Source organism: Pantherophis guttatus, chromosome 10, assembly GCF_059756535.1.
Source record: "Pantherophis guttatus breed Tessera chromosome 10, ASM5975653v1, whole genome shotgun sequence".
NCBI lineage: Eukaryota > Metazoa > Chordata > Lepidosauria > Squamata > Colubridae > Pantherophis > Pantherophis guttatus.
Window position 1 is genome coordinate 13944650 of NC_142072.1, and position 102251 is coordinate 14046900.

At 41.1% G+C, this 102251-nt stretch overlaps 1 protein-coding gene across 4 annotated transcripts; it reads left to right on the forward strand.

Moving 5' to 3' along the window:
- Positions 1-5565: 5565 nt before the first annotated feature.
- LOC117663464 (lethal(3)malignant brain tumor-like protein 3) lies at positions 5566-60221 on the forward strand. 4 transcript variants are annotated; one of them, XM_087876389.1, is made up of 21 exons: positions 5837-5919; positions 20714-20811; positions 21868-21932; positions 22949-23096; positions 23759-23813; positions 25247-25335; positions 28443-28547; positions 29471-29606; positions 31210-31301; positions 32064-32215; positions 33018-33094; positions 36481-36566; positions 37123-37233; positions 39095-39209; positions 39331-39433; positions 41387-41551; positions 42653-42787; positions 43701-43765; positions 45708-45874; positions 48532-48594; positions 57833-60221. In XM_087876389.1, the coding sequence occupies exons 5-21, from the start codon at positions 23804-23806 to the stop codon at positions 57959-57961; spliced, it is 1800 nt and encodes a 599-aa protein (XP_087732515.1). In that variant the 5' UTR covers positions 5837-5919; positions 20714-20811; positions 21868-21932; positions 22949-23096; positions 23759-23803; the 3' UTR covers positions 57962-60221. The 4 variants fall into 4 exon arrangements, with proteins under 4 accessions (XP_034269575.1, XP_034269574.1, XP_034269576.1 ...); XM_034413684.3 differs by lacking the exons at positions 5837-5919; positions 21868-21932 and adding an exon at positions 5566-5632 and having other exon boundaries at positions 29471-29612; XM_034413683.3 differs by lacking the exon at positions 21868-21932 and having other exon boundaries at positions 5704-5919; positions 29471-29612.
- The last annotated feature ends 42030 nt before the right edge of the window (positions 60222-102251 follow it).

Here is a 102251-nt window from a genome sequence, read left to right on the forward strand (position 1 = left end):
CAAATGTGTAATATATTTATTTATTTAAATGTGTGTACGTGGGGAGAAATTTATCGGTATAAATATTTGTCTAACCATTTGCAGAATCAGGATCTTATGTTCAAATCAGACTTGCAAATTAGGCAAAAAATATTTTCTGTGAATGTTAATAGCGGTTTCAAAACTATCTGGCAATCAAGGATATTTTTTATTTATATCAATTGAACTTTAACTTCTCACTAACTCCTCTGTAAATTCCATTTTCTTGAAATTGCCCCAACTTCCTATCTCCCCAGGATTTTATTTTTCTCTGTTAAAACTCAAAGGTTTAGAGTTGGAGTAGGACAGCATTTATGCGAGGGAGGGGAATGATATTGTTTTAACTGGGGAATAGAAGATTTCCAATATTGAAGGTAAACATTCTGAACTAGTAGAAAAAGAGCAAAAATATGATGTTTCAAAAGTACAGGTAGTCCTAAACTTACGACCACAAACTGAGCCCAAAACTTATGTTGTTAAGTGAGAAATTTGTTAAGTGACTTTGCTCCATTTTATGACTTTTCTCGTCACTTGTAAGTGAATCACTGCAGTTCTTAAATTAATAACGTGGTTGTTAAGTGAATCTGGCTTCCCCATTGACTTTGCTTGTCAGAAGTTTGCAAAAGGGGATCCCATGACTCCGGGACACTGCAACCGTCATAAATGTGAGTCAGCTGACATGCATCCGAATGTATATCACGTGACCATAGGGATGCTGCAATGGTCATAAGTGTGAAAAATGGTCCTAAGTCACTTTTTTTCAGTGCCGTTGTAACTTTGGTCACTAAATAAACTGTTCTAATTCGCGGACTACCTGTGGTAAGGTCTTGGTAAAATTAGATTTCCCAAGTTAGGTTTCCCAAGCAAAAACTATACACAAAAAAAGAATACAAGTAGTCTTCAATTTATGACCACAATTGGGGCAAGAACATCTGTGACTAAGAGATGTTTTTATAAAGTGAGTTGCACCTGATGTTATGATCTTTTCTGCCACAGTCGTTAAGCGAATCATGTAGTTGTTAAGTGAATCCAGCTTCCCCCATTGGCTTTGCTTGTTGGAAGCCATCTGGGAAAGTTACAAATGACAATTACATGACTCTGGAACGCTACAACTGTTGTAAATACATTTTGGTTGCCAAGTGCCTGAAGGTTAATCACGAGACTGTGGGGATTCTGTGATGGTTGTAATAGCAAGAACTGGACATAAATTCCTTTTTTTAGTGCCACTGAAATTTCAAATGGTCAGAACTCAAGGATAACAGCGAAACATCGTACTATAAAATCTGGACAATATTCTACGAATGGTTAGATAAAAGGAGGATAACCGAGACAAATGTGTAGTGTTAGACTAGAAATATATACGTTATTATAGATAAATGTGTATGTGAATTGTATGGATAGGTACATGTATATATAGATATGTATAATTGTATAGAAATAAGGTATAAATTATTGTTATTATATTATGTTTAAATAACGTATGAGGTTTAAGGAATATATTAATATATTATCATTAGTATATTACGTATTAGTTTAAAGTGTTGGAAGATGTTTGGGACCAGTGACGCCATATCTTTGTCCAATGTTTTTAATTTTGAATTATTAATAAAAAAACTTTTTTTAAAAAAAAATTCAAATGGTCATTAAAACAAATGGTTGTAAGTCGAAGACACCCTATGTATAAATTGAATCAATCAATAAAAAAATTAAAATGTTTTGAAAGTTGCCCTTCTTTCAAAAACGGCTGTGAAAGATGAGAAGCGTAGACGAAGCAATCAAATAGAATATCAGCATATGAATTACAAGCATAGCCAGTTTGGTCTATTAGTTAAGATAGCAGGGTAGAAAGCAGAAGAGTTCATGTCCCACTGTTGTGGCCTGTCGGCCACCGGCCCCTCCAGCAGCAGAATCAGAGGAGGTGGCGGTGTGGGAGTCAGGGTCAGCAGCAAGGCAACCTGAGACCTCCGAGGGGGGAGCCTGGGACATCCATCAGCCCTCAGATGGAGAGACAACAGCCCCCAGGTCTGGAGGTGTCTGACGAGGAATAGGAGGAACAGCTGAGACCAGTGCCTGACACACGAATGCGCAGAAAGTAGAGGAGAGGAAAGCAGTGGAAATCCGTGGGCCGATCCTTGGGAAGGAAGAGCCACCACTGCTAGTGAAGCCCCACCCTAGCTCTGGGGATAAAAGGAGATGAATAGATGTAACAGACAACTATTCATCTTCTGGCTGGACACACTTGTTAGCCTGCGGTGAGAGAGAAACTTTTTGCCAGAACTGCTGGCACTTTGAGTTCATTTCAGAGGGTTTGTCGTATTTGGGGAGCTGGGACAAAATACCCACCTTAGCTGTAAAAGCCAGCTGAGTGATCTTGGGCCAGTCATTCTCACTCTCTAAGTCCAATTCAGCTCCCAGAATTGTTGTTGTGGAGAAGATAGGAGGAGGAAGGTATGTTGGATATATGTTTTGTTGCCTTGAATTATTTGCAAAACTAGTAAAGGTGGGGTATAAATAAATAAATAAAGCATTTTTTCATACCTAAGGTAAAGGTAAAGGTTCCCCTCGCACATATGTGCTAGTCGTTCCTGACTCTAGGGGGCGATGCTCATCTCCGTTTCAAAGCCGAAGAGCCAGCGCTGTCCGAAGACGTCTCCGTGGTCATGTGGCCGGCATGACTAAATGCCAAAGGCGCACGGAATGCTGTTCCCTTCCCACCAAAGGTGGTTCATATTTTTCTACTTGCATTTTTTTACGTGCTTTCGAACTGCTAGGTTGGCAGAAGCTGGGACAAGTACTACTCAAAACATGTCACAGAACATTTTGACTTGTAACAAATATGATTAAGTGAGATCAAGGCTATGAAACCATCAGCCATGCATTCTAAATAGTCCCTTAGACCAGCGGTCCACAACCCCCAGGCCACAGCCCACTACTGGCCACAGCCTATTCGGAACCAGATTGCGCGAGAGGCGGGCCGGTGCACACATACACACATGCAGCTCCACTCATGCAAGCGGCAGGCCAGCGCGTGTGCAGCTCCATTTGCACAAGAGCTGGATAGGTGTGCACATGCATGCATGCTGGCCCACCACAAGAGTGGCCCGGTTCCCTTCTCCCCCTTTGCCAGCTGGGCAGTCAAGCTGCAAAGATTCTGGATTGCTGCTTTACACAGAAAGATCTTCTTTCTAGAATGTGTAAATGCAGAGGTGAACATTTAGCTTCATACAATATGCTAAGTAGGGCTACCAGATCTGGATTTAGGAATCCAGACACCACTGAGATGGCAGCAAAATTATGTAGGAAATGTTTGTTACTGCTTTTCTGGTGGTCGCCCAAAGTTTTACAAGCCAGTTCTGGTATGCCTAGCTAAGACATACATCATGTCAACTACTGCCAAGTGTGATTTTTTTCAATACTAAATTAAGATTAACTATTTTCAAACCCACTCAAAAACTAATTTAGCCTAATAAATGTATTGAATCCCCACAATGATTCTTGCCTTTTTTTTCCTTTTCTTTTCAAAAGGGAGAGCAGAAAACAAAGCAAAATGAAGAGGAGACATCTGTGCCATTATAAAAGCTAGCAAAATTATGACATATAATTTTTTAAAAGTTCACTCGTAACCCAGGTTATTTAATATCTACATTAAACTGTTGAGATATATCATCAGGGGAATTGTGGGGGGGGGAGGTCTTGTCACAGTATGAAATACAGCAATATTTCTTGTCCATCTGTTTCCAAAGCAATAATAATGATCTGAAACAGTAATAAATTGGATAAGGAATATAGTGCTAGTCATTCTATCAAGGGAATATGCATTAGTAAGGTTGATAGACTCAGGTGATTTTTATCGGTTCTGGATTTAGTTCTTAAACTAGACATGTTTCTGGATTAAATTTTATACACAGTTTAATATCAGCTCAGGTAGATGCAAATTGTTTTATTCATACTGATGCACTGTTGGAAGAAATTTCCTGTTTTTTCCCAGCTGGGACACACCACAGACGCTGAGAAGAAATGGATGCAGAAGCCAGCTTTCAGAAAGTGGAATTCTTTTAATGTAGGAAGGCAAGAAGCAAGAAGTGACACAGCTGGAGCATTCCAGGTTTGCAAGCAGCTTGGGAGTGTGAATCTGAGCCTTTTATGCTTAATTCCCCTTTGAAAGTCCTGCAGCTTGATGGGTTTTGATGTGTTTCTGATTGCCCTGGGTTTTGTTTTCCTGGGTAAATCTTGGTCCCTAGTCTTTTGTTTATCCTGTCCTTGGAGTTTAATCCTGTCAGGGGCAAAAAAAAAAGGGAGTTTGGTTTACATTTTTAGCCCAATTCCCCTTATCTTAATGGCTCTACTTAAGTGTTTCTGTTACTTTTGTAACAGCCATTAGTAGGCTGCTCTGAGTTTTCCTTTCAGCTGGTGCTTCTTGGTTTTCTTAAAGGGGAAGGGCTGGCTTGAGTCTCTTGGCACTGTTTTCTGAGGTTTCTGGTGCTGTGAGGTTTCTGGCACTACCCTGTTGGGGTGTACTTCCCACAGCACCACTCACCTTTTGTAATGATGCACTGTTGAAGTCATTTTTGGCTATAGTGACAAGTCCCTTTGTTATACATAGATTGAGAGATAAAAGGCTACTTTTGAAGTGTCTTCAAAAACTATGTCCAGGATGCCGGAGCAATATATATATATTGATTAATATAGTAGTAATATAATAGTTATATATATATATATATATATATATATAAAATTACATTTTATATAAATATAAGATCTGAATTCTGAAAAGACTGCCCGTAACAAGGATTCCAGGCATAATTAAATATCTTGAGGATAGCTTTTAAAGATCTCAAAGGCTTTGATCAAAGGTATCTTCAGACAATATGAAGATTTTTTTTTGTAACTGTCTTTTAGACTTGTTTCTGTTCTCTTTGTTGTCTTGGCTTCAGATGTTATATTGGTAGTGCTTGTTCCTAGTCATCTGTGGTATACCATATAATCATGGAGTCAAGAGTAGGATATTCTTTCTGATTTTTAAATATACCTAAGATAGTATAAATAGGGGCATCTTTAGCTGCCACATGACAAAGTTTCTGAACAGCAAATCAACTTGTGTTTAGCATTTAGAACCATTTTCACAGATCCAATCTGTTTATACAGTATTTTATACCACCAACTCTAGTCTCAGGACAGTTGTCTTATTATTTTGACTTTTTTTTTAGAAGCACTTTTAAAATTTTCTGTTATATTGCAAGTGTGGTTGATTTGTCAGTTTTATATGAAGACTTTTTCACTGTTTTCCCACAAACTGCTGTGGGGTCCTTTGTGAGAGAGAAAGAGAGGGCAGGCGATGTAGGCCTAGAAGGATGATGGTAATGATGAGGGGGAGGAATAATTTGTGAAAACAGCCCTGGTGATAGGGATTTTTGCCGCAAGCAACAGACGAGCGCAGTTCCTTTCCTGAAAGCCTCGAATCGATCAGTCTTTTACGTAATCTGTTTTTAGTCCGCTGGCAGGCTTCCCTGGACGGATTACATCGAAGCCCAAGGGCCCGCTCTGCACCTAACTCCCGTGTCGAAGTGCAGCGTTTTTCCCCACCCGCGGCGCATCCCCACGACCGGCACTCCAGGTGAGTCTTCTCCATCCCGAGCCGCGCCCGCCAAAAAAAAAAAAAAACACAGAACTCCAGCCACGACGCGCATGCGCCCAGGCTCAGCTGGCGCGTGCGCCCCCCCCTTCCCTCCCTCCTCAGGCCTGTTCATCTCTTCGGTTCTTCTACAAGCCGGCCGGAACGGCCCGCGCCCCAGTTATTCCGCGCATGCGTCTTGGCTGTTCCGAGCTGCGCTCGTTTAAAAAAAAAAAAAATTGTTGTGGGAGTTTAAAGGCGAAGAATCGAGCCGAGGGGAGGCGGAGGAGGTGAGTCAAAAGAAAGTGGGGACTGGCAGGGGAAAGTTAGAGCGTACCAAGTGGGGGAAGCAGAGGGGGGGGCGCTCTTCTCCTTTCCCCCCCTTTTTGTCCCAGAACTTTTTGGAGTTTGAACTTCGGTATGGGATGGAGAAGGGAGTCCGGGCGAGGAGGGCGTCAAAGGACTTGCTTGGCCTTCTCTCCCCTTAAAAACCATTTTTGCCGTCTTCCACCCCACCCGCTTGAGCGCCCCCCTCTCACCGTTAGGCTGCGCTTCCTCCCGCCATTTTGTGCCTGAAGGGGAGAAGCCCGCGGGGGGTGAGGGGGGGGCGACGGTGTCGTGTCCCCCCACCTCACCGCCTCAGGGCAGAGACAAGCCCGGTGGGGAAGGAGAAGAGGGAGGTTTTCCCTTCTGGCCGCTCGGCGGGGGCTCTTTTGACGCTTCCCCAGTGGCCGGTTCGCGACCCTTTTGGGGGCTAATATCGGCTGGGGAGTTTAGTTGGAGGAGCGTGGCAATTTCTCTCAGGACGAGCTGCTTTCCCGCCGTCCCGTCCCCGTCCCCCCCACCCCACCCCAATGGCTATTATGACACAAACCAAACAAAGGTCAAGTAGAGGAAGCAGCCTCACTCAACTGATGCTCTTTTTTCCCCCTCAGCCTGGTTTGGGGTGTGGGGTAGGTGGTGTTAGGTGACAGCCCCGTCCGTCCCCAGCCTGAGGCCTTCCTGAACTGGATGGGCCCTCTGGGTTGGACGGGATTGGGCTACCAACCTCCCATCTTCATCGGAACGACTTGCTCCCCCCCACCCACCCACCCCCCACGAAGTTGTGGGTGCTCTTCTTAAAAACACTGGGAGGTTTTTTAAAGAAGAGATTTTGTCTGAAATGGCCTAGGGCAGTGGTTCTCAACTTTGGTAGCTTGAAGATGGGTGGACTTCAACTCCCAGAATCCCCCAGCCAGCAGTGCTGGCTGGGGGATTCTGGGAGTTGAAATCCACCCATCTTCAAGCTTCCAAGGTTGAGAAACACTGGCCTAGGGCAGTGGTTCTCAAGCTGTGGGTCCGGACCCCTTTGGGGGTCGAACAACCCTTTCACAGGGGTCGGCTAAGACCATCGGAAAACACATATTTTCAATGGTTTTAGGAATAATTTTATGGTTGGGGGTCACCACAACATGAGGAACTGTATTAAAGGGTCGCGGCATTAGGAAGGTTGAGACCCACTGGCTTAGGGGGTTTCCTGCTCGAAAGCCAAGGGGGTTGGACTAGAAGACCTCCAAGGTCCCTTCCAACTCTGTAAGCCTGTAGAGATTCTCAGTCATCCAGGAGAGCGGTCATCAACTGGTAGTCAATGGACCACTTGGTGGTCTGCAGAAAAATTATTTGCATTTTTTAAATTTTGCACTAAATACAATCTTTTTTTTTTTAAATCATATTTGTAGTTCCGGGATTTAAAATTATGAATGTAGTGGTCTCTGAGGTCCGAAAGGTTGGTGACCCCTGATCCAGGACACGGTTGTCCCAAAGGTGCTTTTTCAGGAGGCAACTGGACTTTTTTGTTTTTTCTTTACTTTTCTTTCTTTTTTTGAAGAAGTTGTGCTTCTCATCCAAGAAGCTTCTTCAGCGCTGACACTGCCCCCCCCCTCCTGTCAGAGCTGAAGAAGAAAATAGTGTAGGGTCTGCTTGGGGAGGATGGGGGAATTGGACTAGATGACCTACAAGGTTCCTTCCAAGTCTGTTAATCTGTATCTATCTAAGCTTCTTGGATGAGAAACAAAACCTCTTCAAAAAAAAAAGAAAAGAAAAAAACAAAGTCCAGTTGTCTCCTGAAAAAGCACCTTTGGGATTCCAACTCGGTTGTTCTGTTATTTCCCTAACCATTGCACGGTTATTTGGAAAGGGTGTGCGTGCACTCGCATATGAGGTGTGAAAGTTGGGGGGGGCATCATGTTTGTGAGGATGGTTTTTGCTCTTTTTGGTTGATAGGTGTTGGGCTTTACCCTGTATCTGGTCATTGAGCAAAACTAACTTTTTTAAAAAATCTGAGATAAGGCATCAGGAGCTGGGCTATAAAAATGGGGTCAACCAACAGGTGGCAGAAAAATGGGGAAATCGTATCTCTTGGCTGCCATCCAGTGATTGCTTGGAGTTCTGCAGCCCAGGATCCGTGGTTTGAGATTCTTGGAGACATGTCCCTGGATTTTAATTCTGAATAGAGAGGCGTAACATTTTCTTGTTCCGTTCATAGAAAAGATGGCATGGATTAGCGCTTGCTTCTTCAAGCATTCCACTCACATTTGATCTGTCTCCTTGTTGGCATACTAAAAAATTCACAGAAAGGGACAGATGGGTTATGAAATGTTTTATGGATATCTGTGTCTCTGTAATAAAGAACTCTCATAAACTATATTTCATGGCCTAATGACCTCACCGTTTATAATTTTGTGTCTATATAATTGTCTTATAATCATCTATTCCGACAGGCATCAGCTGTTCAGAGTTTCATCAAAATACTTTTCTTAAAACTTTTAGTAGGATGCCTGGAATTAAATTTTTGCATTTTTTTTATTGTCCCCTTCCTTGATGATAGTCAGAACTAACTGAACTCATTCCCATTTGCTATAGCCAGGATTACTGATGTGAAATATACAAACTAATAGTACCTGGAAGGTAGATTGTGTATTTCTGTATCATAAACCACAAAAATAAACAGCAGAACTTTGTGTCCAAAATTAAAATGAGTATAAATTAAGTTTTACTTCTTGCATCTGCAGAATGTTCTTTACATGCGAGTGTGTTTTTGAACATCAAAAATATATGCAACTGATTTTGAAAAGTGACACCATTGTGATTTTTTGTGGGGCTCTTCTTGCCTCCCTTCTGCCTTTGAAAAAGGAATTCTAGTAATAATATTCAGTAAATTGTTTGGGGCTTCCTATGTGCTTTTGTACACATAGAGCAATATTTGATACATTTAATGAAATAAGGTATGTAAAAGTTTAAATCTTAATAAACTTTTTACCTTTACCTTTACCTTTTACCTTTAATGTGTCAAGATTCGCATTAACATCTGTATGCACACATACATGTGCCTATACATATATATGTATGTATTAATCTTATATAAATGAGATATTTGAGATGAATATATTCTTTATTTAATTGCTTAACAAAACTATTATTTTAATTGAAATTGCTCTTTCAATGAAACTGTTCTAGCCTGGTATTAACTAACATACATCCAGATGAAAAACATCTTTAAATGTAGTTTTATTACTGTGTTCTTTGAGTAATAAATAAGGGGAATTGTTAATGCTGGCCACAGTAATTGTCTGTGTGACATTTTCAGCAGAAATAATTGTATATCTTTAAAGACATTTTTCTTTGCTGGAATTTCGGTCTTGAAATTATTCCCAGCCTTTAGTGTAGAGTAATAGTAATAATGCATAGAAAAAGCCATGTCTTCAGGCCTTTCTGCGCTGTCCTGAGACATGGCTTTTTCAGCAAATTCCCTGACCGACTATGAGGCTTTTAACTTTGGGGATTTTAAATTTGGATTGGTTTTTAGTATTTTATTGTTGTGGTTTTTATTGTGTGAGCCGCCCCGAGTCCTACGGGAGAAGGGCAGCATATAAATTTTAATAATAAATAAATAAAATTGAACTTATGGCTTGCATTTCTAACATAAGATTTGTCTAACCTTGTGTCAGGATCTCCAGGTTGCTAATACTGTAAGTAAAAGCTGTAGGAATATACAATAAAATGATAGAAATTGGTACAGAATACAGTACTAGATATCTTTACAGAGGGAAGAGGTGGTTCACTTGTCATATTTTTCCCTTAATCTTTTTCAAACTTGTTTATTAAGACTTTAAATACCAAAAATTGTTTCTAATTATACGACTAGGTAATTAATTCAATGTGAGGCTTGCAGGTCAGTGATACTCATCAATATGGGGGAGTTAGTTTACTCATGGAAATCAGAGTGTTTATCTCTTGATTGTAAAAGGCCTGTGTCAGGTTTTGACATAACTAAACTGAGTAGTACTTCACTATGCAAATGTTCCACACTAAAATTAGTTTCTTGGGAAATGTGTTTAATGGTGCCAAAACAGATTCCTGAATTTGAAGCTATATGGAATTTCAGTGTAAAATAGGTGATGAAGATTTCTTCTCATTTGCTCTGATTAGCATAAACCTCTATCACTTTATGAATGAAATTATAGTTCATTGCAACAACAATCAGTAGCATTAATTTTAATGAAATGAATAGCAGAGCATTATAGTATGTAAATATCTTTCTCCCTTAAATGTGTTGCTTTTAGCATATTACATTACATTACCATTACTCTAATTTTTGGATATTTTACTGATTTCTTGATGTGGAAATAATTTAAACCCCACAGTTGGAAATTAGGCTGATAGCTTAATAGTTTCAATTAGGGTTTTTTTTAAAAAAGGGCTCACCATATACTGTAGCGAGCAACCTTAGATTAAAAATTATATTGGGTAAGGTAGAATCATGAGCTACTCTAGTAAAGGCTCAGATAGCATATCTGAGACCAAATCTGATTCAGTTTGCAAGCTGTTCCCAATGTCTGTTTTGAAACTTCGGATACTTTTCCAAATAGAGCTATGAAATCCTTGAATTTAAAATACACGAACGTATTAAGACCCCCTTCACTTTTATCAATTTTGTTATGCTACAGCCAGATTCTACAGTTGTTGAAATTCATTTTTTCTGATTAATCTATACTCAATACCCCATAATAACAAAGTGAAAACAGAATTTTAGAAATGTCTGTAAATTTATTATTAAAAAAAACTGAATATGTGGTATCGTATTAGTATTACCCAGTCACAGTAATTACTTAAAGGTAGACTTTTCGGAAGTAAGCCAATTTTTATTCACTACTGTCACTTAAGCCCTATTCCATATGCTAAATGAGTAATAACTTAAGCCATATGAGGAAATTATTTTAAATGCAGTCATCCCCATCAATTGGTCTAACATTTTACATACTATTGTAAATTTTTGTAAATTTAAATGTTCATATATTGTATGATATAATGAAGTAATGTATGATATCTTAATGATGAGTATGTCTGTTAGCAATTCTTCATAGCTGCTTCCTAACTGCACATAGTTTGTGTTTCTTACTCTGCACTGAGTCTCACACTGGGTGGGGGGGTCTTGATCTCTGAGCTTGGTTGTTTTCTTGCAGATGTTTAGAAATGTCTGCAGGAAAACAACCAAGCTCAGAGAGGACCAAGGACCCTCATGTCAACCTGAGCTACAAATATTTTCCTTCATTGGTCTCACATTGGCTTCTGACATAGTGCTACATAGTGACATGTGGTTGTGTGCACTCTATTGCATATATTAGCATTGGTTCTCTGTATTTGTGAGAACTTCAAAAAGTCTTAAATTTCACCTTGAACTAAAGGAGCCATTATTAGATCCTTTGAATCTAAACAGCTGCATCATTAAACAGCTCTGTGACTTTGGAGGAAATTGATGCTTAGACAGGATCTAATAACCAGTTTGGGTTTGGCATATGCTGGAAAGTATTGGATGCTTTACTCCTGGTTGATCTCCTGAGGACTATATGGAAAGAATGCAAGTTATTTGATTCTTCTGGATTTTTCAATGCTAATTGAAACCACAGGATGTCTGTGGATATTCTCAATCATCCAGGTCACCATTGTCCCAACAGTGCTTTTCCAAAAGGCAAGTGGACCTCCTTGGTTTTTTTTCCTTGAAAACATTTCACTTCTTATCGAAGAAGCTTCTTCAGAACTAAAAAAGCTTCTTGGATAAAAAGCTAAATGTTGTCAAAAAAAACCCCAAAACCCCTAGAATGTCCAGTTGCCTTTTGGAAAAGCACTTTTGGGACACAGGACTTAATATTGTATCACATCTGTCTGGATTTAGTCTTTGATAGTTGTTACTAAAAAGTAGTGCTAAATAATTTACGTTACAGTGTAATGACTGCAACAACCATTACATAGGACAAACAGGCAGAAAACTGGCAGAACACATCCATGAACACCAACTAGCAATCAGAAGACATGATGAAAACTCCTTAATTTCACAACATATGAACAGACTTAACCATAGCTTCAGTTGGGAAACTGACCATCCTAGACTGAGCCAAATCCAAAAATGCTAGGGAATTTCTAGGAGCTTGGCACTCTGACAAATTAGCCATCAATACACATTTTATTTTATTTATTTATTTAGTCAAGCATATATAAGCAGGTAAAAGTATAAACATAATTTGAATACATGAAAAAAGAGTAAAAAGGAATATTAGGGCAGGGACGGTTGGCATGCTGGTGCACTTATGCACGCCCCTTACAGACCTCTTAGGAATGGGGTGAGGTCAACAGTAGACAGTTTAAGGTTAAAGTTTTGGGGGTTTGGGGAAGAAACCGCAGAGTCAGGTAATGCATTCCAGGCATTGACCACTCTTACTGAAGTCGTATTTTCTGCAGTCGAGTTTGGAGTGGTTTACCTTGAGTTTGTATATTATTTGCTCGTGAATTGTGGTTGAAGCTGAAGTGGTCATTGTGGCAGATAATTTTATGTACTATGCTCAGACTGAAGTCGGCGTAGTTCTAAGTTGTCTTAAGCCCAAAATTTGGAGTCTGATGGCATAAGGTCTTTTATTGCAATTAGTGTAATGGAGGACTTTTCTTGTAAAATATCTGTGAACTCTCTCAATTGTATTTATGTCCGATATGCTGTGCGGGTTCCAGACAGATGAGCTGTATTCGAGAATTGGTCTAGCAAATGTTTTGTATGCTCTAGTTAGTAGTACAATATTACCAGAGAAGAAGCTACGCAAGATTAGGTTAACAACTCTTAGAGCCTTTTTGGCAATGTTTTTACAGTGGGTTCTGGCACTTAGATTATTAGAGATGAGTGCTCCAAGGTCCTTGACAGAGTGAGGGTCATCTACAAGGTCATGTCCATCTAATTTGTATTTTATGTTTTGATTTTTTTTGCCAATGTGCAAGACAGAGCATTTGTTGGTTGAGATTTGAAGTTGCCACTTGTTAGACCAATCTGACACATAGTCAAGGTCTTTTTGAAGGGTAGTTGCATTGTCAGTGGTGTTGAATAGTTTAACATCATCAGCGAAGAGAACACAGTTGATTTTAATATGATTGCAAAGGTCATTTATGTAAAGTATGAAGAGTGTTGGACCTAAAACACTGCCTTGGTGTTATAATTATAATAATAATAATTATTATATTGGTAGATATAAGCAATATCTACAGACTGCAAAAGAGATAAAAAGGGAACCAAAAACACCTCCTCACCAGCAGTCAGCACCTAGAGGAGCATAGATTAACTCCAAGATTAACATCAGACCAACCATCAAGTAAACAATACTTCAATCAAGAAATTGCCAAAGAAGCCAAGATTATAAACAGCCCAATCAAAGAACATCTACCCCCACCAACATTGACAGGGCAAACCACTAGAATATGAACAGCAAAACCCACTCCTTACTAGCACTTACCTAGTTTGTGTAATAAAATTAGAGTTTATGGATCTACTGTGTTAACCTTAAATTGTGCTTTGCTATCATTAAAGACAATAGTTCTTAAACGTTATTCACAAGCTAATTGGAGCAACTGTTTGATGTTAACTGCACAAAGTTGTTAAACAGATTGAGCCTCACTAATCACGTATGGTTCTTCAGACCAGAAGACCTTTACGTTTCAAAGGATGTCTTTTTAATTAAAGTGAGTGACATGATGTTCTTCAGACAATAACAGACATGGAACCCATACAAATGAAATGATAGTCTGATTTCCCTAAGATTTTTTTCTACCTAGCAGATGAAATGAATTGGCTAGTCATACCTCCACTCTTGATTAAGTGTAATGCAGTTTGCAACCAAAAGATGATTAAGAATTTGTGCAAAGGTAGTCATTTTTTCATCAGTGTTATTTAAGATAAGACATGTTTTCCAATTCAGTTATTTTCTAGAAAATAGTTGTATAATTATTTGCACAATAATCTAATAATAGTCCCCATACTATGAGCATAAAACAGCTATTATACCATTAGCAAAGCTGAATAGAGAGAAAACTAGCTCCACACATTTAAGTCCATGAACTCTAAAATGAGTATTTTTGCAAGCTGGCTCAAGTTTTTATATTCATGCAGTAATGAAATAAAGGAAGGTGAGTTCGGAATTCTTTAGAACGGTATCTTATATTAATCATGCCCGTTCATGCTTGATCACATTCAGTTGGTTCCCCTTATGGGAATTGCTACAGAAATTAGAAAGTTTCCCATGGCTGGTTTAGCACGGCAACCATGATTTACTTACACTTATAGATTAACATAGGAAGATGTTTGGAGTAACCATAACAAATGACAAAGAAGCCCTTATGTGCACACCTTCCGTAGGAGAGACCACACAGGAGAAATTTAAACAAGCATGCTTGTCCATTATTGAAAAGTCAGAAATAATAATAATAAAAAACGACGCCTGAATTGTACCAGAAGAAAGTAGTGGGAAACATATACAACACTGGGAAGCACACTGCATGACAACAGCATTTGAAATAAAAGATGATGATGCCAAAATGACAACTCAAATACAGTGTCATTACACACCTGTTATCATTTACTCTTCCGCCCTCCCCTTGATTTCCCCTGCAATCAAAGCTGCATGGAATTCCGCTCAAATTGAGTACATCTTCACCTTTAATCAAACTACAGATGGTTCTCAACTTATGACCTTGATTGAGACCATAATTACAATCATACGTTTTTGTGGTTAGAAGTCGAGGCATTGTGTGAACAGATTCAAAGTTATGACCAGTTTTTACTATGGTTGTAAAGTGAAAGCTTCAGTCATTAAGATAATTTATATTCCCCAATGACCATTTTTTGCTGGAAGCTGGAAGAAATTGACAATGTTGCAAATTGCAGTCCTATGACTGTGGGATTCTGCAAATGGGCCGTAAAGGTGGGCCAGCTGCCAAGCACCCAAAATATGATCACATGATTGTGGGGCCATCAAAACTATGAAAATAGTAATTAGCTTTGGGAAGGTCCATCGTAAGGTTGAATGGTCATAAATCAAGGACTACCTGTAAGTCACTTGAATGTGCCTCTGCACTTCAAAGTAATATTTTCAGAGCCAAACTGATAAAGAAATTTTGTATTTTTCAAGTGGAAGAATTTGAGTGATTAATGTGTTGCCAGGAATGTGAAGTGACATCTCTCCAAAAACGCTGGAACAGAGATTATTCATAGTAGAGAGTATAGTGTCTGAGTTAGTGCTTTGAGTACAGATGAGCTTTCAAAGTATATCTTTAGAATTTCTGAAATGAATTTAACAACCGTTCTTAGCCAACTATCTGTCTATTTTATTTATCCTGTTTGATAGCAGTTCTCCAATAGTGTCAAGTCGTAGTATAGAAACAAGTTCCCTAATATTTTTTTGTCTAGATAGAGAAAATGTATTGCCCTCCTTCACAATTTGCAGACAAAAGGAAACAGATACCAGAGCTGGAATTTATGGATGTCTAGTGTTGGCTCACTGTGCAACAAATATGAAGTTTCTGGAGACAAGTTTTCTCTTAAGAAATGCATTCTGGTGTTTTTACCCTGAGATAAGTTGTTTCATACTATGTTTCCCCGAAAATAAGACCCTGTCTTATTTTTTTGAACCCCGAAATAAGTGCTTGGCCTTATTTTCAGGGAGATCTTATTATTTTGGGGCGTGTGAAGCAAAACGGGGTTCCTTTTGCCGTCTTACCTGATTTCCAGCTCTGTCTCCCTAACCCTAACCAGAGGAAATGGAGGGGACTGCTGCGCACGCGGTTAAATATTTTTGGGGACGGCTTATTTTCAGGGGACAGCTTATTTTAGCGCATGCACTCAAAAGCCCAATCGGGCTTATTATCAGGGGATGTCTCATTTTCGGGGAAACAGGGTACATTTCCAGTTCTTAAAGAATACTTAACTGAGAAGAAAAAAATGTGTCCTAAAAACAATTTGTCAGGCCAAAAAACATCTCTGACAAATTGTTATTGGTCCTTCCATTATGCCCATCTATGTAGTAAATGGGTTATAGCATCCTTTGAACTTGCTGGCATACACGACCTTCCCCCACTGTGCTTTCTTCTGTATTGATATAGATCTGTGGAAATCTGAAACACAGTTTTTGGTTTTATGACATTCGTGGATATATGATATTGGGAATCATTGTGGAATAATCTGGTTTGAGAACTTCTTCCATATGTGTTACCTGTTGAGGAATGCACTCTTAGCCCCACCTTTTGGGACTGTTGAAAGCTGGTTTTCAAAAGACAACTGGATTGTTTTTTTCCTTGAGGAAGAACAAAATGTTTTTTTTCTCACCCAAGAAACTTGGTTAGTTGTGATTTGGGGTGGGTGGGGGCAGGGTGGATTTGATTTAAATCGAGTTGATTTAAATCATGATTTAAATCATGATTTAAATCACTAGTAAAAAGGCTTGATTTTAACCAACTCGATTTAAATCATAATTTTTAAAGAGCAACTGTCATCTCTGCTACTCCTTTAACCCACTGTTGACTCACCGATAGTCCCAGTGTTGCAGAATATACAGCCTCATGCTACATAACTAAGCTCCATTTCATGCTGAATAAACTAAATTATTTATGTATCTTAAATAGAAAACTATATTACGATAGACTTTTACCCCAAAAGTTTTTTTATTAAAATAAATTCGATAAAAATCAAAAAAATCCGATTTAAATTAAAAAAATCTGATTTTTTTTTTATTTTATTTTTTTTAAAATAATTGATTTTTATCCACCCTGGGTGGGGGTGGGAATGGAACGGGTGAAATCCAGCAGGTTCTGACAGGTTCTGGAGAACTGGTAATGGAAATTTTGAGTAGTTCGGAGAACCAGCAAATACCGGCTCTGGCTGGCCCCAGAGTGGGGTGGGAATGGAGATTTTGCAATATTCTTCCCCAAGGAGTGGGGAGGGAATGGGGATTTTGCAACATCCTTCCCCTGGAGTGGGGTGGAAATGGAGATTTTGCCCACAGAACCGGTAGTAAAAAAAATTGGATTTCACCACTGGAATGGAAGAATAGGTTCTGACCAGATGGTGGGGGTGGGGGGAGATGGAAGGATTGTGTTTCTTTCCCGTCTCCTACTGCGGAGTTGTGCCTTCGTACAGGCAGATTTTATTAGACCCATAATAGTTTTTCATGTACTGCAACTTGCATTATATAATTTATTTAGTTTACTCTGATAAAGGCTTTTTTTCTTTATCAGCCTTTCTTACTATCGTTAATTGCTAAGTAGCATTACAGGATTTTATCTGATGCAGAATTCATTTAGCTATTATGAAATATGAGTATCCAATAGAACAGAATACGTGTAGTTCAGAGTTGAACCGTGCAAGGTCCTTGCAAGGTACTCTCTGAGCTTTTTTGTTTGCTTACCGACCTATTAACTCACTGTGTAACATTGTCAGTGAGACTGAGTGTGGTGTTTGCTCCCCTTTTTTCAACCCAGTAGCTTGTTCTGCCAGTGTTGGTGGAGATGGGATTTTCCTGGTAGTTCCTTGATTAGGTTATTGTTTTCTGCTTGATTGTTTGTCTGGGTCTTTCTTAATCCCTGCTTGTCTAGGTGTTGATTGCTGGAGAAGATATGTTCTGGTCTTTTTGTTTCCTTCTTAGCTTTTTTATTCTCTTTTTTGAATGGGATGTAAATGTGGTTTATCTCTTTGTTATCTATTGATGGCTGATTTCTGCAAGCAAAAGCAACCAAGCTCAGAGAGCACCAAGAATTCAACAATAGAAGTATCTAGAAAGTATTTTTTCTGACCTCATACTCAGAACTGAGGCTTGTAAACCACAGAGAATGATGTTTAAAGTTAGTTTAGGCACATTTTCTTAATCAATAACAGGGATATTTAATCAGTTGGTTAATTTAAAGAGTGGTTTCGTGATTAGCATAATCTTAAAATAAACAAAATAATTTTGTAAGAATGTTCAATAATATGATCATCTCCTCCATGTAATTTTATTTTAACTTTATATATAATTGTGCTGAGGTCATGATTTTAACACCCCCTCCCCCGTGTGCATTCTCTTGTTGTTCCATTAATGAAAATCATTGGGTCAGTGTATATCTATTGACCAATAATTTCTCTGAGCTGCATTTTTTAGTAGGGCGCTGTTATATCGACCTGGGATAAATCAATTTAATTGTGGAACAAATTATATAATATTTAGTTGCTATCATCTAGTTAAAACAAGGTCTTCCCTTATTTTTCAGGGGTTTGCATACTTAGATTTCTATAATTTATTTTTGTATTTTAAAATATGATATTGTCCTTTAAACTTGCTAACATGTCTATTGCCAAAGTGGGGTAATGTCCAATCAAAACAGATCAACTTGGATTTAATGCACCTTCTTAAATCTCTCATACTGAAATCATTAGACCTTAATGTTTAACATTGATTAAAAATGACTTAGTAGACAATAGCAGATACTAATTAAGTATTAAAAGGAGCCTATGTAGAGATATAAATTATGCAGTAGAAATGTTATCTACACTCTTTAGGGATAGCTAAATAATTAGTAGAAAAAACATTGTTTTTTTTCTCTTTGGATTATTACTGTATATACTGAAACAGCTTCCCCCAACCTGGAAGATTTCCAAAGGTATGGATTTCTACTTTTAGAATTTCTCAGCTTCTGTGTCTTTTCTTAAAATTTTGAGAGCTAAATCCCAGACATTTGGAAAGTCCAAGATGGTATTTTGAACAGTATGAATAAATATCAACATGATCTTGGAGCCCACTTCAATCTACCAGGTACTGGCAATCATTTTTCTCTTTCCAGATTTGGATTTCATACACATGGCCCTATAAATATAAATTAAATATAAATATATATTTGTAGGGCCATGTGTATGAAATTCTCTGTCATACCCAGGTTTTTGTAGTTTGCTTCATGTTATGGCAATATATATTTGCACCATGAACACTGAAGTAAATTAATACATGTGTCTGTGACATAGTGGTAATACTTTAGAAATTGTTATAAAAATAACATTTGCCCTACATTTCTTTGATAGAAATGTCTTCTGTACTTCCTTCCAAAATTGTTGGGGATGAGCACAATGGAGGTATAACAAATAGAATAGAATAGAATAGAATAGAATAGAATAGAATAGAATAGAATAGAATAGAATAGAATAGAATAGAATAGAATAGAATAACAGTTGGAAGGGACCTTGGAGGTCTTCTAGTCCAACCCCCTGCTTAGGCAGGAAACCCTACACCACTTCAGACAAATGGTTAACCAACATCTTCTTAAACACTTCCAGTGTTGGAGCATTCGCAACTTCTGGGGGCAAGTTGTTCCATTGGTTAACTGTTCTCACTGTCAGGAAATTTCTCCTTAGTTCTAAGTTGCTTCTCTCCTTGATTCGTTTTCACCCATTGCTTCTTGTCCTGCCCTCAGGTGCTTTGGAGTATAGCTTGACTCCTTTGTGGCAGCCCCTGAGATATTGGAAGGTGGTTGATTGAGCAATAACAGATCCCATCTACCCCTCTCCCACTCCACCTCCACCCTTCTCCATGTGTTTTTGGTTTTAATATTTGTTTTTAACTTTTTATGTTTTAGATTTTATGTAACTTTGAGCTGCCCTGAGTTACCCTATGGTAATATGGGTGCCAATACATTTTATAAATAATAATACTAATAGTGGATCACCTTATCAGTGTCTGCAGCAAAATCTCACAGACTGATTATATACAACATATAACCGAGTTGCCAAAATCATATATTGGAAGGTTTACAACTTATTGACTATGACTGGGGTTAACGTGGTTCTTTTTGGATACAGAAGATCATTCCTGACTTAATTTTTTCTTAGGGGATCTAGTTTTGGCTTCATCTTTGCCTTTGATTAATGAGACATCTCCCAGGGATGCTTTTACTGCTTAGTAATGAAATCTGATCTCAACTCTCATTTTTTTCCTGTATCCCCAAGTCTATGCATTCAACTTATATTCTTTTTCAACCTGGGTCTATACATTTACATAAATGAATGGTTCACTACACTCAAGTTGGAAACCTCTGTTTGGTTGAATATAATTTACTCTTCTGTTCAGATATTATTATTATTGCATAAAAGACTAAAACCAACTTCTGTACATGTAAAAACAAAATCCCATATACAACTATAATACATTATTTGCAGGGTTACAATACATAGTTACAATATACTGTATCTCTCAATGTTAATAAACATTACTGGAGTTTAAAGGATTCATCTTGGTTAGAAAGAAGCTTTGAAATTCAATTAAGTCATCATACTTGGTTCAACCAGTCATTTCTTGACTGTGTCCTTAAAGGGCTTTTTTTTTAATGAAATGTCTATAACAGCTGTTAAAGTCGTTTGTTATTCTTTAAAGTACTACAACATTCTCCTATTGTTGCAAAGAATACACATACGGTAGCTTTCTCCTCTGAAATTTTTCAATGTAAATGAGTGTCCAGAGGCATTTACACAAATTTCCAGACTTCTCATCTCAGAGGTTTCTTCCACAATTAAAATATCACCGGATATGTCAGCTGTTTGTGATTTGGGGCTTAGGCATGAGTGGCATAGTATTTTCATTAAAGTCCATGGTGATTAATTCAATTGCAGGAGATTACGAGATTCAATTAATGAAAGGCTGAAAAAGCAAGAGAGAGGGAATTTGTTACGTAATAAATATTTGAAGTATTTTTTTCATTGCCGACTCTTGGATTTTGCAGAACCCAAAGACAGGAATCGTTCTAGACCAGAACTCAAGACTCATCTGTTCTGGACAAATGGAGACCTTTGAGAATTCTCATCAGGAGAGTAAAGAGAGGTGATACCGTTTGCTTGCTTTCTTCATTTCATTAAAATACATCTTAACATGGATGTAGTCTTGGGGTACAATCTGCATTTACAGGTAGTCCTCAACTTATAACAGTTTATTTGCTGATCACTCAAAGTTACAATGGCACTGGAAAAAAGTGACTTATGATCGGGTTTTTTTTCAAACTTACGACCAAACCTTTTGTGACCTTCCGACAAGCCAGGTCAATGGGGAAGCCAGATTCACAACAACCTGGTTACTAACTTAACACCTGCAGTGATTCACTTAATAACTCTGGCAAGAAAGATCATAAAACGGGGCGAAACTCACTTAACAAATGTCATAGCAATAGAAATGTTGGGCTCAGTTGTGGTCATAAGTCAAGGACTGGTTATATCTTTACGTATTAAAGATATAGGTGCACATCTACGTTGGAAAGGTCACTTTAGAACAGGAGTGTTTTTGTCAGCGACGGCCACCTGCAGCCCTCTGCCAGCGAAAATGGAGCTCGAGGAGGCTGTGCACAGCCTACCCCCCCCCCCCCCCAGCTCCATTTTTGCTGGCAGAGGACTGCAGGAGGCTGTCGTGGCTGAAAACGGAGCCTGGGAAGGCCGCGTGTGGCCCTCTCAAGCTCCACTTTTGCTAGCAGAGGCACCATGTACCTGTCCTTCACTTTTTCCAGGGGGGTCCCACAGGCCAGATCTAAGCATCCCTGCTTTAAAAGAAATAAGAGGATAAAAGCTTCACATCCATAGTTTTTGAATTGTGTAAAATCATTTCTAAAAGGCTTCTGGATCCTCACACCCAGGTTTTGGAAAGGATATTGAAAACCAACAGGAGGGCAAGAAATGGGACTGTGTAAATGACCCAATCATATCAGAATATCAATATCAGAATATCATTTGCAGAGGAATCTCAGTTTGCTTTAATTCGGTTTAATTTTTTTTATTAAAAATTGAAGATGGGTATTGGTGATCATAGTTTCAGAGGGAAACAAAAAAAAAAGGAATCCTAACTCTTATGGTGTTAATACAAAATGCAATTCTTTTTTTTTTAACTTTGCAGTGCCCCTCCTGGATTTACTCCGTTGTAGGCTATTATATCATACATTCTGTGTGCAGTTACACAGTGTATGTATATGTTTATTTATTCCCATTTATATGATCACCCATCTCATCCATGCAACTCTGGGCCAATGCTTCAAGTGACATCATCTTTGTCTGTGGTTTTCGTGTCCATAAAATCCATACACTCCTGGTTAGAGGGAATTAATATCGAACAAATTAACCACATTCATATATCATGTTAAGTCAGACTGATATGTCAATTCATTGTTGGTTTGTTTAAGTTTCCTAGTTAGGTTAGGGTAAATGTAGCATGTGATTTCCAAACAGAGAATACCCACTCTTTCCTGAGCAGACAACAGCCTTAAAAAATCAAATTGAAATGTAGAACTAAGAATGACAACTGTTTGCTAAGCAGTTGAATTAATGCTCTATATTAAACCATTCTTGTGGCTTACTATCCACATGCCTTAGTGTCTGTGCTGAATCAATTCAGAAGACTTTAATAAGTTGGCTTGTCAATAATATGAAAACAAAGAATTAAAGAGCAGTAATACAGAAGAATCAGCAGGAGTGGTGCGGTGGCCTAGAGGTGGAGCTCTCGCCTCACAATCAGGAGTCTGTGAGTTCGATCCTAGGTAGAGGCAGATATTTCTCTCTCTTTGCACACATTTGCTGAACAAAACTCCGCATTGGTGACAGGAAGGGCATCCGACCATTAAAACGCTTTGCTTGGTCCATTCAGTTGCCCAGACTCCACCCTGCAAGGGATTATGGGGTCGTTAAATGAAGATGAATGCAGAAGAATCAGCAATGATAAATGGAGCACAACCCTAAATGCATGCCGAAGTACCAATGCTGATTATCTAACTTATGAATGAGAGTTTAACACAGGCAATACCAGATATAGACACAGATATACACCTCCATGCACATTACCTCTGATGAATGTAGAGCCCCACAATGTTATTTAAATTGTAGGTTTGTAGGGAAGAAAATGGTGCAGATTTAAAATATGTTAACCATTGGTGCCATCTTAGAGACCATGTTTTCTAAGTGCATGTAATTGCATCTTTTGGTAGACTGTCTAAGGACAATACCACCAACTGTGGGAAACAGACAAATAACAGTCAGATTCGTGAAACCGATAGACCCTCCAAGCGGCTTCGAAGGAAAAGGAAGCTGCTTTTAGATTCTGAAGAGGAAGAAGAAAATGGAGACGAGGAGGAGGTAATTAAATGTGATTTCTTTAATTGAAACAGTAGCCAAAAGGCTATAATGAAACTTGTAGTGATAAGAATTTACCACGTAAATTTAATTAACCCTTTTACATTTAAGTAATATTTTTAGAAATATTACTTATTGTGTCAAACAAACCAAACCAAACCAAACCATACACATTGTATACCTATAAGTCTGATAACATTGTGGTTTTACCTTAAAACAAAAAGGGGGAAAAGAAGATTATTGGACACATTGTATCCATATAAATCTGATAACATTGTGATTTTACATTAAAACAAAAGGGGAAAAAAGATTATTGGAAATCTTGATGCTTTACCCTTTTATCAGGAAAAAAAATTATTGCAGAATCAGATTTTGAAAAGCAACACATACCACCATTTCACTACTGGAAATTAGAAATTAGTTGACCTGTTGAAATTTAGCCATCAGAGAACACTACTGCATTAGAAAGTTTAAAATTGTTATTTTGCTCTAAATGGCAGATAATGTATTTCAATGTATTTAGTTTATTTGTTTCATTTATATTCGATATTTCTGCTGGCAGTTTAAAATACTAAGCAAAAAATAAACATTGCAAAAGAGTGAAAATGATGTTCGATGATATATGAAAAATGTCAGTGTTTTTTCATCTGGTTTGTATTATCTAGGAAAAGAATAAATTGAATCCGAAAAACCGCAAGAATGCAAAATCAATGAAGCAAGGTAAGGGTGCGAAATTGATCTTTAACTATTCCATAGCAAAATGCTGCTATAAATTGAGTACTTTGGCAACCTCTGTAATAATACCCAGAGTACTAATGTTACAAAGAGCATTCCATCAATTTTACACTTATCTTTATAGTCTGTGAAATGTATTACTTGTAATCCTTGACTTACAACCATTCATTTAGTGACCATTTGAAGTTACGACATTGAAAAAAGTGACTTATGACCATTTTTCACATTTATGACCGTTGCATGTTGCAGCATCCCCATAGTCATGTAATCAAAATTCAGACACTTGGCAACTGGCATATATTTACGACTGTTGCTGTGCCCCAAGATCATGTGATCCCCTTTTGTGACCTTCTGACAAGCAAAGTCAATGGGGAAGCCATACTCACTTAACAACCATGTTAATAACTGCAGTGATTCACTTAACAACTGTGGCCCAAAAGGTCCTAAATTGGAGCAAAACGCACTTAGCAACTATCTTGCTTAACAATGGAAATGTTGGACTCAATTGTGGTCATAAGTCAAGGACTGCCCATATTAGAAGGGCTACAATATTAGAACGTTTCCCTTCATGTCATCTGGCCGCAGTCTCTTCTGTGAACAGTAAACGATATATGCAGTCTTACGCTCTCTCCCCTCCAAATTGCCAAAATTGTTTGTTTATAAATAAACAATAAAACACAAGTGCAAAATTTGAAATACAGAAAAAAAAACCCCAAACCTGAGAGAAGAGGCTATCAGATGCTTTCTGCAAGCCATAGCTATTCCTAGAAATTTGACAGACTTTACAATATTTGTCCAAGTTAAATCTTGTAAAGAAGGAAGGTTGTGAATTTGTTGACAGAAAAAGACAACTAAAATTTCCGATAATTGGGTTTTTGAGTGAGGTGTTACAAATGGGCAGTATAACAATATATATATAAATTGTAGATATAGTATTATATTCCTACTTACTTTTAAGTCCCATTCCAAAGAATTGAATCCTGAGTAAATATATAATACGAGTTTGTGTTGTAAATGTTATAAATGAGAAGATTCACGAATCCCCTAAAAAGAAGGGATGATCATGGCATTGGACTGTGATTTTTGAAATCTCCTATCCAGCTATTGTGATGAGAAGGTTAAGTCTATTCAAACAAATATTCACATGATGAGTAGAATGAAATATATATATAATCCTCTGTTCAATACATAAGTGTTCACTTTTAAATGTGATAATGCCAAAATGGTAAAATACATTGTTGTATCACAATGCAAGCATTAACTATCCTGTACATTTTCATTGCACACAATTGCACAAGTATATTATGACAAGTGTGCTGTTGCTTGTCCCACGTTACTCTTTCCACAGATCTTTGTAGTTTCATACTCTTGTCTCCCAGAAGCAATTTTTTTTTTTCATTCTTTGTTTGATTTCTCAGCTATTCCTGCAAAGAAGAATGTTTGGAACTGGATGACATACTTAGAAGAAGAACGAATGCCAGCTGCTCCCTTGAAACTTTTCAAAGAGGTTTGTAATCTCCTAGGTGTTTTCTTGTGGATGAATATTGAACACAGGTGGTCCTCGACTTACAACCATTCGTTTAGTGACTGTTCAAAGTTACAACGGCACTGAAAAAAGTTGATGTATGGCTGTTTTCACCCTTAAAACCGTTGCAGCATCCCCACGATCATGTGATTGAAATTGAGACGCTTGGCAATTGGCTCATATTGATGACAGTTGCAGTGTCCCAGGGTCATGTGATCACCTTTTGTGACCCTCTGACAAGCAAAGTCAATGGGGAAGCCAGATTCAATTAACTGTATTACTAACATTAGAACTACAGTGCTTCACTTAACAGCTGCGACTAGAAAGGTTGTAAAATGGAGCAAAGCTCATTTAGCAACGGTCTTGCTTTGCAACAGAAATGTTGGACTCAATTGTGGTTGTAAGTCAAGGACTACCTGCATGTGAATATCTCTGCATTTGCCTTTGAACCAGAATTTTTTGTGGGTGGGAAAACTAAAGAACCAGATCCTGTAATGAGATGGAATGTGTTAAGGATATTGAAATCTTATACATCTACTCCCTTAAAGAGCTCTTTTCTTGGAAGCAATAAGACCAAGGTGACTTCTTCAGTGCTGCAGACAAACAAGCCTGAGTCCATCATAGTTCTATGAAATCTACAGAAGCCCAAAACAGCCTTGTCGTCTTTATTATTATTATTATTATTATTATTATTATTATTATTATTATTATTATTATTATTATTATTATTATTATATGGGAGTTTCACACTGGTTTTGCATCTTTCCAAATAAGGTTTGTTGCAGTGTGGAAATTCATTTTTTTTAACTACCTGTTCTGTGGGCGTGTCTTGGTGGGCGTGGTGTGTCTTGGTGGGCGTGGTAGGGGAAGGATACGCAAAATTCCCATTCCCAGATGGAGGTGGTATTTGCCGGTTCTCTGAACTACTCAAAATTTCCACTACCAGTTCTCCAGAACCTGCTGGATTTCACCCCTGGTCTGTTGATGTGGAGATGAGTATTCCTTCACCTCCTTCTTCATTCTCTTTCCTTCTCTTGCATAATTGCCTGTAGAAGAGAGATAGAATAGAATAAAAAATTTTATTGGCCAAGTGTGATTGGACACACAAGGAATTTGTCTTGATCCATATGCTCTCAGTGTCCATAAAATAAAAGATACGTTCATCAAGATACTAGTTTTCTCATGGCATCCAAGCAGGGAACACACATCTCTGCACTCCTTACGAGTGCTTGAACCATAAAGATTTATTAAATCTTCGCCCTGCATTTACTTTGAGTTCAGTAGAGAGAAGTTGCAACTAGGGTCAAGGTTTCTTGTTGGGAGGAAATGGTGGGCATCAGAAGGAAGGAACAAGACAAACCTCTTATCAGTTTTTGCCTGGAAAGGGATTGAGTGCAAGCTGGGGTGTGTGTGTGTGCTTTATTGTGCATCTTGCTTGTTAAAAGGATAGTATGTGAATTCACCATTTTAATCTTCACGTTTAATTTTTACCCACAACCCCTGTTTTAATTTGTGTCTATGAAATTGCTCAACACCAGGATCATATCTCAGCCAGCAACTGTGTAAAGCTAGTTTTCAGCTTTGGTAATTAGCATAGTGCTGACATTAATTGGTCCTTGACTTTTAGCATGTTGTAGATTATCTTATTAAAAAGTAATCATTACAAGTGAGGGTACAAGTAGCAGCCAATTGCCATATCTAACAATATGCGCAAAACCAAATCATAGAAATTGTGAACATAGCATCCTTCCCGTCCATGCTAAGTTATTTCAATTTCTTCAAATAAAATGGAGATAATAGAAAATGCAGCATTGGGAAGAATCTTGATTTGAACCATATTTTACTGCCAGTTTTTGTATGTAAAGCTCAGCTTCTTAGAGGAATTTTCAAAAACATTTTTTATCTTTCTTATATTGCTATTTTATGACATTGTAAGCCGTCCAGAGTCACTTGATAGTGAGATGGGCAGCACATAAATTGAATGAATGAATGAATGAATGAATGAATGAATGAATGAATGAATGAATGAACGAACAAATAAACAAATAAACAAATGAGCAAGATTTTAAAAAGTCTTTCAGCTGTCAGCATTTTATTTAATGTTTGCCTGAGTCCAAATTTCAGTATAATACTGTCTCTTGTTCTGATGCTTCTCCAGGTCAGATTCAGTAATTTAGTTCAGACACTATATTATATCATGGTGTGAGCTAACTAAAATTTAGGATATGAAGCCATTGTTAGGGTATCCAAGTGTATAAGTGTCAAATTTAACATCATAGCAATTTGCCTCCATTTCCCCCTTTTCTATTTAACTTCTTAGATTTATTTCCATCTCTGGAGTGTAGCAGTCTCAGAGTATAAGGTAGTCCTCGACTTATAAACATTCATTTATTGACCATTTGAAGTTAACAACAGTACTGAAAAAAGGACTTATGACCCTTTTTCACACTTAATACCATTGAAGCATCCTTGTGGTCACATGATCAAAATTCAAATGATTGTGAACTGGTTCACATTTACGACCGTTGCTGTGTCCCAAAATCACGTGATCCCTTTTGCGGCCTTCTGACAAGCAAAGTCAATGAGGGAGCCAGATTCACTTAACAACCGTGTTACTAACTTGACAGCTGCAATGATTCACTTAAGAACTGTGGCAAGAAAGGTCATGAAATGGGGGCAAAATTCATTTAACAACTGTCTTGTTCAGCAACAGAAAAGTTGAGCTCAATTGTGGTTGTACGTCATAATTGTATCATAACAGCACTCTGTGTTTTTACCAGTTAAGAAATGAACATTCCATGGATTGTCATTAAGGCATCATTTTAGACTAGAAGCACAAGTCTGTCAATTCAAACACTGCACTAACTGATAATTAAACTTTAGTAGTTCTTCATTTCTATAAACAGCTTACTCTCACATAAAAAAAACAAGAAAACATTTTTTAAAATGTCAGTTAAACCTTAATTATAGAAAAGGAATACTGTACACTTTTGATATTCCTGCTTCATTTTTTTTTATTTTCCGCACATTTACCTGGCAACAAGAAGTTTGTTAAGTCTACAATAATATTTTATTTCTTTCTACCGTAGTTTCAATCCTTTCCACAAAACAAAAATGGATTTAAAGTTGGAATGAAGCTTGAAGGACTGGACCCTGAACATCCATCTTTATTTTGTGTTCTTTCTGTTGCTGAGGTACTGGTCTGACTTTTTAAAATAACGAAGAAAATAACTGGAAGACAGATGAAAAGCATGTCGGTGATCAGTTAATTAATTCTGGCTGAAGTTAATGCAATGCCTACTGGCTTAAGGAATGCTTTTTTAAAAAAATTAATATACTCTATTGGCAGTGTTGCTATACATTGATAAATGAACTGAATATTTTTCATCCTCAAAAAAAAGATATTGGTAGCCTGAAAAGATTGACAGATAAAACTAACAATCTGAGCATCTTTAATTGGCTTTTTATACAGTTCTTGTGTATGTATTTTAATATCAGCTTGTGCCAAGCAGAAACTTCTGTCAGCGTTCCAGAAAACCCCCTACAGAAAGTAAAACTCTGAAGCAAACATTTTTCAAAGTTCTATTTACTAGAATAGGTAAACTGGCACATCTGGGAAAACCTGAATCTGAGAGGTCCGGGTTTTCCCTCAGTAATTCAAAACCCCCAAAACCATCCCCTCACTCCTCAGTCGATCACAGGCTCCAATCACTATCTGTCCCATCTTGAGACGTCATTCCAACCACTCCTTCTCCAGATGCAGGATCGGCCTGACCTTGACCGACAGGAAGAATGCTATTCTTCCCCTCTACTAAATCCCCCCTCCTACTTTCCCACACACGAGAAGGTGGCAGTATGGAAGCTTCCGGCCTAATATGGCTTCCAAAGCTGACAACTCCACTGTTACTTTCATTGTATATGCTTGAGTTCTACTAAGTAAAGGGTGTAAAAACGGTGTCTGTGAACTGTAGCACCACCAATAAATTAATACAATTAATGCATCCACTGTTAAAAGTTAATCGTGTTGAAAATGAAATAGGAGCATAATTTTTAAAAGCAGGCTTTTTTGTGTGTTTTGCAAAAGTGGTAACAATCTTACCTTTGTGGTCGGTTGTAGGTGCAGGGGTACCGAATGCGATTACATTTTGATGGTTATTCAGAGTTTTATGATTTCTGGGTTAATGCTGATTCAACAGATATCCATCCTGTTGGCTGGTGTGAAAAAACAGGTCACAAGCTGCTCCCTCCTAAAGGTAGAGGTGTGTGTGTAGTGTATGCATATGCGTATATTTATGTATGTATGTATGTGTGTGTGTATGTATATGAATATATGTATATGTTTTCTGAGGTTTTCACGGGTGTTTGTATGTAGGTCTTTGGTTATTCGGGGTTTTCTCCCGCGTGAAATTGGAAGTGTCTTGGCGACGTTTCGATGAAGTCTCATTCATCATCTTCAGGCTGGTATTTTCGGCTTTGTGCTTCTTTGTGCTTCGTGATTCTGCGATCACACATTGCTCCTAGAAGCACGAAGCCGAAAACACCAGCCTGAAGATGACGAATGAGACTTTGTCGAAACGTCGCCAAGACACTTCCAATTTCACGTGGGAGAAAACCCGAATAACCAAAGACCTACATATATGTATATCTATCTACCTATCAGTATATCCGTCTGTCTGTCTGTCTGTCTGTCTGTCTGTCTGTCTGTCTATCTATCTATCTATCTATCTATCTCTATCTACCTACTTACCTACCTACCTACCTACCTACCTACCTACCTTTATAAGCATTCTAATCAGAGATGGGACTTTGGACTGTAGTATTTGGACTACAGAGCCTCTTGTAAGTGAAATTTTTCAGGAGAAACAGTTATTTCTAGGTTGATCATCTTGAAGTGCAACTTTATTTAGAGACCTTAAATTCTTTTCCTTCCCCCTCTTCTCCAAGTTGTGATGAAGGGAGTGGACACGTCTGCTCCTTTTTCCCAAAGAACAGTGTATTCCCATTTTCTACAAACTGGGAGCTCTGCTCTTTTTGAACTACAATCTGATCAAGGCTTGTTTCTGAGAAACTTAGTTTAGACTAATAATGCTTGAACCAAGTCCTAGCTTTAATCAAAAGACTAATCTCATGTTAAATCACTGACTTAGTTAAAAAGGAAAGAAGTGAGATTGATCCTGACACCCAGTTTGCATAATAGCCACAAAGTATAGATTTTTCATGAAAGATTAACTACATTTTTCTACTACTATGTGTGTCTTCGAATCAGTGTTGACTGCTGGTGATTGCCTGAACTAGTCCCTACAATTTTCTTGGCAGGATTTTGGGGAATGATTTGCCATTGCCTGCTCCTAAGGTTGAGAGAGAGGGACTGGCCCAAGGTCACTCAGCTGGATTTGTGCTATCATGAAAATAAACAATTAGGATCTTTTGTTTTGTTCTGAGGACTATATAATGGAGAATCTAATAGGAAAAAGCTTGCATGTATTCACATTGTTACTTAAGAAGTAATGCATGTTTTTCCATTAAAGTTGAGCATTAGAAATGTTAAATAATTGGAAATTCTTTCAGTGATACATAATTTAACAAATTAATTCAGTACCTATTTTGTTTCATACGGAGTTCCGAATTTTCAGATTAATGACTCACAACTGCACTATTGTATTTAAAACACAAGAAAAGAGAAAGGAGAAATATTTGTAAAAGCCTAGAGACCTTAATTGTTCCACAAAAACAGCTATCACACAAATTTCAAATGCTTCCCATACTGTTTCTAATTCTGAGAACTCAGGCTGTGGTACGCCACAGGCTGTTTTTTTAAATCAAAAAATCATTTTTCTTTTTTCTTTCTTTGCCTAGGTTACAAAGATGGGGAATTTAACTGGGCTTCGTATTTGAAGACTTGCAAATCTCAGGCTGCCCCCAAAAATCTTTTCAAGATCCTAAACACAGTGAGTAACAACACCAGTTTCTTAGTTGTCTCTTTCAAGTCCTTTCTACAGAAGGTATCAAGGTTCCTTTGGCTAATACTTAGAATTGGAACAAAACCGCAGAGAAAGAAGGAAGCAAAATAAAATAGGAACTATTATTTCTCATATATTTAGAATTCAGAGTTTATTGCCTGTATTTGTTTGTTTAGAATTCTGAGTTTATTGATTTGTATTTATCTGAGCAGAGGAATAAATTAGCTAAGCACAGCTGGCACAGAGTAGCTGGCTTTTTATCTCCTGTGTTAACCCTGTTCGCAGAACCTCCGGCATTTGTTCAGTGTTTGAGCTGAAAACATTTATTGATTCATGTTCCTGCTGCTCACCTGAGTATCTTTTTCTAGTTGCACATCCAGTGTTTTTCCAGGTATTTTGGTTCCTTTGGATTCTACTCTTGTCAAGTAAGCCACATTTGTTCACTCATATACCACCTGAGCCAATCCTTTAGATTTCAGTGAATAAAAAAGAGGTTTTTAAATTTTGCACTCAGAGTTTTACAGCTTTAGGGAAGACTTGCGATCAAGGTCGCACATCTCATGAAACCAATAGTTCAAATTATGATTTCTTAAAGAAAGCACAAGTCTCACAGCCTATTAAGCCAAAATCAAACATGTCCTTTTTTGATTTAGAATCCAGCAGTAAAACCAGATTTTCTTCAACTCAATGCAGACTTAAATGCTTCTAATGGCAATGGGTTTTTTTCTCTCTCTCTGTTTTCTCCTATAGCCAGTCACACCTTCTGGTTTTCGGGTGGGCATGAAGTTAGAGGCAGTAGACAAAAAGAATCCTTCCCTCATGTGTGTGGCAACCATTGCAGACATGTTGGATAATCGACTGCTAGTTCATTTTGACAACTGGGGTGAAAGCTATGATTACTGGTAAGAACAAGAATTTGTTATGTTGTTGAGAGCAATCGGGTATTATCCAGGAACTGCAGAATGTAAAATCATTTTGAGAAAGGGAAACCTCTGGAGCCAGTTCTGTATTCAGTTGCATCCAGCTTTATTCACCGTTCGGTTTGTTGAAGTTCTGATTGTAAACCCATGTTGAAATATGTACAGCATTCTATCCAGATAACTATATTTTGGATCACGTAGCTTGTCTACAAATTGTAATGAATAAAGAATTAAAATCTAAATTTAGTTTGGTATAATGTAGAATTATAAATTCAAACCATATAGCTTACCATGTATGAGATAATACAGGAATATGCAATTAGAAGAGAATATTTGTAGCTCAAAGTTGAACTGTGAGGTCCTTGGTGCTCTCTGAGCTTGATGCTTTTCGTGCAGACATTTCATTACCAAACTAGGTTACATCATCAGTGCACTGATGCATTGCAAGAAAACTACCAAGCTCACCAAGGACCCCATATACAACTTAAATTGACTCAAGAGTCTGTCTGACAGATGTTTTGGACAATAAAGGGTAAAATGGGTGTTTTAACTTTCTGGAAGTCAAATTTTCAGTTAGAGCTTGTTGAAGCTCCCTTTATTTCATAAATACAAAAAAAAAAAAATCATTCTCATTCTGGATTACCTTTTACGGGTCTTGAAGGCTTACAAAAGAGATGCCATTGGCCTACCCTATTGCATCCTTGAGATTAATGTTCAACATAGAAACATTAGGCAAGGTTTGCATAGATGTATTTCATCATGTATATATATACCTTTGGTGCAGGTGTGATGCAAGCAGTCCATATATTCGACCTGTTGGTTACTGCCAAGAAACTGGAACTCTCTTAACCACACCAGCCGGTAGGTTAAAAGCACATCATTTTCAGCTACTGTGATAGTATCTGCAAGGAATTTATCAGCTGCAACGGAATTACGTTATATTTCAGTCACTCTGCTTACACTGAGGAAGTCCTACTTACTTGTTGCACATGTTCTACAGATATTTTTAGAAACCATGTGTCCCAACCAAATTCTGAATCCTTGGAGTGCTAGACAAAATTTGGCTGAAAAAATTGGGAGTTTCAGCAGAAATTGATTAACAAAAGTATCATACAAGGAGAATGCAGGACCTGAATATTTTCTTCAAAAGAGCAGGACATTAATAAAAGAGAAAGATTGACTTCTTCCGTTGTTCTTCAGATTTACTGGCACAGTTTGGTTAGAACCTCAATTGATTCTTACTTTGTTGCTTGCCATATTTTTGTAGATATTCCATCAATTCCTGTAGTCATCTGGCTTGGTAATGACTGGAGTGCTAATCTCACTTCATCTATACTAGAATGATGCTAGGAATGGTTAGTGGATCTAGAAGAAAGGGTGAGCATAGAGCACGCTGGCTTGATACCTTCAAAGCTGACACAATGATGAACATCCAATAACTGAAAGAAGCTATGCTTGACAGGATAGGACGGAGAACACTTCCTATAAATTATAGGGTATAAATTAAATAAAGTCATCAAGAGTCAGACATGTCTGAAGAATTAGTTTAAACAACTAATACAGGCTCTTGTAAATAGGGAATACCTTCCAAGATATCTTAGATGCTGCTATTTGATTGTATAGAATTTTGGTATGCTTCTTCCATCTTTGATCTTCTTTCAGTCAGTTACTATCAGTCCATTGGCAGCTTTGAACTTCACGCTTGCAACGTCTTCTTGAGTTCAGAAATCTTTTGGAACATTTTCCTTGATTTTCCATGTCTGTTTCCATCTTTCATATCTTTACAAATGTCATTATATTCTTCTAGTCTCTTCTAACAGCTCTTTGAAATTCTTTCAGTTCCTTCCTAAGATATTTCTCTTTCTTCTCTTTGGTTCTGAGTCTGCTTTTTTTTTTCTGTTTCTTGATCTCTTACTGTTTGATTTCATGCCACATTTGTTCTGGTTTCCACTCACTGAGTTCCTGTGGTTTTCTATAAAAGTAATTCCTGATGTTTTCCTTGAAAATGTTAATTCCAGATCATATTGTGGAAGCTAGCTTTCTTCTTCCACTTTAACTTGACTTAGAATTTGCAAATGAGCAGAGTGTGATCTGTTCCACAGTCAGCTCCTGAACTGAATCTTTGTAAATTTTTTCCACCTGCTTGTATCTATATGGTAGTCAATTTTATTCTCTGTATTCTTTTGGTTGTTTGAAAGCTATTAGCAATGAATAAATCATTGGCTTGGCAGAAACGGGTAGATTCTCCTGTTTCATTTCCATTTCCCAGGCACATTCTCTAAATATATTTTTCTCCTTACTTTTTCTCAGTTTAGCATTCCAGCCTCCAACCACAAGCGATGCATCATAACAGGGTTGTTGTTATAAGGAAAATAGAAGGAGGGAGAAGTATTATGAACGTTCAGCTCAGAGGTGGTATTCAGCAGGTTCTGACCAGTTCTGGAGAACCAGTAGCGGAAATATTGAGTAGTTTGGAGAACCGGTAAATACCACCTTTGACTGGCCCCGCCACATCTATTCTCTGCCTCCCGAGTCCCAGCTGATTGGGAGGAAATGGGGATTTTGCAGTAACCTTCCCCTGGAGTGGAGAGGGAATGGAGATTTTACAGTATCCTTCCCCTGCCATGCCCACCAAGCCATGCCACGCCCACCAAGCCACGCCCACAGAACCGGTACTAAAAAAAATTTAATCCCACCACTGGTTTCAGCTTCTTGACTTACCTATAAAGTAATAAACGCAGGATAAAAATCAAATAAATATCTTGCATGTTCTGTCAATTTCAGATTGAACTTGATTATAAAACCTATCAACAAACTCTTCTGCTTCAGTGGGTGAAGCATAAACTTGGAAAATAATTGGATCAAAGATTCACTACCGTGAAGTCAGTGAGATATTATAGAAGCACTGAAGACACTGTACCCAAATAGTGTCCTTGAGATACCCTTCCTCTTTTGTTTTTTCATGCCCTGAGTAGTAAATGATCTTTTTAATGGAGAGTGTCCGATTCCAGTCCATTTCAATTTGCTGATGTCTAAAAGTCAATATCCCATTGATTCATTTCATCTTTCACCGTATTGAACGTTGCTATGTTGATGCTGATTTATTGGTTGCTTGGTTGATTGATTGGTTGATGCAATTTAAAGGCCATCCGACTCCCATCGAATCTTACGTTTCACGTTCCTACTACTAAAAAAAAAAAAAAAGATTTTCCTGATTTTACTTCGCTAGTTGTTGCCGACTCTAAGGCATGGTGCTCATCTCCTTTTCAAGGCCATTCTGAGCCAGCACTATCTGAAGACATTTCCATGATCATGTGGCCAGCATGTCATCGCGGAGTGCTGTTACCTTCCCACTGAAGTGGTACCTATTTATCAACTCGCATTTCTGTGCTTTCGAACTGCTAGGTTGGCAGGAGCTGGAGCGAGGACGGGAGCTCACTCTGACATGTGGCACTCGGGTGTCAAACCTGGACTGCCAGCTTTCAGCTGACAGGCCCAGCATCTTAACTGCTGAGCCCTCATGCCACCCCAGCCCCCATGCCACTCTATTGTTACTATAATTTGTTGTTTGTTTATTTACAAAATATATCAGCTGGAGTCTCTGGGTGCATCTCAGGGGCAGGCCCATGTAGAGGGAATTGCAGTAATCCAAGCGGGAAGTAACCAGGGCATGAGTGACAGTGCGAAGGTCATCTCGGTCCAGGAAAGGGCGCAACTGGCGCACCAGGCGAACCTGTGCGATGGCCTCTCCACATCAGAATTGGAATTGATTTGTGTTCTTATTTTCCCCTCTTACTCTCTTTTTTACCTCACACTCTATTTCTCTCCCGACAAATCATAATTTATAGCTTTGGTTGTAATTCTGATTTAGGAGGAAATATGAACGATCAGTCTCCGTTGCAGATGCAGTGACAAGCGAATGGTTTGCCAGAAAAAGAGAGGCATGGGGAAGCTTAGTGGGGGGGAGAGTATATTTGAACGCAAGGTTCATTTGGGTAGTTGCAAAGTGGAAGCTTACCATAATTACAGACAAGTGAACAATCGCATAATGAATGTGTTTTTATGACGTTATTTTACTGCTTAAGTTGTTCTGCTCTACGGCCACAATTCAATTAAACTAACCCAAGCCACTCATAACCTAGGCATGTGATCTCAGAAGCTCAGTTCTTATCACAGCCATTCAATAATTAATTGATCTTGCAAGGGTAGGTGTAAACTGAGGATCATCGTCTGAAATCTCTTTACAGAATACAAAGATTTCAAAAGCTTCTCATGGGAGAAATACTTGGAAGAAACTGGTTCTCAGGCAGCACCAGCAAGAGCATTTAAACTGGTTGGTCAAAAGCTTTTCTGTTTTTCTGTTTTTGTTTTGTTTTTACATTGAATGAACTGTATCACCGAATGATGTAATTGCGTTTTTGTACTCTCTCCTAACCCATGGTCGGGGCACATTTATTTTGATTAGGATTGTCATCATTGTTATCAATTTCCCCTATCGCATTCGAAAATATCTAGATAAATTAGGTGGCAATCTTGGCCTTAAGTGCCTGTTACTAATGTAACACGCTTGCCAGAAGAGAAAGTTGGAAGCACCGGTTTCCGCAATTGAACAAGCTAATTTGTTGTGACATACAAAAAAAATGAGAATTGAATCGCCGTATTCACAAATCGGTCCAGTTGCATGTAACCGCAAATTACAGTTAAATTAAAGCAGAAAAATAGACATTTTCAATCTTTTCTTAAGACGTGTGATGGGGAGGTGGGGCACTGCTCCCGTCTTGTTCCATTAATGCCAGGATATGATGTAATGGAGTCTTCAAATATGCCCTTTAAATGATATAGGTATCGTCCTTAGTTGCCTCTGACTTCATATATAATTTATTTTATAGCGTCCAGCTCATGGATTTCAGAGTAACATGAAACTAGAAGCGGTAGATCGAAGAAACCCCATGCTAATTAGAGTGGCAACCATAACTGAAAAGGATGACCATCGTGTCAAGGTATGTAAACAAATAGCAGCAGTGAATCTCATAAAAATCTCCTAATAATTGGAAAGTGAAACCTGGTTTTACTTTCATTCTTCAGGTGAAGGTGAGCTGCAAAACCAAAGCCAGTCAGCCTCCTTTATTTGGGGAGTGGGGGGGGGGCAGTGGTGAAATCCAAATTTTTTTACTACCAGTTCTGTGGGCGTGGCTTGGTGGGTGTGGCAGGGGAAGGATACTGCAAAATCTCCATTCCTACCCCATTCCAGGGGAAGGATACTGCAAAATCCCCATTCCCTCCCCACTCCTGGGGGAAGGATACTGCAAAATCTCCATTCCCACCCACTCTGGGGCCAGCCAGAGGTGGTATTTGCTGGTTCTCCGAACTACTCAAAATTTCCGCTACCGGTTCTCCAGAACCTGCTGGATTTCACCCCTGGTGGGGGGGCTGAGAACTGGAAAAGAAAGTAGAATTTGCTTTGGCTTTGTTCTCCAAGGAATTTAAAGTTGGGTTTATTTCTGTTGCTGAGCCAGGGTGGGGCCAGTAATCAAGCAGGGAATTAGTCTGGAATCATTACGTAGGCACATAAAGGCAAATCCAGTCCCCCTTGAATGCCATTGAACCTTATCTAGTCTGCCCCAGGTGCAAATTGCCAGTCTGGGAAGATTCCTGTGAAATAGGCATTGAGCAATAAAGTAGTTAATTGAACTCTTCACGTGAGCATCTTGTTTTTCATGCCTGACAATTTTTATGCCATGAGATTCAGTGCCAGAGGAAAAAAAACTTTCTACCATAGAATCTGGAGGCATGGAACTGTAGTGATCTAAAGGCTAAATCTCGTAATCTAAAGAGCTACTTCTGTTCTTTGATTGATTGTCAAAGTCATATATGGATCTTCCAGGTAGATTAGTCTGGAGCCAGCAGAGACAATACTGAGTTAGATGGACCTACAGTATAATAGGAATGTCAGTCCTGGAAGCCATCTTTTACTTTGGATCTTCAGTGTTGTCACATTTAGTGCTGTGGGAAACTGAGAGGGGGGAAATTGTATGGAGTTAGGAGATATCTAGCCATAATAACATTATTTTCTCTGGGAGTCAAGGATATCCTGCCCTGCACCTGGAGTGGTGTGACTGGGAGGCATCTCCAATTGGGATGGTGCTTGATTGGACCATGTGATAGACTTGTGGGTGTTGGGCAGGGACTTGGACTTTCTTTTGGGTGGTTGGGTGGGGAAAACCTGGAAGCTTTCATATTCAGGTTTTCCCAGATGTGCCAATATGACATCTCTAATAAAATGGAACTTTGAGGAACTTCTAGCCTCGGAGTCTTCTTTCATTGGGGGTGTTACTTAGAACCCTGACAAGGAATCTTCCTGTGTTACATAGTAGTTGGACTCTTTATTCAGCTGCCAGAAAACTGGATTAGGTTCAATTCCAAAAAAATCATGAGTATAAATGCGAGTTATAGGTAGTCCTCGGCTTACGATCACAATTGAGCCCCAAATTTCTGTTGCTAAGTGAGACAGTTGTTAAATGAGCTTTGCCCCGTTTTACGACTTTTCTCGCCACAGTTAAGTGAATCACTGCAGTTGTTAAGTCAGTAACACGGTTCTTAAATGAATCTGACTTCCCCATTGACTTTGCCAATCAGGAGTCCGCAAAAGGTCACTGCAACCGTCATAAATATGAGTTGGTGGCCAAGTGTCTGAATTTTGATCATGGGACTGTAGGGATGCTGCAACGGCCCTAAGTGTGAAAAAACGGTCATAAATTCCTTTTTTTTTCCTTTTTTGGTGCCATTGTAACTTCAAACTGTCACTAAACAAATGGTTGTATTACCTATAGTAGTGATCCCTTTTTAATCTTCTTTATTAAGGTGCACTTCGATGGTTGGGATCATGCCTTTGATTTCTGGGTTGATGCTGACAGTCCAGATATTCATCCCATGGGCTGGTGTGCCAAAACTGGACATGCCTTGCAACTCCCACCAGGTAAGAGGAGAAATAACATTGGGGAGGGGGGTTCCTTCCCTCCCACCCCACATCCCCGGATCTTGTAATTTGGAAAAAGACGGAAACAAGGTTTACTCCTGAACTGGCTTTGTTTTTCTAGGGACTTCCAATGCAGCATCAACGCCAGCAGGACAAGTATGCCCTACTCCTGGTTGTCAGGGATTGGGTCATGTCAGGGGCCCCAGATACGGAACTCATTACACGTATGTATTTCCTGAGAGTTACGCGGCAGCTTTTCCCTGTATTTAAAAACCACACACCGCTTCAGTCAACTGTAAATACAAATGTGGATCTTAGTTCTAAAGTGTTGTGTTGTAGCTCCCTCTTGTGCTTTGTAGTTGGCGTCCCTCGACTGCCAGGCAAATAACTAGCATGATAGAAAAGCAGTATCAACATCTGTTAGGGAGATTCACGTGATTATTTGCGAGCTCTAAACATTTAAAGTCCCAAAGTTGATCTTCTCATATTTATTCCAGGAGGTGGGGAAAAGCTGGAATGGCTCAAAACAATATCCTATGTTTTCCCTTGCTTTCCACATCTAGCCAAATTTAATAGAGAATTTGCTCCTTGCTTTAGAGAAGAAGTTGTGTGTCATGGATTCTTCTCTGATGATGATACATCAGAATAATAGGGGCAGAATGTATATTCCAGATCTTGAAGTCTGTAGAGAGTCTCAGTCATCCAAAGTCATGGTTGTCCCAAAGGTGCTTTTTCAGGAGGCAGCTGGACTTTCTTGTTATTTTTTTCTTTGAAGACGTTTCGCTTCTCATCCAAGAATCTTCTATATTATATTCCTTCTGCAAGGAATATAAATCCTTCCATTCCCCACTATCCTGTCAGAGCTGAAGAAGCTTCTTGGATGAGAAGCGAAACGTCTTCAAAAACAACAACAACAACAAGAAAGTCCAGTTGCCTCCTGAAAAAGCACCTTTGGGATTCCAGATCTTGTCTGTGTATGTAGTGTGTGTATGTGTGTGTGTAGAGAGAGAGAGAGAGAGCACACCAAGATCTGTGAAGCAATTTTTTAAAAAGGTCCAGTAGAAATCTGGTCGCATGGATGAGTATATAAATTGGGTGTCGGCAACCCGCGGCTCCGGAGCCGCATGCGGCTCTTTGGGCCCTCTGCTGCGGCTCCCATCACTGGTTGGCCCCGCCCCTCGACCCTTTTATTTCTTTTTTGGATATTTTTGGAAATAAGGAACGATCGCCAGCCACAGCGGAGGCTTCCCTTTGGGCGACCCTCCTCTCGTGACCCTCTGGCTGGCTGTGGCTGAGCCGGGAGCATGCACACGCGCGGGGGAGACCCTCCTCAAGTGAGTGCCAAAGCGCAGGAAAGGCGTGCATGGGGCAGGCGGCCGCTCACTTGAGAAGGATAGGGGAGAGAGATAGAGGGTGAGAGAGAGGGGAATACAGGGAGAGGGGGAGAGGGAGGCATAGAGAGAATGGTTTTGTGGCTGGGTAGGTATGGCTGGGGGGTCATGTGACTGGGTGGGAGTGAGTGACATCGAGTTGGCCACACTCACCCAGGTTTTGTGGCTCCTGGTGTGTGTGTGTGTGTGTGTGTGTGTTTTTCCTGCGGGAAAAGGGTTCAAATGGCTCTTTGAGTGTTTAAGGTTGCAGACCTCTGATATAAATGATAGAGATCTGCCTAGAGAAACTTGAATTATGTTAATTATGTTATTTTCAGCATGGAAAACTTTGCTGATGGCTATGAAGAAGAGAAAGCCAGAGTCTACTGTTTTATTCTCCTGCCCCTTCCTTCCTACATTTATTCAAAGCCTTTGGTTAAATCATTCTTCTCTTAACTCTTCCTGCATGCTGCCTCTAGCTAGACCTTTTGATGCTCTATTTCCGTGCAAGGTTTTGCTTTTATTTAACGTTGCTCTCAGCTCAGCCAGATTCTCAGCCTTCCTAAGGAGCACTTGTTTTGTTTTCTGCTCACTAGGTCTGAAATATCCTTCTCTCCATAGAATTTCTCATTTAGTAAACAATTCGATTTCCTTCCCAAGCTCCATTTGCTTACCAATCCCTACCATTATTTTACTCTTGCAGGGCTGATGTGTTACATCCTAGCTTGTTTATTTAAGGTAGCCTTCTGTAAAAAAAAAATGAATCATATTTTTTGCAATGGGAACATTGTTTTGCTTTTGATGTAGGTTAATTGGCTGCCCTTATTCCGAAACCAGTCGCACCCGAGAGGGCTTGTTACAGGATCGCCTTGGTGGAGAAAAACCATCACTTGGTAGCGGTGCTCTCAAACCCAAGAAATCTGACATTTCAGCACAACTTACAGATTTGCAAGAAGATTCTCCACAGTCCAGGTGAAGCTGTAGATTGCATCCTAAAAACTGTTTTACCATTGCCCATGTTCTATTAAGCTTTTATTTGGTCTGACTACTGCAAAAGAAATTTTTTTTTGCCATTTTGCTGGCTTTTGTTCCCTCATGTCTGTAAATTTTGTTTGTAAAGTTTGGCAAAACTTTACATGCCTTTGAACTAGATTTTCTGTTTGTTTGTTTGCAGCACTGTGCTTCTCTGGCATTTGGTAGGAAGTGTACAATACAAGTCTAGCTGGGTAAATTGAAATGGTGCAAAGCAATGGTTCTCAACCCCGCAGACCACTGTGGGGGGGAGGGGCGTGACGTCATCACAGAGGGTTCTTGAAGGCTTGAAGAAATGTTATGATTTAAATCTTGAGTTAAGCCTTGTGGCTCCGTGGCCAAGGTCTGTGGCCATATTTAAAAGGGGTCCGGGGTGAGGAAAGGGTTAAGAACCATTGGTGTAAAGTCTATAGAGTTCAGACTTTGTTGTATGGTGGAATGTTTATTCCAGTACAGTTACCATAAGACGCACCTACCTTTTTTGGTGAGGAAAACCAAAGAAAAAGAAATCTGCCTCTGCCTCCCAGCAATTTTGCCTCGTTACAGCAAATAGCCTGCTTTACTTTCATTTTCGTTTTCAGCATAGCTTGATTTGCACAAGAAAAAAAAATCTGCTCCCAGCAATTTACCTCCTTGCAGCAAGCAGAAAAACAGCTGAGAGTCGGTGGCTGATCCAATCAACTTGTGCTAATTAGGCTGTGCTGAAGCAAACTGTTTCTTCTTGCTGCTTGCTGCAAGGAGGTAAACTGCTGGGAGGCAGAGGCCAAAGGGTAGGGGCCAATGGGTGGGCGGGGCTACATTCGGTGTATAAGACGCACCTAAATTCCCCCCCCCTTTTAAAAAGGTATGTCTTATATTCCCAAATACAAAAGAACTGAATGAGGCAAAGAACTTAATGAGATGAGACTGACATCTGAGCCAAACCTTATCAATCTAGCCGTGTGCATGAAACTCTCCTGGGTCCTGTTCCCTAGATAGATAGATGGTTTGGAAGTGACAGATATGGATGGATCTATATAGAATGCATATTTTTCTTATCAGAAAGTCATCCACGCAAGAAGGAGAGAGGTCAGGGAGAAGCAGCGTTCATAGTTTTTCTGAACAGTCTGAGACCAGCCAAGAGAAAGACTGGGCCGAAGGGGAAACACCTACTATTACTAAAATCAAAGCAAAAGGGTAAGCAAAATGTTTCAATTAGCCCAACCTATCAAGCAGTTAAGTTTGAAGACAGTTTGGAAATAGGTGGGCTACAGATTGGAAGGGGACTTTATTTACAAATACATGGACTCATTCATTCAATGACACAAATGCATTCAATGGGTTTATAGCCAAGCAATCTCGAAATAAATTCAGGTTGCTTCCATCAGTCCTGAAGCCTGTCAAAATGTCCATGCCTTTGTGTACTTGTTTTGATTTCAAATGCTGGTTTAAAATAAGCCTTAATGCAGCTACAGGCCACAATATCCCTGATAAGTCTTTTAAGTGCCATCTTCAGGAAATATTTTAATGGTTATACAGGTAGTCCTTTGATTTACGACCACAAATGAGCCCAACATTTCCATGGTTTTATTACAATTTTACAAACTTTCTTAAATGAACCACTTTTTAAGTTGTTAAGTGAATCTGCTTCCCTATTGATTTTGCTGGTCAGAAGCAAAACTGGGGCCTTCTGGGACCTAACCTGTTTCCCCCAAAATAAGACACCCCCTGATAATAAGACCAATCGGGCTTTTGAGCGCATGGCAATAAGGCCAAGCGCTTATTTCAGGGTTCAAAAAAATATAAGACAGGGTCTTATTTTCGGGGAAACACGGTACCCCGCAACCGTCATAAACACATGCCAATTGCCAAGCATCCAAATTTCGATCATGAGGATGCTGCCATGGTCATACGGTCCGAAAACCGGTCATAAGTCCCTTTTTTCAGTGTTGTTCTAACTTTGAACAGTCACTAAATGAACGGTTGTAAGTCGAGGACGACCAGTATTACCTCCCTGGCTAAAAACTGTCTCTCTCTCTCTCTCTCTTTTTTTTTTTTTTTTACAATCTGTAATACTTTCTTGTGTTAACACCAAAATTGGATTTTGTAGGATTGGCTGTTCGCATAGCTATATAAAGCTCCAGCTAGTGAAGCAAGAGACTGATGGGGAAAAAGGTTGGTGTTAATGCCTATTTGAAGCTATTGTGAATTCTTGTGCTGATGGATTCTAAATATTGAATAATGTCCATGATAACTAGAACCCCGTTATTTTGCTCCTTAGTTCAAGTTTGCCTTGATGCTTCTTCCTTTCTTGAATTGTAAGGGCCACTGTTGTCTTGAAGATCTGTCCGAGAGGAAGTGCTCTGTTTCTGCCAGCAATCAGTAAAAACAAATTCTGTCCCCAGAGAATTTTGTCTTCCTTACAAAGGAATTGGAAATTTTTAAAAACTTGGTCTCGGGTAGGGAAGCAAAAAAGCGGGATCCATAATAAAATGTTGCTGGGTATTCGTAGCTCTTAACGCTGGGAGGTTCTTTTAGAGACTCCAATCGACTTCGAGCATCTTCCCAAAAAATTCCCAATTCTGGACTTGAGTGAAACACATCCCCTTTTTCCTTTTTTAATCCTCCACATCACGTCGCCCTTTGTAATCTCTTCACCTGATCTTTAAATTGTCCCAAATGTGCTTCTGATTGAGATAAGTTACCCAGGCCTAATTGTCAACCAGCATACAGGTAGTCCTCAACTTACAACTGGTTGCTTAATGAACATTCAAAATTATGAACATTTTATGAGCCAGGCCAGGTGTCAATCACTTAAAAACAGCCCCCCCCCCTGTTTTAAAACACCTGAATTATTTTAAAACTATTGGTAGGAGTGAAGCTAAGAGGAGCGAAGGGGACACAGTGGCTCAATGGCTAAGATGCTGAGCTTGTCGATCGAAAGGTCGGCAGTTCAGCGGTTCAAATCCCCAGTGCCGCGTAACGGGGTGAGCTCCCGTTACTTGTCCCAGCTTCTGCCAACCTAGCAGTTTGAAAGCACGTAAAAAATGCAAGTAGAAAAATAGGGACCACCTTTGGTGTGAAGGTGACAGCGTTCCGTGAGCCTTTGGCGTTTAGTCATGCCGGCCACATGACCACGGAGACGTCTTCGGTCAGCGCTGGCTCTTCGGCTTTGAAACAGAGATAAGCACCGCCCCCTAGAGTCGGGAACGACTAACACATATGTGCGAGGGGAACCTTTACCTTTACTGTTAAGAGGAGCGAAAGGGCAAGCAACAATCCTTTCCTGTTGCCAGTAGATGTCACCAGAGCTGTTTCCAATCAGCGCATCCTGGAAAAGAAAAAAAAGTCCCAGTGTTCAGTTATATTGGCTCCTTTTCATCTGTAAGCGGAGGAGGAGAAGCCAAAACCCTAATTAGCCAATATTGTCAATCAAGGAAGGGTTGCTATGCTGTGTTCATCAACACTTCCTCCTCTTCTTCTTTCTACCCAGAGTCAGGCCCCCTGGTTCTTACCGCAGTATGAGACAGCAAAAACCAAATGATCTCACATACGTCACATCGGAGGGAAGGGGCAAGGAGGGGCAGAGGGAGAAAAGATCGAACTGCTTTCCATTCCTTAGCATCTCCGGTCCTTTCACCTATGGGGAGCGATGCTAACATCCGGATGAAGCTGCCAGGCTCCCTGACCATGGAGTCTTGTCTCCTGGGAGTCAGCCAGTGCCTGTCATTATCTGGCATGCCGAGTGCTCTTAGCCGGCTGGGAACAAACCGTAAACTGGAATGGTGCCATTAATTTCCAGCTGAAGATGCAGTCACCCAGCCGCCTCCTCTCTGGTAATAGATTGCTGGCAACTCCTCCGGTGTTAGCATCAGGACATCTCTAACAGCCGCCAGAACAGCACTGGGGTTCTGGTCTTCCCCCCCCTTTTTTTTTTGTGGGGTGGGTGGGGTGGGGAGAGGGACGTTCTGAAGAAAAGTGATTTCTTGATTTCCAAAGTGCACCTGAACCAGGATTAACAGATTTATTTTTCTTTCTTTCTTTCCTTCCTTCCTTCCTTCTCTTTCTCTCTCCCTCCCTTCCTCCTCCCCCCCCTTCATCCCTGATCTCCTACCAGACACTGCCTTTGCTCTGCAGCAGACCCTACACCAGTCTGTCTTCATGCCTTCCCTGTCTGCCAATCCGACCCACCGTCTCCATCTCTGCTGGGAGCAGCACTGCAAACTGCTGCCGGAGGTCTCGGGCCTCACCGCTAAGAATGTGGCCAAATGGAGCGTGGAAGAGGTAAGTTCTGCTTTTCTTTTCTCCCTTCTTCCCTCCCTCCCTCCCTCCCTCCATCTCTTTCTCTCTCTCTCTCTCTCATCCTTAACCTCCTACAGCCAGCAATTTTGTTCCTTGCTCTGCTGTGCAGCTGTGGTTAAATTTGGGAGTGAGGGTTAACCCAGCCAGAACTTTTAACCAGCCAGGATCTGGAATCTATGGGTAGATATTGATCCTGGATGTTGCAGTGAGCCCTCCTTGTTAAGCAGCTGCCCCTTTGGGGGCCTCCACTGACAATAGCTTTTTCTGTGCTTCTCTGGACTGCTGACTCACTATCCCTTGCCATTGGCCCTGCGCATGCTTGCGTGGCTGCGTCACAAACCATCCCCACAGTGTAACAAGGATTGCTGACACACAGGCTTGTTCTGCCAAGGCTGTCATTTTATAGTGAAAGCTTAATTTGGGGGCCAGGCTACACATTGTGGTATTTTCCCTTCCAGCTGACTGGCTTTAGCTGTGCATCCTTACCTATGTCGCACAGTCCGTTTCTTTTTCATTTTGGTGGGGATTAGAAATGGCTGAATGAGGGATTAAACATGGTACTGAATGGTTCTGTTGGGGGAGCTATGCATAGCCACGTGGCTGGATGGAAATCCAACTTCAGCTGGGTATTAAATTGTGGGTAGTACCAAACTAGTACCCACTTGGGAGCTCTTTGCAATTGTGCTGTCCTTCACTGTTTCCAGAGTAGCCCTGCGGGCCAGATCTAAACACCCCACGGGCCGGATCCAGCCCCTGGGCCTTGAGTTGGGTCATACGTTTAAGCATCACTATTATCATCATGAATAAATCAGTGTTAAGTTGCAGATCTTCCCCACTTCTTAGAATTAGATCTGCTTTCGGAGTGCCAAAAGAAATTTGAAATAACTTTTTAAAAAATGAGAAGAATCTTTTGCAAGGAAATTGAAAAGAACACTGCAAGTGGACATAATTAAGAATCTGTAATCAATTTCTCAGAAGCCAGGAAATAGATAACCACAAAGAGCAGTGATAATTTATTTATTTATTTATTTTTATTTAATTTGTATACCACCCTTCTCCAACAGGACTCAGGGCGGTGAACAGCCATGGTAAAACATAACATATAAAATTTAAAAGCAAATTAAAAAACATTAAATAATTTTGGCTATCCATTTAAAACAACCCGGATTAAAACCAATTACAAATTAAAACCGAAGGGATGGTATCGAGCCAGCCCAGCTAGGTGAAAAAGATGTGTTTTCAGGGCCCGACGAAAAGTCCGGAGGTCTGGTATCGTGCGTATCTCTGGGGTTAGGTCGTTCCAGCGGGCAGGTGCCGCCACAGAGAAGGCTCTCCCCCTGGGGGTCGCCAGCCGACATTGTCTGGCCGACGGCACCCTGAGGAGTCCCTCTCTGTGGGAGCGTACTGGCCGATGGGAGGCTATTGGCGGCGGAAGGCGGTCTCGTAAATACCCCGGCCCTAAGCCATGGAGCGCTTTAAAGGTGGTCACCAACATCCTGAAGACCACAGGAAGCCAGTGTAATGTTACCTAGTTTGGTAATGAAATATCTGCAAGAAAACCACCAAGTTCACAACCCCACAACCAAGAATTTGAAAGGAAAGAAATGTGGTGTGGTGTTGTTTTGACAATTAATGGCTCGCCTTGTCCTATTTGTGGTAGGAATGTTGTGCCTGTCATAACTCAGGAGAATTTGGTTTAGATCAGAATGATTCCTATAGGGCAAGGGTCAGTGGTGGGATTCAAAATTTTTACTACCGGTTCTGTAGGTGTGGCTTGGTGGGCATGACATGGCTTGGTGGGTGTGGCTTGGTGGGCGTGGCAGGGGAAGGATACTGTAAAATCCCCATTTCTTCCCAATCAGCTGGGACTCGGAGGCAGAGAATAGATGGGGGCGGGGCCAGTCAGAGGTGGCATTTCCTTATTTTCCAAACTACTCAAAATTTCCGCTACCGGTTCTCCAGAACTGGTCAGAACCTGCTGAATACAACCTCTGGCAGGGGTGTCAAACTCAAGGCCCACGGGCCAGATGTGGCCCGTGAGATGTTTAAATCTGACCCACGGGGCCAGCCTGGAAATAGCAAAGGACCCGTCTGTGGTGCCTCTGGCAGCCAAAACAGGGGGAGGGAGGCCCCCACGCCCCATTTTGGCCAGCAGGGTACTGCAGGAGGCTGTCCATCCCACCCCCCACCTCCAACTAGCCTGCAGAGGAGAACTACAATGCTAATCTGGCCCCCGAAGAAATCCAGTTTGACACACCTGCTTTAAGGGATAACATACCAAGCCTGCTGGGGCCAATAAAATACTAGCTCCATTGCTGCTATCCGAAGTGTGTGGTCAAAATAGCTAAGCTATGCAGGCTGAGCCAGAAATACTATACTTGGCTCACTGTCTAGGCTCTGTCTTTGGGCCTGTCTGCCTACCTGCCAGGGTTCTTGTGTCCCATGTAGCTTAACCTTTATAAATTTCTGCCAACTTCATAGTAAGTATAATAACATTTTTTATTTATAAGCTACAGGATTCTCTCGAGCAAGAAAACCCCTTATGTTTTACAATATTTTGTTCAAGCTAACGAAATGGGCAAGTCGCTGGTTGTCCTTGTAACATTTTTTTGTTTTTTATTTCTAACATTCTTTTCTAGGTGGCTGGCTTTGTTCAGCGTCTGCCCGGTTGCAAAGAACAGGCCGCACTTTTTCGACAAGAGGTAAGTTATCTTGCTTTAGGCTTCTGGAGAGTCATAAAATCTTCGTGCCGAAGGAATGATCTCAAGAAGGGTATTGGAGACTAAAAATTGTACCAAATTACAGGATGGGCACAGTTCAAATTCTAGAGGCCATGCCAAAAGGACTAGAAAATGTTTGGGGGTTTCATTAGATCAGGTTCTATAAAAAGGAAAACCAGGTGATCAAAATACGAGGTGCAGGTAGCAATAGCCATAGCACTTAGACTTATATACTGCTTCACAGTGCTTTACAGCCCTCTCTAAGTGATTTACAGAGTCAGCCTATTGCCCCCCAACAATCTGGGCCCTCATTTTACCCACCTCAGAAGGATGGAAGGCTAAGTCAACTTTGAGCCTGGTGAGATTCAAACTGCCAGATTGCAGGCAGTCAGCAGAAGTAGCCTGCAGTACTGCACTCTAACCACTGCGCCCACACGGCTCATATCCACAGCTCATATCCACGGTAGGAGTTTATGTTTCAGAAAGGAGTCGTTTACTCAGACATGGCTGTTGATGAAGAACAAGTTGCTTATCTTTGGAATTGGTTCTGAAGCCAAGACTTTACAAAGCCTAGTAAATAAAATCTGGCATCTGAGACAATAGGATTGGAATAAACAAAAGCACACAACTCCCTCTGATAGGCCTGTGGCTGACAAACAGCAGTAGAAATGTAATAGCAGTATAATCACTTAAGCATCCTTTGCTTCGTTGTATAGGCTTGCAGTAGAGCAGGGCTGTCAAACTGGATTTCTCCGAGGGCCAGATCAGCATTGGTCGGGCCGGCGGGGGGCGGGGGGATGAGGAGTGGGAGAGAGAGACAGGACGGATGCCTCCTGCAGCACCCTGCCCCCCCCGCCATGCCCTGTTTTGGCTGGCAAAGTGCTGCAAGAGGCTGAAAACGGGGGGCAGGGGGCCGTGCACAGCCCCCCCTTTGGCTGCCAGAGGTACCGCGAGCCAGTCCTTTGCTACTTCCAGCCCAGATTTAAGAACCTCGCGAGCTGGATCCAGCCTGCTGGATTTGTGTTTGACACCCCTGTGGTAGAGCATTGCCGAAAACATGTAACATTTCTAGCCAAGCAGGGCTGTTATCCATGATTATCACTCAGTAGTATAGAAAAATTGAGAAGACAGGCATTTACGGGATAAACAGCTATAAAAACAAATCAAATGCTATTAGTACAAAGCTGGACTTAATCTGCAAACTATTTTGCTATTTGGAATTGAACCCATAGGGGGACTCAAACATAAATTAATAAAAGCAGGGAAGAATTTATAAGAAGGAAACAGGTGTTTGTATGTAAAAACCAGATCCTGAACATCAGGCTTCAGAAAGCAAAAATAGGGTTTGTAGGACACCTCATTGTACACCTTGTATGAAGTAGATGCCATTCTCATCAGCCTATTAAAAATGTTGGACTGGAATGAAATCTATTTTAAGAAAGAGACTTGGCTTGGATTAAGATGTAAATGACAGAACTGCTGAACTCTGCTATAATAGCCCATTAGAAGCAATTGAGCTGCCCAAGCATATTACGTTTAAATAAATAACTTTAGGCACCGCAGGTAGGGGTGCTTTCAGTTTAATTTTAATTTTTATTTCCTAAATGACGACAGCAGAAGGAAAAAAACAATTTGTGAAAATGATAAAAAGAATGCAAAGGGATTGGGCAAAATTGCTAGTGAGGCCTAGCCAGAGAATAAGTTTGTTTTTTTTTATATGAAGTCATATTTTGAAGCAGTGTCTCTAAAATAGCAGGGCTTGATAGTCCATAGGTTGAAAAGAAATTGAAAGGTGGACTTTCTACAACATTAGCTCTGCATGATTAGAATTTGGGGGCCTATGTAGTACAAAATGAGTGTACATAAAAGGAGAGGTCTGTTATGTCCTTTGGGCACTGGCAGCGGGACAAAGAGAGCCTTAGTGAAGAGGTCACAGTCCCCACATTGCTTTCAACTTTTAAAAAAACCCTGCAGACCTTCTAGAACAGGACTGTCAAACTCAAAACCCCTGGGCCGGGGTGCTTAGATCTGGCCCGCGGGTTCGGTCTGGAAATAGCAAAGGACCGGCTGGTGGTGCCTCTGCTAGCAAAAATGGGGTGTGGAGGGGGGGCATGTGCCCTCAGCGATATGTTTTGGTCGCCAGAGTGCTGCAGAAGCCATCAGGGCCCAAAAGGGGGCCTTTGGAGTGCTCCATGAAGCCATCCAGACCCAAAACAGGGCCTCCAGAGTGCTGCAGGAAGCCATCCAGGCTGAAAACTGGGCCTCCGGAGCGCTGGGATCAAGCAGACGCAGTGGCTCAGTGGCTAAGATGCTGAGCTTGTCAATCGAAAGGTTGGCAGTTCAGCGGTTCGAATCCCTAGTGCTGCATAACGGAGTGAGCTCCTGTTACTTGTCCCAGCTTCTGTCAATCTAGCAGTTCGAAAGCATGTAAAAAATGCAAGTAGAAAAATAGGGACCACCTTTGGTTGGAAGGTAATAGCGTTCCGTGCGCCTTTGGCATTTAGTCATGCCAGCCACATGACCACGGAGACGTCTTCAGACAGTACTGGCTCTTCGGCTTTGAAACAGAGATGAGCAGTGCCCCCTAGAGTCAGGAATGACTAGCACATATGTGCAAGGGGAACCTTTACCTAAGAGCTAGTGGGGCAGGTTAGTGCTTTTTCATGCATTAGTAAGAGGAATCAGTTAGGAAAATACAGGAATATATGGAAGTTGTAAATTGCCTGTATAATAGAGACTGAGAATAGAAGAATTTTCTTAGCAGAGTAGGAAAGCTGATTGTTTGTATTACAGTATTTGCATTAAAAGCACCAAATTTGGGGAGAGGGGTGGGCAGGAGAGGAGCTGAAGTGAGCCAGGAGAAATAATGGAGGATTTAAGCTCAAGATGTCCAGACTTTTTCAGTTTACTCATGGGAACAATAAACTCTACATAAATTGAGACTGTAAATTGTTGATTTGACAGATTGGTGTCTGGACCATGTTTGCTGCATAGTCCTTTTATAAGCAATCATACTCAGGAGCCCGATACGCTCTTTGTGCACCTGGTTTTTTCCACTCCTCTCCAGTTCTATTATACAAGTGGTCCTCGGCTTACAACAGTTCATTTAGTGACCATTCAAAGTTACAACGTCACCGAAAAAGCAATTTAGGATGGTTTTTCACACTGATGACCATTGTGGCATCTTCTGATCATTTGGCAACTGACTCCTCATTTATGACAGCTGCAATGTCCTGGGATCATACAATCACCTTTTGTCACCAGATTAACCTTAACAACCGTGTGACTAACTTAACAACTGCAGTGATTCGCTTAACAATTGTGGCAAGAAAGGTCGTAAAATGGAGCAAAAGTCAGGTAACAAATATCTCACTTGGAAAAAAGAAACTTTGGGTTCAATTGTGGGCGTGTGTCAAAGATTACCTGTAAATTACAAGTGGGTGGGTATTGTGTGGATATATGTGACCGTTTTTTTTGGTGTTTTTTTTTGCACTCACGGTGAACTGATGCATACCATTTAAATATACTGGTTTTCCACATTATTGCCCTCAAAGCAGAGGTGGTATTCAGCAGGTTCTGACCAGTTCTGGAGAATCGGTTGCAGAAATTTTGAGTAGTTTAGAGAACCGGTCAATACCACCTCTGACTGGCCCTGCCCCCATCTATTCTCTGCCTCCCGAGTCCCAGCTGATCGGGCAGAAATGGGGATTTTGCAGTAACCTTCCCCTGGAGTGGGGAGGGAATGGAGATTTTACAGTATCCTTCCCCTGCCACGCCCACCAAGCCACACCCACAGAACCGGTAGTAAAAAAATTTGAATCCCACTACTGCCTCAAAGCCCCAAAAATCACATCTTGCTATGCAATTCCATCCAAAAAATGTTCTGGGGAATTGCACCCTTTACACTTTTAGAACCAAGAAGCAAGAACATGAAGTAGTTTTTGAAAAGATAATATAAATTCAGACATTTCGATGCGGATAAGGAAATTTGATATTTAACTACAGGTAGTCTCCCACTTACAACCACAATTGAACCCAAAATGTCTGTTGCTAAGGGAGACAGTTTTTAGGTGTGTTTTGCCCCGTTTTACGACCTTCCTTGCCATAGTTGTTAAGTGAATCATGGCAGCTGTTAAGTTAGTAGCACGGTTGTAAAGTGAATCTGGCTTCCCCCATTGACTTTGCTTGTCAGAAGGTCGCAAAAGGGGATCACATGACCCTGGGACACTGCAACCGTCCTAAGTACATGCCAGTTGCAAAGCATCTGAATTTTGATCATGTGACCATGGGAATGCTACAACAGTGATAATGTGAAAAGCGGACATCAGTCGCTTTTTTCAGAGGTTTTGTAACTTCGAACATTTACTAAATGAATGGTTGTAAGTCAAGGAACACCTGTGTACCGTTTTATGGAATCTGTTTTATTTGTCTGGTTTTCTTTTTTAACATACATTAGAACCAGAGCTTTGCAAAGGTTTGGTCTTCTTTACATACATTTGCAGGATCTATTATTTTGGGTGTTTAAATTTGCAGTCTTAAGCATATCCTGTAGCTTTATGAAACATTGTTCTTTTCTCTAATGAAAAGTGATTGTAATGCTGAGTGTTATATATATATATATATATATTTAAAAATGACTACTCACATTTATTTGAAATTTCGTATCTAAGCTGAAAAGCATATTGCAATATACAGATGGGAGTCTTGAGTCAGATACTTAAAATATGTTTTTAGTTGAACCTGCTTTAAAAATTCAGTCACACATCATCAGTTTTAAATTTCCCGGTTTTGCTGCTATAATTACCAAGAAGTATGATAAGCAAAGAATGGGAAGGCAGTTTCTTCCTTCTCGTTCCCCTGTTTTGTCTGTATGGATACCAGATTTGCACATTGGTCTATATACATAATATTACAAAGTTTAGATTTTTAGTTGGAAGACCTGCCCATTTTGTACCAAGCATTGCAATAAGCCAAGATACCCATATATTCCCCCTCCCCTTCATATCCAAAAAAGGGAACAAAAAGACCAAAACTCTCCCCTCCAGCAATCACCACCCAGATGAGCATAGATTAACTCCAAGATTAACGTCAGACCAACAGTCAATTTTTTTTTTTTAATTTGATTTATAAGCCACCCTTCTCCGGAGACTCAGGGTGGCTTACAATGCGTTAAGCAATAGCCTTCATACTTTTGTATATTTATAGAAAGTCAGCTTATTGCCCCCACAAACTGGGTCCTCAATTGACCTACCTTAGAAAGGATGGAAGGCTGAGTCAACCTTGAGCCTTGGCGAGATTCGAACTTACAGTAATTGCAGACAGCTGGTGTTAATCACAATGCTATCAGTCTGCTGAGCCACCAGGCCCCCTGGGGTAAGTAAACAATACCCCAATCAAGGACCCTCCAATCAAGTGAACAGTAAACAGCCCAAGAACCTCTAAGACCATCTCCACCAACACTGACAATGCAAGCCATTAGAATATAAACTGAGAACAAACCACTCCTTACTAGCACTGATGATGTTCCTACTTAGGGTAATGAAACGTCTGCAAGAAAATAAGCAAGCTCAGAGAACACCAAGGACCCCTCAGTTCAACCCTGAGCTACAAATATTCTCCTTTATGGATATATTTTTTCCAGTTTTCATCTAAATACCCCAGAAATAGCTTCTTGTTCTTTCCCTCTAACGTGGTTGTAACTTGGTTTTCTGGAACGCCAGGTTCCAAATGAAATGTATTTCATTTATAACCAAGATCACCAGGTTTTCAGAGTACCAACAATTTACTTTTCCTATACTTTTTCAAAAGCCAGTCATCCTCTGGAGAGCTTTCTCCTCCACGCTCTTGATGTTTGAAGGGTTATGGCTTTCTATCTCCATTCTGCCGGTTCCTTTAATAAGAATCGGTGCTTATTCTGTTACTATTTGGGTCAAGGCAAATTACATAATTTCTCCTTAATATTTTGCTAAATGGGTCACAGCCCTTACTAGGTAGGCTATGTTATAACCTAATTAGGCAGTCATGCCTTGTGGGTAATCAGAGTCATTTGATAAAGACCATGACCTCTTCGTGGCCACGTTGAAAAATCTGTTGTCCTCAAGTCAACTGACTTTTCATTTGGCTGATCTCTTTGCTGCTCTTTCGTTTCAAATAAACAAACCTACACAGTGCCACAATGAAGATGTTGATATATCACAGTTCTTTTGGCCAGCCAACCATCCTCTGCTCTCCTTAAGCTCAATGATAATTTATCATGATTAGGATCTGCAGGACTGAGAGAAGTTTACATTTCAGCATTAAACAGTAGATCACGTGTATTATGGATTGGAAGGACTCTCACAAAAAAATAATAATAGTAAAATCTGGGGATATCCAAATAGCCTATTGCACTAGCACAGACCCCTTCTATATAAATTTCATGGCTAATCTAGTCCCTAGGGGACAATCATTTAAATATGAGCCAGCAGCTGCCCAAAAAGCCAACACAGTTCTAGGCTGCATAAACAGAGGGATAGAACCAAGATCACGTGAAGTGTTAATACCACTTTACAATTCCTTGGTAAGGCCACACTTGGAATCCTGCATCCAGTTTTGGTCGCCACAATGTAAAAAAGATGTGGAGACTCTAGAAAGAGTGCAGAGAAGAGCAACAAAGGTGATTAGGGGACTGGAGGCTATAACATATGAAGAATGGTTGCAGGAACTGGGTATGTCTAGTTTAATGAAAAGAAGGACTAGGGGAGACATGATAGCAGTGTTCTGATATCTCAGGGGCTGCCACAAAGAAGAGGCAGTCAAGCTATTCTCCAAAGCACCTGAAGGCAGGACAAGAAGCAACGGGTGGAAACTAATCAAGGAGAGAAGCAACCTAGAACTAAAGAGAAATTTTCTGACAGTTAGAACAATTAATAAGTGGAACAACTTGTTTCCAGAAGTTGTGAATGCTCCAACACTGGAAGTTTTTAAGATGTTGGATAACCATTTGTCTGAAGTGGTGTAGGGTTTCCTGCCTAAGCAGGAAGTTGGACTAGAAGACCTCCAAGGTCCCTTCCAATTCTGTTATTCTAAATTCTATTGAACCTGTTACAGCTAAAGAACCAGCTATTTCTCTACCGTCTTATTATTGCTAATTGCCTGCGTTAATTCAGCTCATTGCCACCAATATGGGTCATAATGTAACAGTTAGGATCATATTTAAAAAGATAAACATTTCCCTGTCGGTCATGTCCAACTCTAAGGCACGGTGCTCATGTCTAACTCTTGAACAAGGCAACCAGCATTATCTGAAGACATTTTCCACTGTTACTTCCCACTGAAGTGGTACCTATTAATCTACTTGCTCAGGTCTCAAACTGGGCTGCCAGCTCTCCAGCTGACAAGCTCAGTGTCTTTAACCGCTGGATCAAATTATCCTTCATCAAAGTTATAATGTAATCTTGGGAACGTAAAAAAGCAAACTATAGAAAGGTATTCTGTAATCATTTCTGTGAGCAGCAGCCTTATCCTAACCAAGATAGTTCTAGAATTGACATTAATCTGCATAAATGGTACAATACAGTAGTAAGCCTATGGCTGAGTGGTTAGATGTTGGTGGTTAGGAAGTGAATTGTGAAGTTTTACATGGGAATATAAAGTAATGATAAGAGTTCAGAGAGATATGGACGATGTTGAGGGTTTGAGGCACATGCAGGAAAAGGAAATGGGAAAGAAATGTAAATGTTGGTGAAATAGATTTGAAACTAACCAGAGGAGCCATAGTCATGGTGATTAAGAGCTTTCAGTACTTGGACTTCCTGGAGAAAGTGGCAGAGATCCAAGGCTCCCAATTGGTCAATCTAGAGCTACTTGGGGGTCTGCAGTTTTATTTTCTGATTGTTGCCTTCACATTTTAGTGCTCTGTGTTTAATGTCTTTTATAGATTTATATTTTAAAGCTATAAACTGCAGGAAGTTCATGTAGTTTATAATGTACTTCATAATTATGGACTGTATTGTATTATTTATAATATAATTATAAGTACAACCAACCTTCCATAAACCAGTGGATTATGATAAATATTGAGCCTTCCCAAAATAGAACACACAGGCTGGCCGGACATATTCTGCCAAGCAAACAAATCAGATAACCATGAGGTGGCAGCAAAAAGCTAGCTTTCTGTATCTCTTTGCTGCCCTTTAGTGGTCATTTTGATTTTGCAGCCTCGGATAGGAAGCTCCAATAAAGCCATTAGCACAATGGTCATTATTTAATCAAGAATCAAAGCTTCTTAAAACTTTGCTTCAAAGCCATGGCTCAACACCGATATGTGTACAACTACGAAGTATGAATAAGATTACTGTGTCTGATATTTTTTTAAAGGGCAGGAACTGAAGAAGAGAGATGAGATAGTTTATTGTGGTATGTTCCTATCCAGTCTTTTCCGAGACTAGTTTCCAAAACAGCAAAAAAAACCTGATGAATTTGTCCATATAATTTAAGTAGAAGTTAGTCTAGCAGTTTTAGCCCCCAAAAAAGGTCAGAGTAAAATTTTGCCCTTAAAGAAGGCATTACTTTTCTCCTACAGTAATGCTATATATCAGAACAAGAGAGACAAAATTAGTTAACATCACAGGAAGGAGATATAATCCAAGCAAGGTGTTCTGGAATTTTTAGAGACTGTACAAACATCGTCTGTTGTGATGACCTTAACCTAAAGCTTCTTGGCAATTATGCATAGATAATGCTAATCAACTTTGTAAGTGCTAATTGCGGTCCTTTGGGCAGCATGTGTAATATTATCAGAATGGTTTCTAAGTCCTTCGTCATGTGGATTGTTTCTTCTTAGAATTACTTTCCTACTTACTTAGACAAAACAAATCAAATCAAATCAAAAGACTTCTATATTTTCTACCAAGAATCCTGCAATCCATTTATGCAAAGGGTTTATTATCAAAAGGGTTGAAGTACATTCGAGGATATTAATGTGGAAAAGGGAGATATTAAGGATGCAAGCAGCTTCGTGTGTCACTCCAAACATAGGATGTTTATGGTCCCCAGTGATTCAATTCATCTTTTAAAACATCTTCCCAAATTAGGGCTTATTGTAATATATGAACCAGTCAGTCATAACTACCAATTGTCGTTCTTGGTGCCCTTCGCTTGCTGTTAACTTTAAGGTTACAAGAGCTGGGTTCCCACAGTCAACACACTAACTCCATTGTTCTTTTTTTCTGTTCTGCAGCAAATTGACGGCGAAGCTTTTCTTCTCCTCAATCAGTCAGACATCGTTAAAATCCTTAGCATCAAACTGGGGCCTGCACTGAAAATATATAATGCAATCCTCATGTTTAAGACAGCAGAAGAAGACTGATGGAGAGATTTTCCTCTGGGCCAGGGGGACAGAGCTGTGAAGGACCTCCAAGTGCAGCTCGACAGCAAAGCGCCCAATCTCCTGTTTGTTCCTAAAGACTGAGTTGATTGGAAGCTCGGAAAGAAAGCGGCCAGATCATATTTCACATGGTTGTGGATAGAGAATTCTGAAAGCATTCTGAAATTCAGTCCCGTCGGCAGCTTGGAACGGATGCGATGGCTTCCCTTCTAGGAAGAGATGTTTATTATTATTATTTTTTCCTAATTGAATTTGGATATGGTTATATTGATCTTTTGTAAAGATCTTGATGATGCCTCTAGTTATAAGAGGAATCCTGAGTATTTCTATTGATGGGAAGCTAAGTTCAAGCAAACTCACTTACCTATTGTAGTGCCTAACAGAGAATCTGGCTCACCATTGGTGTGCTTCTAAACTTACAACTGGGTTTAAGAGAGAGTAAGGGAAAGAGTGAGATACTTTAAAGCAGTGCAGATGAATTACTCATCAAAGTCCTTTGTTGGTAGCCGGTTAGTTTTAAACCTTGTCCTTGTATCTTGTTTAGCTATTTAAATATTGGCAATTAATATTTGATGAATTGGAGAAATGAGGTCCATCTCCAAGTAGATTAATTTTTCGGGTTATTATGCCTGTTTTGCACACTGCACAATTTCAGAGTTCAAAATATTAAATTAAAACTGTTAAATAAAGACCACTGGATATGGTTCCACTGGAAGGTAGACCAACTATTTAAGTATAGGATCAGAGTAACAAAACTATGAGATTATGTGTTTTGTTTAGTTTTGTTTTTTTTTTAAAGTTCCTATCTTCCTGCAGGTCAGTGCAAGGTAGAATGAGATATATAAAGAGGCACATCCAGTTTTGTCATGATATGTGTTTCTGGCAAGGTTTACGGGAGGTTTTGTAAAACAAGTACTGACAGTCCCTATTTCTTTGTTTTTGAAAGTACTGTTGTTTTATGAACAGGTATATTAGCTGGAGCATATTCTCATTTTAAGTCAGAAAAAGCTAAGCATACCGGCCACAGAGCATTGCCTGTCATTTCAGTTGGGCTTTTGTCAAGGGTTTCTCAGGTCTTGCTGAAATATAAAATATATTCCATCTGCATAGCACTAGTGCCAGTTGTCAGAAGTCTTCAAATTTGTCCTTCCGATGACCTATGGATCTAAGGAAGCCTTTTTGTGCCACAGTACAGGGTGGGGGGGAGGAGTGGAAATGTTTTACCCCAACATTGCTATCGCTTTCTCAGTCTTGAGAACAAAATCCAAATATTTTATATTCTGCAAGAGCAGGGTCTCCAAACTTGACCAACTAGAAGACTTGTAGACTTCAACTCCCAGAATTCCCCAGCCATCCATGCTGGATGGAATACATTTTACATTTCATGCTGGCTTGAGGAATTCTGGGAATTGAAGTCCATAAATTGCCAAGTTTGGAGATCCCTGTGCTAGAGGATACTCTGTGGGAGATTTTGATAGAGCAGAGCCATTTGGTTGGATGAGAAAATGAAAACTGTAATGCAAGGCAGCAACAGAACATGGAAATGGACCAATCTGTCAGAAGTCTTCTATGGTCTTCTAAAAGGACAGCACAATTTTGGGGAAAAAAAAATGATTTGTTTGTCATGATGTTACTCTTGTGCAAGTGATGACTGAGTAAGTATCCTTTACATCTAACACTATTCAGATTTTTTTTTTCACTAACCACCTATGCATAACTTGGAACAAGGCATTCTTTCTTAATGGCACATAACCTGCTCTTCCTAGGACACGTACATTGATTGATCTGATGTTTTTCAAGCAGGAATTCTTGAACTAATCAAATGAGGTCTTGTATTTATTTTGTGTGATGCCACTTGTTGGCTGGGTGAACATCAGTCTCAAAAAAGCTTTTGGGTACCATAGAAATGATGGCGTCCTACTGTGTCATTCATCCCTTTCTAAAGCATGAGCTAACAAGGGATGTATGTTTTCCAGTGTGTTGGCGGCAGTGCACTTTTGGTAATTTGTCGTTGGCTTTACAAGTGAATATGAAACCAGCCTTATAAATGAATTTAAAGAGAAAACAGGGATGATGTTGGCATTTGAGTTACTGCCTCTTCACAGCTATCTCTGCTTCTGATTTCCCAAATTTGTAAGACTCCCTTCCTAAAATCAAGGTGACACAAAAAAAAAATGTGGAAATATTGCACAATCCAGGCTGCTGAATCTGAACAATATTGAATAAATCTGCAGTGGCAATATGTCTTGTATCTTTCTATTTGTATATAAATCATTAAAAGAATATAAGCCCGGTCACTTAAGGAGAAGGATTGAGAGACTGAACAAGAAGATGCTGATATTGCCATACTATGTAGCTTCTCTTCTACTAGGAGAACATTCTTAAAAAGTAATTTTAAAGTGATGTGAGAGAAGAATTGTAGAAGGTCTTCCTCTTTAATATTCTCTAGCTGTATTTGTTTAAAGAAAACCACTGGGGCAGAATGTTTAAGAATGTTACATCTTTCAGAATCCTTTTACAAAGCAGTATTTTTTGAACAGAACCCTCATAAGTGAGTTTCTTTTTTCTAAAGTGACTTCTAGGATAGCTTTGCTAATTAGGATTTTAAACGTAGGAATAGTCTAGTCTAGTGGTTGTGTATGGCCCTGTGAGATGAAAATGATGGTTACTAACAAAACAGGTTATCACGTTTCTCCTATCTCTCCTGTAGCACTTGGTCAGTGAAAGGGTTAGTAGTTGAGGAAACACACACACACACACAAGGTCGATTGACTTGATCAATTGATATCCCCAGGGGGTTACATTTAAATCAGCATATACCCAGCCATGTGCAGTATTACTTCAGCTCTACTCAGAGCTAATTCTGCCTTGAGGACATCTAAGCCTGATTACCTACTTAGTCCACTAAGGAAAAAAAAAACCTAGAAAAAGAAAGAGCATCTGCAAAAGCAGTACTGAACTTGCTTCCGAGACATGGAACTCCCAGAATCCATGCTCCGTTTATTATTATTATTATTATTATTATTATTATTATTATTATTATTATTATTATTATTATTATTATTATTATTATTATTTTGCAGTAGTCAAGCCAAGTTCCAAAGGTGCTTTTTCAGGAGGCAACTGGACTTTCTTGCTTTTTGTTTGTTTTGTTTGTTTTGCTTTTTTCTTTTCTTCCTTGAAGACGTTTTGCTTCTCATCCAAGAAGCTTCTTCAGCTCTGACTGGATGGTGGGGAATGGAAGGATTTATACTCCTTGCAGACAGCTGGTCATTTGCATCCTTTTAGAGGGTCCTCGAAGCACTTGGAGATTTATCTGTGTCCTCAGGGTCACCTGAGTAGTGCAAATGGTTCCTGTAGTCTGCAATTTTTCCTCTGGAAAAAACAAGAAAGTCCATTTGCCTCCTGAAAAAGCACTTTTGGGATAACCATGACCTGGATGACTGAGAATCTCCACAGACTTTTAGTCAAGCCATGGTTCCTTGGAGGTAGTGATGGTACAATGAAGCCTGGTTGGTCTCTCCTGGCACAAGAACTCCTGGAGAAGGAGTCATTTCCTAGAGAGGGATCTCAAGCATGCAACACCAGCCTTCCAAATGACATCCGGTGGTGAGAACATATCCAATACACCTTCCTCTTATTTTCCTCACAACATCAACCGTCTAAGGTGAGTTAGGTTGAGAAAAAGTGGCCTGAGGTCACCCAACTTTCATGGCTAAGGCAGGACTTGAACTCACAGTCTCCTGCTTTCTAGCCCGGTGCCTTAAACCACTAGAGACCAAACTAGTATTATATATACTATATAATAATACTATACAGGGCAAGAATGAAATTTCACAAATGAGGGGAAAAAAGCAGAAAGGAAGAATAATTGCTGTGCGCTGTAACACAAAAAGGAAAAGCAAAATATTTGGGCAGCCTTTGGCGGGATGAGTTTCCTAGGTTATCTCATTTTAGAGAATATATTACTCCTCAACCCGGTAATAAAACTAAATATTGTGTTCTGCTTAATGTAAAACGTCCTACAAGATTACAACCTCTCCATCTCTTGGTGTTCCCGTCTACGCCTACTGCACAAACATATTGTCTCAGTGGTGGGATTCAAATAATTTAACAACCGGTTCTCTGCCCTAATGACCGGCTGGGTGGGTGTGGCCATGGTGAGCGTGGCCAGCGGGTGTGACAGGCAGCACTCGACCTCCTGCACCCCCCTGGGAGCAAAAATGGGCCGTGGGGGTGGGACGTGTTGCCTCCCCCCCCGTGCCCCATTTTGGGCCTAGTAGGCTCCCTGCAGCCTCCTTGGAGTGAAAACAGGTCACAGGAGGCACACCGCACCCCCTCACGCCCCGTTTTGGGCATAGTAGCCCTCCCTGCACTTACCCAGGAGTCAAAATGGGGCGCGTGGGGACTCCCGGAAGGGGCGGGGTAGGGAGGGGCGGGGCCAGTTAGCAATATAACTACTGGTTCACCCGAACCGGCCCAAACCGGCTGAATCCCACCACATCACTATTGTCGAAAATGAAAGGAGTCGTCTGGTTCCGTCTTAGAAGTAGCCATTTCTCAGTGCAGCGTTTTGTTTTAATTCGATATATTTAAGTTTAAAAGCACACCAAGCTTGACTTGAGTGTCTACTCAATAGTTTTGTATCAATGGAGGAAGATTGCAATTGCAATCACAGCCTTTGGACTAATGAATTAATCCTTGTGAAGATCCTTGTCCTAGAGAAAATGAATGGAGACTTTTATTTTCCCCCAAATGATTTTGGGGTGGTTTTTTTTTTTTTTTTTTTTTTGCATGTTAGAGAGTTCTGGAGAACTTGAAAGCCTTTGAGTGATATTTTGGCCAGTTGTAATAAAATTATTCCTACCTAGAGTGTGGGTGGAAAGGAGCTCTTGACTTATCCTGCATTCTCCCACAATTTTTGTTTTGCATGCATATATAGCAAAGCTTTATTCCCCCTGCATTTACACAACATTAATCTTCTGCAAAGGCTTAGATGTTTCTGCTTGTCTAGGCATTTCTATCAGTATGGAGACTGCAAGTGAAGGACATAGAAAAGGGGATAAGAAAGTGATTTTTTTAAAAGGTTGACTGCTGGAGTTTGGGTTGCTTGCTTTTTTAAAGTACAAGTAATCCTCGACATACGACCACAACGGAGGCCAAAATTTCATTTGCTAAGCAAGACAATTGCTAAGTGAGTTTTGTACCATTTTACGACTTTCCTTGTCACAATGGTTAAGTGAATCACTGCTGTTAAGTTAGTAACATGTTGTTAAGTGAATCTGGCTTCCTCATTAACTTTGCTCGTCAGAAGGCCACAAAAGGGGATCACGTGACACCCCCCCCAGGACACTGCGACCGTCATAAATATGAATCAGTTGCTGAGGACCCGAACTTTATCACGTAACCATGGGGATATTGCAACGGTCGTAAGTTTGAAAAATGGTCATACGTCGCTTTTATCAGTGTTGTCATAACTTTGAATTGTCACTAAATGAATCGTAAATCGAGGACTACCGGTAGTTACGTTTGTGTCTTACATACGGGTAGTCCTCGACCTACGACCACAATTGAACCCAAAATGTATGTTGCTAAGTGGAACATTTGTTAAGTGAGTTTGCCCCATTTCACAACTTTTCTTGCCACAGTTGTTAAGCGAATCGTTGCAGTTGTTAAGTTAGTCACATGGTTGTGAAGTGAATCTGGATTCTCCACTGTTGTTGCTTGTCGGAAGGTCGCAAAAGGGGGATCACGTTGACCCCAAGGCACTGCAACCGTCGTAAATAGGAACCACTTGCCAAGAATCTGAATTTTGATCACGTGACTGCGGTAACGCTACATCGGTCGTCAGGGTGAAAAACTGTCATAGGTCAATTTTTTTAGTGCCGTTGTAACTTTGAATCAGAGGTGGGTTTCACAAATTTTTACCACCGGTTCACCACGTGCACGCTCGCTTTGCACGTGCGCCTTCCACATATGTGCCCAGCCTCAAAAACATGGCTAAATAGAACAGCATAGTGCCAGGGTGAGTGGGCGGGCCGCTACCGGTTCACATGAACTGGTACGAACCGGCTGAATACCAGCACTGCTTTGAATGGTTGTAAGTCAAGGACTACCTGTATTAGCTCTGATACTTTGGACTCTGTTAAGTCTTCCTGTTCTCGAACGAGAGAAACCAGACGAAATCTCCATTCCGAATGCATGATGTTCTAAATTTAGATTCCCTCCCCTTCAATTTCCTCTCAGCAAGGAGCCCTGATTAAAATTTTCTGTTCTATCAGAAATGATCATTGACATCATCTGACATTAGTAAATTTCAGCTCTGGGAGATGCTTTGCTATCAGGATGTGCACGGAATGACAGCAGTCGCTGGAAACATTACAGGGAAAGTTTTTGAAAGGGGGGAAAAAGAAAAAAAAAAAGTTAGCCCAAAGGAGAAGTGAGTTGGCCATGAGTCTTCAGTCATGCTCTTTTCCGTGCCCGGAGGAAGAGATTCCATCTAGAAAAAGCTTTAAGTGTTTGACAGTCTCTTCAGCTATGTGGTGATGAGGGAGCCCAGTTCTGAAATGTCCTATTACTTCAATTTGAGATACATGCAGAACAAGAAGCAGCTGTCAGAGGGAGTTTGGGTTTCAGTGCTGGACATCAGTTTGCTCTTTTTCCTGCCCTGAAAAGTGGACCTTGAAAACGTATCCTGTTCTATCTCCTCAGGTCTGCTAAAAGAGGCAAATGAAGAGGTTCCTTCGAAAGGGCCAGCTATAGAAGAGGGAGAGGGAGAATGGGATAGGGATAGGGATAGGGATAGGGATAGGGATAGGGATAGGGATAGGGATAGGGATAGGGATAGGATGGATCGGGACGGGACGGGACGGGACGGGACGGGACGGGACGGGATGGGATAGAATGGAATCGGGTGAAATCCAGAAGGTTCTGACAGGTTCTGGAGAACCGGTAGCGGAAATTTTGAGTAGTTTGGAGAACCGGCAAATACCACCTCTGGCTGGCCCCAGAGTGAGGTGGGAATGGAGTTTTTGCAATATCCTTCCCCCAGGAGTGGGGAGGAAATGGGGATTTTGCAGTATCCTTCCCGTGCCATGCCTACCAAGCCATGCCCACCAAGAGCCTTGGTAGTACAGTGGTCTAAGGCACCCTGTTATTAAGCTGGTTATTAAGACCAGCTGCCTGCAATTACTGCAGGTTCGAATCTCGCCAAGGCTCAAGGTTGACTCAGCCTTCCATCCTTTCTAAGGTAGGTAAATTGAGGACCCAGTTGTGGGGGCAATAAACTGACTTTGTATAAATATACAAAAGGATGAAGGCTATTGCTGAGCACATTGTAAGCCGCCCTGAGTCTCCGGAGAAGGGCGGCATATAAATCAAATTAAAAAAATAAAATAAAAACCACACCACGCCCACCAAGCCACGCCCAAAAAATTGAATTTCACCACTGGTCCCAAGTCACTTTTTTCAGTGCCATTATAACTTAGAACAGTCATTAAATGAATGGTTTGTAAGTCGAGGGCTACCTGAAATTCACGACTACCTGATTTTTTGCAGAGTTCTATTTGATTTGCTGGGATCTACAATCTCAACGGTGGGAAGGTCCACCGTTGTCCAAGAAGAACAAACTCCCACATTCAATCTTAGATTTCTCTAAAATTAATTATAGTTAAAGGTATAATTCAACAATTTTGTGGCGACTTTGGAGGCGGGGTTGTTCGGAAAGCTACCGTTAAAGAGATTAGTTTCAATTAATTGTATTGTCTCTTGTGATTTTGCCAATACCCTGATTGTGGTAATTATTCTTAATTTCACCCTCTGCGCAGAATGCTTGCAAACATTTCATAACAATGCAATAATTTAGACTGGGAAATGAATAAGAAAGGTGTAGGATTTGTCAATCGGTAGCCAAACAGCCAGTTTGGAAGAAATAGCACATTTTTTCCCCCTTTTTAATTATAGGTCTGTTTAAAGCAGTAGTATAGGACTGTAAATTCCTAAGGAACTGATGTTTAGATAAAAGGATAATTTACATTTCCAATAAGAGAAGAAGCTTGGCTTTGGATCAAAACATTGCAAAGTTCAATATTATCAATTTGATGGTGAAGCTTTTTTTTTTTTTTTTAAAGTGCACTGGCAATTTTATATTTTCCTTATAAAATTTAGATGAGAGCATTATGTAAGTAGCACAGGGAGAAGAAAACAAACTCGGGTCGTTGTTTTTCTCCCCATCCTTATAATTTCTTTTACTACTGCAGCAATATTATTATCTTGAAATAAATCAGGGAAGTTTTCCATCCACCTACTGCTTCTTCGATCGCTAAATTCTGGTTATGGAACAGAATGCTAATTATAAATCTTTAAATGTTTTGTTTTTCCTAAGTAAGTACATTGAGCAACTCTGAGCAATTTTGTCTACTGACTCTTTTTTTTTTTTTGTCCAAATTATAAAGAGCTGAGTGCCCTATTCAGATCATTCTTCATAGGCTGAATCCTACAATTCTCATCGTTTGATAAAAGAGAATATTTGTAGCTCAGGGTTGAAATGAGGGATATTTGGTGCTTTCTGAGCTTGGTGGTTTTCTTGCAGAAGTTTCATTACCCAACTAGGTAATATCATCAGTGCTTGTACTGGTGATGTTACCTAATTTGGGTAATGAAACATCTCCAGGAACACAACCAAGTTCAGGAAGCACCAAAGACCTGTCAATTCTCACCATCTCCAGAAGATTTGAAAACAGATCACACAAGAAAGTGATTGGGATTTTGAGATGTTTGCAATTTTCTTTTTACAAATATACAACTGTTTTTATTTTGGCTGTTCACCGCCCTGAGTCCGAAAGGAGAAGGGCGGTATACAAATTTAATTAATTAATTAAATAAATAAATAAATAAATTAATAAATTAATAATAATAATAATAATAATAATAATAATAATAATAATAATAATAATAATAATAATAATATATAAATTAAGTGTTAAGAGAGGCACAGGCGGCCAAAGTCCATCATGTCGCCACAGTTAGATTTTAAACTATGAGTTTTAGTCCCACTTTAGGAAAGAAAGCCTGCTGGGTGACTTTGGACCAATGACTAGGAGTCTGTGAGTTCTAATCCTGCCTCAGCCATGAAAGCCAACTGGGTGACTTTGGGCCGACTCTCTCAGCCCAATTTACCTCACAGGATTGTTGTGGTGGAGAGAATAGGAGGAGCTATTAGGAATATTTGCTGCCTTGAGTTACTTAAAACGAATAAAGACAGAATAAAAATCTAATAAATAAATAAAAGTGTATTAGATTATAGAAAGGATGCAGCACCTGTGGCTTTCCAGATGCTGTGACTGTTAATTGGCATAATTCTTGGCTATAACCACATTGAATATGCTGTAGCTGATCGAATTTGCATTCAGTGGTCAGCCTCTGGTAGATCAACCTAATCCATAGAATCTGAGATTCAGAAAAAAAATGCAATTATGGATATAAATTGGATCCAAAACCAAATGCTCTCAAATAATTACAGGTTTCTAGCCATTCTTCATTGCATTCAAGAGAAGGGGGATTGACATACTGTACAGTAGTGGCTAAAATTGTGGAAACCTTTTGGGAAAAGTGTATTTTCTAAAAAATAACACCACTTTTTTTTAGTAGTACCATAAAATTATATTTCAATGGAAAGATAATTTAATCAAGAATGTAATGCAATAACTTTTATGAAAGATTTGCTATTAGAATAGCAGTTACAGTATAAAGAAGAAAAGTGAAACAGGTAGAAAAAACAAGATATGCAAAAATGATCACCATGTCAGTTAATACTTAGTGGGGTAACATTTAGCATGAATTACGGCCTTACAACGTCTCCCCATGGAGTGAACCAAGTCTTTGAGTTCTGCAGTTGTTATAATGTGAAACCAAGATGGAATGATGGCTTCTATTAACTGGGTTTTATTGCTGGGTGGCTTCTGACTAACAAGTTTCTTTAGTCAGCTCCATAGATTTTCAATTGAGTTAAGGTCTGGGCTATTCCCAGGCCATTCCAGCAGTGGAATAGGATTATCTTGAAACTCCCCCCCAAAAAAGTTGAATTATTAGTCATCAAACCTCAAAAATACACTTTTCCCAAAACGTTTCCACAATTTTGGCCATTACTGTATGTACAAGAAAGGCAAGCATATGCACCCCATGGATTTATGCACATAATTTCGCATACAACAAACACAGCAAGACACAAATTCGCCTCCATTTGTAGATATTTGGCAAAGAAAGGGCTTTGTCCTTTCATGCTCAAAGTCGTATTCCTAGCTAGAATCACCACTATAAATTTAAAACACTATTTAGAAAAACCCTGAAATCAAAGCAGGTAAAAATATAGCCTGGAGCCTAGACAAGTTGTTTGCATTTGTTGTAAAATATTCTCCTTAAGAATGCAAAGCACACATAATCACATTACCGTTTTTTTCCACAACACTACAATACTGACATAATTATATCCCATTTTTTTCTATTCCTTGTAAAAAAACCCAAAAACCTATTATATAATTGAAACCATGTCAGGGAAAGCAGGATCCTATTCCATTATGCAAGTAGCCAAAGAGATCTGGTTCCCACAGGAAGCCGCTTTCGTGTTCTACAACATTCAAAAAAAATTTCTTCCACCTACCTGCCTTTGGGAGAAGGAAGGTACGTGAAGCATTGGATGCATGTAAGAGGGTCCTTGATGCTCTCCTTATGGGGTCCTTGATGCTCTCTGAGCTTGGTTGATTTTCTTGCAGACATTTCATTACCCAACTAACACTGATGATGTTATCTAGCTAGGTAATGAAAGGTCTGCCAAAAAGCCACCAAGCTCAGAGAGCACCAAGGACCACACAGTTCAACCCTGAGCTATAAACATTCTCTTCTATCAATATCATTCTTTTTTTTTTATTGCAAAAGTTTTACAATTACATTTTCACCCCACTTTTTCCCCCCCAACCCACCCCTCCCTCCCCACCGTAACCCCCCCAACCCGCCCCCTCTGACTTCCACAGAATATAATCCCATCAAAATCCCCTTTTTTTATATAAAAAAAACTTGAACCCCTCAAACCCCCTATAATTTTTTCTCTCTTCACAATTCATACATTTCTATTTCTATATAACTTTCAATGAAAAACAATTTGATACTTCCTAACTTGGTATTTTTTTTGCACATAATCTATCCATTTTTTCCATTCCCATTCATAAGTCTCTTGTGAGCGATCTTTTAAATATGCTGAAATCTTCGCCATCTCCGCAAAACTGGCCATCTTGAAAGTCCATTCTTCAATAGTGGGTAAGGCTTCATTTTTCCAATATTTACCTATCAGTAATCTCGCTGCTGTTATCATGTACAATATCAACTTAGTTTCATCCAATGTAAAACCCTTTACTATACCCAATAAAAACAATTGTGGAGAAAATTGAATTTTTTTCTTCAAAACATTCTGCATAACCCACCATATTTTTATCCAAAAAGCCTTGACTTTCTTGCAATTCCACCAAACATGATAATATGTAGCATCTAGACTATCACATCTCCAACATTTTGGCTGAACATTAGGATACATACAGGATAATTTCTTGGGATCTAAATGCCATCTGTAAAACATTTTATAAAAGTTTTCCCTCAAATTCTGCGATTGCGTAAATTTAACATTCTGAACCCATATTTTCTCCCATGTTTCCAACATTACTGGTTCTGCAAAATTCTGTGCCCATTTAATCATACAATCTTTAACCAATTCAGTTTCTGAATCCCTTTCTAACAAAACATTGTATAGCCTTTTAATATGCATTGGACCTTTCTCTTTTATATGTCTAACCAATTCTTCCTCATGCAACATAATACCAGTTTTTTGGTCCTCTTTCCATCTCTGTTGAAGTTGATTATATTGTAACCAGGTTAAATTAATCCCTTCATCCAACAGTGTCTCTAATGTCTTTAGTTGCCATCTGCCCGCATCTGTAAAAAGAACTTCTTTATATAAAACCCCCCTGAGTGACATTATATTTGTATTCCACATAATATGACCAAGATCCAACCATAACGGTATTTTGTAATCCCATTTAAATCGGTGCTTCTTCCAAACTCTCATCAACGAATCTCTAAATATATGACTTTTGAACACTTTATCCACTTTATTTTCATAAAATAAGTAAGCGTGCCAACCAAAATCCAGGTCAAAGCTTTCTATGTTCAATATTCCAGTCTTTTTCCTTCCAAACCAATCGCTTGCTTGGGTCAAAGCTGCTGCTTCATAATATATCTGTAGGTTTGGAAGTTTAAGGCCTCCCCTCTCTGGAGCATCTTGCATAATTTTTAGTTTCACTCTCGGTTTTTTCTCATTCCAAACAAACTTATTCACTCCACTTTGCCATTCTTTCAGTTGTTTATCACTTTTAAGCACCGGAATCATTTGAAACAAAAAAAGAAATCTTGGCAAAATGTTCATCTTAACTGCTGCTATTCTTCCAAGTAACGAGAGCTGCAACTTTTTCCAAATCTCCATAATACCTCATAATTATTTTGAAATAGTTTCATATTTGATTCTGCCACCTGAATTCCTAAATATTTAACCTTTGGTACAATCTCAAAACCTGCCATCCTTTCAAGTTCATATTTTCAATCTTGTGTCATATTTTTAACTATCATCTTAGTTTTTTTCTGGTTCAGTCTAAATATCAATATCAATATCATTCTTGTGCCATCCAAGCCCATGTTTGCCTTTTGCCAGGGAGCATAATACTTTGTCCCAATCTTGTCCCATGTCTTGGTCTAGTCTTCCCTCCTCACAGGGAAGCTGTTTAAGCATTGCAGATAAGCATAGGGAGGGATTGCCCCAAAGGAAAATAATGTATAGTTTAAGAAGATAGGAGGCTAAAACATATGATGAACGGTTGCAGGAACTGGGAATGGCTGGTCTAGTGAAGAGAAGGACCAGGGGAAACATGATAGCAGTGTTCCAATATTTGGGGGGATGCCACAGAAAGGAGGGGGTCAAGCTATTTTCCAAGGCAGCCAAAGGCCAGACAAGGAATGATGGATGGAAATTGAATGAGAGATTCAACCTAGAAATAAGGAGAAATTTTCTGAAAGTGAGAGCAATCAACCAATGGAACAGAAGTTGCCTTTGGAAGTTGTGGGACCTTCATCACTGGAAGCTTTCAAGAAGAGACTGGAGTGCCATCTGTCAGAAATGGTGTAGGGTCCACAGTTGGGTGGGGGATTGGACTGGATGACCTACAAGGTCCCTTCTAACTCTGGTATTCTGTTAAATCTGTTAAATAGAGTTTTCTGGTGCAACATGTAGCTCAATCTGTCATCTTCTTATTCTGTGGTATGCTTATTCAACTGCTATTAAAAGCCTTACATTTCCAATCCTCTCCAACATTTGCATGAAAGCAGGTGCAAATACTGGACAGGGGAGATGGGAAGCTCTCCAAAGCTGTGGGCTGCCTTTACCAACTCCACATATCTTGGCAAAGACCAACAGCCCCTATAGCGAAGGTATATTAAAATCCCCTCTTCCCTAGGAATTATACATCTTCTATGACGAGCTGCAGTTCCCTGCTAGGGATTTTGGTTGCGGTTTTCCCTAGCAGTAGATCCCTCTTTTTTAGCTAGGAATCCCAAGGCTTAAAAGAAGAACATTTTGTACGCGTGGTATTGCTCTGCCATAAGAGACGGATGAGTAATGAAAAGTACGCTGCAAAAAAAGGCTAGACTTATGACTTAGTTTGGATCTCTCTTCCCACCCCGCCCCGAAACACCCCCCCCCACACACACACCATATCCTCATTTGATATTCTTCGCGCATAATGCTTACCTGTAAATCTTGCCTTGACCTACTTTTGCTCCAGCCTAATCAGTTTTCCCTTTTCCTTTGGCTTGGCAATTGGCAGCATGCTGGTTTTTTATGCCCCAGTTTCCATTGGATTCTGTACGGTTCATTTAAGCAGGGATTGTGGTTCTCATCCCATCACTTGCTCTCTGATCCATCCGCAGCTGGAGAGCCTTCCATCCAGGGATGAAACGGCAGAGTATGGAGTTGCTATCTTGATGGATTATGTACTATCATCAGGTCGTTTTCGGCTCCTAGAGAACACACAGATAGATTTTCCTCTACAACTGGTACTCCTCTGAACCTGTTCATTCAAGTCTCCCAATGGTGTACTCATCTCCACCACAACTGGTTTCATCCACCTCGTTTCTGGTGATCATCGTGTTTTCTGCCACCGACAGCTTTTTCTCCAGAGATCTGAGTCTTCACATAATAGGTCTAAACTGGGATACTTAGTTTGAGCCTGATCATTTGTGCTTTGAGTGAGAACTGTGGATTAATTTGTTCAGTGATCCATCCATTGTTTTCTTGGCAGTGGTGTTACAGGAATGAAAATGATTAGGAGGCTGGAGGCTAAAACGTACCAAGAATGGTTACAGGAATTAGGTATGTCTAGTCAAGTGCAAAGAAGGACTGGGCTGGGGGGAACATGATAGCCATGTTCCAATATTTGAGGGGCTCCTACAAAGACGAGGGAGTCAGTCAAAGTGTTTTCCAAAGCACCAAAAAGCAAGACCAGAAACAATGGTTGGAAATTAACCAAGGAGAGAAGCAGCCTAGAACTAAGGAGAAATTGCCTAACAGTGAGAGCAATTAACCAATGGAATATCTTGCTTTCAGAAGATGTGGGTGCTCCATCATTGAAGGCTTTCAAAAAGAGACTGGACAATCATTTGTCTGAAATGGTGTAGGGTCTCCTGCTCAAGCAGGGAGTTGGACTAGAAGACCTCTGAGGTCCCTTCCAACTCTTTTAATCTATGTTCTATGAATCTTCTCCAACTCCATAAGTTCAAAGGCATCAATCCTCGTTCTATTCTGCTTCTTTAAAGTCCAACTTTCACTTCCATTGAGTGTCTCAGGGAGTACCACAGCTTGCCTGATTGTGATCTGTGTAGGTGCAGACACAAGATGGCACTTTGCTATCTACTGCCTGGAAAACAAAATAACCATCCTTGGAAGAAGGCATCGGTAAACCATTTGTGTGTTTTTACCAAGAAAGTTAGAAGACTGGGTCCATGAATTCATCAGGAACCAAACTTGATTCAGAGTAGACTTTATTTATTTTTTATTTTTTTTATTTATTAGAAAATTTATATTGCCACCTATTCACACAAGGCGACTCAAGAAGGCTTACAGGGATATAAAAACATCATATATAAAACAATCAAATAATAAATTAATAAAATAATATAATAGCCCCCTACCCCAATTAAAGTGATTTATTATTACTTATCAGAGGTGGGCTGCTGCCAGTTCGAACCGGTTCGGGCGAATCAGTAGTTGCGACCTGCTGGTGGACCCACCCACCTGCCCCCGGTGCTATTCCATCCTATATCGCCGCATTTTTGAAGCCGCGTGCACTCACATTTTTGGTGCTGGGTGAACCAGTTGTTACAACCAGCAGCAGCCCAATACTGTACTTATGCCTATGCACATGAATCTATTCAACTGTTAGCACTATTTTACTGCTAGATAAGGATCAAGGAGATGCAGTGGCTCAGTGGCTATGACACTGAGCTTGTCAATCAAAAGGTTGGCCGTTCAGTGGTTCGAATCCCTAGTGCTGCGTAATGGGGTGAGCTCCCGTTACTTGTCCCAGCTTCTGCCAACCTAGCAGTTCGAAAGCACGTAAAAAATGCAAGAAGAAAAATAGGGACCACCTTTGGTGGGACGGGAACAGCGTTACATGCGCCTTTGGCATTTAGTCATGCCGGCCACATGACCACGGAGACGTTTTCGGACGGCATTAGTTCTTCGGCTTTGAAACGGAGATGAATATCACCCCCTAGAGTTGGGAACGACTAGCACATATGTGCAAGGGGAACCTTTACCTTTACCTAAGGATCAATGGAATTCAAGAGGGCCTGGGCTTGGTCCATTTGTGGCTACGTAGAGATTCGAGGCTGATTCCTCTTTTGACTCCACCGCCAGGTTCTGCCACTCCTACCCGAACCATTGCAGTTTAGGAACCATGATTACCATTGAGTGGAACTTCATGGAACTCAGCTTATTCCACAGCCCACAACAAAGCAAACCTTTTGCTCAATGTGATGTGCAATGCAATCATTGTCTGTAACAATAATTGTCAAAGACCTTCTGGAAGGTTTTAGTCATGAATCTTTACGCAACCTGGAGAGTTTAGAGATTGTGCACAAAACGGCTCCTACCCGTCATGCCTAATTGCTCACCGTGGAGCTGATGAACCCTTTCAAATAGTTCCAGGGGGAAAAAAAAATCTGGATTGTTTTATTTCTACCTCCATTCCAGATGGCAAATCTGCCTCAATCCATCTGGAAACCTCCGAGATGCCCTCAGTGTGTTTCTATGACCCTATTCAAAGTGACTGCCAAGACTGTCAGTCTTCCACCACCTACCTGTGTTTGCAAAGAGAATCCATAGATCCTGCCAAGGAATCAGGCAGCGAGTAACACGAATTAATAAAGCCATTTATTAAGACCACACATATGCAGCTCATTAGCCAACTCAAGGTGCTGCACAGGGCAATGGGGGAATTCCAAACTGTACAAGCAACTCAAAACTGCTGCCATGTGAGTCCACGTTTCCTTGGGAGGTTGCCTTGCCTGAAGGATTTGGGCACATCTCCAAAGAGATGGCTAGAGGTGAGGCTGGAACTGAAAGAAAGAACCAGGATAACAAGGACATTTGCAGCAGGGGTGGGTTCTAAATTTTTTTACTACCGGTTCTGTGGGCGTGGCTTATTTTGTGGGCGTGGCTTGATAGTCATGTGACAAGCAATTCTTTAGGATTTAGCAGAGGTACTGGTCTACCAGGCTTTTAACTGCCTGCAGAGCTGTACCGGTCTACCCATTTGTTTTTGGAGCGCACCGGTCCACCACCACACTGCCTTTTACCGCTGATCAGCTATAGGGCGGCCCTTTGAAGCGCTGCGGCAAGAGTTTAAACAGTTTTTTGCTGCTCTGCCACCACTGAGAGCATCAAAAACCACTTTCAGACAGCTTGGTCTCAATTGCCAATCTACCACCACCAAGTGGATTACAAGGAGCGGATCGGTTCAGGCCGTTCAGTTGGGAGGCTTCTTGGCTTCTCAATTTAATTTATTTATTTATTAGTCGCATTTCTATGCCACCCAGCTCCCTAGGGACTCTAAGGTGTCTTGTTTTTTCCCCCTCTTCTTTGTCAAGTGAGCCCTGATTTTTTCCTTCTAGCCGATCAGCTGGGACTCGGGAGGCAGTGAATAGATTGGGGCGGGGACAGGCAGAGGTGGTATTTAACGGTTCGCCGAACTACTCAAAATTTCCACTACTGGTTCGCAAGAACCGGGGAGAACCGGTAGCAACCCACCACTAGTTTGGAGTGAGGTGAAGGCCTTCTTTGCTTATTGTCTGGCTGGTGGGATTTTTTTTTTTTTCTTGTTACATGGCCTTTGCTCAGGAAAAAAAAGTTCCATTTGGATTGCCTATGGAGACTCTCAGTCATCCAGGTCATAGTTGTCTCAAAGGTGCTTTTTACAAAAAGCGACTGGACTGTTCCCCCCCGCCGAGGAGGAGGAGGAGGAAGAGGAGGAGGAGGAGGAGGAGGAGGAGGAGGAGGAGGAGAAGGAGAAGGAGAAGGAGAAGGAGAAGGAGAAGGAGAAGGAGAAGGAGAAGGAGAAGGAGAAGGAGAAGGAGAAGGAGAAGGAGAAGGAGGAGAAGGAGAAGTAGTTTTGTTTCTTCTCCAAGAAGCTTCATCAGTTTGGCTGAACTGATCCAACTTAATTGAGCTGAACTCATGAAGCTTCTTGAATGAGAAGCAAAACCTCTTCCTCTTCCTCCTCAAGAGGAAAAAAAACACAGCCCAGTTCAATTTTGATCACAATCATTTCCTCCCATTTGAAAAGAAAAAGAGCGTGATGGGATTCAGATCACATGCTAAACACGGAATCCAGATAACAAACCAACATTGCTGTGAATGACATAGCATGGCTTACTGCAATGGCCTGATTCACACAACACCCCTGCTTGTTTCTTAAAACTGGCGGCTGTATCCATAGCAGAGGAAGCCCATCCATCTGCATTAAAGTTAATTGGCTGACCAGCGTGACTGAATCAGCCATAAATTGGACAGACTTTTCAGCACAATTGTATTCAATAACACTTGAAAGCTAAATGAAATAGCTCAATTAATAAAAGACGGTCAAGCTTTTGCTACTATAGGAGCTCTGCAGTTGTATCGTGGTGCCCAATTAAGACAGCGTAGCTGGCTCTGGAGAGGAGAAATCACTCAATTTAAGACGGTCGCCAGGTAGAGCTGGTCCAGCCAAGCAGGATCAGATTTTGTCAACTGTCCATCAAAGGGAGAAAGCGATGAGTTTCTTGCAGAGATGGAATGAAAAACAGTCCAAATGTAAGTTGTTTTCAAGGGTGGAGTTGTGCCACAATTCTGAAAAATATCAGAAATGCTATGATAGCAGGGTTCCAATATTTGAAGGGCTGCCACAGAGAGGAAGGGGTCAACCTATTTTCCAAAGCACCTGAAGGCCAGACAAGGGACCATGGATGGAAGCCAATCAGGGAGAGATTCAACCTAGAAATAAGGAGAAATATTCTAATAGGGAGAATAATCAACCATTGGAACAGCTTCCCTTCAGAATGTCTGTGGAGGTTCTCGGTCATCCAGGTCATGGTTGTCCCAAAGTTGCTTTTTCAAGAGGCAACTGGACTTTCCGGTTTTTCTTTGAAGACGTTTTGCTTCTCATCCAAGAAGCTTCTTCAGCTTCTTGCCTTCAGAAGTTGTGGGAGCTTCATCACTGGCAGCTTTCAAGAAGAGATTGGGCAGCCATTTGTTAGAAAAGGGTCTCCTGGTTGAGCAGGGGGTTGGACTAGATGACCTACAAGGTCACTTCCAACTCTGTTACCCTGAATCATACCTTTACAGGAAGCCCTCAATTTATAATCATTTGTTTAGTGACCATTCAGTTACAACAGCACTGAAAAAAGTGTCTTATGACCATTTCTCCCACTTACAACTGTTGCAGCATCTCCACAAAAATTCGGACATTTGTCAACTGACTCACATTTATGACAGTTGCAGTGTCCTGGAGTCATGGAATCCCCTTTTGCAGTCCTTCTGACAAGCAAAGTCAGCGGGGAAGGTTTACTTAACAGCCATGTTACCAATTTAACAACTGCAGTGACTCATTTAACAACAGCCATAACATGGGGTAAAACTCACCAAATAACTGTCTTGCTTAGCAATGGAAATGTTAGGCTCGATTGTGGTTGTAGATCGAGGCCTACTTGTACCAATATGTGCCGGTAGTATCCATTCTGCTTCCTGTTTCCCTCAGAGACCTCTGTGTAGTCATTGACATTTCTACCTTCATCAGTTCCCAGGGCTGTTTTAAGGCCACAGGTGGGAGGGTGACATCTTCAGTGCTCCTTGGAGAAAGGTGGATGCAGGTTAATAATAACTCTGTCATTACCATCCATCCAACTGTTGAGCATCTCAACCCAAGGAAGCTACCCAACATAGAGAGAGGTAGGATTTAATTCTACGCAAAGAGATTGGGTTTAAACTCTCAACCAGTTTAAGAAAACACAGTTGCTGTGTTCTCATAACAAGCCACCTCCAGGGATAATTAAATCCCTATCGTGGATCAGTGTGAAAACCTAGTTCGCACAATGTGGTAAAATAACAGCTGTGTTTCCCGCAATACACTCAATCACAAACAACACAATCCCAGTTGATTCTAGTCTAATCCATGAACTCAAGCAACGAGAATGCAATGAAACAGAATGTCAGAATGATCTAATCGTAGGCAGGGGAGCAGGTTTATTTATTTATATGTGTGTTTATTATTTATATTTAAATTATATGCTGCAGTGGTGGGTTTCAAATTTTTTTACTGCCGGTTCTGTGGGTGTGGCTTGGTGGGTGTGGCTTGGTGGGCGTGGCAGAGGAAGGTTACTGCAAAAATCCCCATTTCCTTCTGATCAGCTGGGACTTGAGAGGCAGAGAATAGATTGGGGTGGGGCCAGTCAGAATTTTTACTACCGGTTCTCCGAATTACTCAAAATTTCCACTACCGGTTCTCTGGAACTGATCAGAACCTGTTGAAATCCACCTCTGATATGCTGCCTGTCTCACTGTCCCAAGTGGGCAGTTTATAATAGCACAGAAGTATGAATAGAAATACATTAATAGTATTAAACTTCACCGCCCTGAGTCCGAAAGGAGAAGGGCGGTATAGAAGTTTGAATAATAAATAATAAATAAATAAGATACTTAATAAAAGGTTCAAACCAAGAGCATGGGTGGTAAAGGGGCAGATTTTGTCTTCAATCTTCATTCATTCAATCAAGGAGCCTTGGTAGTACAGTGGTTTAGTGCACCCTGTTATTAACACAGCTGCCTGCAATTTCTGCTGGTTCGAATCTCTCCAAGGCTCAAGGTTGACTCAGCCTTCCATCCTTTCTAAGGTAGGTTAAATGAGGACCGAGTTTGTGGGGGCAATAAGCTGACTTTGTATAAATATACAAAAGTATGAAGGCTATTGCTTAGCGCATTGTAAGCCGCCCTGAGTCTCCGGAGAAGGGTGGCATATAAATCAAATAAAAATTAATTAATAAATAAATAAATAAAAACCACCTCCAGCATAGCAGGTCCACATTGAGGCCCCAAGCCAATTGGTAGAGCTAGGTTTTAAGGTCCTTCTGAAAGACCGAAGGGTGGAGGAGGATCTCAGAGACAAGATGTTCCAGAGGACAGGGGCCATAACAGAGAAGGGTCTTTTCCTAGACCTAGACCTTCCTAGCTGAAATTCCTATGTTATGGCAAGCATGAGATGGATTCTTTATGGGGCCATAGAGAAACCTGCATTATATGGGTGCTCCATCACTGGATGTTTTAAAGAAGAGATTGGACAGCCACTTGTCCACAATAGTATATAGGGTCTCCTACTTGGGCAGGGGGATGCAGTGCCTCCGTGGCTAAGACACTGAGCTTGTCAATCGAAAGGTCAGCAGTTCAGCGGTTCGAATCCCTAGTGCCACGTAACGGGGTGAGCTCCCGTTCCTTGTCCCAGCTGCTGCCAACCTAGCAATTCGAAAGCACGTAAAAAATGCAAGTAGAAAACTAGGGACCACCTTTGGTGGGAAGGTAACAGTGTTCTGTGCATCTTTGGCATTTAGTCATGCCGGCCATGACCATGGAGACATCTTTGGACAGCACTGGCTCTTCGGCTTTGAAACGGAGATGCGCACTGACCCCTAGAATTGGGAATGACTAGCACATATGTGTGAGGGGAATCTTTACCTTTACTTTGGCAGGAGGCTGGATGAGTAGACCTCCAAAGTCCCTTCCAACTCTGTATTCTGTATTAGGCCTGTCATGTTCTAAGCAGAGCTGCAAGATCCTGCGTTGAGGTCCCATCAGGGGTGAAATGCTTCCGGTTCGGACCGGATCGCCCGATCCAGTAGCGATGGAGGCGGGTGGTTCGGAGAACTGGTAGCAAAAATCCCTGCCCCCCCCCATGCCCAGCTGAGCCGCGCGATCATCAGAGGCTTTCTTTTTTTTAAATGGCTCTGACGATCCCAGCTGAGTTGCCTTGATCGGCAGAGGGTTAAAAACCCTCTGACGATCAGGCAACTCAGCTGGGATCGTCAGAGCCTTTTGAAAGCATTTTTTTTTTTTACAACCTCTTTGCCGAAGAGGTTGTAGAAAAAATGGTTTTAAAAGTAAAAATAAATAAATAAATAAATAAATAATTGGCCACGCCCACCCAGCCACATTACCCCCACCACCACCAAGCCACACCCACAGAACCGGTAGTAACACATTTTAGATTTCACCACTGGGTCCCATCCGTGCAAATCTGTGACCTAGTATCCCTGTAAGGTTTCCCCCCTCTTCTAACACGTGTGGCTTTTCCATAAGTAATCTGTATTTGGTTAATCTGTGCAAGTATAAAAGAAGGGTAGGCTCAGGGTATGTCCTTGCTCTGACATTTTTGGAGGCATTGTCAGTTCTCCTCATGTCTGACTCTGAGGCAACATCAAAGAGGGAAGATGCTGAAGCTTCTGGACAGTTGATGGATTAGCCATATATCTTGCATAATGTATCTTCGGTGTTTAGGGCATCATGCGCAGTGCCTAAAAATAGGCATCTAGGGTGTCTCTTTATGAGATTCTCAAGATATTTTCCCTAAAGTGGTTTTGGGTGCTTTGGTGCCTCTAATTAGCATAATAACCATGGATTCTTCCCTGACATCCACCCCATAGGCCTTTTATTACTAATGGGCCTGGGGAAAATATCCTTGAAGTACTTCAGCTATGGGACGCGGTGGATCAGTGGCTAAGATGCTAAGCTTGTCAATCAGTAGGTTGGCAGTTCAGCGGTTTGAATCCCTAGTGCCGCACAATGGGGTGAGCTCCCGTTACTTGTCCCAGCTTCTGCCAACCTAGCAGTTCGAAAGCACGTAAAAAATGCAAGTAAAAAAATAGGGATCACCTTTGGTGGGAAGGTAACAGCTTTCCGTGCACCTTTGGCATTTAGTTATGCCAGCCACATGACCATGGAGACGTCTTCGGACAACGCTGGCTCTTCGGCTTTGAAACGGAGATGAGCACCGCCCCCTAGAGTCGGGAACGACTAGCATGTATGTGCGAGGGGAACCTTTACCTTTACCTTTTATACGTCACACCGTCTGTGCTGTAAAGTGTAATATAATTAATCACTCAGAGTCAGAATTCTTTGCAGCCTTAGAAATGGCATTGAAAACCACAGGATTTGCCAAGAAACCCGAAGAAAACATGTGGCAGACAATCGTGCCACAGACCAGAAGAATCCAGCATCGGAACCAACTCAAAGCACAGGACACAGCAGCCCTCAAAAACTTAAAAAGAAGGAGAAAACCATCACCATCTTCCCACAGACAAAGGCCAAACCACAGCTGGACAGAATTCAACACGTTCAAGAGCCAAAGAATTACTGGAGGACCAAAACTTGTATTCAAGTCGACACTAATCCACTACAGAAACTCAACAACCTGGGGAACTGGTTTTCTTCCATATATCCTAACTGGGACGTTGGCACCCTGATGATTAACTGCTTCAATATGCCTCATTTGGAAGGGCTAACCCAGTCAATTACCATTGGAACTGGTTGTTCCCTGACTTGGTTATTACCTGGATGAGTGACCACTCAGAAGTCTCAAGGTTGTAGACAGTGGTGGGTTTCTACCAGTTCGCCCCGGTTTGGGCGAACCGGTAGTAGTGGCAGCAGGAGGCTTCGCCCACCCACCCACCTGGACAACATCACGAACGCTCTGCGCATGTGCAGAAGATTCTGCGCATGAGCAGAGGCGCTGTGTGTGAGCAAAGCAAGCATGCGCGCACATGTGCTCACAGTCCAAACCGGTAGAGAAGGTAAGTGGAACCCACTACTGGTTGTAGACCAGTCTGAGAAGTTGGAAAAAGAAAACGCCAAACTACTTCCGAATTATTGCCAAACAAAACGACATCGGCTGGACTTCGATTACAGCTGCATTCCTGCTTTATTCGTGACATTTTCTAACATTCATCTGACATTAGGAATCCTTTCATGTTTTCCCATAACTATCTCTGACGTTTTTAAAAAGAGAAAACCAAAGGCCAATCCGTTCGAAAGAGGGACAAGGAATAACCCTGCTACTCCTTTCAAGAGGAACCGCCAAGGAGGCATCTTGCTGAAAGCCTCCCCTTCAAGGAATTCCTGAAGTTTCCGAAGCCTGGGGGTGGGAGATGAGAAGGGGAGCAGTGGGGGGCCTTTGTGCCAGATGAGCTCGCAGAGAAGGAGATGGCAGAAAGAACACACTGTGCGGTTGTCAGCCAGCCTCTGGCAAGAGCATCAGTGAATCTGCGGTGGGATGGAGGCTGGCCAGTGGACACTGCTGGCGGCTGGAAGCATTTTCCATGATGTAGGCGGTCATGGAAGGAGGGGGGAGGAGGGGGATGTTTGTATCCAAGCAAAGAACAAAAAGGAGGAGGAGGAAGAGGAGGAAAGAGGAGGAGGAAGAAGGGGAGGATAAGGAGGATAAGGATAAGGAAAAGGAGAAGAAGGAGAAGGAGAAGGAGAAGGAGAAGGAGAAGGAGAAGGAGAAGGAGATTCTCTCCTATTGTGATCCCCCTTGAACATTTGAGAAGGGTGGACTTTGGCCACAAAAGAGAAGGAAGCTGAAATGTCCTTAAACCTTCAAGATCCAGATGTTCTGATTTAAGGCCACCTTATTCCACAACCACCACCAAGTTCTAACTTTGCCAGATGCCAGCCTGGTCTTAGGGCAGAGAGACATTTTGCACTATTGGATGGTTTTCTCCGAAGTCATTTCAACTCTAGTGGTTTGGGGGCTGAGTTGCTCTTCCTTCCCTCCCCCCACTTTTTTTTCCTCCTTTTTTTCAAATCCATTCCCATTGTAAACATCTGACCGTTTCCAAAGTGCATCTGTTGAAATGAATTGATGCACTCTGGAAATCAGCTTCAGCTTTTCCCCCCCTGTTCTGCAAGGCAGAATAACTCTATGGTTGGTTGCTTCCTACCAGTCCTAGAGGAGGATAAACTGGAAATGAATATTTTGTGCTTTATCACGGGTGGAGAAACCCAGCCTGGGTTTCTTGGCATCTTGCATGAACCAAGCCACGATTAAGGCTTAAGATTCTACAGTATATTTGGGCATCGTGTGCTCTGCGAATACAGCAGTTCTACGGTCTCAGCCCTAGTATGGATTTGAACCAGAGGTGGGTTTCAGCAGGTTCTGACCAGTTCTGGAGAACCGGTAGCAGAAATTTTGAGAAGTTTGGAGAACCGGTAGTAAAAATACTGACTGGCCCCGCCCCTATTTATTCTCTGCCTCCCGAGTCCCAACTGATCGGGAGGAAATGGGGATTTTGTAGTATCCTTCCCCCGGAGTGGGGTGGGAATGGAGATTTTACAGTATCCTTCCCCTGCCATGCCCACCAAGCCACGCCCACCAAGCCATGCCACGCCCACCAAGCCACACCCACAGAACCGGTAGTAAAAAAAATTTGAAGCCCACCACTGATTTGTACATGTTGCATGAATCCATCCTGTAGTTTTTACACCGTGGTGTCTTTTCAGATTGTTCATCCTGACAAAAATACTTTCATTTAGTAACCGGAGGGATAGCGGCTGGAAAAAAAAAATCCTCAGCAATAATAATAAAAGAATTTGAGGCACAAAGATCCAATTTGTCCTGAAACTCCCATGGGATGCAACCTTTCCAGAAAAGTGACCTGTGTGAAAATAAACGCTACACCAGCACTTTTATTAAAGCGCTGAACTTCAAAGGATGTTTATTCTTCAATTCACGGGTGCTGACAGTCTGTAGAGATTCTCAGTCATCCAGGTCATGGTTGTCCCAAAGATGCTTGTTTCAGGAGGCAACTGAACTTTCTTGGTTTTTCTTTGAAGACGTTTCGCTTCTCATCCAAGAAGCTTCTTCAGTTCTGATTGAATGGTGGGGAATGGAAGGATTTATATTCCTTGCAGACAGCTGATCATTTTTAGAGGGTCCTTGAGGCACTTGGAGGTTTATCTGTGTCCCCAGGGTCACCTGAGTAGTATTTAATGGTTCCTGTAGTCTGCATTTTTTTTTCTTTTTCTCTCTCGAAATCCATTCCTACTCCCATACCATTCAAAGGGTGTTCATCCCAAATTGCATAGCTAAAAGCCTGTAGAGATTCTCAGTCATCCAGGTCGTGAGTGCCCCAAAGGTGCCGTTTCAGGAGGCAACTGGACTTTCTTGTTTTTTCTTTTGAAGACGTTTCGCTTCTCATCCAAGAAGCTTCTTCAGCTTCTTTCAGTGCCCTCGTAACTTTGAACAGTAACTAAATGAACGGTTGTACGTCGAGGACTACCTGTACAGGGTTTCTCAACCTTAGCAACTATAAAATATATGGACTTCAACTCCCAGAATTTTCAAGTAGCTCAATATGCAGTTTACTTCCGTGACCTGGATGACTGAGAATCTCTACAGACTTTTAGCTATACAATTTGGGATGAACCACCCTTTGAATGGTGTGGGAGTAGGAAGGGATTTCCAGAAGGAAAAATTGCAAACTATAAGAACCATTTGCACTACTCAGGTGATCCTGAGGATACAGATAAATCTCCAAGTGCTTCAAGGACCCTCTCAAAGGATGCAAATGACCAGCTGTCTGCAAGGAGTATAAATCCTTCCATTCCCCACCATCCAGTCAGAGCTGAAGAAGCTTCTTGGATGAGAAGCAAAACATCTTCAAAGAAAAAACAAGGAAGTCCAGTTGCCTCCCAAAAAATTCACCTTTGGGGTGTTCAGGAGTGCTGCCATTTATTTCAATATCAAATCTCTGTCCCCACCACCAATACAACCGAGCTGCTTTAGCATACCCGGAGATCTTTCCATCTAAAAAGGGGACCTCTGTAAGGCCATTAAAGTATGATCTTATACAGGGCTGGGCAATTATGACAACTTTATGACCTGTGGGACTTCAACCGTGCTGACTCAGGAATTCTGGGAATTGAAGTCCATTTATTTATTGTTTATTTATTTATTGGTTCAATTTATAGGCTGCCCTTCTCCGGAGACTCAGGGCGGCTTACAATGCGTTAAGCAATAGCCTTCATACTTTTGTATATACCTGCTTAGTAGGGCTTTTGCCCCCCCCTAAGAGGTGTTTTTTTTATACAAAGTCAGTTTATTGCCCCCACAATCCGGGTCCTCATTTTACCTACCTCAAAAGGATGGAAGGCTGAGTCAACCTTGAGCCTGGTGAGATTTGAACTTGCAGTAATTGCAGGCAGCTGGTGCTATTTAACAGCACTTTAGTCTGCTGCGCCACCAAGGCTCTTATGGGTCAAAAAGTTGCCATAATTGCCCCCCCCCCGGTCATATGTTGTTTGTGCACAGAAATTGGCTTGCTTTGCAAATATAATCATAATATATAGTCCATTTATGAATTATTGGGAGCTGTATCCAGTCACTGCTCTGGCTAGATCCAGATAATTTAAATAATACGTTTTAATTATAATTTGCTGAGGAAGTCACCATTGGCTGGCTAGCTCCCACCACCACATTATGCTAAAAGCTTCATGCTATGCCCAAACTGTGTCTTGTCTCGGACAAGTGGCAGCTTGTCATAATGAGAGTAAAATATCAAGTAGCCTTGATAGTACAGTGGTTTAGTGCACCCTGTTATTAACACAGCCGCCTGAAATTTCTGCTGGTTCGAATCTCTCCAAAGCTCAAGGTTGACTCAGCCTTCCATCCTTTCTAAGGTAGGTGAAATGAGGACCCAGTTTGTGGAGGCAATAAGATGACTTTGTATAAAATATACAAAAGAATGAAGGCTATTGCTTAACGCATTGTAAGCCGCCCTGAGTCTCTGGAGAAGGGCAGCATATAAATCAAATTAAAAAAAAAAAAAAAGTAAAATGTAACAGCCAAGGGGGAAGAAGAGTCAAAACAGTCAGCATGGTTGCCATATAAATGTAATAGAAGCCCCACCCACTTTTAATAATGCATGTAAAAGAAAGGGAAATGTGGGGTGCTTGGGCGCTCTCTGAGTCTGGTAGTTTTCTTGCAGACGTTTCATGACCAAACTAGGTAGCATCATCAATGCTACTGTAGAAGGGAGTTGGGTTTGTTATTGTTATATGCTAGTTGCTTGCCCTCTTTGAAAGTTAAGAGAAATTGCATTCTCTTTTTTGTGGGGCTTTTGCAGTTCACGTTGTATTAAGGCATTGTCTGAAAATCTTCCGGGAGAACATCCATTATTAAGAGGATTAAACAATAACCATTCTAATTATCAAGGACCGTAACTGCTGCATTTGGTCAGATGCTAGTATGACAGCTCTGTCCTTTCCCTCGAGAACTAATCCATGCGTTTTCAGCAATCAGAGCGTCTGTATTATACCAGCTCCTTCCACTAATTAATCAAATGACAGAAGCAGTTTCTGAAGCTTTTCTGCATTCGCCAATAAGAAGTGACAGCTGAAACCATCGCAAATCCATCCCAAAGGAACTAATGGGAGAAGAAGGGATCTGCTGAAAAACTGAACTGAAGAACTGAGGAAGCTTCTTGGATGAGAAGCGAAACGTCTTCAAGAAAAGAAACATAAGAAGCCCAGTTGCCTTTTTAAAAAAACGACCTTTGGGATAACCATGATCTGGATGACTTGAGAATCTCCATAGACATGCTGGATAGAAAATAAGAGCTCACTTGAAATCTTGGCTTAAAAGTCGTAATTTATGGTTTCCACCTAAGAAAATTGATTGGAGCCTTTCCTGGCAATTCTGACACCCCAGTTCTGCCAATGCATTTAAAAAGCTTCCAACCCACAGGAATTCAGTCTCTGCTATTGAGATTTATCCTGCGGGCAAAACATTTGGGAAGATACAGCTACCCTGCCCAGGAGAAAATAGGAGCTGGGTAGAAAACCTACATTATTAATAAAAGGTGTAATTGAGCTGTATGTTTTTCTCCCCAAATCTGGGCAGCCTAAGATCATTTATGCATGTTTGGCTAAAGACCATCCTGTTATTTATTCTGAGACAAATTCTCCAGTCAGTGAGGAGGGGGCGGGGGGAAAGCAGGAGGATTCGTTTGTCATGCAAATATTGATGGATTCTAAAAGAAAGATTAATCATTTCTTTTCAGAGATTTTTATGGGTCAAAAAGCTGGTGATTTTCTACTCCTGACACTTTGCCAAAACAAGGTGCAGTGGTGCAGTGTTGGAATTCAATTTTTTTTTTTACTACCAGTTCTGTGGGCGTGGCTCGGTGGGCGTGGCAGGGGAAGGATACTGCAGAATCCCCATTCCCTCCCCACTCCTGGGGGAAGGATATTGCAAAATCTCCATTCCCACCCCACTCTGGGACCAGCCAGAGGTGGTATTTGCCGGTTCTCTGAACTACTCAAAATTTCCGCTACCGGTTCTCTAGAACCCGTCAGAACCTGCTGAATAGCACCCCTGGCCTTGTGGCTTTCCTTCCTCACCCACCCCAATATTTTCCAGTACTGTTAAAACCAGGGGTAGGTTCTACTTACCTTTACTACCGGTTCGCAATGGGGCTGCATGCGCTTGCTTGCTTTGCTCATGTGCTTGTGCTTCTGCGCAGAAGCTTCCTGATGATGTCAGGGTCAGTGGGCGGAGCCTCCCGCCAGTTTTACTACTGGTTCTATAAAACCGGTCCGAACTGGGGGCAACCCACCACTGGTTAAAACGAGGAATAAAACAGCAATTAAAACCAGCTTCGTTTGACACTAGAAGAGACCAGTTGCCTGCACATCAGATTTGGGAGAGTAAATTCCAAAGAGCAGAATTGTCCCTTTTCTTGTTATTTGAGGGAAGGATGGAGGCAGGGATGGAGAGCCCAGAAATGCATCGGACGGATGCGATTAGAATGCATGGAAAGGACACTTGAATACTGCCACTGCTTTGCACATCCTGTTCCCAGGTGGCCTTCTGTTTTGCTGACTCCAAACTCTCCAAACACGATATCAACCTCACAGTCCTGCCCCAAATTTCTTCATTCTGGCAGGAACAAACATTCACCTCAGTTCCACTCCACACAAAATAAATGGTTCGACTTACCCCTTTAACTTTCTCCTTGAGGCAGATGGCATGCGAAAGAAAGAAAGAAAGAAAGAAAGAAAGAAAGAAAGAAAGAAAGAAAGAAAGAAAGAAAGAAAGAAAGAAAGAAAGAAAGAAAGAAAGAAAGAAAACCCCAATGGATCATGAGAGGAAGCTAAACGGTTTCAAGATATTTTTCCTCTTGAAGGACCAAACGTTCCAGAGTTGAAAGGGATTGTGGAACAAAGACCCTGAATATAGAGAGAGGACAACTCCTTTTTTAAAAAAAATATATATTTTCTATTAAATACAATTCTTAGTGCTTTATAAACATTGTGTTGGCTGGGTATTTAATTTGCTTAACAATACCAATTACATTCTTAATCTCCACCCCTTTTTTCCAACCATTGGTAAAATAAATTCCATGTTTGATAATATTCTACATTCTCTTTCTGCTTAATTTTCTTTTTTTCCCCTGTATATATTTTTTTTATTTGAAAGCATTTTTGAATACAGTGTATGAATTCAGGGTATGTCAGTTACACAAATACTTGTCTACTTGTTTCGCTTTTATACTGTAACTGCTGTTCTAATAGCAAATCCTTCATAAAAGTTATTGCATTGCATTCTTGATTAAATTCTCTTTCCATTGATATATAATTTTATGGTACCACTCCAAAAAAAAAGTTTTAGAAAATACACTACAAAAAAAGTCTAGTTTTAGAAAATACACTTTTCCCAAAAGGTTTCCACAATTCTGGCCACTACTGTAATGTGAATAAGATTGCTTTCTTCTCTTTTATGCCTGCAGTGAGCTGATTTACAGGGCAAACTGTAGTGACTTGGGGATCTACAAAGGCCAGATATTCCACCATGTATGCTAAGGTCCACTCTGCTCTACAAAACTAATTGGGGTTTTAAAAGGCAGGATCTGAAGAACATTACAATCTAATCAAAGGAGGGAAAAAACCCACCATTTCCAAGTTTGGGTTTTAGATTAAAAGCAGATGTGATGTTTGCGCTTTTAGGGAAATCTAGTTAAGCTGGGAAATATGTAATAGCTCTCCCTCGGCTTTAATATCTTGGGAATTCAGGTTCCTGAGTCAATCCCCAGGACGTATTAAAATATTTAGAGATAATTATTCTCTCAGTGACATGGAAGGATAACAGTTTTAATGAATAGAAATATGCATGAAAAATAGTTCAAGGATTTGGGCTGAAGCATACCCGCACTGTGAAGTCCGCAGATTTATTCCTTACAGCCATGATGGCGAACCTATGGCATGCGTGCCACAGGTGGCACGCGTAGCCATATCAGTGGGCACACGAGCTCAGCTCCAACTGGCCAGCTGATTTTCAGGTCTTCTGGGCCCATCAGAAGTAGGGAAACAGGCTGTTTCCTGCCTTCGGAGGACCTCGGGGGGTGGTGGCGAAGGCCCGTTTTTCTCTCTCCCCAGGCTCCAGAGCCGTTCTAGGAGGGCTAAAACGGCCTTTCCCACCCCCGTGGAGGCCCTCCGGAGGCCAAAAACGGCCCGTTTGCCAACTTCCGGTCCAGAAGGGGCCCACCGGGCCATTGCGTGCCAGGAGCGGGGGGAGCGGGAGGGGGGTTATGCATTCATGTGCAAGAACAGGGCACATAGAATTATGGGTGTGGGCATGCGTGCGCGCGACCCCCCCTCCTGCGCTTCCCCCGCTCCTGGCACGCGATGGCAAAAAGGTTAGCCATCACTGCCTTACAGTGTATTCACACAAGACTTGATGAGAATCCTAGTGGATCTGACAGTCTACAGAGGATGTTGAGGATGATATACACAGCAGGGTTTCCTCTAGTGGTGGGTTGCTCCCGGTTCGGTCCGGTTCTATAGAATCGGTAGTAAAACCGGTGGGAGGCTCCGCCCACCCACCACGACGTCATCATTGGTGATTTGCGCATATGCGCGCATGGTCCCGTTGCGAACCGGTAGTAAAAGTAGGTAGAACCCACCCCTGGTTTCCTCCTCTTTTCCCCCCCCATTGGCAACAACTCTATCAAGTAGGATGGATTGGCAGAGAGTGGCCCCAAGTCATACAGTGTGACTCCTTGGCTGAAAGTGGACTTAAATCTAGATCAGGAATGAAGGTAAAGATACATGTCCCAGGATAATGTTGGAGTTGGTCAATCTGGGTTGGTCAACGAGAACCAGAGGTTTAGTCTTCTGAGCTTTTGGACTCATGTTGTACGTCATCCACAGAGAACTTCTCTCTCACCACATTCTGGTGAGAGAGAAGTTCCCTGAGGATGGGCTCCGGCACAAGTCCAAAAGCTTGGAAGACTCAACCTCTGGTCCTGGTGACCAACCCAGATTGGATCCTTTTAAGTCTAGATCTCCCTACTTGGGACAGTTCCACACCTGCAGATTACAGATTAACAGAGTTGGAAGGAACCTTGGAGGTCATATAGTCCAACCCCCCGCCCAAGCAGGAAACCCTACATCATTTCTGACAAATGGCAGTCCAATCTCTTCTTGAAAGCCTCCAGTGATGAAGCTCCCACAACTTCCAAAGGCAAGTTCCATTGGTTGATTGTTCTCACTGTCAGAAAATTTCTCCTTATTTCTAGGTTGAATCTCTCCTTGATCAGTTTCCATCCATTATTCCTTGTCTGGCCTTCAGGTGCCTTGGAAAACAGCTTGACCCCCTCCTCTCTGTGGCAGCCCCTCAAATATTGGAAGACAGATATCATGTCTCCCCTGGTCCTTCTCTTCACTAGACTAGCCATGCCCAGTTCCTGTAACCATTCTTCATGTTTTATCCTCCAGTCCCCTAATCATCCTGGTTGCTCTTCTCTTCACTCTTTCTAGAGTCTTAACGTCTTTTTTATAGTGTGGTGACCAAAACTGGATGCAGTCTCCTAGGTGTGGTCTTACTAACGCTTTATAGAGTTATATTAGTACCTTGCTTGATCTTGATTGTATCTCTCTGTTAATGCAATTTAGGATTGCATTGGCTGCACCACTACACCACGCTGTCCTTTCTATTTCAGCATAGAGCAAGATTTGAGTTGTTGGATTTCATGGCCAAATATGGGTGCTTCCACCACCTGCCATATCATGACATGTATGTGCGATCTCCAGCCATCAAAGATATTGCTCATGTTTGACTATCGACTATATGCCTCTCTTAAACTTAGATACTTAACATCGCTACTTGAAAGAACAGCTCGAATCTTCCTATTGTCTTATTTCCTCTTGGATTCTAATCTATAAGCATGAGCAGAGCAGCTAAGATTATAATGAAGGCAGTTGATCTAAGAACCTGTTAAAGTGACAGAATGGGGGTATCCTGTAAAATGAATTTACCTGGATGATGATTCTTTGTACCACATATGCATTTGTATAAAGTATATTTGTAGCTCAGGGTTGAACTGTGGGGTCCTTGTGCTCTCTGAACTTGACAGTTTTCTTGCAGATGTTTCATTGCCAAATGTCTGCAAGAATAGGTAACAATCATCAATGCTGTTATCATCATCTAGTACTGATGATGTTACCTAGTTTGGTAATCAGACGTCTGCAAGAAAACTACCCAGCTCAGAGAGCACCAAGCACCCCACATATCTATTTTATCGCTGTATTTTCCTTTTATCTATTTTACCCTGGACATATGCCCCGTATTTTATTTTTGTTCTGTGTTTTTCATATCGGTAAGACTGAACAATCAATAAATTATCTATTTCAGCACAGAATAACATGGTTACTTAAAGGTGATAACAGAACAAGGGTTCTGCTAAGAAAGACCTCTGTTGCCTTCCAGAAATTTGGCCACAACACACCAGGAGTTGCTTGGTCTGCCTACTCTGAACTGGGCAGTTTGTCTAGGAACACATTCCTTCTCCATGATACAAAATCCTGGCTCCATCAAAGGGTTGTTTTGTTCCTGTAAATTCCCTCATTTTTCAGCCTAGTGGCTTTTAAAAGCTTCCAAAACGAAGTGTTAAACACAAGCCTTCATTTCCCCCCAGGAGAATCCAACCTGATGCAGATTTTCCAACCAATCAACCTTTCTCCACATCTTCCTTGAAGTTTGGAAAATTTGCGCACCTTTCATCACAGTGAAGAGCCTTGGTAGTACAGGGGTTTAAGGCACCCTGTTATTAAGCTGGTTATTAAGACCAGCTGCCTGCAATTACTGCAGGGTTCGAATCTCACCAGGCTCAAGGTTGACTCAGCCTTCCATCCTTTCTAAGGTAGGTGAAATGAGGACCCAGTTTGTGGGGGCAATAAGCTGACTTTGTATAAATATACAAAAGGATGAAGGCTATTGCTGAGCACATTGTAAGCCGCCCTGAGTCTCCGGAGAAGGGCGGCATATAAATAAATAAATAAATAAAAAAACAGTGAACACCAAATTTCAAGAAAGATCTGAAATATCACTGAATACAGTCCTTGATGGATTCTTTCGGTTGCAGAATTGCAGGGGTGGGAAGGAGAGGGCAGTGGACGGGCTCCATTTGGGGAAGGAATCCAAGCAGTGGTGGGATTCAGCCGGTTCGGGCGAACCAATGCTTAAATTGCTGGCTGGGCCCACCCCTTCCCACCCTGCTTCTTCCAGGAGTCCTCACATGCCCCATTTTGGCTCCCAGGTAAGTGCAAGGAAGCCTCCTAGTCCCAAAACGGGGCGCGGGGGGGGGCAGAGCGCCCCCCCCCTTGCGGCCCGTTTTCATTTCCCAGGAGGCTTCAGGGAGACTTCCTAGGCCTGTTTTTGCTTCCCAGGAGGTTCAGGGAGGGTGCAGGGGGGTCCGGTGCTGTCCCCCTGTGGCCCATTTTTGCTCCCAGGGGGTGCAGGGAGGCCTACTGGGCCCAAAATAGGACACGGGGGGGGTGGCGCACCCTCCCTACGGCCCGTTTTTGCTCCCAGGGTGGTGCAGGAGGCTGAGTGCTTCCTGCCACGCCCACCGTGGCCACGCCTACCCAGCCAGTCATTAGGGCAGAGAACCGGTTGTTAAATTATTTGAATTCCACCACTGAATTCAACCTAGAAAAAAAGGCTGGCCTGAAACTCAAATCCATATCTAAAACTTCTGTTGCCTTGAGACTAATTTATTTGAGATTTCTAACATGGATCTTCCCCTTGCATTTTGAAAGAGAACAATCCAGGAAGAGCCGTGGGACATGCTCTGTCTGTTCTTGCAGACACTGTGTTGTTGCGCTCTAACCGATTAATATTCAACGCAAATATTTTTTATTTCGTTTCTTCCTGCAGAATACAAAGCTCATCGCATCACAGTCGTTTCTGCCAAGGCCAAGGATCCAATATATTTAATCACGGCCAAAGCTTCAAGTCACCTTGACTGCTCATTTCGCTTCTCCGGGTTCATCATAGTCTGTTAAAAGTTACCCTGTTTTATTTCCCTGAGTTCTCCTTATGCATCCCTCCTGCATTGGCTCGATCAGAACCCCGCCATTCTCCTTGGCTCTCCAATTGTTCAGTCATAGCCAACATTCCAGCACACTGGGAGACAAACTTAAACAATCAAACACATCATGAAGGACTTTGTGGTGTGTTAGTCATCTCTGAAAATTCCAGCTCCAGAGGTTAGGGATGCATTACCCTTCGAAGAAGCATGTTTATAATCCAAAAATAGAATGCACTGAATTACATGGAATTGGTCTGTGGTGAAGTATAGATATTGTTAACATTCCAAGTAATGCATGCATAAAAAACAGAACTCTAAGACAGGGATTTCCTCAAAGAACGGTTTATTGGATACTTCATATTGGCACAACTGGTGAAAGCCGACTCTGAAATTTTTCACGGAAGTTTCACCTCATTAAAAGTAAAAGTTTCTTCTCCCCCCCGCCCCAAGTCATTGGTGACGCTGTCCAATCCAGGCTTGGTTACTTACTCCTCCTCTGGCCAATCGCTGTCCAATCCGGTTGCTTGGTTACTTGCTCCTCCTCTGGCCAACCACCTGTGAGAATGTCCTTGGTTCCCACAGGAAAACATTATTGTTTTGTCTACAAAACCCCATCTAACTATTTCCCCCCTCCCACCATTGTGTGGCAAACCTGAAGCCTCCAGGATGGCTTCAGCCAGGTTCACTTCAGGGTTGACAGATATTGGAACACTGCTATCATGACACCTCTAGTCCTTATTTTCATTAAGAAGAACTAGGGGTGACGTGATAGCAGTGTTCCAATATCTATACATACTCAGATACATATCTAGACATACTCAGTCCCTGCAACCAGTCGTCATATTTTTTAGCCTCCAGTCTCTTAAGCATCTTTGTGCAAAATAAATGCAAAGTTTTCCACATAGGGCCAAAACTGTGACTGGGTAACCCAGCCTGATTTCCAGAGCTAAATGTGGATACGAAACTCTTTTATCTTTAAAGAGATAAAGTCTCCCTCAAGTAGCTCTTGACTCCTGGTGAGAACATGACAAGGACATGCTGTTTTCTTGGCAACAGTATGGATGCCATCCACTCCTGCTGTTTTCTACTATGTTTTTTGAGATCCTCAAAAGTCCTAGAATTTTTGGATCGTCTCCTGTCCAAAAACGAAGCAGGCCTCGCCCTGTTTGAATGTTCAGAGATCAGCCAAGGTCAGCTAAAGGTTGTTATCATCTTTACCCTGAAACTGAAGCCATTGTTTAATGAATGTAGTTTAATGAAAAGAAGGACTAGGGGAGACATGATAGCAGTGTTTCAATATCTAAGGGGCTGCCACAAAGAAGAGGGAGTCAAGCAGGGGTGGGTTCTAATTTTTTTTACTACCGGTTCTGTGGGCGTGGCTTATTTTGTGGGTGTGGCTTGGAGGTCATGTGACTAGGTGGGCATGGCTAGCTGGTCAGAGTCATTTCTGGAAGGTCCTCGCACTTACGATCCGACTCATTTGTTTGCTTTTAACACTGATCAGCTGTAGGATGGCCCTTCGAAGCCCCGCGGCAAGAGTTTAAACAGTTTTTTCCCCTCTAGTCATCAGCTGGGACTCAGGAGGCAGCAATAGATTGGGGGTGGGACCAAATAAAAGGTAAGAATAACGTGGGAGGGCGGGGGGGGGAGAACCGGTTCAGTGACGTCATATCGTCACCGCTACCAGCTCGGCCGAACCGGACCGAACCGGGAGGAACCCACCTCTGGAGTCAAGCTATTCTCAAAAGCACCTGAAGGCAGAACAAGAAACAAAGGATGGAAAATGATCAAGGAGAGAACCAACTAGAAACAAGGAGAAATTTCCTGACACTGAGAGCAATTAATCAATGGAACGGCTTGCCCTCCAGAAGTTGTGGATGCTCCATCACCGGAAGTTTTTAACAGGACAATCATTTGTCTGAAATGGAATGGTCAAAATGGCTTCAGTCAGGTCAGCTTCAAGGTTGAACCCTGACAGATATAGGATCTCCTGTATGAGCAGAGACTTGGACTAGAAGACCTTCAAGGTCCCTTCCAACTCTATTATTCTGTTATTGAGAGTTTGAGATTGAAACTTGTGGGCATTTCTCTGAGAAACAGGAATTCTGAGTTCCTTAGGTGTGTCCAAGTGCCTTTGAACATGAACAAGCCTGAAATGTAGACCATTAAATGTTTATAGATTTATTCAGATGGTGTACGTATGACTAGCTCATAAGATATTTTATAAGACATTTAAAATAAAACAGGCAAGAGCTGTCAACTGAACTGGGCCGCTGTATGGAACACTAGTGATTGAATTTCTGTACTCTGGAGATTGTTTGTGTGTGTGTGTGTCTATATATCTATATCTATATCTATCTATCATCTCTCTATCTATCATCTCTCTCTCTCTCTCTCTCTCTCTCTCTCTCTCTCTCTCTCTCTATCTATCTATCTATCTATCTATCTATCTACCTGTATCTCTCTTTCTCTTCTGTCTCTCTCTCTCTCTCTCTCTCTATCTACCTGTATCTCTCTCTCTCTCTCTCTCTCTCTGTCTTTCTGTCTGTATATCTATCTGTATATATATATTTGTGTGTGTGTATATATCTATATCTATATCGCTATATCTATCTATCTATCTATCTATCTATCTATCTATCTATCTATCTATCTATCTTTCTCTATCTATCTATCTATCTATCTATCTATCTATCTATCTATCTAATCATATCTCTTCTCTCTCTCTCTCTCTCTCTCTATCTACCCGTATCTCTATCTCTATTTATCTATCTATCTATCTATCTATCTATCTATCTATCTATCTATCTATCTATCTATCTATCTATCAATCATGTATTTAATCATACATTTTTCTAACCGGCTGCTATTTTTTCCTGTGTCTTCTAATTTCAAACAAAGGGGGGTGGGGAAGAGAGAGAGGTCCTGTAAGATCCAGAAGATCTAACAGGAGCAAATAACTATCTGCAAGCTTCCCCTCCTGATTCCAGAATCTGAACTGTGTTTTATTATCATTCCTCCATCTGAGTTTGCAATGCATTTCAGAAAAAAAAAAGTAATCTGAATCAGTATGTGATTTTTTTTAAATTCTAAATCATGTATTTCAGGATAGATAATTACTGCTGGGAATTCAGTTTGTTTCAGGCTGGACTGAAATTTGCAAGATCCCTCTCCAAGAGGTAGAGGTAGGTAGGGGTGAGCTTCGAAAATTTTAGCAAGGGATTCTCTGCCTGGTTGCTGGGTGGGAGTGGCCATGGTGGGCGTGGCCTAGTTGGCCTCCTGCACCATGGCGGGGGGGTGTTTTTGCCCTCCCCGGGCTCTGGAGGCTTTTTTCGAGCCTCCGGGAGGGCGAAAATGGCCTTCCCGAACTTCCGGGAGGCCTGTTTTTTGCACTCCCTGAGCCTCCGCGCATGCCCTGCACTTACCTGCATCCAAAACGGGCCGCGTGGGGACTCCTGGGAGGGGAGGGGTGGGGTGGGTGGGGCCAGCCAGGAGTGGGATTTGGGGGGCCTCCGAACTGCACAGAATCTTAGCTAGAGGTTCTCCCAAACCCCTGAGAACCCCCAGCAGCCCACCCCTGGAGGTAGGCAGGTGTTTGTTTGTTTGTGTGTGTGTTTGTGTATGTTTGCATGCTTGTGAATAGCGGTATCAATATACACAGGAGATTGACTAAGTGAAATGATATATCTAAAACTGCTGCCGAGGAAATTGACTAAGTGGTTTCATAAATGGAAAAGAGTGCCTTTTGCCGCCGAGATTGCTTCTTTCTCCAACTGTAAATATGGGAAGTCCTGCAAATGGATCTATTTTAGACCGACTGAAGCCAAGCTCTGCAAACAGGCTTCAAGGGAACTGCAAGCTGTTGAATGCACTTGGGGCTCAAATTATAACTGCTGCTAATGAACGCTGGAGAAAGCCAGCACTTCAGAATAAAATCAGGTTTGGAGCTTCTTAAATGCCCCAGAGGTAGGGTTGGCCAGCCTACGCTCAGCAGTAGCATCTATCAAACCTTCACTTTGCAGTGCAACAGTTCCTCCTCCCCTCTTAATGCAAGAAAACGTTTTCCATTTTAAAAGCCTATAATTTTTTTTAGATGGGTAGAAGTATGAAATTTCAGCAACCCATTTATCTCTATACAGATCCAAAAGGGATATGTGGCAATAGGCCAGCGTAATATTGGATGCCAGAATAATATTGGAGGCACACAATGAGAAAAAGAGAAACCAACACAAACACAAACACATTGCTGGTCAGCGTCACTGAGTTGTGGCAAGTGATATTCTATCATCTATATCTATCTGTCTGTCTTTCTGTCTATCATCTACCTACCTACCTACCATCTATATCTGTGTCTGTCTGTCTGTTTATCTATCATCTATCTATCTATTTATCTATCATCTATCTATCTATCTATCTATCTATCTATCTATCTATCTATCTATCTATCATCTATCTATCTATCTATCTATCTATCTGTCTGTCTGTCTACCTATCTGCCTACCTACCTATTATCTATCTACCTACCTACCTACCTACCTATCTGCCTATCTGCCTATCTACCTACCTACCTACCTATCTATATCTATCTATCTATCTATCTATCTATCTATCTATCTATCTATGTATCTATCATCTATCTATTCTCTCCCTCTCCCTCCCCCCCCTCTCTCTGTATTTATTTATGCCACATCTTTATTATTTTAATAAATAACTCAAGGTGGCAAACATAAAAAATCCACTCTTTTCTTCTCCTGTTTTCCCCACAACAGCAACCCTGTGCAGTAGGATGGACTGAGAGAGAATGACTGGCCCAAGGTCACCCAACTGGCTTTCGTGCCTAAGGCAGGACTAGAACTCACAGTCTCCTGGTTTCTAGGTCAGCACCCTAAACATTAGACCAAACTGGCCCTCATGATGTTGTGACATTATTATGCAAATGACCTGAATTGCATAATTCTATAAGAATGCTAATAATGGTCACGACCTATCTCAGTGATGGCGAATCTTTTAGATACCGAGTGCCCAAACTGCTCATGTGCGCATGCCCAAACTGAAAGGTGCATGTGTGCGTGCACATGGGTGGACATGCATGGACATACACGCATGCGCAGCAGAGACCTGAAAACCAGTTGGCCGATGGGAGGCGGGGCATCCCAACACCGGCAGCGTGGCAGTGAGTTTTTGTGAGTCTCCGTTTCGCCGTTTGCAGGGAAACAGAAGCTCACAAAAGAAACGTCACAGAGATCTGACCTGGGACAACGGCGCGTGTGCCAACAGAGAGGGTTCTGCATGCCACCTCTGCCACGTGTGCCATAGGTTCACCATCACGGACATATGTGACTTCATCATAGCTTGTACTGTATTCCCATGGCAGAATTTCTATCGAATCTGGATATTTTGGAGACCACATTTTTTACACAATAAGGATAGAAATTGTGGAAAAATTTACTGTATTGTATTCATTATTATTTTTTATTATGAGTATCGTTACATTTTTTATTTTGCTTATTTATCAAACTGTAAACCACATGCTGCGGTTTTCTAATTGTGGCAGAGGCAATTAGAAAGTCTCAAATAATTGAATCAAACAAGAGTTTTGTTCATTTCAGTGGTGTAAAAGCCAAATCAGATAAGAACAAATGACATTTGGACCAATACAAATTATAAGCCTTCATTGATATTTTTGAGATAATGATGGGATTTCTACAAACAATTTCCTAGTCAAATAAGCATTCAAAGTCGATTTCAAAATAACGTGAATATTAATTTGAGCCACACAATCTTGTGGGCCTTCCCTAGAATTTGTGTCTCTGCTAAGCCTAATAAATAGGTGGAAATGGCTGGTGTGTTTAATGATGCACCAAAATCCAAACTTAACCACTATGCCTAAGGCAGCATTTTAATAATGCTTGTGATTTCCTTCTAAGTTGCTTTTAATACCCTTGTAGGGTCATGGACCAAGTTTGAACTTCCTAGCCTAAAATGGAGAGCAAGGGAAATTTCTTTGTCTTACATCCGGCTGCTAAGAAAATTGTGGTCTTTCCCCACAGCCTCAGCCAACATTGAATAGAATAGAATAGAATAACAGAGTTGGAAGGGACCTTGGAGGTCTTCTAGTCCAACCCCCTGCTTAGGCAGGAAACCCTATGCCATTTCAGACAAATGGTTGTCCAATCTCTTTTTAAAAGCCTCCAGTGATAGAGCATCCACAACTTCTGAAGGCGAGCTGTTCCAACTGTCAGGAAATTTCTCCTTAGTTCTAAGTTGCTTCTCTTCTTGATTAGTTTCCACCCGTTGCTTCTTGTCCTGCCTTCAGGTGCTTTGGAGAATAGCTTGACTCCCTCTTCTTCGTCAACAGAGCAAGACATTGGATAGGCTGTGCTAACCAAGAAGTCCGAAAGTTGTGGTTGTGTGTATTGGCTCCCTTGGTGTAGTACAGTATCTAGTAAAAGAAACAGTAATCTATATTGGCGTATTGTCTTCCCGGGTATAAAGCGATTGAAAAATCAGAGCCTGAAGAAGCATCTTCTGCCAGGAGGCATAAGTGAGTTCTTGATTTATTGACAGGGGCTGTTCTTCTAACGAGGCTGAAATGGAAAACTTGGAATAAATATTTTAAATTAATCCAAGTTTGTTCTCCCCCGCTTTTGCTTGCAGCTACCGTAAGGCTTTGATCCAAAACTTTGGCAGGATGTAGAAGGGAGGGAGGAGGGCTGGGGGGGGGTTTCCTATAAATAGGAGCTACTTAAGCACAACAAGCCTGATGCCGAGTCAGCAAATATTCTCAAATCAGATCTACATTTCAGACCCAGGAATACGGAAGGGATCCGTCCGTCCCGTCAAGAAGACTTCAAGCAGGCAGGACTCCAGCAATCCAGGGCTAGCTTGCTGGAGGCTTTCAAACATGAACATGAGTAAGATTAATCACTTTAAAGAAAACGAAGGTTTAAGATCAGTAAAAAAAAAAAATGAAGAGTGCTTCGCCCCAGCTATCAGCAGAAGCTCACCAGTGTCAAACCTAAGAATTCAGAGTTCCCCAAGCAAGGTGTCTCTCTCCCTGCAGCATGGAAGTGCGCGAATGAAGTGGGCAACTTTGCAGCATGTCAGGGGTGTCCATAGGAATGAAGTAAAAAAAGGTCAAGATGGCAGAAACGGGCGAATTGTTGAAGCCCTGCCCTTTTATTTATTTATTTTATTTATTTTATTTCAAATTTATATACCGCACCTTCTCCTGAGGGACTCAGGGCAGTGTACTGCCAGATAAAAACATACAATACAAACATTAAAAACAATTAAAAGAATATATATTAATTTGGCCCCAGTTTAAAAAGACAAACCAATTAAAAATATTTAAAAATATGTTAAGCCAGCCCGGCTTGCTGGAAAAAGAAAGTTTTAAGGGCACGGCGGAAGGCACCGAGGTCTTGGATTCTCCTTATCTCTGGGGGCAGCTGATTCCAGAGGGTAGGTGCCCACACAGAGAAGGCCCTCCCCCTGGGGGTCACCAGCCTACATTGTTTGGCTGATGGCACCCCGAGGAGGCCCTCTCTGTGGGAGCGCACGGGTCGGTGGGAGGTCATCGGTGGCAGCAGGCAGTCTCGAAGATAATCTTTTATCAACACGTACCATAAAAACATGTAAAACTATGCGAGACGTCAGTCACATGGTTGTGGCCAGAGGTGGGATACAAATTTACTACCCATTCTGTGGGCGTGGCATGGTTTGGTGGGCGTGGCAGGGGAAGGATACTGTAAAATCCCTATTCTCTCCCAATCAACTGGGACTCGGGAGGCAGAGAATAGATGGGGGCGGGGCCAGCCAGAGGTGGTATTTACCGGTTCTCTGAACTAATCAAAATTTCTGCTACCGGTTCTCCAGAACTGGTCAAAACCTGCTGAATACAACTTCTGGTTGTGGCCATCATGTTAGGTTTTTTTTTTTTACCTGCTCTGCAGCTTATTGTGTTATGCAAACCAGGCAGTGAGATTCAGGGTGTCAAATTTGCCAGTCCTACAGATAGCCTCAAGCCATTTGTTTAGCGACCGAAATTACAATGGCACTGAAAGAAGTGACTTATGACCAGTTCTCACAATCTTTGCATCATCCCCACAGTTACAGGATAATAATTCGAGCGTTTGACTACTGCCCTGTATTTATGACGGTTGCAACACCCAGAAGTCATACGATCGCCATTTGCAACCTTCCCAGCCAACTTCTGATAAGCAAAGTCAATGGGGGACGCTGGATTCATTTAACAATTGTATGATTCAGTGATTCGCTTAACGACTGTGACAGAAAAGGTTGTACAATTGGGCGAGACTCATTTAAGAGCCCTCTTGCTTAGCAATGGAAATTCTGATCCCTATTGTGAATCTAAATTGAGGATTATCCGTACTTTTGTAGCAAAAGAGTAGAATCTCAATCTGCAAGAGAAAGTTTTTATACCATGGAGACAATTTGAAGGTCATGTTGCTGTTAGCTGCACAACAGCAGGGGTCATATTAAGAATTGGCAATCCCGGGATGGGCTAATACTAGCTTCAAGCCAAGCTCTTTTCTGGCAACTTTGGTGTGTGTGTTTTTAAATAGCTTTCCAACACGATGAAAAATTAACTTAAAGAAATACAGTAGTGGCCAGAATTGTGGAACCCTTTTGGGAAAAGTGTATTTTTGATGGTAATAACACCACAGTTTTTTTGGAGTTTCAAGATAATCCTATTCCACTGCTGGAATGGCCTGGGAATAGCCCAGACCTTAACTCAATTGAAAATCTATGGAGCCAACTAAAGAAACTTGGTAGTCAGAAGCGACCCAGCAATAAAACCCAATTAATAGAAGCAACCATTCAATCTTGGTTTCACATTATAACATCTGCAGAAGTAAAAGGCTTGGTTCACCCCATGGGAAGATGTCGCAAGGCCGTAATTCATGCTAAAGGTTACCCAACTAAGTATTAACTGACATGGTGATAATTTTTGTATATCTCGTTTTTTTAATGTATTTCACTTTTCTTCTTTATACTGTAACTGCTATTCTTATAGCAAATCCTTCATAAAAGTTATTGCACTACATTCTTGATTAAATTATCTTTCCATTGATATATAATTTTATGGTACCACTCCCCCCAGAAGTGGTGTTATTAGCTAGTTTTAGAAAATACACTTTTCCCAAAAGGTTTCCACAATTTTGGCCACTACTGTATTCTCCGCACCCACATGGCCTTTCTCTCTTGG

What these genes read in the sequence shown, in the direction of transcription:
- LOC117663464 (XM_034413684.3), top strand. Translation starts at nt 20,771, where the DNA reads ATGGAGACCTTTGAGAATTCTCATCAGGAGAGTAAAGAGAG. An exon ending in GCTCCCTCCTAAAGGTAGAG is followed by an intron (nt 29,613 to 31,209) that starts GTGTGTGTGTAG and finishes TTCTTTGCCTAG; the next exon opens with GTTACAAAGATGGGGAATTT. An exon ending in AGAGACTGATGGGGAAAAAG is followed by an intron (nt 43,766 to 45,707) that starts GTTGGTGTTAAT and finishes ATCTCCTACCAG; the next exon opens with ACACTGCCTTTGCTCTGCAG.